The 126,214-nt window shown below is 40.7% G+C and overlaps 1 protein-coding gene across 11 annotated transcripts; it reads left to right on the top strand.

Annotated features, from left to right (window-relative positions):
* Positions 1-4,643: 4,643 nt before the first annotated feature.
* On the top strand, positions 4,644-125,924 carry grin2bb (glutamate receptor, ionotropic, N-methyl D-aspartate 2B, genome duplicate b). Of its 11 annotated transcripts, none has more exons than XM_074630295.1 (18): positions 7,489-7,850; positions 9,597-9,611; positions 13,346-14,080; positions 34,598-35,302; positions 76,342-76,485; positions 78,346-78,616; positions 80,987-81,179; positions 94,838-94,952; positions 95,218-95,423; positions 96,876-97,047; positions 99,883-100,036; positions 102,527-102,652; positions 103,985-104,214; positions 106,228-106,388; positions 109,061-109,248; positions 114,008-114,246; positions 118,427-121,230; positions 125,665-125,924. In XM_074630295.1, the coding sequence occupies exons 3-17, from the start codon at positions 14,072-14,074 to the stop codon at positions 120,824-120,826; spliced, it is 5,313 nt and encodes a 1,770-aa protein (XP_074486396.1). In that variant the 5' UTR covers positions 7,489-7,850; positions 9,597-9,611; positions 13,346-14,071; the 3' UTR covers positions 120,827-121,230; positions 125,665-125,924. The 11 variants fall into 11 exon arrangements, with proteins under 11 accessions (XP_074486397.1, XP_074486396.1, XP_074486403.1 ...); XM_074630302.1 differs by lacking the exon at positions 9,597-9,611 and having other exon boundaries at positions 7,489-8,264; positions 118,427-118,835; positions 120,426-121,230; XM_074630301.1 differs by lacking the exon at positions 9,597-9,611 and having other exon boundaries at positions 7,489-8,264; positions 118,427-119,429; positions 120,426-121,230.
* Positions 125,925-126,214: the final 290 nt, after the last annotated feature.

The raw sequence follows: 126,214 nt of genomic DNA, 5'->3' as shown, positions 1-126,214 counted from the left end.
TCTCTATTCTACTCAACTCGTTACATACTGACCCTTTGTCAGACCCCTCAGCGTCACTTTTCGGTCGCAGTAAACACATGCTTAACATTGTGAATTAAACAAAAACACTTGCTTAAGTTTAGATAACAAAACCACTTAGTTAGGTTTAGGAAAAATAACATGGTTGGGCTTAAAATTACTTCGTTGTTACAGTGTAAATGTGACTTAATGTGACTTTACGTGAACACGGGACAAGAACAAAAAGCTGATTGTAAAGTGAAAGTGAAATGTAACACATGGGACACAATCAGCGGTCTCCTGGATGAAAGCCTTGTGTTTGTTGGGCCCATCCACCTCCACTCCCGCCCGCCTGGTGTGTCTCTTTCCCTCCTTAAAGGTCACCTATTATGCAAAATGCACTTTTCCATGTCTTTTAAACATCAATATCTGTCCCCAGTGTGTCTACAGGCCACCATAGTATCATAAAAGACCATCCTCTCTCTTTTTCTCCTCCTCCGTTTGTCCGGAAATGGGTGCAGAAAAAAAATTCGCTTTTTTCCTAGTCTTCTGACGTCATTAGGCAGAAATGCAAGCCATATAAGGGTTTCCTGGTCGAACCAGAGAGAACCTTCAGTAGCTGACCCCGCCCCACAGCGCGTCACTGTCTCTCCTCCTCAACCGAACTTGAGCAAAGTCTGCAAGAACCAGCAGAACAGGCTTCATGTACTCCCATCATCTAAATATAACATGTTCTTTCACAAAGGCTTTATGTAATTACACTGTTTAAACAGATGATATTTATATATTATATATATTTGATGTCATGCATGTAGCAGAGTACAGGTAGTAAATAGTGACTGTAAGCAACACAACACATTTCTGTTTCACAGTCAAACTTTATTTGAGTTGACAGATGACAATATTAATTATTCACAGCATTTGTAATCATCTCACCTGTTAGTTAGTTATGTTAACATGGTACAGGAGAAAGTCTTCAGCTCTGGTAAACTATGGTAAGCTAAGCTCCGGTGGTCTGTAGTCATGGTAACACAGAGACAGCTACTACTGTAACTAATATACCATTACTCTGATCTTCCATACATTTATCTTTTAGCAGAAATAATGAACTGACTACTGTTTCACATCTTCTATTTTCCACCCTGATGGTCGCTGTGTTTACACACCGTCTCATAGCGGTAGCATGTAGCTAACCCGTTAGCATGTAGCTACATGCTAACGGGTTAGCTCTGTATCTCCCATCTGCTCTCAGCTGTCTGCTCTCCTCTGGGATGATTCTGTCGGTCATTTCTCACAGATGGATCTGTAAAGACAGACGTAAAACAGAGTGTATGTTTACGGTTTACAGAGTTGATGCATGAGGTAAACACTGAGTTAACTAACAGAGCTATAAATAGTATTATTTACCTGAGAGAAACCGTCAGGAAAACCTGGAATCTGGACCGCAGATGTTCATCATGTGTCGCCGATTTCTGATCAGATTCCTCCGGTAACGTGCGCTGGGTGAAGTTTCTGGTTTATAAACTTTAAAGTGGTTTATAAGCTCTATTCTAGCTGCCTCTCCCTCCACTCCTCTCTCCAGAGCTTCTCCGGGAGGGCGGGGGAGGGTGACGCTGTTGTTGTTGAGGAAGTTTGCTCTGATTGGTCAGCGTTTTCTGTCAATCAGAGTGGGAGGAGACAGGCTGTGAATCAGTGGTTTTCAGACAGAGGCTGAATTAGTCTCTGAGGCAGGCAGACTCAGGCTGCAGTATGAGAAGAATAAAGGGTTTTTTGAACATTGCAGCATGTAAACATGTTCTAGTGCAACATTAAAATACATCTATGAACCTGGAAATGAGCATAATATGTGACCTTTAAACTATGTCACTGCAGCCCTTTGCCTGTGCGTTAACTGTTGCAGCGGCTGTATTTACATTGTGGTTAATGGATAGCCTGTTGCGTCTAATACCGCCACAAAAGGGTGCCTTGTGCGGCGGCATCGAACGCCGACGGCCGTGACAAGACGTCAGTATTTGACGCCCTGCATGGGAATGAGAACAGGCTGGGAATTCAGAGCATTTCTATGGCCTCTGCACGGCTCTCAACATGGTGACGGCTGCTAACAGTGGTGACAGAGATAACAGTGTTTCCCTGAGGGGGGACCAGAGGGTGGTTGCTACGCTTCCGTGACGAAGTCGTTTGGGACGGCGTTATCAGCTGAGCTAGCCAGAGGGGCACACTCACATGCACTAGCATGCACTAAAACGCATGCGTGGCCGGCCTGGCGCTGTCAACAAAGCACAGAGAAGCTCGGATTACAATACACACAGAGGGAGAGCGACTTCGTTCTCTGCTCAGATAGACATTACTCCTCTATATCTTTAAATAGCAAATAGTTGTTTGTTGCTATATTAATGCTCTGTATGTTGAATTTAGCACCGTTAAAAAATGTAATTTGCAAATGTTTTATGAGCACTTGACATGTTTGTTTGATATCAACAAGACAAACAATATGTTTTGGTGAGAAACACTCAATGTAAACATTACTTGCTTGTTCACAATAAAAACGCTACAGGCCCCCTTTAACTACTATTCTCATCTTTTAATTTGCTGCACACAGACCACAAGAGGACGTCAGTGTCTAGCATACTGGTGCACATCTCATTTGTTGCTTCAACTGCAGAAGCAGGGGAGAATGCAAGCACATTGTTAAGCATGAAATCAAACAAATCTGCAGAACTCATACTAAAAGCCAAATACCCAGATAGCCCTTCCTTTCGTGGTCAATATTGTACTGCAAAGTACATGGATAGTAATTTAACTATAACAAATAGCTCTGACTTTTACAGTCAACATTCTACTAGTTGAATAAAGTATAGTTATATAAGAGCGTTCAAAGATTTTCCTTAATGTGGATCTACAGAAAAGTTCATTAGGTCACCAAAATCAAAAGGACCATTCATGTTGAATGTGCATGAATGTGCACAGCAAATACACATGCTCATGGACAACAGGTAGGATGATACAGTCCTTTGAAAAGCAAAAGGTAGACCTGATAGTGGGGCAAGCACAGAAAACATGTTCAATTGACAATTTAGAGTTTGGTCTGACGGTGGTGCTGAAGCAACAACATTGTGTCCCCAATATTTAAACATGTTATATATTGGGGCACATCATCCTGACCTGAATCTGTCAGAGGGATCGCCAGGAGTCATGAGAAACAGATGGAACCACTGGCAGCACTAGCTCAGGGGGGTGGGGGTGGTGGTGGCCTGATAATACATAGAAGGGTCAATGAAGATCATCACACAGCCCCAACAAAACCAACGGACAAACTGGGAGCCCTGGTGAGAACCTGGTTTAGGGGAAGATTGGGAAGTGGTGCAACACGGACTGTGGTAAAGTTACAGGATCTAACAGAGAGAGAGACTCTGAGGGGGCAACACAATTTGAGGGACCTGTCGAAGACTGGAGGATCTGAGCTGGTAGGTAACAGAGAAGTTCAGTTCCTGTTATTGACGAGTTGAAGTGCATTAGACCAAGCCGACAATAAAGCAGAGTCAACTGGGTAGCAAGGGAGAAAGGGCCACCTGGAGGACTGCCAGGGGTGGCCAACTGGATGATTGACAGTGCAACCTGCAGTAAGGCTATGGAGTGGTTGGTACCCAAAGTGCTTTACGTTAACATCAAGAAATAACAGGAATAAAAACACAACATATCGTAAAATCATAAAAGGGGACATAAAAAGCACAGGAAAAATGTCAGAGCGCTACTAGGTATTAAAAGCCAATCTAAATAAAAAAGTCTTGAGCTTAGATTTAAAAAGCACTAGGTCAGTGACAGTGTGTATATCAGGGGGTAACTTGTTCCATAGTTTAGGAGCAGCGACAGCAAAAGCACGATCACCCCACAGCTTATACCTCCACCTTGGGACTTCTAAAAAAAGTTGACCCGATGACAGCAAAGACCCGTTATGCTCACGGAGAGTTAAAATCTCGGACAAATAATGTGGGGCGAGGCCGTTAATGGCTTTAAAAACAAACATCAAGAGCTTAAAATCGATTTGATCGAAAGCGAACTGGAAGCCAATGGAGCGAGTAAAGTACGGGGGGATGCGTTCACGTCTGGAAGTGTTGATGGTGAGAGGGTTTAGTTCAGTTTTAATGATAGATTCTAGATCTAATCATTAATCAGACACAAATGAAATAATGAAATAAAAATAATTTCTCATTCGAAAGCCTTTTTGACATTAGTTGTAATAATAATATTTAGTTATAATAATAATTTTAAGACGAAAATTACATTTAATTAAAATATATTAATAATAATTTGATGTTTATATCTGTTGTAAATTTGATTTCAATAACAGATTTATAATAACTTTTTTAAAAGTGTAAAGTTATGAATTGATTGTAAACTCTATTTATTCTGGTGTCAGCTCCACAGAAGCATCAAATGTTTTCAGAAACATCTTGTAGTGTTGTTAGCTGTTTAGCTGTTTGTGACCCAGCAGCCATGTGGAGATCAGTTGAGGAGAAACCCCGCCCACCAGCCGGAGCTCAGCCAATAAGAACGCTCTCTCTCTCTGAAATGACCTGTGATTGGTCAATGTCTCCCGTCACGGGCTAGATGTTAGCGATACGTCACTAACGTCTCCAGCAGCAACGGCTCCGCCCACTAACTGTCACTTTCAGCTCAGTTTGTCAACAAGTTAACAGCTCTAGCTGGCTTATTTCCATCATTTTGGGATGTGTTAGGTGGAAAACTGGATCATGCTGAGTGTCCAACAGAACCGCATCGTCGTTCAAGACCATTAACAACACAGTAAGTCTGTTTTGCACGTGTGTCTAACCTCTAACGTAACCTAACGGTACTTCTTAGTGATGGGAATTCCGTCTCTTTTTAGTGATCCAGATCATTTGGCTCAGCTCACCAAGAAGAGCCGGCTCTTTCGGCTCCCAAACGGCTCTTCATTTTACCACTTCTGCCTTTCATAATTCAGCCAAATTTAGCGCTGTTTTGACCTATGATTAGTATGTGTTCACATATATCACTTAAATTATTCAATATAATTATACTAAACCTTATAATTTCCAGAATACCATTATTTTACATGCTGCTTCGTTTCCGAGCGTCACTCATCTTGTCTGCTATTCGCGCACCGCACTCCTCTCTCTCATTCTCTCCTCCTCTCCCTCCTGCTCTGTACCTGTAGACCGTCAGCGCGCCATGCACTCCCGTCCCTCCCTGCTTGATAGTATGATCCGTGTCTGTCATCACCTGATTGGACGTCATTAACACAACATTCAGTCACAGTCAGTGCGTGGAGTGCCCGTGGCGTGGAGAAGACCGTCCTATCATTCTGCCTTGAATTAATAAAAATATAAAAAATAAAAAACGGAAAAAACAGCTCTCGTACAGGAGCCGGCTCTTATCGTTCACTTAAAAGAGCTGGCTCTTTGAACCGGCTCGTTCGCGACGACACATCACTACTACTTCTAACAGTTAGCTAGCTAATTGTGAAAAGTTGTTAGCTAAGTTAGCTAGTAGCTAGTTAGCTTGTACAAACTACAAAGCGTTTGTTTATATTTTGGTTCAACAAACAATCAAATTCTGTGACATTTGATTTAATTAAGGAGTATTAAGTAATTTTAGCATTTCAACCAATGTTTTAACTTATTGTCACAGCGGAAAGGTTCACTAAAGATGGTGTAACGTTATTTATGATATCTAACGTTAACGTCAACCGGAAGTGATGAACCTGTGTGACGTCAGTTAACGTTACTTCAATAAAACTATTAGGTTAGTACCACGATGAATACATACTGACAAATAAAACTACTGCGTTCAAATGTTCAGAAGTACATACATATTAGCAGAAAAATGCACTGAAAGTATAAAAAATATATTTGTTATGCAGAATTGTCCCTTTTGCCTTTGGTAAGTTGTCTTGTCTTGTCTTATCTTCCCTTGTCTTGTCTTGTCTTGTCTTGACTTTTCTTGACTTTTCTTGTCTTGACTTGTCTTGTCCTGACTTGTCTTGACTTGTCTTGTCTTGTATTGTCTTTTCTTATCTTGTCTTGTCTTGTCTTGACTTTTCTTGACTTGTCTTGTCTTGTCTTGTCTTTTCTTATCTTGTCTTGTCTTGTCTTGTCTTGACTTTTCTTGACTTGTCTTGTCTTGTCTTGTCTTTTCTTATCTTGTCTTGACTTGTCTTGTCTTGTCTTGTCTTTTCTTATCTTGTCTTGTCTTGTCTTGTCTTGACTTTTCTTGACTTTTCTTGTCTTGACTTGTCTTGTCTTGTCTTGTCTTTTCTTGTCTTGTCTTGTCTTGTCTTGTCTTCTCTTGACTTTTCTTGTCTTGTCTTGTCTTGTCTTGTCTTGTCTTGACTTTTCTTGACTTGTCTTGTCTTGTCTTGACTTTTCTTGACTTTTCTTGTCTTGTCTTGACTTGACTTTTCTTGACTTTTCTTTTCTTTTCTTGTCTTGTCTTGTCTTGTCTTGTCTTGTCTTTTCTTGTCTTGTCTTGTCTTGTCTTGTCTTGTCTTGACTTTTCTTGACTTGTCTTGTCTTGTCTTGTCTTGTCTTGACTTTTCTTGACTTTTCTTGTCTTGACTTGTCTTGTCTTGACTTGTCTTGTCCTGACTTGTCTTGACTTGTCTTGTCTTGTATTGTCTTGTCTTGTCTTGTCTTGTCTTGTCTTGACTTTTCTTGACTTGTCTTGTCTTGTCTTGACTTTTCTTGTCTTGTCTTGTCTTGTCTTGTCTTGTCTTGTCTTGTCTTGTCTTGACTTTTCTTGACTTGTCTTGTCTTGTCTTGTCTTGTCTTGACTTTTCTTGACTTTTCTTGTCTTGACTTGTCTTGTCTTGTCTTAAGTTTATAATTAAATTGAGAGCATAACATTATTTATTTAGCTCTTAATGTTGCTAAATTTGCTCTGGAAGTGCACCAGATTGAAGCATTTAACTTTAAAAAGTAGCCAACAAAAGAGTAGGGTGAATATTCCTGTATTTTTTCATATTGCAATATTTATAGCAGAAAAAATATATTGCAATGTCAGTTTTTTCCAACATCGTGCAGCCTTTATTTTTTACATAATATAATAATATGTAGCATGGAAGTGAAAGCAGTGCTCTCTTTATTTTAATGTGAAAGCTCAATAAAAAATATGTTGTCGCTAAAATGAATAAATAATCATGATAAATAATCGTGATATCAATATTATCAAAATAATTAGCATTTTGACCATAAGCGTGCAGCCCTACTGCCTTTTAGGTAAATGTATTGTTTGCAGAGATGCTATTCCTAAATTGATAATCTCTAATTAAACCTCCTTTTTATTTTCATCTATGAGCACAGTGTAACAACAGAGGGAGCCATTGCTTTCTCTGTAGAAACACTTTTCTTGACAATTGTTGCAGCAGCCCTTCTTTACTGTAGCATCTCTCCAATTTACAATCCTATAGAGGGACCCACCTCCACATCCCCCTCTCTCTCTCTCTCTCTCTCTCAGAGGGGGAGGAGAGCGAATGTGTGCAGTTGGAGTTGTGCTCTGCGCTCTATGCCAGCCAGAGGTGTGTTTTCGGCTCCACTCTCAGTATCTCTGGGTAGCAGCACCCCACCGTGCAGCCAGCCTGAGTGCCATGTCTAACAGCTGTGTTGGCAAAGGGTTACAGCTCATCTGAAGGGGAAGGTAGCACCTTGCTTTGAGGAGGACAGAAGATAAAAGAAGACTGACCAGTTGCAGAGAGAGGGGGGATATAACTGACAATCCCCCCCTCGCCTCACTAAACAGAGCAAAAACGGAAGGCTTTGGAGTATTCAATTTTTTCTTTCGTTTTATATTTTTCTTATTCCTCATCGCGCTGCTGGGAGGTGCTTCATCTTTTCATATAGTCTCTCTCTCCGTCATTTGCCTCCTCATCTATTTCTCCATCTACCTGGTGTATAATTTCCTCTATCTATGAGTGAGAGGAAGGAGGAAGGAGTTTTGATTTCATTTTTTGTCCTTTCTTTCCTTCTCTACACTCTTCCCTCCCTTTCACCAAACCATATCATACCTGTCAGTCCCTCCTTGCCATCTCATTTCTAGCTGCTGCCATCAGTTCATTATTCCCCACCCTACGCCTCTTTCTGTCTCTAAAGTCTGATGTTATATGAACTTGGATGAATTTTCTTCAAAGACAACTAAAAAACTCCTCATGAATGACTCTTTTTTTCCTCTTTTGGTCCCTCCACACCCATTTTCTTTGCATCACACTCTTGCGGGATTCTTAAATGTTACTCTAGGTAGGTTAACTATCGTTTAGTGTCTGTCCATCTGTCTGTCTGTGTGTATTTGTGTGTGCTTTACGTATACATAAAACACACATTAACACACACATGCACTCGCACACTAAACTATGCCTAAAACAACAGTGAGTCGATATCGGTCTGGTCTCGCACCGTTTTCACACCCTCCTCCTCATCTCGTTCTTCTCATCATGGCAAAGTGCGCCCATTTTTAATTGTTGTCTCTGAGAAATCTTTTTCATGTGTGTACATGTCATGCCCCCTTTTTACATTTAATAAAGAGATCAATTTGTTTTGCAACCTGTTGTGAATTAACAAGAGAAAAAAAAATGTTGTCCTAAGGGAGAATGAGATTAATTTCTTGTCACTTTGGCATCCTTTAATGTTTGATTATAATTTGGCAAAGTTGGGAATATTCAGTCTAAATGATACTCTCTTTATGCTATTTATTGAGCTGCATTCAAAGTTGGGAGCTGATGGCCATCTCAAGTCATCAAGAGTGCATCCCATTTCATGCTTGATTTGTGCTTATTTTCATTCTGCCATTAGTCCTCATACAACCTCACCCTGTACACAATCTTAAAACCTTAAATTATCATCAAAATATTTATCAGAATTGAATCCTTCCGCATGTTTTCAATTTCCCCTTCCCTCGCCTCGATTGGTTTTCATCCAGAACTGGCCATTTTTCATTCCTGAAGCTCGTTCCCTTTCCACTTGTCTTCATTCTCATCCTCTTGTCAGGCAAGAGAGACCGGTTGGCATTAGTTGGATGTTGAACGGTGGATTAAGTGGGTAATGCCTTGCGGTGGATTTGAGGTGCAATAGACGATGTGCAGGTTGTAAGATAGAGACAGACTGATAGACAGATAAAAATAGATAGAAGTTATTATCCCATATCATCACTCTACCTTTCTCTTTCCCTCTGTCACATTTCCCTTCTTTCTTTACGTTGTGTTTGATGCTTTGTCTCTTCTTCTCACTGCCACACCGTTTTGGGAGCGCTGTTTTAAAAGCATTACCTACATTAACTGCTAGAAGTTTTTAGCCTATTTATATCCACGGACATCTACCTGTGCACTTAAGGTGAAATATTCCGCCCAGTAGCGTAGGCCCACACCAGCCACTTTAGGCTCCTTTTCCTCCCCCCTTTCTTATGGACTGATAAAGGGGCTTAATAAATACCTCTTTCTTTGATTGTTCTGAGAGTGGGATGTCGTCATGAAGGAATATGAAGGACCACTCGTTTTGCTCTGTCTTTGCTTTTGTGTCTCAACTCTGCTCCTCTGTAAAACATCTCCACTACAGTCTATAAATTATGTGTTACAGAAAAGAGTTAATTAGGTGAGTAGTGAATTAATATAGCACTCACTTCTTCCCCGCAACTGAGTGTATGCACATGCATGAACATGAATGTGCGAGACTACAGCTAATCGAGTGTGCATGTGTGTGTGTGTGTGTGTGTGCATTTGAATGTCTGCATGATCCTGATGGAAATGTATTGTGCATGAACTTTAATCAGCAGGTTCTCTGTGAAGGGTATTCTTATATTTTTCCACCACATTTGCTTGTGCTGCTAAACCTTTCTTCACCCTGCTGTGACTAATTGGTTGTTTATCAGACCATGCCTTTGATCTTTATCCATTTTCTATATACGTACTCTTCTATCTAAGAATTTCACGCATTATCACTCCTCTCAATAGGGATTTTGAGCAACAGAGATTTCCCCCACTCAAGGACGATTCCTTATTCACGGCAGAAACCGGCTCAAAATACTCTTGTTAATTTGGTTGACTCTCTCCTCATCGGCTTACACCAGTTGACTCACTCAATTAGTCCAGTGCAGTGTGCAGGTGCATGCATTCACATTCATTTTAGCCCTTTTCCCCCTCCTTATTGTGCACTTTAGTTGGTTGAGGTTTGTTAACCAATGCTTTGTGGATGCCCTCCTCCTCCTCCTCTTCCTCCTCCTACTCCTCCTCCTCCATCGCATTTCTTCTTTTCTCCTGCTCGATGGATCTGCAACAGATCTCTAAAAATGACCAGATCTCTGGAAATGAATCACATATAATGTAATGTGACTCATCCACCAGCGTTACTGTATCAGACTCTTCAGCATGACCTTAATGAGAACACTGTACACTATAGATGACATACTTAGGCTGCATTTCTCAGAGTGCATCATATATTGGATAAGTGAGCCAATGCTGTGTTTAGCTTTTCTACAACCAGATGTCTTATTATGTTGATTGACTAGCTAATCAGCTAAATAGCTACTTAATAACGGCGTAATTATCCTAAAGATGATTAGACAAAACGAGAACAAACTGTTTACACATAAAAAGCAAATCATTATACATTAACTAAACTGAAGTATGACTCCTCAAAATCTTTGTAAATTAGTTGATTCCCGTCAGTCAGGACTTGACCTTAACAACACAAAATACTCCAGTGTCGAAAGACATTTGCGTCATTAAGCTGTCACTTATTTAAAAATATGCAAACTTAAAACATAACTATGGCGGCTTCCTCTTAAATATTCACCATTAACAGAGTGAAAGAGTTGGCCCCCTGCACTAAAAGTTTCAAGTAGATTTTAACGCAGCGTCTTTAAGCCCAAACAGTCTAAATGATTTAGGACATCTTTAAAAAGAGTGGTGTGATGTTGCCTCGATGTGAGCACACAGTAGTTTAAAATATAAAGGCTTAAAAGGGCATGCTCACCTCTTGGGTTTCAGGCTAATGAAGGATTTATGTTCAAAAGAGGACTCATTAAGACTGCGTTAAGATTGTGGAGATCTTTAGATACTGAGCACATCAAGAACGAACATGTTCGTTGATTTCACATCAAAACGTCGGTGTCCATAAAGGAAACGTTGTACCGAAACATAGAAGGAAGTATATTTGTTTAATTTGCACGAAGAATTTAGCAGTAGGAAGTAAAAGTAAGGAGTAACACACATACACACATTAAAACCTTTGCTTCAGTAAAAATGTCTTCTGGAAAAACTCGCACCAAATAACATTATTCAACATTTTGAAAAGCTGTTGATTCGTAAACCTAGCGAGGGAACTCAACAAACAAACAAGCCTTATTCGGTTGTTCTCGGCTGTGGTTTATTTAAGGAAATACTGTATTATTCTGCATGAGTCAAGCTATCGGTGTCATTTTAATACTACTGTGAGAGTCGGAGATAATTAGACTTTGAAGGAGTCAGAGAGAGAAAGATGGATTTTAGTAAATAAAATTTGTTGAATGAATAATTCATTACACTGCCAGACAGGATTAAAATTCTACACATGCAGATATCCTCTGACAATTTTCCTAAGGCTAAATTGTGTTTACCTACATATCCGACTTCCTCAAAATATACAGATAAACACACACGCACACAGATGCAGACATATCCCTGTGAGCATATACACGTTAAAATGATCTGTTAAAGACTTAAAGGATGAAATATTACACAGAACATACATTACTGTGGCTGCAACTAACAATTATTTCCGTTATTGATTAATCCGATGATTGTTTTCTCTTTTAATTAATTTTGTGGTCTATAAAATATCAGAAAATAGAGAAAAATGTCTGTCACAATATCCCAGAGTTCAAGGTGACGTCTTAAAATGTTTTCTTTTCTCCGACCAATAGTCCAAAACCTGAAAACTGAACTGACTATTGTAGAAGTCTAATATCACCAGCAAATATTCACCTCTGAGACGATGGAACCAGAAAATTAAGAAAAAAATTACTTAAATAATCAAATATCAAAATAGTTGCTGTTTAATTTTCTGCCGATTGACTAATCAATTTATCAGCTCAACATTTTAGCTTCATTAGAGGATTACAGTGCCAGACCAAAGTTATTTTCACTTACCACAGAAAGTCCTGAAATGTTTGATAACATAGCAAATATAAAGTTGCCTAATTCTACTTCCTACCTCTGTTAAATTGTGAAATCCATTTATACTTTAATAGCATCCGATTTTAACTTAATAATAACAAATTATATGTATTCTTTACCCTCAAGTTGTTTTTTTCCACATTGGATTAAATTCCATAAACTTTTTTTAATCTAGGGACCCAAAATTGTAACTACCTTAATATATACATTAGCCTACTATCAATAAACGCACAAATATTGATTAAAGTACGCAAATTTAAATATCTTGCATGTCAAACCTTGTGCGATGATTAACTTAAAGGGAAAAATCCTAGAAAAAAGTGTCCCAGTAACACATAATATAAGCTGATACCAGTGCAAGGGGAGGGCCATATTTTGAAATCTGTGAAAGTAGATTGAGTGAAGTGGATAAAATCAATCACAGTGTATGTGATTATATATTGTGATATTGATATATATTTATTGTGACACAGTAAATTATCCGAAAATTAAAGGGATGCAGATTTTCTACTGGCTTTGTATCGTTGTGATGTGCTATGTGCAAATGAAAGTTGTTCGTCGTGATGTTCGTCTTCCATCCGCTCATTGGCCATCGAGAGTCCGCCAGATGACGTGAAACAGGTCATTCTGCGTCATCTGGCGGGCTTTTGCCGGCAGGTGAGCGGGGAACTCCGCATTGCAACGATACCAAGCCAGTTAAAAATCTGCAAAGTTTCTCTTTTAAATTGAGAAACAGTTTAACATCACATCAAATCATATAAAAAGCCAATTAAGCTAATAAACGCAGTTGTTCTCCTTATATTGCAACAAGTGTTCCAATATAACTAGAGATATTAAAGAAGAATATTTTCATATAAACAGTATGGCAAAAATCTCACTTTGAGTCAGCCATATAGTTTAAGAAACAGTAGATTAAAGCAATGATAAAACAAAAGCGCAGTGAGCATCTCCAATGAAGAAAATAGCACAGTGATATTACTAGGCAACAGCATTCAACACATTGAGATTGCCGTGAAAGGGGGCATGTAGACACAGCGGCTTGACTGAGTTAAGCCTCGACCTCAGAGGCAATTGACTTGTGTATCCAGTGGCATTCAGCCTTCACCAGCAACACATCCATCCACAACCGTTCTCCGCCATCTGACTCTGTCCTTCTCTTCTTCTCCCCTTCAGACTGAGATAGAGGAGAGCGCGGAGCGGGCCGGAAAACTGATCATCATGACTGGCTAAAGCAAGGCGAAGGCAAGAAAGCCAAAGAAGAGGAAGGAAGGGAGGGAAGAAGAAGAGGAGTACGTACACACCCACTGCTGCACATCTCCTCATCTCCACGGCAACTGTGTTCACACGCTCGCAGACTTCTGGGAGGAGACCTTGGCGAGCTGCATCACCAGCGTTGGAGGAAGGGGAAAGAGAGTTGGATGGAAAGAGACGAATGAAAGCGCGTCCCTTCATCACTCACCATCTATCATCTTTTAGTTTCTTTTATTGAGTTCACACGCACGCTGACATTTTGAGTTGATGGTCGACTTTTAAAGTCTTATAAGATCTGAGTCAAAATCCTATTTCAACCAGGTTAGAACAGCAGATTAATCTTTTTTTTTTTACCTCTTTAGATGTAAAAATCATTGTTTCTTAGCAATTAAGTGTCCTTTGTACATATTATTACACTTTTAAAAACAGTCATCTTCACCCCTGCCACTTCCCCACACTGATAACTCCCCAACATCGCCCACCTCAACCCAAGAACGCTCACCCCTCGCCCTGCAAGATACCCACCTCAGTCTTCTGTGACTTCATCTGTCTACCATCCCTTCATCCGAGGCTATGAGAGGAGGAGTCGAATCCCAGATCACTCCATCATGCCAGTTCTGAAGAGTAGAGAGGAGATCCGGGCTGGCAATGTTCAAGGTAGGCCAGTGATTCCAGTAATCGATTGTATTTGTGTGTCCTGAAATGGCTGGCTGTCAGTCGTTTTAAATATTTAATCACATGATTGTCCATGATTAATCGCGATTAATTGCACATTTTTTATCTGTTCAAAATGTACCTTAAAAGGAGATTTATCAAGTATTTAATACTCTTATCAACATGGGAGTGGGCAAATATAATTGCTTTATGCAAACGTATTTATATATTTATTATTTGAAATCAATCAACAACACAAAACAATGACAAATATTGTCCAGAAACCCTCACAGGTACTGCATTCAGCATAAAAAATATGCTCAAATCATAACATGGCAAACTCAAGCCCAACAGGCAACAACAGCTGTCAGTGTGTCAGTGTGCTGACTTGACTATGACTTGCCCCAAAACTGACTCGTGGGTACCCAGAGAACCCATTTTCATTCACATATCTTGAGGTCAGAGGTCAAGGGACCCCTTTGAAAATGGCCATGACAGTTTTTCCTCACCAAAATTTAGCGTGTGTTATTGGTTGGTATCATTGTAATCTTTAGGTTTTCTAGTTTCATATGATACCAGTATCTTCACTCTAGCTTTAAAACTGAGACCGCTACAACCTCCGGCGTTATTATTGCGTTACCTTTGACAGCCCTACATGAAACGCTTACCCCCCAAAATCCACTCACTTTTTATTTGCTGATGTGGATTTCAGCTGAATTTTTGCTAAAAAAATCTTGTATTAAAAATGGTCCTAACTGGGGCTATTATAGACAGTTTTTGATTAATCAATTTAGTCTATAAAACGCCAGAAAATAGTGAAAAATGCCTTTCACAGTAGCCTAGAGTCCAAGGTGACATCTTCAAATTGCTTGTTGGTGAATTGATGGAATTTCTGCTTGATAATCGATTATCAAAATTGCCTAATATTTTTCTGACAACTGACTGATCGATCGATTAATTGACTAATCGTTTCAGCTCTAGTCCTTACTGTGTCCTAGAATCTGAAATATTACAATATTCAACAGTTGTGTTTTGTTTCCTGTGTCCGTTAATTTGACTCTAATTTAACTGAAATCGTCCTCACTCGTGATAATTACAGGTCGCGTAAAAAATCAGAGGAGGTGGAAATAATTGGCTGAAACACATCTCCAGATGTTTAATGTTGGATATTAGATCATACAATATTTTGTAATTTGTGATGACACATCTGGTGCTTCTTCAGATAACAGAAGAATAAACAGTTTGTTTTGATCAAATTATGGAATGACTGGGCTTTATTTTTCACATAACAGAAAATAAATAAAGCTGGGAGCAGTTCGCTGGACTGTACAACTTTGTGACAGTGATCCTGCACATCACTTCATAATCATATATTCTAGAAATTGGCTCTCAACAAAAACATTTTTCTTTTCAAGGATCTGTATTGGAGTGATTTGTATTTATTGTTTTTTTTAAGTTTGTAAAAAAAAAATCAGTAAATTGTTTGACAAATAAAGCCCAGTATGTGCACACATCTTGTGCAGAAGCTCATGGCAGCTCTTGATTTTGAGCAAGACAAACGGAGGACAGGAACAAGAAGGATGAAGAACATTCATCGTGCTAAAGAAGAAAGGACAAATTGTCTTTTTTTTTTTTAGTCACACATTCTTTCTCGCAGTGCGTTGCGAGGGAGCCCAGTGTTGAGATAACGGATAACGAGGCGCCAGCTTCAATAAGCCCATCAAAACGACGCGTTGTGCTGCTTCACAAGGGAAAACAGGTCCAGACAATAGTAACCGTATAAAGCAGGAGAATGGGGAAACTGGAGCCTATTTTATTGCTGAGCTTGTGCTCCTTTCAGCAGCCGCTCAGGAGTTTGACTGATAAAAGGCACATTTAAAAGTTGGAAGGGCGTGTAAAGATAATGGAAAGACTTGTCGAAGAGGAAAAGGGTACAAGAGAGGAGATAAAAGTAAAATCAGCTCAAAAGGAGAGTTTACACATGACATTAATGTGCACAGAATTAACTTTCAGACCAGTTTACAGACATTTTCATTGTGTGTTTGAACATTTTTGCTACAGAAAATGCTCAAAATCCCACGTTCTGTCACAGTGTCCTGCTGCTGCCAATGGAGCAAGTCCAGGATTTGTCTCTTGGTGGCATCGCGGATCCGATTCTTGGCAGGATTTTTTTTAGCTTTGGGTGAGACTAGTTAATGTTCGCAAATCTAAACTGAGCTTTTCCACATTTGCATTCACCGACTCATAGGATCTGATGTAACTATCTAATTATGATGCGCCTCTTTGTTGAAGCGTGACTTAGAGGAGGTGTGCGACAGCTGGTTATGTCCCTCCTTCGCAACACAACAGCTTCAACACTGAGTTAGACCTACTGCATTCAACGCCTCTCTCACATATGCTGCACACACACGCTGCACTCTACGGCTCCCGAATTCCTCACCACAATATTTCAATCTAAACTTCACCCTCCGCCTCGACAATTGGGTATTGGCTGACACTGCAGGCGTGAAATGGCTGCAATGTGAACTGTGTTTCTAGGGCAGATTTTCCATCTGAAAAAAAAGAGGGGAGAGAACATGACAGAGTGAGCAACGGGTTAAGGCGTGGCAGACAGAAAAAGAGACAGACAGGCAAAGATCCAGGCGCAGGCGGTAAATCCAGAGGGAGCTTCACTGACAGTGGATGAAGGAGGCAGCTTTGTAGACAGATGTAGCTCTGAGTGCGTAAGCAACAAGGCCTAGGAGGGGCGTGTTGTTGCAGTGTCGTGATGCTGCATGTTTTTGGAGAGTGGGTTGGGTAGAGGGGATTACTGGAAAAGAGCGTTGGCTCTCTTGTCAGGCGGGCAGCACGGTCCCCGTTTTGATCGGTAGACCGTGGCGGCAGTGAATATATGGGCGTCGAGATGTTGACGCTGGGACTCACAGACAGCCGGCTGACTCAGTTTTGGATGCAAGCCTGATGTGACCAGCTTTACAAATGTTGATTGAGTCGTTGAAGGATTACAGGTGCTGAGCAGCCTGGTGTTGTTTATTGTTTACTCAGAGCCAGAGAGAGAGAGAGAGAGAGAGAGAGAGAGAGAGACAGAGAGGGAGGGAGGGAGGGAGAGAAGTGCAAAGTAGTTACACAATGCCTCAGAAAAGCCTCGATCATCCATGCATTTTCAGATTTTTTTTAAAGAAATGATCCACGCAATACAATCTATAAAAAACAAGAATATAGTATCAACTCAGTTGTAACTAAAACTAATGTAATCTAAATCTTAAACAAGCTTCTCTGGACTGCACGTAGCCGAAGGACACGGGGGTCGTTCATTCAGATGGCCCTTTCTTTTATACTTATACATACAATTTGTGTAATGCTTATATTTTATATTGCTCTTGTTTTGAAACTGCCTCTCGACAGGCGTTGGATCAGCCAGTCAGCTTGTGTGACGTGCAGGTGTGTGCGCAACAATAGCCTAGTTTGTTGAGGTCGAGCATGGACAGTACATTATGCAAGCGCCCCCTTGCTAGAGTACAAGACGCAGCCTGTTGCACTTATAATGTACTTTGTGAATTTTGAATTCTAACAGATGGTTGCAGATTTAATGTTCATTTCCCCCTTATTTAAATGGTAGTTAGAAAAAACATAAAGTCCAGACAGACTGTAGTTGAATAAACTGGAAACGGAGTATAGATGCCATCCCGTTTTTGTTAGAGACAGAAACTCAAGATGCCTCTTCTACCTCTCCTCTTCCATACCTAGTCATGTGTGACTGTGAGAGAAGGAGGAAGAGCTAAGAATAGAGAAAAGGGGGCCCAACGCTGTGATGCCGCCTCTACCCACGTTGCTCAGCTTCTTGGTGTGCTGTTCTGTTACTGAAGTCAGCAGGCATTCAACCAGATCTGTTTGTGCAGGCTTTGTTTAAACTGAACACAATACAAACTGTAGCTAGTGATACATAAGTCATTTTATGTTTCATTGATGCAGAAATGGAGCTACAGATCTGTCTTTCACCCTGTATATGTTCACTAATAACATGATCAGAATGTCTAGGCTGGCATATGAAGACATTGCATCAGAAACTGTCACTTTTTCATGTCATGCCAAAGGGAGGCCTTTTGAAGCTCTTCCACTGACAGACGGAGAAGAGAATCATAGATTTTTTATTCCGGCGACAGCCGTGGCTGGAGGCATTATGTTTTCGGGTTGTCTGTACGTCCGTTTGTATGTATTAGGGATGTTAATAATTAACCAACATTAAGCATTTTTACCGATTCATGCTGTCGGTTAAACGGTTAAAAGAACTATTACAAATTTAATTAAAAGCTAAACAAAACTGTGAGGAGCGGCTTATCACTTTAAACTAAACTAAATGATGCGGTGGAGACTTTTACTGTGAAATTGGCTGCTTGTGTCCACGACAATACTCGCAGCATCGTGGCTGCCGACTCTCCCTAACGGGTGAACTGGGGCTCAGTTGTCTGTTTTGCACATACACTACAGCTGATGATAAATGATGGATTTAACCTGTTTGTGCATCGGCTTGCAGCTGGGCGGCTTATTGGGCACTAAAACCACAACACCGCTGCATGAAATGCACGAATCTTGTCAGATAACGGTTAATAATCGGTCAACGAGGGTCGGTTATCGGTTAGAAAAAAAAATCTAAATTAGCATCCCGAGTATGTACGTCCCATTCTCGTGAATGTGATATCTGGGAACGCCTTGAGGGAATTTCTTTAAATTTGGCCCAAACTTCCATCTGAACTCAAGGATGACCTGATTAGATTTGGGTGGTTAAAGGTACAAAACAAAATAAAAACACGAAAACACGTTTTTGGCCATAACTCAAGAATTCATGTGCTATTTATGACAATTTCACAGAAATGTCTAATAGGATAAAATTATGAAATGGTGACATTTTGGACAGACGTGGCTGTAAACTGCAACCTGACTGTTTTGGGGGAGCCATACAACCACGAGGCGGTAATTCACATCATTTTTCAGACGGATGAAAGGGACCGATAGAACAAAAGACAAGATCTACTGGCTGGGAAAAGGGTCGAGGTGCGGAGATGAGAGGAGCTGATGGAGTGTTTGATAGCTGAATGAGATTGAGTAATATTTGATGATACTGTCATCAAAAGGCCCACAAGAAACAGACATCAGGACTCATAAGAAATCATCTCATGCTGATAGCTTTGCTTGGAGGGGATGATAAGATGATAATTATGTCTTCAGAGAGAGAGAGAGAGAGAGGGAAATGACAAGAGAAAGAAGAAGGACAAAAAAAATACTTAGAAGAAGAAATAGGTCTGTGTGATGCCACTCATCAACAGAGATAGTTTACTTTAATGAGCAGGAAATCTTGACAGGTTCGGATCTTGTTGGCAAAGTAATTCATCTGTGTAAACAGCCATGCACCAGTAATAATACCTGTTGGAGGTAAGGGTGAAGTTATTGTTTTCATTTCTATCTTTTGTAAGGGAACCATTAGAAAAACTGAGATGTCAAAACCAGATTTTGTCTTGTTGATATTTCACAACCTTTTTGCAGCGCTATTAGCAGGTGGCAGCTATTTGACATCCCCAGTGGCTGTGTTTGCTAACCCGTTCCAAGTGTCAATGAATCTGTCTCCATTTGACCCTCAGTGGGGGCAACTTGTCAATTAATTAGCGGTGACTTGAGACTTCGGAGTGGGTTTGGAGAGCAGACATCTGCCGGGGTGAGGAGTAAATTGCCCCTCCACATACACAGACTTCAACATGAAGGAACAACACTAGCTCAGCTGTGGAAGAGCTGCAGTCATCAGTGACTTTTTTTTATTTATTTCTAACGAAGCAGACAAACAGGTGATCAGTGAGAAAGAGGAGAGGCTGAAAGGTAGAGCAGACCTCTCAGGGGGTAAATTGGAAGGTGAGGAAAGAGAGAAAGAGGGCATGTAACCATGTGTCTGCCACATTTAGGCCTAAGTGGAGGGGAGTGTGTGGGCTTATGTTACTCAGATTTATTTGTGTAGGATTAGTTGTGATTGGATCTTGAAATAAATGCTCCAGGTTCTGGTTGGATGGCAACTGTTTTGATGATCATTTAAGTCATTTTTCAAGCAAAAATATCCATTATTACCTAGTTCAAGCTTATCTGTTTTGATATCCTTGTAAATTGAATATTTTTCTCGATAATCGAGAAAATAACCATCAGGTCAATCAATAATGAAAACAATCATCGGTAACACTTCATTTTACAGGTCTGCAAATTTCATTGTAATTAGGTGATAATTAGCAAGTAACCTATCTGAAATTTATTTGGAATTACTGCCAAATTACCCCAATATTTAGCTCAAAATGTATCAAAAATTACTCTATTATAAACATTATTTAATAACTATATTCCCTATATTTCCCAATAGCTGGTAATTAATTTAATTAATTTCCAGGAAAAGAATACAAAGTTAATTGATATGCTTTATTTCCATATCTGCTGGTAAATATATGATAATTAGCAAATAACTTATTTGAAATTTCTTAAAATACTCCCTGAATCATTACATTAGCTACCAGGTTTCATTTGTGTAGACAGTAAGTCACACAATGGTGAGATTTTTTCCTGATCAGAAGTGTCTTCTATTAGTTTTGGTTTTTCCACCTCCGATAAAGAGCAGCACACAGCCGCTTCTCAAGCCCAAGGGCCCTATCTCAACGATTATATGAAATTTCAGCATATAATTATGAAATAATGTTTATAATAAAGTAATTTTCGATACATTTTGAGGTAAATATTGGGGTAATTTGGCAGTAATTCCAAAGAAATTTCAAATAGGTTACTTGCTAATTATCACCTAATTACCATGAAATTTGTGGACCTTTTAAAATGAAGTGTTACCCAATCATTTGTTGCAGCCTCATACCTCTTCCTAACTGGAAGCGATGCGAACGAGCGAACATCAGATTGTTTCAGTTTCTCCCGATGAAGATGACCTAACCTGCTCCTAAGTTGTGCGTCAGCGACGTGCCGCTTGTTTGAAAAAACGCTCGCCCTGGCTCTATTTATGCGTTTTACACACCTCCAAACTATTTTACATTTCACTGACAGTAACTGACAGTTAATCAATATCACTCTCTCTACAGTATGTAATAGAGAGTGACATCGCTCGTAGTACATCTGGACTATTTTTCGCGCTCCATTTGCCAGAGTTCGCTCGGTCACCGTATGTTGGGAAGAGGCGTTAGTTTGATTTGAATTTAGTTGGCAGTGTAGTACTTAATGTTCATGTGAAGAATATGTGGATATTAGGCTGTAATATGATTTTACACTCTACCTACTGACAAACACAGTAGGTGATAAGAAAGCAAAACTAGTAGTACTCTGAAGTAGATAGATCGCTTGCTAGACAGATTTATTTGACAATAATAAACTGCAAACACCCAGTCCTGACATACACACATGCAGTGGCCACTTTATTGTAAAACCTGTAAAATCTAATGCAACCCAATACAACAGCTCAGCCATGAATTCTACATTTACAAAGACAATAATGATCAGGTTTGATTGACACTGTGATTAATAAACTGTGTGTCTATTATTGGGGTTGCAGTGGTGTTGTGCTGGACTGTCTGTAACCCCGTTTACATACATTATCAACTGATAAACATTAGTTCAGCTCCCAGTCTTGTTGCATAATCATGTGAATCTCTGACAAAATTGAAAAAGTTGGAACTGAATTCTTCATCAAAACCTTGAGGAATTTTACGAGACGATCACTGACAAGTCGAGGATGTAATCAATTGTACATCTCAGTTTATCAGCAACAAACCTTACATTTTTTTTTAGAGGAAGCAGTCCATAGTATCAGTAGATCCACTTAGATTTAAATGAAAATCATAGCATGATTCACTGCTCCTATAATCTTGTAAGGCCGTGATGATAATGAATGAGATTGTTAGTGATTTCATCAGCTAATAATCTGTGAGATTTGATGAAGAGTGGAGAAACCGGGACCAGCTGCTGTGTAGAGACGTTGATTCAGTCCAGATAAACAACTCTTGTGCTCAGGTGCTCAGTTTCATGTATTTTATTTAGGCAGCAACCTCCGATGCTGAGAAATGAAGCCAACGGGGAAGTGCCAAAAAACTGCAGTTCTTCAAATGACCACTTGAGGCTCCAAAAGCGAGTCAATCCCCATAGACCCTCATGTTAAAATGCCCAACTTTACAGCAGAAATAAACATGTTTACAGCCTGGTACAAAAACAGGTTTGGTCTCTATATCAACTACAACTGTACGGGAGGTGAATTCTTATACAACTCATCTGTTTAAATTATATCAAGGCTTAAAGTTCTGCATAATTGAGGGTGTGGCCTCTTTTAGCTGCTAGCTATTTACTGCGCTGCGCCTCAGCTTCACCAATGATCCACCTCTTTGCCTATTTTTGGATTAGCTGTGTCGTCACCGCAAAGATGGCGACGGCCGGAGCCACTCATGTTGAGCTTCACAACTGCTCTTCAGAAACCTATGGGCAACATCACGGAGATTACGTCCATATTTTAAACAGTCTATGATTCAATTGAGCTTGTTTTATAGACGTGAATGTTAAGTGATGTAAATTAAATAAGTAATAAATAATAAAAAAAATAATACTTATAAAATACTGTATATAATCGTAGAAAACTGCACTTAACAATTTAGGTAATTATTTTTTTTTTCTTTTTTTTAACCTTATAAATCAGCATTAGTCACATGCTCAAAGTCAATAAGACCATAACTGAACAAATTTGCTATTTCTGTTTAAAGACATCAAGCTGTGCACACAATGGGTTGGTTTAAATGGAATATAAATAGGAAGGTGTGGTAACTATTCATAATTAATGCTCAGCCAGTCACATTACTTGTCACACCTTTTTAAACAGCCATGCAGATTATAATGCTGCTTTGTATGCTTGGCTCACCCGACGGAGAGGAGAGTGCAAACCAGGTTCTCCAAGTAGGAAAATCATGTAGTTGTCTGGCAGAGTCAGAGAAAATAGAGGAATATACAGCGGCACAAATATGTAGCTAAAGCCAGACTATGTTGGTCACCATGTTTTCTATACATAATGATACATACTTTGTTGTTGTGGATGCACAAACACTGGTAAAAATGTTTCATTAATCTTAACTCAGTACAGACTTTACTGGAATCTGTAGCATGGTAACATTTTTCATTTGTGATGCAGGACAAAATATATCCACTGATTGGAAGATAACATATATTGTAATATTTATTCAGCTTTATTCTGTATCATTTTGAATCATCAAAATATCACGATAAGATGTGATGATGAGCTGTTGTGTTGAAAACAGACTTGGTCCAAAAAAATCACAAAATACCTTATTTGAATTACCGTTTTTGTGCCATGCACACTCTGCAGGACACAAAAATACCAAACTAATGGACGGAGCGCATTTCAAGAACAGGAATGTGAATTTGTTTACCTCCTGAAAACTGGGCTCCAAGTCAGAGCAGATGTTTTTCTGGATGTTGTTTGGTTGGTGACTAGCACACAGAGGGGTTATCATGTTTTAGGATTAGGGCAAAGTTAACGCGATAATAATGCGTTAATGCAAATAACCACTATTTTCTTTAAGGCATTAACGCAATCGATCTTTCGAGGAGGTTGCAGTGGGATCAGTTTTAAAACGAGTGAAGATACTGGTATCATATGAAACTACAAAACCTAAGGAATCCATTGTTAACCAACCATGTCATACTAGCTTGTCGCGAACGAGGCTAAAAAATGCAAAAACGCTCAAAAAAAACAACTGCCATGGCCTTTTTCAAAGAGGTCCCTTGACCTCTGACCTCAAGATATGTGAATGAAAATGGGTTCTATGGGTACCCACGAGTCTCCCCTTTACAGACATGCCCACTTTATGATAATCACATGCAGTTTCAGGCAAGTCATAGTCAAGTCAGCACACTGACACACTGACAGCTGTTGTTGCCTGTTGAGCTGCAGTTTGCTATGTTATGATTTGAGCATATTTTCTATGCTAAATGCAGTACCTGTGAGGGTTTCTGGACAATATTTGTCATTGTTTTGTGTTGTTAATTGACTTCCAATAATAAATATATACATACATTTGCATAAAGCAAGTATATTTGCCCACTCCCATGTTGATAAGAGTATTAAATACTTGACAAATCTCCCTTTAAGGTACATTTAAACAGATACAAAAATATGTGATTCATTTGCGATTAATCACGATTAATCATGGACAATCTAACGGTTAAGCATGATTAAATATTTTAATCGATTGACAGCCCTACTTAAGATTAAATAAATAAATTGGTGAAATTATTTCAACAAAATGACATGTCCTGACACAGAGGGCTTGCTTGCAGGCAGAGGTGTAAGGGCGCCTCGTGGGGAACTACAGAGGTAATTAATAGGAATTATAAAACAGACAAAGTGGATAGCAGGTCTTTCATTACAACTACTCTCGTGAGACCGAGGCGCCACAGGCATGCTATCAAAACCTCAAGAGAGCTGTAGCTGTTGAATGCCACCAGTAAAATAGTAGATACCAAATTGGCTTAGAATGAGGATAGAAAACTCCAGCATCATGTTTCAGCTTTTCAGAAAGGCCACTGAAAGAAAATACATTATCGGCTGAGGCTGAAGAGAGCGTGTGACCGACTCTTTATAGGCTGTGCTGCCTCAGATATAAAGGGGTAACGTATTGTATCAGAGTGAGTTATGATACCCTTTAGAAAAGGAAAAAAACAGGCTGGAAACCTGTAGTATGGACTCTTGTGACATATTGTAACAACATTCACGATACATAGGTCTACATGCACTGTGTAGTGGTGGTCCAGGCTGTGTTGCTGCAGCGAGGGACACGTCACTTTGCTGCTAAATTAAGTCCAGAGCAGGAGACATAACCTCGGTGGAATAAATGGCTTCAATGAGGTAATGAAGACCCCCGAGGATAGATGGATCTTGACTCTCAATCCTGCGTTTTTCTTCATCCCCGTGCCTCTGAATGTGTATATTTAGTTGTGTATATTTGCGTGTGCATGTATTGCACTGGTGCGGTCACGTGTATGTGTGTGCGCTCGCAGTGCTCTCTGTCTCGGTCAGTTTATTTGCCTCTGATGAAGAGACCATATAATGTTATTTAGAGAGCTGAAGCAGCTTGGATACGACAGTAGAGATCCATAGTGCGTCTCATTATAAGTGCAATTAGCAGAGAGAGGATTCTTGACCAGACTAAAGTGCACTTAATACACCCAAGACCCTCTTAAATAAACTAGTGATTTCTTTTTTCTGCCATTCTGGCCCTTCTTCCAGGCGGCAGCGAGGTGACAGATTATTCAATAGAGAAGACTGTATTAGAAGATTACTCAAATGCTATCACGTTTGTGTGTATGTTATATTACCCGTGTCCGTTTTCCTTTGCCTACTCTGCTTTGCTGCTAATTCTATTCCAGTATCTCCATCTTCCTGTGTTTTTCCCTCAGCACTCTCTCATCCCACCCTGTTACTAAATTAATAATCTATAAGCGTCCAACAGAATCAGCGTGATTTAAAAGATAAAGTGGGAGATATTCTATATTTTTCTCACTGGCAGTAAATCCCACGATAAGACCAAAACAAGAGAATCTTCTGCGTAGCAAAAGCCTGATATAGTTTATTCTACCATTGTTGTTCAAAAAACTACTAAAAACAAATAGGCACACTGTTGCAGTGGGTGACGTGTTCCTCCATTACGATGAAAATAGGAGTTTATTTCTAGTTGATCTAAAAATTACTGTCCTGCTGCCGTCAATACTCACAAGGCCACCAAATGTGTGTCAATCCACAGCTGAAAATAGTCCCCAACATATGCTCTATTTACAAATGTTTGACTAACTTTTGCTAAAAACTTTAGTAACCATCTGTTTTTTTTTTTGTGGAAATTACAGAGCACTTTTGAAACTAGATACTTATGAGCCATTTTTAAAGATTTACATCCTCAGTGGGAACAAATGGGCTTGGTGCTAACAGCCACAGACAAGGTGGGAAAATTGGAAAGTATTGAGAGACATACTAAGTCCTCTTTCAGATTGATTTACAGTAAGCCCTGTGTGAAAAAGAAGCCCCCTCATTCATCTGAATGTGGACAGTAGAGAAGAAAACATAGGGTCGTCTAGAAGAAAAGTTGGCTCAGCTTTTGCCGGACCGTGACGCAACATCATCCGATGAAAGATAAAATGATTGCAGCCATAATCATTTTCTTGAGTTGTTAAATTCTGTCTAAGAGTATTATGAATCCCTGTGTAGTGCTTTGGCTCTGATAAGTCTTTGAAACTCAAGGATCTGTTACTCAAATGTGTCTGTCTGGATCATATTTCACAGCTGTTTTTGGTCTGAACACCTGCTAACACATTGTTTTATGTCTTTGTTGATAAGAAATATGTGGTATAAAGTACAGAATAACACCACTTGCATCACTTACATGTGATGCCGTGTTCAACAGCAGTATAGTATATTTTTTATTCAGTTCTGACTAGGACATTATAGTGGAGAGTCAGTATATTTTGCAGCAAACCTTGAACTCACAGTGACAGTTGACTTTCTGAGAGTGAATTGAATAATTACAGAGGATGTAAATAGAACTTGTGTTGACTTCCTCCTCCCCTGCAGGGGAGTCATTATAGCTGCATGGTGTCTGATTACCTGAACACAACGACACACAGCTCAGACTGACTGATCAGAGCGTCATTCACCAAAAAAATCACCAGTCTTTTTTGGTGCAGCTGACTTGAATACTAAGTACATTTGGCTGTGCACTCACCACCAGCAGGATTTTGATTCATTCTTGAATAAGTGAGAGCTTAAATCTCTTCATCTCTCACTATTTTTTTGTCACAGCTACAGATATAACAGAATGTTTTTGCTTGAACCCAGAGTAAACAAAATGTAAATGTCAAAAATTGATTTTCTTTTTCTCTGCTCCCTTTTATTGTATGCAGAGGTCAACTGCATCAAATTTTCAATAGCAGCTTCTTACTGTGTTTTCAAGGCCCATCTGGACTCTGACATGTGTGAGACATTTGCTGCTGTGATATTTAGGTTAGTTTAGGTCAGGTGTGTTGTTTTTAAAAGGGCCCTACAGCTGGACAGATGTTGATTATAAAGACCTCACACCATTTTACGCTCGGATTAGGGCTGTCAATTGATTAAAATATTTAATCGCAATTAATTACATGATTGTCGCAAATTAATCGCACATTGTATCTGTTCAAATGTACTTTAAGGTGAGATTTGTCAAGTATTTAATACTCGTATCAACATGGAAGTGGGCAAATACTGTATGCTTGCTTTACGCAAATGTATGTATATATTTATTATTGGAAATCAATTAACAAAACAATGACAAATATTGTCCAGAAACCCTCACAGGTACTGCATTTAGCATAAAAATATGCTCAAATCATAACATGGTAAACTGCAGCCCAACAGGCAACAACAGCTGTCAGTGTGTCAGTGTGCTGACTTGACTATGACTTGCCCCAAATTGCATGTGATTATCATAAAGTGGGCATGTCTGTAAAGGGGGGACTCGTGGGTACCCATAGAACCCATTTTCATTCACATGTCTTGAGGTCAGAGGTCAAAGGACCCCATTGAAAATGGCCTTGGATCGTTGTTTAACTTCCTTCGCAACACGCTAGTATGACATGGTTGGCACCAATGGATTCCTTAGGTTTCCGTTTTAATTTCATATGATGCCAACTGAGCCCGGTACAACCTCCGGAAGATCGATTGCGTTAATGCGTTAAAGAAACTAGTGGCGTTAAAACAAATCTTCGCTAACGCGTTATTATCACGTTAACTTTGACAGCGCTAGCTAGGACTATTATAAATCTCATGCTAACACCAGATAATGCCCTTATTTTGTCACTTGTTTGCCTCTTTTTAAATAAAAAACAGAAATAGTTGGAGTCTTATACCCACAAAGCGTTTGTCATAGGAAACATGTTGGGTAGATGTGTAGGAAAAACCAGTCTCTAGTTAGTAAAATAAAGTACATTTTTGAATTATTTATGATATATTGGAGTTGTAACAGTAAACAGAAATGTCAAACATTGTCAGCTGCTGTGGCGTCTCTCCAGGGGATATCTAGATCTATGAATGAAATGAAAACATTAAATTTCCAAAGATTGTTCTGTTTTTTATGCTTGTCAGGTCACATTGTACGCATACATTGAATCTATAGTAGTGCCAACATGCATTTTTATAATTTATTAAAGCACACTGTTTCGTATGATTTGTTTATATTTATACATCATGTCTGATGTAGAGTGTGCTTTAGTGGAGATGACAAAAGTACCACTCTTACCTGTAACTGACCACCCACTGAATGTAAATGGGCTCCTTAATAGATATGCCTGTCAGCTTATGTTATCCACAATGCCTTTCAAATGCTATACAGCGCAGCCCACCACCATCAAGTCTCAAGGGATATAGTGGAGCCTGATAATGATGGCCTACGTGTGTTTTAAATAGCGTGGCAGATTCAGTTTTAATGTCTCTCAGGCTGCTGCTTCAAGCCTCTGCAGTATAAACACTATTGTCTGTAATGCCCGGCAATATTCAGGAAAAACATCTGACCGTTAAAGTCCACACATATTCATTACTGTGGAGGACGAGTTGATCGAGGCACACGGTTCGTGGCTTGATTGATCCGTGTCGACTCTTTATTGGCCTATTGGAAGTCCACGAGTGTGAGCGCGTGCAGTTGCGCGTCTCAAGCAGCTCTGGTTATTCTATTGGTGGCTTGTGCCATTTGACAGACTTCTGTGATCAATGCTCTTTGTAAATGTTAAGTGCGTTATGACTGACGCCTCCGTCTTATTGGCATGATCTGACTTAACCCAGAACCTGCTGTATGCACATGAACCTGATTGTGTGTGTGTGTGTTAGGGCTGCACTATTATGGCCAAAATGATAAGCACGATTATTTTTTATCAATATTGAGATCACGATTATTATCTCGATTATTCATAGATTTTAGGGACAAAATATTTTGTATTGCAATTTCACATTTAAAAAAAACAGAGTGCTGCTTTCACTTCCATGTTGTGCTAAAAACTGTCATCTATAGTGCTTATTTGCATAAACACACAATTCAAATGGTTAGGCAATTAATGATTGTATTTTTATTTAAATATTTACTTTGATTAAAAAAAATCTTGGCTTTAGTAGTTCTAATTATATGTTATAAGCTGCTTAGAGCTAGTGCTAGGAAGTTAAAGAGATCATATTTCTCTCTAATATCTATTTTATATTGCTGTGAAAACATCTGTATTAATTCAACTTTCTCACCAAAAACTACATTTTACAAGATTATATTTGAACGCATCATGATAGCGTTATAATTTAGCATCGCCCATTTTTACTGAGTAGAGCTTGAATGCACCATAATGTTGTCTGTGCTGTCTGCAGACGAGCTGGTTGCTGATTATTTTTAGCGGCATCATTGGAATGAATTGCAATATAATAAGAGTCTGATTAAGTGAGTTGTTCCAAATGTTTTTAAGGTTGTTCCTCCACGTCTTATTTTGGACTTACAGTTGTGACAAATTGCAGCTTTATGTCTTTTTTCACTCACACTGAAGAACTTCCACACCGACAACATATTGTGTGTGTGTGTGACGTTACTGACTGTGCCGCTGTGAATCGTCGTAAAACCATCATGTGGCGGCTGCACATGTGTGTGTGTGACTGGCAAAATCTCGGATATATGAATATGAGACCGCTGAAAACCATCCGACTTCCAATCGGCTGCTGATCGATGGTACATCTTAAGCTTTTAGTTTAGGAAGCGCTTCATTTATGCAACAGAGTTTTCAGAGTGGAGCATTTTTACGTCAATATGGCAGTCGGTCATGTTCATTTAATCATGGGAAGCCCAAATCGTGATTGCAATTAATATTTGATTAATTGTGCAGCCCTAGTGTGTGTGTGTGTGTGTATTTAGTGCATGTAAGGGCACTTCTCATATTGGAAAAACAAAAGCCATATACGCATCAGGAGGTCTCACATGTCTGACCCAAACAGTGCTTGACCTGCAGTGCATTCACTCAAACCATTTGCACGACCAGCTCGGTGTTCATGCATGTGTGTCTGTATCTGCACCGGGGGTTAGTCACGTCTGCAGTAAATTACTGGATACGAGCAATGCACACATGTGGGTGTTTTGTGTAGCTGTTCAGCGCCACTTATCCATGTTTTCCCTGCGCTGCATATGTTATTGTAATTGCTGTGTGAGTGCTTTAATGGGCGCACAAGAGCACATAAATTCATATGTCAACTTTGCCTCGCAGTGTTAGGTGGTTTACTTTTGTTCTATTATGCTGTGAGTATATGATCCACTCTTGACACCCTCCATTTAAACGCTATTAATTGGGGGCTGTTAATGACAGCGTGGAGTTGTTGTATGTAGGTCTGATAGCAGCTCCTGTTTGCTGCCTGGGCGCTCCCTCCATCGTGTTATTTCTGTTTATTTGCCTGTAGCCCTTTTGGAGATTCATTTTTAATGTAAGGTACACTAAAAGGCGGAGCAGTGGATCATCTCTATCTGCAGGAGTGCATTAACTTACTTCGCATGTGTGTACGTGGGCGTGCGTGCACATGGTTTTGTGCGAAGGCACCGTGCTATTTATTCAATGTTACAAGCGTTTTATTTTTGTCAGTGAGAGTCGACGCAGCAATATGCGCCGGCTTGGATAAAAGTAAATTGTGTATTATTAGGAGGGGGCACGCACTGCATGAATTAGTGCGAGTTGTGTGTATCTTCCTGTCCATCAGGGTGTTATGTGGAGGCATATTTGAATTGTTACTATGGAAACCGAGCACTGCTGTTGTACAGAAACGCCGAATGGGTCTCTGTCTCTCCTCCCTCGTTCACTGTCACACTTCTTGCATTATTTTTAAAGATTTTTCTCTCATGGTTTCCCTCCGGTGCCTCATCTCAGTAGATTCATCAGCCCTTTAGCAGAATTTCCATCCTTTTTTCCTCAACGCACTGAGGATTGAGATGATTTCCTTCTTCATTGCTGAGTTTTCCTTTTTTTCCCTTAAGATTTCTTTAACCTCCTCCCCACCCCTGACTCTTCTTTTATCATCCTGTGCTAATCATGTCCTCTTTTCATCTTTCTTTTTTTCAGCTGTGTTGCCCTTCCACACCTCCCTCCCTCCTCTCTGGGTTTCTTATTGCTGTTCCTTCCTCCACCTCCATCTCTTTTGTGTATGTCTCTATTTATTCTCTCCCTCGCCCCACTTCTCTCTCCTCTTCTCTCTGCTGCCTTCCTCCCACTCGTTTCCTCCTCCTCCTTCTCTCTCTCTCTCTCTCTCTCTCTCTCTCTCTTGGCTCCACTGTGGCGCCTCCATGGAAAATTCAACTAGTTTACAATTAGCATGTGCACCTGCAATTAAGCCTGACAAACCTCTGGTAATTAGACCTTTTAGACAAACAGTTTTGGAGCTCACATTTCCTCCTCTTCTGATTTTCCACACTCTTTGGGCCTTTTCTCTTTCTGCTCGCTCTATTTCACAGATTACTCCTCGCTTTCCGTCGCTGTTTTCTACCTCCGTCAGATTTCAACTTCTCTCTTTCTGCATTGTTTTCTTTAGACTTTTGCTTTTGGTGCTGAATGGATTGGATGAGCTCCTCAACACGCGGGGTGCTGCTTGATAAATAAATGATTAGCAAAGGTGTTGTGCGAGCGGAGACGAGGAACAAACCTTTTACTTTGCCCTTCATTTATCCCTCTCCTAAAGTGCTCCTCCGTGCCTAATTTAGGATCTGAGCATGAACATATACTCATTAAGATTCCACGTCCTTATCTATGCAGAAAATATGTCCAATTTTGTCCTCCCGATAAACTCGCACACATACACACGGAGTAAGAAACCACAATTTTCACATAAGGCTATGACTAATTGTGTTTCCCCTGCCTGTCACCTCCCTCTGCTTACATGTTTCCCTCCGCCTCTCTCTTCCTCTCATTTTCTTTTTGTCCTCCATCATTTCTCCTCTGAACTCTACTCCACTGCTCTTTGTACGGCTGCTAATAGAGGAGCAGTAAATAATAGCAATAATAGTAAATAATAGGTCTGCAGTTGACTTCAAAGAGCAGCGAAGGGATCTCGGAGGGTTGTGGGGGAGCAACTGAAAGAAAACAGGTTTGGAGGGTAAAAGGGAGAAAAGCAATGAAAGTAGTGTGGGAGGGAGAGAGGGGGAGAGAGAGATAGAGAGACAAAAAGGAGAGAGAGAGACTCAGTCGGGCCCGGTCTGAGTGTCTAATGGTCACTTAGCCTGGCAGCTAGTCCATGAAGCTGTGAGGCTGTCAATCTGTCAAAATGCACCCAGTGCTGTCCTGACTCTCTCACACACACACACACACACACACACACACACACACACACACACACACACACACACACACACACACACACACACACACACATGCAATCTCCTTCCCGCTCCGTCTTTGATGTGTGCCACAGGGTTCCTCCAAGGAAGTCACAGCACAGTATAATGGATGTGGCGTTGTCACTTGATGCTCTATGAGAGCTTACAGGCCTCTCTCAATGTGTGGTTTGATACCCGGCTATGTGGGTCACTTGGTTTGGCAATTAAGGGGTTGAGTCATCTGTATTTTTTTATAATAATAACTGACCCTTGTTAACCGATTATTAACCGTTAACCGACTTTAGAAGATTAGTGCTTTGCATGCAGCGGTGTGCCAGCTGCAGTATATGTGCAAAACTGAGTCCCCAGTTCACCCGTCCGGTAGAGTTAGCAGCCACAGTGCTGCGTGTATTATCAGACAACATGCAGCCACTTTCCCAAAGTCTCCACCGCATCATTTAGTTTAGTTTAGCAGGTTGTCAGCTGTGTGTCTGCCCGGCGTAACGATAGCGAGTGAATGACAAACCCTGTGTGTGTTTGTGCTACTTTCACAGCTGAAGCGTTGCCGGTGGCTTCGTGCTCGCTATTGTCACACACATAAGGTCTGTCAGCCCGGCGTAACTTTAACGAGTGTCCGACAGACCGTGTGTGTGTGTGTGTGTGTGTGTGTGTGTGTGTGTGGCGGCGGTGAGTGTGGGATTGTCGGTGGCGTAATAGCTGTGAACGTAGCAAAAGAAGTGTGTGTAAAGTTTATTAATCGGTGAATAAAAACTACAACTCCTCAACTCAAGACCGGAGACAACTTCCTGTATCTTGCAACGACGGCTCAGACTCTATTAAGGTGGGCTGTTAAGGTGGACCTTTTCTCCTTAAACTGACAAGCCGCTCCTTTGAGTTTTTCTCAGCTTTTTAATTAATTATTAATATTTCTTTTAACCGTTTAACCGATAGCATTAATCGGTTAAAATGATTTTTAATTATTAAATCCAGCCACTCAAATTAATGCACTCAACAGATGCTCATCTATTTTATAACAACCATTACAAAATGATGGTTAATGCAGAATGAAAATTGAATGGTATGCTACAATTCTTCAAGTGTTAGTGGACTTTTTCCACAGTCCTACCTCAATTTAGATGAAATTGATGAGTATTTAAGATGCGGAAGAGGTGTAAAATAACACAGCCATATCTTCCATGAGTGTACTGGATATTTGAGGCACATGCCGATATCAATATTTGAGGGTTGCAATTTTTTTGTGAAAATGATTCATCTTCCAATATTTGTTGTTTAATGTAACTAGGGCTGTCCCGAATACCATTTTTTGAGTTTCAAAGCTTCGGTTAGTAATATTAAGTAATATTTAGTAATATTCTAACTAAGCTTTGCGGCGCGACGCAGCAGGCTGATATGTTCTTCTGTCTGTCGGTCTCCATCTCCCCCGTTTCAGTGCCACTGCCGCACACAAACTGTGAAAACTGCCTGAGAATAACTTATACTGTCACGTGAGACACCTAGTGGTAAAATTCAGCCAGCGCAAACCGCAGTGCTGGGGGTCTGATCCCAGGGGACTGTCCCGACCCCCCGCCGGATCAGAAAACTTTCTGTTGATGCCATTACACGGGTTAGACCCGCTGTGACTCTCGACGCTGGGGTTTGTGCTTGCTGAATGCGAGCTAACCACAAACTGAAGGTCCGTTTCCCATTTTTTTAATGTTTTAACTGAACTTCTGGTCAGATCTTACACATTGCACCTTTAATATCAAACTGGTTTGAACATTTGTACACAACCCTAGTTGTCAGTGCTCTCCTGTGGACAAACTGTGTAATGGTTATTCTGGTCTTCAGAATCAGAATCAGAATCAGAAAGGTGTTTATTGCCAGGTGTAAGGGGTATACACTAGGAATTTTCTTTGGCTTTGTCTTTGGCATTCCTGTACCTCAATTTCTTGTCATTTGTCAGCCAACATATAACACAATCCAATATGGATATATCTCTGATATGCTAATGCTAAACCAAGAAGTTTAGAGGTTGGACTTGTGTTTTTACACTTTATTTTGATCATCTCTCTGTTTCTCTTTCCCTCTCTCCCTCCAGGGACGGCATTTACACTCCTCCACAATGCTTGTCAGCCTCCACCCTTCTCCCTCCCGTCTTCAGGACAAGCGCTTCGTCTCCCCCTCCTCCTCCCCCCATCCTCCTCCTCCTCCGCCTCCTCCTCCTCCAGACCAGCCCTCTCATCATCCTTATACTCAGCCTCGGCTGACCCTGCCCTTCCTCTCCCTCTCCGTCTCTCTGCTCCTCTTCTCCATACTCCTCTTGCCCATCTGCGCGTCTCGCAGGGCTGGAGGTCCAGGAACGGGGCCTGGAGGTGCCCCAGGGGGACAAGGTGGCCAGAGGGGAGGCGGCACCCAGAGGGGCGCTGTCATCCCTCCTCAGTACTCTCCTGCCATACCGGCTCTTCCCCCAATCAATCCCAAGCTGATCAACTCACTCAGTATAGCCGTCATCCTGGTGGGCAACTCTAGTGACGTAGCCCTGGGGGTTGGACTTGAGAAAGAGGACTTCCTCCACATCCCTTACCCTCCCAAAGTCGAGGTGGTCACCATGAATGAGACCGACCCGAAGAGCATCATCAATCGGATCTGTGCGCAAATGACGAGGAACTCTCTGCAAGGCGTAGTGTTCGGAGATGACACGGACCAGGAGGCCATCGCTCAGATCCTGGACTTCATTTCTGCCCAGACACACATCCCCATCCTGGGCATCAGGGGAGGCTCCTCCATGGTCATGGCTGCCAAGGTAGGAAAAAAAACAACATTGAATTGTGAACCACTCATCAATCATTTGACCACACTGCACAATCACCAGGGCCAAATATTGATGGTGAATTGTGAAGCGGGAATAGACATTTCTTTTTTTATTTGTTGCTTCTTCATCCAGCGATAGTTACAATGATGTTTCTTGGATGTGATTTCTATATTAGATTATTTTAAAACGGGCGGGTCTCTACATTCAATTTAACAGCCACCTTCAAGAACCTGCAAAATCATGTTAACTGCAACAGTTTTAATCAAGATTCGCCGACAGAAAACAAATAGCTGAATCATTTATTTCCAATATAATCTACTTGTTTTTTGGGTTACACATCCATAAAAGTCATAATTGTTTTGTTTAAGATTAGCGCTGTCAATCGATTAAAATATTATTTATATTATTATATATTTAATCGCATGATTCTCCATAGTTAATCGCGATTAATCGCACATTTTTTATTCGTTCAAAATGTATCTTAAAGGGAGATTTGTCAAGTATTTAATATTCTTATCAACATGAGAGTGGACAAATGTTTTATGCAAATGTATGTATTTATTTATTATTGCGTTTTAAACCTCCTTCCCGACAAGCTGGTATTTTTCATTGGTACCAATGGATTCTCAGGTTTTCCAGTTTCATATGATGCCAGTATCTTCAATCCAGCTTTAAAACTGAGCCCGATACAATCTAAAAATTGTAAGTTGCCTTAATGCGTTAAAGAAATTAGTGGCGTTAAAACGAATTTGTATCAACATGTTATTATAGCGTTAACTTTGACAGCCCTATTATTATTAGTATGAGTTTGTTTTTTGCTTCATTTAAGATAATAAGGACATGGAGAGAAAAGTGGAGAACTTTCTCTCACACTATTTTTAAAGATAAATCAGCCTCCCACCACTCAGCGCTGCTTCTCATTCTAACCCAGGCTCTCTGCTGATTGATTTTGCTGTTAATTGACCTCCTCTGTGAGCCTGACGTCATATTGAAGCTCCTGACAGCGAGTCGACTCAACTCTGAAAGGACTCACAGCGTGAAACAAAAGAGTATATAACAAGTCAAAAAAAACATCTCTGTGGGATCGGGATACAAGAGATTTGGCACAAACCAGGCCGCACAAGGAGAATCTATGATCCAGAAATGGAACAATAGCTTTGAAATGATATCCTTAAATAATGTCGTGTTAATAGGCTTAGCAGTGTTTCAGTCCTACAGAAGAATGACAGAATCCATATGATGCTGAGGTTGGGTTTTTGTTAGCTTTTTGATGCAACCTGCCTCTTGGAGAAAGTGGGACGTGCACTAGAGATGCTCTGCAGTTGTTTTTTGGTATGAGTAATGGCATCGGTAACATACTGTATTTAGTATTTAGTAGATTTATTATAGGTTGAGAAGGTCCAATATATTTGAGTCTGAAAGTTCTTTCTTGACCTTTGAAATAGTAGTTTGGCAAATTGACTCTTATTATCTTATCTAATCTTATCTTATCTTATTTGTTCAACCTTCATGTGGTTAGACACTTTGGAAAGACGTAAGTAGTTTGTTTTTTTTAAAGCTAGTAAGTGTACCTTGAGTAAAGATTTTTTGTCAAACATTTTCTGCAGCTGGAGGCTGGTGAGGAGTTAAAAAGAGATATTTAACAGTAGAAACACTTCAATATACTCCAACGTCTTAGGGTCTGTTCACATGATTTTTCGAAAAACGCGTAGAAAATTGTCATGCCTGCTGTTACCAAGCAACCAAAACCTGCATGCTGCAATGACAATGATGATGAAGTTGCGTTTATTTAGCAATATAAGCCTCACTGACTAAACTAAACTCAGTCAAATACAAAGATGAATGGATTTCGAGCACCGTATATCCCTCACAGTAGTTTTACCGCTCGATTTCTCTGTTAATTTGGCTGACCTTTCAACCGGAAGTCTGTGGGACGGATTGCAAAGCTTTGGGTAGCCCTACACTAAAATGATTACCTTTTCCTCCATATATTTACCGTAGGTGGTGATTGGTTGTTCCTCGTCACATGATATGCGCTGCGCGCTGCAGCGTTCCAAAAGTTTAACTATTTCTCCCCGAAAAATAGGCGCTTGGGAACAATGCAGCGCTGCAATGGCGTCTTTCTTGCTTTTGAGCGTGCCTTCTACGCATCTACATTGACAGCAATGGATTTGAGGGCACAAAAACAAAAAATCTCCAAACTAAAACACATTTAAATTAAATTACAGTGGTTCAAAAATGAGTAAAAAGTAAATCCGATTCTGAAAAACTGAATTTTCTATTACATACATTTTTCTTTGGCTTATAAATAACAACAGCAACACATAGAGTGAAAACATATTAGATCAAAATGGAGTTGATATTGCTGTTCAAGAAGAAGCAAACTAAATAATGTGTGTTTGTGTTAACGCGGTGTTTCTTCACTGCTTGTTTATAATGTTAATGACAGTTGGAATTAATGTGAAATTATTCTGAAAAAGAAAGTGGACCACTGACTTCTGACAAGAAAATCCTAAATGATTTTTCACAAAGTGCATTGTATTAATTGAAAGACTGTAGGATTATCTGCTTGTATTGTATTGGTCATTGTCGGATTTACTTTGTCCAGCCACCATGGTACACATTACACATGTTACAGAGGACTTTATGTTATTGTATGGAGGCATTCCAGCACAAGCACAAACTCACACCTCCGTTTCCTGAGTCTGATATGATTAAATTTTGGAAGACCTTGCTGCATGAATCAGCATGATAATTAGACCAAGTGGTTTCTTGAAATTACTGTAGTTAAAGCTTTCACGTTAATGCCATTTGTGTGTAATGTGAAGACATGTATCATAACAAACATATTTACAAATGTCATTATCAGCTCACTGAATGCCCTAATTGGAAAAACTGGTTATGTTTGATAAATTGCAGTGATTATGGTGGATAATAAGCAATTTGCCTGATAACAGACTGTTATAATCTGGAAATCTGATATACCAGTTTTACTTGTTGCTTCACAGGACATTTAAATCAACTTGAATACAGAATTAATAAATGTATAGCTCCAATTCAAAGAGAATTACGTTAATGTCCACACAGCAAGGCGATCCCTCCAGTGGTCTTAAGACTGTGTGTAAGAAACACTGTTTCCACTGACTGTTGCATAAGAAAATCCAATTGTGGACTTGATGGAGGTGGAGATGATTGGGAAAGAACAATGGAGTGATGTTATTGAAGAGATAAAGAAGGAAAGAGAATAAACAAGAGAATAAACAAGTGAGAGAGAAAGAGAGAGAGAGGGGGGGAGGGTAGAAGAAGGTTATGAAATAACACAACTTGTGTGGGTGCGAAGGAGGAAGAGGATTTTTCTCAACATATAATTAACACATTTTACAGCTGACGGAGAGACCGAGGGCACAAACTCTGAGTGACAAGAAGGAAAGTGTAGATAAGAGTGTAACAGACATGTAAAAGCACTGCTGAGGCTGCAGCACATGAGAGAAAAGATGTGTGTATGTGGAGCGGGAGGCTGCATTAGACATCATTTGGTGGTTAACACAATTCTTGAGGAAATCTGTGTGGACACGGTTGGCATGGCAACCACATGCTTATATATTTCTCTCTACATACTGTATAAAAAGCAGTTACAGAGGAAAGGAGAAGAGAAATGATTATTTCTTTGTTTGACAAAGCAGTGCTGCAGGAGAAGAGGGTTTAACGCCCTAGTCATAGAGGGGTGGGGGTGAGGTTTTGAATAGATGAATGAATAAGATTAAAGCGTAAAAACAGAGGTGGAAACAGGGAAAGAGGATCAAAAATAGGGTGGTGAGGATGAGAGGGAAGGATGAAGAGGTGAATTGTATTTCACAGTGGTGAAGTAGTGATTTTTTGTGCCGCTGTCGCTGTGTTTTTTAATGTTTATTTATAGTTTTTCAGTCACACAAACAAGAAAAACATCAAAGCATGACAAAACCCTTCAAATGATATCAATGCACCCATATCCACACCTAATCAAGACAAAACTAGTACTCACTACTAACTTTGATTGTTTATCAATCTTTTTAGGTAAAAATGTCAAAAATTCAAGCACATCAAAGGCAAATATTTGCTGTTTTTTTCAATTAGTAAATTGAATGTTTGAATTTTGGACACTATTTTTAAGACTTCATCTTGAGCTCTTTCTTTTTTTTTACTACTTTCTGACATTTTATAGACCAAACTATTTATTGCCTAATCAATAAAATAATTGTCAAATTCCTCGATAATGAAAATAATTATTAGTTGCACCTCTATATAATATTCAAAGAGAGGGAAGAAATGGCAACAAAATAAAAAAGGAGAAAAGAAATACTTCATGACAAGCAATGTTACATGTCAAATTATTATTTTATTATTAGGGCTGTCAATAGATTAAAATATTTAATTGCGTTTAATTGCATGATTGTTCATGATTAATCTTGATTAATTACAAATTAATCGCACATTTTTTATCTGTTCAAAATGTACGTTAAAAGGAGATTTGTCAAGTATTTAATACTCTTATCAACATGGGAGTGGGCACATATGCTTTCTTTATGGAAATGTATGTATATATTTACTATTGGTAATCAATTAACAACACAAAACAATGACAAATAGTTTGTACCTCACAGGTACTGCATTTAGCACAAACAATATGTTTAAATCATAACATGGTAAACTGCAGCCCAACATTCAACAACAGCTGTCAGTGTGTCAGTGTGCTGACTTGACTATGACTTGCCTAAAACTGCATGTGATTATCATAAAGTGGGCATAAAAGCTAAAGCTAGCAAAAGCTAATAAATACCCCTACATAGACACATTTAGTGCAATGCAGAATATTCAGTTATTTTTAAGAAACAAATAGTATTAAACACTAGAGCTGAAACAATTAATCAATTAATCGCTTAGTCAAAATCAATCAACAACAATTTTGATAATTGATTTAAAAATGCCCTGTTCTCTATTTTTACTCTGTTTTATAACATTGTAAACTGAATATCTTTGGGTTTTGTTGATCGGAAAAAAGACATTCAAAGGTGTCAACTTGGGCTCTGGGAAACGGTGATGGCCATTTTCACTATTTTCAAACATTTTATTGACCCAACAATTAATTGAAAAAATAATTGGCCGATTAATCAATAAGGACTAATTTCCCCCCCAAAAAATAGAGTCTGCTAATTTTGCTGAATAACCTAATAATACAACCTCCTGGATTGTGGGTGAATTTGTTTATCACTGGAATACCGGTACCTGACCAACTTTTGTGGTTAATGGGACAAAAAGCCAAGCTGGTGATCTAGGGACGCCTCACAAGACCCGCACCTTAAGATAAATTATATATTGTGTGTAGTTTTATCTAAGAATAGTACGTGATGATTCACTTCTTATTGAATTAAGCGATGTCTTCAATTGACAGTTACTGTCTCTATGCTTTGATCTGGTCTTTTTATGTTGATTTTATGTCTTGTGAGCTAAAGACAATCTTCTGTTTTAAATAAGGGAGACTGAAGAGCGTAGAAAAGAGTGACAGACAGATGGAGAGGCAGAGAGCTGTGTGGATGAGGTGGAACATGAATCCTATAGAGTCATGGCAGGGAGTTGTATGAACATGCTGTGTGTGCATACGTCTGCGAAAGAGCGAGAGTGATTTTCCAGCATCAATAACTCAAATCCCTTCAGGCTGCCAAGTCCATTCCTTATCAGTCCACAATTATGTCTAATCTATTGTGCCGTGTCCTGAAGTCCTTCTATGTGGGGGAAACCACTTGATTTCTCCATATCTTGCCACTGAGCATTTGGATTCCCATTTAGAACAACGCGTGTGTCCTTTTTATGGCATTTGATCTTTAAACCGCATTATTCGACATACTTCCCAATCTCAGTGGAGATGGTGCGACCAAATAAACCTGCCTGATTCCTGGCAGCACTCCTGGCTTTATTTTCCTTTCCAGTACCCCATTATAAGGAATCAGTGACAGATGCAGGTAGGCCCATTATGCACCAAACAATTTGTACGCTTCCATTTAGCCATTAATTCACGCCGTGCCATGTGTTGGTATTGCCATAATAGGACAACAGAGTTGGCCCCGGCCAACACTCGACTCCGGCTCTGGAGACTAATGAGGTCTTCTAGATCTATTGTTGGGACTTAAGCTGTGTGTATACGTGCTTTTTGTGTGCGAGTGTGTGTGTGTGCACACGTGTGTGGACACGTAGTGCATGCTGGTGTTCAATGATAATAGCCTCTTTGCCTGTTTTTGGGGAGATTACAGCTGTTGTTTTCACTGCAAACAAGCTACCTAGAGGCGCACAGCTTCCTGATACCATTTCTCATAAACCGTCCGCTCTCCTTAAAGTTGATTTTTTTCCCCCAGGAGTTTGGTTTTCCATTCAAAAATGCCTACAAGTCTTTTAACCATGCAGGGGGGGGCTTAAAGTTCTTGCTTGTTTAATATAAATCTCTCTTGGGGGGGGAAAAACTGTCTGTCAGGTGGGGTTAGTAATAAAACTCATGGATGAATGGATCGCTGTGCCGTGGCTCTCTTGTGGTGTGATTTCTCCAATCGAAAGTTTGGCAAAATACTGCGCAGAAGAACAAGCAGCCATTGTGTTGCTTTAGAAAAGACTCCCCTTTTCTTTTCAGACGTAACACTGTCAGTGAAAACTGATTCACCACCCGTTGATTGATTACTACAATTATACACCCTCTCTGTCTTTAAATAGGAATCATTCGCGCAGAAGTGTGTGAGGCCTTCTTGTAAGACAGACATGACCACGGGAGTAAATTATTTCGCTGACTTGTTTGGCCACTTAGAGCGACATTATTTGACAATAGCCGGACCAGCTATAGTAGCTGTACAGTGACACATTAGGTCCAGCTAATCTGTCGCAGCCGACATGATTGTTTGAGCCAAGGGTGTACTTTACAGTATTTTCTCATCCTATTGTCCTCATTCCCAATTTACGGTTTTATGAGTCCCCTCCTTTCATCCTGCATGCACCATGTATCCCATTATGCTTGCTGGTTGTACATGAAGGGATAATGGACTGCCTCTGTAATGCCCCCTTTTGCAATTAGGACCAATCCCAAAAGACAAGAGAATTAAGGAACAAACTACAGTAATAAACTGTACATGATCATATTGCACCTCATGCAGCTATTATCTGATAATCTTCTTTAATATTCTGTCACTCCCATTCTTAAAGGAATACTTCACCCACAAAATGACCATTTGTATATCAGTTACTCACTCCGTGTTACCTCGAATTCTTGAAGAAAACTTTGTTTTTCTTGCATGCCTCCACGGTGAACGAAGAATCAAAAACCAGAGTAAATCCTTGATGAATTGAAGTTAATGGGGGCTGCGTTTAACAATAGCAAAACTATATCAAATCATCCGTTTACAAACTCTCACACAACTCGCGCAGTATGATCCAAGTCTCATTTATCCAGTGGTATGCTCACTATTTCCCAAACACACGCATCATCGTTAAAAACCTTACCATGTAAAATACTACGGACATGCACAGACGAGTAACGCACCCTTGCAAGACTGCTTATGCTTCAAGTGTTTCAAATAGTAAGACGTTTTTTTGATTCTTCGTTCACTGTGGAGGTGTGCAGAAAAACAAAGCTTTCTTCAAGAATTCAAGGTAACACAGGGTAATTGATATACAAATGGTCATTTTGCGGCTCCTTTTAGACAGGTGTGTAATGAAATTAAATGAAAAAAAAAGAGAAAAGTCTTGATGAATTGAAGTAAATGCAACATCTTATTATTTAAAACCCTTCTGCATAAACAGTCTCAAACTTGCACAGGTGCGCTACTCGTCCGCGCAAGTCCGTAGTATTTTAAATAGTGAGATTTTAGAGAAAATGCATGTGTTTGGGAAGTAGTGAGCGTATGACTGGATAAATGAGACTTGGATCACGAGTTGTGTGAGAGTTTGTAAATGGATGATTTGATGTAGTTTAGCTGTTAATGATAATTTGTTCACGAGTTTCTTCAAGAATTCAAGGTAACAAATGGTCATTTTGTGGGTGGAGTATTCCTTTAAGTCCTATTTAGACAGGATTAGTTTTCAAGAAAATGTGTGGAACGTGAAAAGACAATTTGCGCAGCAGGAGATCTCCGTGATCGGTCTCAGGAATTACATTGACGGGAGAGTCTGCTCCATTCGTGCGTTGTCACTGCAACAAAACGTCTCCATATGTCAAATGTAACTTCCACAGCTGATGCTGATACACTTGAACAACAACAATATAGCTTGTTGACAAGAGCAAAGAAAAGTCTGAACAAGCTGTCAGTTTGGGCTGGTGGTCTTTCCCTCATCTAAATAACACAGCAGTTGTTATCAGTCTCACACATTTCATTTATGACAAGACTACCTTTTTTTCTTTTAGAGTACTTTATCGGACATGTTTAGATGACTTTGTAGGCATGAACAGTGAATAAAATGACAGAATTTGATGGGACTAAAACAACAGACATGCTCCAGGAATGATTACTCTGCTCATCCTCTCTCTGTAAAACTAATCCCATCCTATTACAGCTTTAAACTCACTTCCTCTCTCTCTCACCTACTCTATCTTTGTGAGATGCTGTGGCAGTCTGAATTTGATTGATGTTCCCATTTTCCTGGCTTTGCCGTACATTTAACCCTTTAAAAGTCCAGCAGATGGAGTCTGGATTTAGGAGAAAATAGGCCCTCAAATATAATCCTTCTATTATGTGTAGGTGTGTCACATATCCTATTGTTCATGATTTTTAATATGATTAAAAAACAAATCATATTGTGATAATGGCAATATTCCGACTTGTTGGCGTAATAACATCATATCATTACCCACAGCAACAACAGGTATGGCTTAAAGCGAAATAGCTACTGGCTCCACGGTAGAGGAGTTACAGAAAGGGGAGCGACAAATTTTAGTAGTGTCGAACAATAGCGTCATAAGGCTATAACCCCGAATGTTTGATGAATAACCCTGGACTTTTCAGACCCTTTTAGCGACTTACTGCTCAGAGTAAACTCAGTCAGTGGCTCTTCTGACAGCAGCACAGCATCTCCGTGGTCAAATCGGACGACGCTACAACTATAGAGCACCCATATACTGATATTTATGTTAAATGCATTCAAACGGCCCCGATGGAGCTGACCACAGATGTATAAAGACAACGGAGCTGACGGGCGAGCTAGCGACAGACTTGGCGATGTTAGCGGAGGTATTCACGTCCGACTACGTCTGGTGTTCAAAATGTTCTGATGTTAACAAAGGGAACTGTATATACAAAAAGAAAATACCACTAATTTGTGAGGGAAATGTCTTTATTCTTACATTTTTGGATTTTTTTTATAAATAATGTCTGACAATGACTGATATATTTGACTTCAGGACATCTCTGACTACATACATGCTGAAAATCAAACATTCTTACTCTATTAATTTAGATACTTTCCAAGGTAAAAGTCTCTAGAAGTGTATGATTCAACTTTTTCCCATGGTCTAGTGTTAAAAAAGTTAACAAAAATCGCAATAAATCGTAATATCGAATCGCAATACTTGTAGAATCGCAATACATATAAAATCGGCACCAAAGTATCGTGATAGCATCGAAATTGAGAGATAGGTGAATCGTCCCAGCCCTACAATCCATCCAATAGTTGTTGAGATATTTCAGTCTGGACCAAAGTGGTGGACCAACCGACGGCCAGACATCGCCATCTCTCGAGTTACTGAAGTAACTTTAAGCACAAAACATGACGATGTTATAACATGACAATGTATAACCCAAACCCAGATCTTTCCCTAACCTTAACTAAAGTCTTTTTGTTGCCTAAACCAAACTATATTCAGGACTACAGTACAAAAAACGTAGCACTTTCTTCCCTGTAAAACATAGTTAACAGTTAACATAATCCATGCAGCAATTACTTTTACTCCTTAAAAACGTATTTGGGAAAATAAATTAGTACTGTAGTGTATAATTAATTTCAAGGAGACAGGGTTGTAATTTTACATCTCACTCCTTCTCATCGTGTGTTGATTGATTGAGTGATTTTACCATTGCTCATTATTGCATAAACAGTTCTTCTGTCTTACAGTATGTATACAGCAGCAGCAACAGAGAGAGCTGTATAGCAGGTTTAAGTTGCTAGTTTGTGGAGCTAAATGTTTCATGGCAGTGCTGCATCCTGAGAGCAGGCCAGTAAGATTGTTTTCAGAGTGCTCCCAGGAGGAGACAGATTTGCTCATCATACTGTCCTACACACACGCACGCACGCACGCACGCACGCACGCACACACACACACACACACACGTCCTCATGCACTTTTTTGTCACCCTTTTCCTACCTTTGTCCTCCTTCTCCTCCTCGCTTCTTTATTGCGTTGTCCTCTGAAACGACACCCTAAACTGTTTATGAATGTGGTCCCGCCCTCGCCGTCCCATGAATTCAGTCCACACTCACGCAATGAGCTTTTTTCCGGCTCACAATTTTTCCTGATAAATTTCTAAATTTTAATTGTACCCTTCAAATGGGCTGCACATCCTCTCCTCTCCCTTCTCCTTCTCTCTTCTCTCCTTCTCTCCCTCGTCTTTCTCTCCATATAATGAGCTCGTTTTATCAGCGGCTGTGCTGTGCGTGGACAGGATGAGTAATTTTGGAGATCACAGGAGGCTTCTCTGCATTGCACTTGGTTACAACAGGTTGTCAGAAGGCTTTGGGAGCCTCTCTTGCCTTCTACTTGCCAGCAGTAACTATCTGGCCTTTTAACGTTCCAGCATATGGGGCCTAATTACCCAGCTAATCTCATTATGTAAGGTAAAGTTGGCATATTATTCAAATTAAATGAGATTAAACTTTTGTGACACAGAATGACAGTAGGGAGCTACTTTATTTCAGATTCCTCACCAGGTGATGTGTTTGAGACAAATTCAATTTAGACATACAGTATTTATTCCTGGGATTGTCCTCACAAGAAAAACAACAGCATTAAACTTGCAGTAGGCAGAATGATTTGGGCATCATTGGGCAAAGATTCCTTAATAACCTTTCAGCATATTGTAATTCAAGTGCTCTGAGAGAAAACTAGACTTCTGCACCTCCTCTTGGCTTTGTTTTCAGGCTTTAAAATGTTTTGCCCGTGACGGGAGACTTTGGCCAATCACAGGTCATTTCAGAGAGAGAGAGCGTTCCTATTGGCTCCGGCTGGTGGGCGGTGCTTGGTATTTCCTCAACTGATCTCAACATGGCTGCCGGGTCACAAACTTTCTCATTTTACAGCTAAACAGTACACTATAAGATGTTTCTGAAAACATTTGAGGTGAGAAATAGACATTACAGTAACAGAATATTGATTCATATTTGATCAGCGCTGCTTAGTTTAACCGGTTGATCGAAGTTTGCTAGTGATTGACAGCTGCTCAGAGATGTCAGGCTCCAGCTCGGCTCTGATTGATTGTTTTCCTCCAGTCTGTGAAATCTTGCAGATTCCATTAGGAGCACCTGAGGACACAGAGGCACATGTCTCATGCAATACTGTCAGGATATAGTGACCGTTTTATAAAATAACTTTTTTAAAATCATATTTGCTCCATTTCTACTCACTGCAGCCTTAAGTGTCTGTTCAAACTTATGTTTACTTTATCTATCAAGGACTTCTAAGGGTCATCAAAGCAATCTGACTTAGACCGCTTTTCACATCCTCTTTGTTAGTAAGCATTGATTTCTTTTAACCATGCCCATGGTCGTTCCCTAACCTGAAAGGGATAGCTCGGGTGTTTTGCAGTGAGGTTGTATGAGGTACTTATCCATAGTCGGTATATTAAATGATGGTCGGTGCGCCCCCAGTTTGGAGAAGCAAACAGGAATACGGGCACGGGAGCTACTGTTGTGGATGGAGACAGCAGCAAACCGTATTTTAGCTACCTAAAAGAAAGGCTCATGTAAAAAAATCGATATCTGTTAAAAGTGTACGCTATAATTATAATATTTTCACCGCTTTATCTTGCCGTCAGACACCAATTTCCGACGTGAACTGAACTGAAAGTGAAACTTATCTATGATCTATGAAAGCAGCCTGACTCTGGTGACAAAAACAGTATAGATACGTTTCACATTCAGTTCAGATCCCCTTCGGAAAATATTCTAAATATAGCGTACACTTAAACTGATATAGATTTTTTTAGGTGAGCCTTTCTTTCTCGTCTTTATCCTTTTCGGTGGCTAAAATACGTTTTTCTGCCGTCCAGTCCACAGCAGTACATTGCTTTGCTTTCATGCGGTAACTCATGTCTGTTTCTCCAAACTGGAGGCGTGCCGACCATCATCTTCTGTAGGTAATACACTGACTATGGATAAGTACCTCATACAACCCCACTTCAAAACACCTAAACTATCCCTTTAACCAATTAGTATTTCCTAACGCAAATCCACAATGTTTCTCTAACTTTAACCAGGCAGTTTGTGCGGCTAAACTTAACCAAACTTTAACCCTGCATTAATTGATTTTTTTGGCCACTTGGAGGCGGTGCAACAAGCTGTACACACAACATTGTCATATTATCGCCTTATAAAGTTGACATAGTGAACTTGTTAACAAACAGTTGCTTATTTACACATCCAGCAGATATGGAGCAACATTAGCATTCATTTGGAGTTGTCTTTCTGGCAACGTGATGAATGTAAATCCGATGTTTACTCTTCTTTTTAGCTCTGTTTTTTTGGTGTCTGCCAACTCCTGAGGGAAATATCTGGCTGTTTAGCTGCTAAATACTTCACTATGTTCACCAGCTTCTCGCTAACTGTGTCTTTATGTTGTTTGGTGGTGGGAAGGTAGTGTACAAGGGGTTTATCAGAGCTTTTTCACTAAAAACAAAGTCGATGAGAGCGGTTTGACTGAGTCTAACATTAAAGTTGCGGGCCACCAAACCAAAACAATTGGCTGAAAGATGCTAAAAACACTATGAGGGGAGGCTGAGGGGGAACTGAAGAGTCAGGGGATGATTCTCCGTGGGTTTGTCGCTACAAGTGAATTCTTTCACATTATACTGTATATAGTAGAGGTCGACCAATGGTGGATTTTTAAAGGCCAATGTAATAATGATAGTTTGGAGCAGGAAAAAGCAGATATCATTACTTCTACAGCAGCCAAGTCGGCAAAGTTTTGCATACGCTGTTTTTAATAATATAATAAATAAATAAATAATTTATTTATAATAATAAATAAATAAATAATCTGCTTTTTGTCGCTCTGAATTTAGACATTCGCAAGAGATTATTCTGAAGTGTGATTTGATGGATTACATCATTGGAATATGTTCTATTCATTTACAATGGGTGATGCGCCGTTCTGTGGTTTACAGTATGACTGGCCAGAACTGCTGCTGTTGCACGTCTCGTACATTGTTGCATGCCACTCCTACAAACCCTTAATGTTCGTGCCCGGTATACCCGGGGTAAGGAAGACCCTAAAGTGTGCTATTTCATTTCATGAATGTATGGTTACGTGGCTGGATTATTTGAAAGAGAGAACACCAAATTGGTAAGCATGTTAAAGTAAGAGTGAATTATTTATTTTTCTCCCTCCCTGTCTTGTATGTTGGACAAAGAGCTGATAGTGTTGCGTTATATATTCGAGGGATAACTTTTTTCTTCCTCTCTACTTTGACTTTGTGTATCCTTATAACCGGTAGAGGCTGCGCAACCATCGGCCACTATCAGAGTCCACCTCCACCGATAGTTTGTAAAACAGTCGACTTTTAATACATAGTCATTTGACACATTGTCAATGGTAAAATATTGATTATAGCAGCTTTAACCATAGTGGTGAATCATTTTTTTAATGGTAATTTCTTTTGTAAGGCACGTTCAAATGATGCCAATAGGGATATTAAATTAGGAAACGCTCAAATGTGTTGTTTTGGAAGGCAATGACAACCAACGTATTTTGTTGTTCAGTTTAGGGGATTTGTTGTGATCGATGACTGACAAAGAATTTCTTCCCACGATCTTTTAAAAACGAGCATTGATCAGATTGAGTGATGGATTGTTGTGTTCTGTGCTATTCTGTTTATGTGCCAATCACAGCAGCTGTCTGTGTTGGTTTCAAATCAGAACATCAAGTGTTTGCCAGTGGGATTGAACATATTAATGCTGACAGATGTCTCAGTTATGATATCATAGAGCATTAAGCCTAGGTGCTCAATATTAAAGCTATTGTACAGTAATTTAAAGTCAAAATCTTGTTTTATTACCAAGCAGCAGTATACTAAAAGCCATAACTAATACATAGTACACGATACACACTAGTAACAGTACTCTCTGCTATAATTTCCTCTGCGCTATAGCAGACTATTCATGCACATTTCATTTGTCACAGCTTCCAAAGCCCCGTCCTCAAGACAGTGCCGTTGCCTGAAAAAGTTCAAGATGACCCTCCTACAATCTTCACCATTCAGTGTCATTAGGGGTTCAAACTTAAAGCGCTGAGCACAGTGCACTCTCGCTGTATTAAATTCATTTTTTTCTGAAGCTGTACATATTAGAGGGAACTCTGGTGCCATCTCTCATGACTTTGAGCTTCATCATGTAGTGTTTTTTACGTTTAGGGAATACAGAGAGAAGAACCAGTCAGCTAGAGATAAAAGATACAAAGATAAGAGCCGGTGCAGAAAAAAAAACTGTCACATAATGTGGTGGTTTTCATGGTTTTGCGTCAGACTGAGGAAGGGCTGTTAAATACGGAGAGAGCTTGGCTGACTTGTGGGTATTTAATCCCAAACAGGCAGAAAAGGTTGAGTTTGTTCTAATTGCATGGAGCTGGGGAGACCAGTCATTTACATTCATCAGTGAGCCTCCATTTGTTGTGACTGAGATAAGGAAAGAGGGAGAGGAGCAATGCAGGAAGCAGAGGAAGGACACATTTTGGTGCAGAAGGGAAGTTTTGTTCTTATATCAACACAATCCCAGGGCTCCTCCACAATGTGTCCATAGTTATATTTCTATCCACCGGTTCTTATGCACGTTTTCGATGCTTGATTTTTGAAATGACTATGGACCAACATACTATAGCCCGTAGTCATTTTTACATTATCACATAACATTGACAAACATCTGTGATGACAGCTCCCTAAATTCGTTTCTTAAAGAATTATGACCAGGATACGCACTCAGCAGGACTTTAACTTAAACATATTTGGGCATTTCTGTACCGCGCCGATATATTGATATATTGATATATTGATATATTGATATATTGATATATTGGCCCAGCTGATTTATCAGTCCAGCTCTAATAAAAAGCCTAAGTAGAAATGCCAGAAAAAAAAGAAAGGAAGAAGTGTGAAAAAATTGGCATATCAAAAAATATTTTTTTTATTTACTGTGATGGAAACAGATTTTGTTTTTGATTACACGTTGATGCTGTAACCAAAGCCTTCATGTCAGGCTGCCACTCTGTTACATACCTCCACTACATCCAAAAGCCCAAAAGATAAAGAATATAAGACCAGGGTTATTTTGGGGGTGTGTGTAACTGCAATGTTTTGATTTCTGTTCAGATGGGTGCCCTTATTGCACGTCACCCCCGCCCCCTCACCCTCTATTACCATGGTGTCTATTAAAAACTCCTAGTACATGTGGATCAGAAAGAAATTCATGCTCAGCTGGGAAGCAGCGATGGCATGCCAGTTACTAGTGTTCAAATCCATTACATTGCATTGATTTGGCAGATGCTTTTGTCCAAAGTGACATTTTGTCTGGGGGCAATTTGGTATTCAGGGTCTTGCTCAGGGACATTTGGACATGTGGACAATAAGAATCAGAGATTGAATTACCAACCCTACAATTAATGACCAACCAACTCCACCACCTGAGCTACCGCCGAATAATTTTGTAATCGTGTCACATCTTGAATGTGTTCGATCAGTTGATGGAAACAAGCGCTGATTTTGATTTTGATTTATTTTATTTTTTAAATGTGCTTGAAGGCCATGTGTGTTCATATGCCGTGTCCATGTGTATGTGTGTTAGCGATGAGGAGTGAGGAAGTAATATCTGTTGGTGACAGCTGGCGAGTCTCTCCAGTATAGCAGGGACTGACACATCCGGCTCAGTGGTCTTTATCTTCGGTGAGACTGACACCCAATGAGTGGCACCTTCACTGGCACTCGTTCGCTCGCTCTCTAATAAGCCTTGGCCTGATTCTCAACCACTCGGGCCTCCTGCTGTGGTTTACAACTAACATCCGTCGACCACGAGCGTAAACTTCGCTTTGCTTAATTCCTCTCAGGTGGAAAACACACAGTGTGTGTGCACTGCATAGTGTTTGAGGTAACTTCCATCATTCGGCTGGACAGCGTTGTGACACAGTTGCCGGCCGCGGAGCCATCAAGCTGTCACTCTGCAGAGAACTGAGTCTCCAACCTGTCGCTGACACAGCTAAACAATGACAATGATGGAGTTATGAAATGACTCTACCACATAATACATCATGTACTAAATATCAGTGGTTCTCAACTCCGGGGGCTACTTTCTATATTTAGTACAAGGGATTTGAAACGCAAGTGCACGGAAAGCCTGAATTACAGTCAGTGTCAGCTACTGCAGAGGTATGCTAACAGAGAGTAGGTGTTATGAGAGCCTGTTTTGGACCTGATGAAGAAACCTGGTGTTTATTTTCAATCTTAATTGATCTCTTCTCACGCAGCACTGCTTGAGAGAGCTGTAGTTGTGAAGGTTAGCTGGTCGTACGAGTGTACACTAGCTGAGGCTGATTATACCGGGGCGAAGCCAAGAGGTGATGTGACACTGCAGCTGTTAGCCCCTGCAGAGTGTTATCACACACAGGCCTGTTTATTCAACACACAGTGGTGGGGAGTGCCAGACTCAACATGTTCATCTTTACAGTACAGTATATATGGGCTGCCTGTCTTTTTTTTTTTAGCTGTGTTTCTCTAATTTTCTCACTGTTTCTGTGGATTCCTCACCTCTCCGTCTTCTCTATCTTTATGCCACATCTCTCTCGCTCTCTCTCTCTCGGCTTTTCTCTCTAATCTCCCTCTCTTTCCCTTTTTTCTTTCCTTCTTCTGTTCTGCCTCAAAGTAAGCCAACGCTTTCCGGCAAGCACTGGCTCAGAGCTTACATTCCTCTCACCCTTCAAAGCCACCGCTTGTGTATAAGTGAAGAAAAATGAAAAGTAATTTGACATTTTTGACACGCTGAGAGAAAATGCACATAACGTAACGCGGAATAATATGAATGGAAGTCATCCTCAGTCAATGACTGAGTGGACACAATAACAGAAAATTGTGTTAGCCGTTATAAAGCAGGTGATGCGTTCATTTTCTCTCTTCTTGCACACAATACAGAGTTGAACTGTAGCTCTGCAAAGCCAGACCTCCTTTACATCAAGTACTAGAAAATAGGAAGTAGATCTGTGCAATTGGTTGGCAAATTCAAAAGGAGGCAGCTGGTGTCTGCTGCATATTTGAACAGCACAGTTGGTGATAAACATCACAGGGAGATTACAAACCTAAATGTGCTGTACACTGATACAGGGGATGTGTGACCTGCTACGGTGTCATACAATACTCTTAGAAGTTTCCCATCTCTGAAGTCAGCTGATTTCTTGTTTTTCATCTGTCCCTGTCCCTGAAGAGTCAGTAATACGATGTACCAAAAACAATTTAAATAAAGTATATATATAGTATATATATATATGTATATATATATATACTATATATATATTGCATGAAATAAACACAAACAAACATTGCAGACGTTATTCCACCACAAATAAGGCAATGTGACCATTGTAGAAATCAGACAGCCTTGTTCCAGATCACAACCTCCATCATCAGTTTGTTTAGGGATTCAAATAGGTCAGATGTTGTGCTCGTTGACAGTTGTTTGCCCCAGTTGGAGAAAAAATCGACCAATCAGAGCTTTATAATTTTGTTTGAGAGTGGGGATGTCATCTTCCTGTATAGATAGATAGTTACTTTGCCAGCAGCTACATCCAGGAAACATAGCAACAGAAAAAACTGCCACAAAAATGTTGAAAAGAGTTGATTTGATCGACACAGCGGCACAGGTTGTTGTAAGTTGACTTACAGAAATAACTCTTTAAGTGACAGTATAGGCAGTATATTTTTGGCATCTCTGGGCAAAAATTCCATAATAACCTTTCAGCATATTGTAATTCAAGTGTTCTGAGAGATAACTAGACTCTGCACCTCCTCATGGCTCTGTTTTCAGGCTTTAAAAAATCTAGCCTGTGACGGGAGACTTTGGCCAATCACAGGTCATTTCAGAGAGAGCGTTCCTATTGGCTGTGCTCCGGCTGGTGGGCGCTGCTTGGTATTTCCTCAATAGATCTCAACATGGCTGCCGGGTCACAACTTTTCTCATTTTACAGCTAAACAGTACACTACAAGATGTTTCTGAAAACATTTAGGCGAGAAATAGGCATTACAGTAACAGAATATTGATTCATATTTGATCAGCGCTGCCAAGTTTGACCGTTTGATCAGAGTTCGCAAGTGATTGACAGCCGGCTCTCATAGATGGAAGCTGGACGGCAGACTCCAGATCAGCTCTGACTGGTCGTTTTCCTCCGGTCTGTGAAATCCTGCCTTTAGGAGCACCGGAGGACACAGAGGCACGTGATTTTTTTTTCAGATTACCTGTCTCATGCACTAATGTCAGGATATAGTGACCGTTTTATAAAAATAACTTTTTTTTAATCAGATTTGCTCCATTTCTTCCCACTTCAGCTTCAAGTCAACATATTTCTTTCAGAGCTGCAGCGATCAGTCAATTACTTGGACTGTAAGAAAACTGTAACAGGCATTTTTCAAAGCAATTCAACTATTAATCAAGAAAACGATGGACATAGTATGTTATTGTGCCTAAGGGGAGGGTGTGGTGGTGTTCAGGAACGTTTTGTTCTGACGAAGCAGCGACATAAATCTGTCTTTGTTGTTGTGAGGAGGCCTCATTATGTTGAATCATCAGCCATGTACCACAAACCCGCGGAGACGGTTGAGGGACATCCACACACGACTCGCACATGCAGTTCATTATAGGCATGACGCCCCACCCCCCCTTGCTCCAGCACACACAGCAAGCAAGACTTTATATACAGTCCGCTTCTGTCAGCCCGGGTTAGCTTGTGTTAGTTATATATAGTATATGTGTGTGTGTGTGTGTAGACGAGTGGGTGGTCCCAGCCTGCAGACTGTCACGGTCAATGAGACAATATATGGAGAACTTGGCCCCTGCAGCCTAATCTGAAGGAAGTAATTTGAAGAGTGAAGTCAAAACAAAACTCAAAGCTACAAGTACAGTTAATAATATTAGCAAGACAATTTGTCACTTCTTCCACCCAAAGGGCCAAACCTGTAATTGAGCTACCAACATAAGTGGCCTGTAATTGAGCTATTATAATTGACCTCAGGTGTGTCAGCGGATTAAAACTCAGTGCAGGAATGCAGTCATGTGCGTCTCCTCTTGTATCGGCAGCTACAAATGCAGTCTTGACGCGTAAGAATGGATATGTTTCTATATTTGTGTGCATACAGTGCAGTAGAGTGTAAGTAGGTATTTTTTCATACTAATGGCATCTTTAGCAAGACCGTTTCTATGGGAACCGAGTTGCCACGGAAACACTGCATGTCTCTTTGAATTAGAAACGTCTTTCTCTATCCCTCACTCCTCCCTTCTCTGTATGTCTTTCCTTCACTTTTTGCTTCCTCCTCCTCTTCTTCCTGACTTCCCCGACTTTTGACAGGCCAGCTGCTGTCAGTCAAAAAATCTTGTGCGAAGGAGACGTGCACCACAAATGGAGGAAACGGGGGGAAAGATGGTTTGGCATCTGTGCTCTCCAAGAAAAAAAAAAAAAGGAGGGAGGGCATCTTTTTTAGAGGGTGAGGGGACTTGGTTTTTAATCAAAAGCTACATATTGAAATAGGAAGGAAATGTTGAATGGCATTCAAAAGATAATGATGACGAGGAGGATGCTGCGAAGAGAAGAGCGGGAAGATTGAAGGAGGAAAGGGAGGGCTACAAAGACAGAGAGGGAGAGAGAGATAGCTGATGAAAGGGAAGGGGAGATGTGATTGATTTTTGCTCTCTCTGATGCCTCTGGTATCTGTGTAACCATGCTGCCACACTTATCCAGCCTATCTGATTTAACAGCAGGCGAGATAAAGGGAAGAGAGAGCGAAAGATACATGCATACAGAGATAGAGAGTTTCAGAAAAAGAGGGGAGAAAAAGTGCAAACAGATAGAAGAGAATGGGAGTTATTGGGCTGAGTGTACAAATGAAAATGTGGAGAAGATCACCCTCATTCCCCAGGTGCTGATGAATGTTTAAATGAGGGCGAATGAGAGTAATGCTTCAAGGGAAGCGGAAGGCGTGAGGAGACACAGAAAAGGAAACCGAGTCAAGACGTGCAGAAGAAAAGCGCATCATGACAAGGTTTTGAACCGCTTGTCTCTCATTCCACGCTGCGCTTGACTCCAGCCTGCACTCTCACCTCGTGTGCTTGTTAGAGAGGGAAGCAGAATTGAAAAGGCCGGGTGTATAGATGTAGGGAAGATAGACGCAACTGGGAGGGAGAGGCAGAGGGAGGAGAGAGGGCAAACGTACGTTTTGACACGATAAATGGCTGACATAAAGCTCCTGTATAAAAAAAACACCTGTAGATCAACAAAGGAACAGGTATTAATGCACTACAGTGGAGAGCATTGTCTTAAATTCACTCTTACTGCCCGAGCTCATACATAATACTCTTTTTTTTCACATTTTCAACAATGATTCCACAGCACAACTTAATGTCTTATTACCGAATTTAATTTGCTGTTAATGTGAACTCACTTTTACCTGCTGTTGTGACACATTTGGGATGATGTACATTTTCACAGCACTTATTCCACCAGCACATCAGTCATGTCACACTTACCCCCCCTGTACCCCTATTTTATTTACTTTTTTTTTTAGCAGAAATGCTGTTTTCATTCATTAATTATTTATAGTTGTTTCCACTTTTCCATTTTATTTTTTAAGCTGCATGTACTGTCAGTAGCTGTGTTTCCATTGACATATTTCTTTGCACATTTTGAAGCATCGCATTAGAAAAGCGGTGATCGGATAAAACTTCCTCAATTGCGAAAAAAAGGCTGGTTTGAGGTGGTTTTTACCTTTAGCGAAAAAGAGATGAGGCACTATGGAAATGCCTTTGCTGAATAAATTCTGACGTAGCGAACATTTAACTCATGACTGATCAGCTGTTTCTGCTGTCAGCATGTTCTCGGATATTCCCATAATGTGTGACTGCTTGTCTTCGTCTGTGGACAACATGAAAGTGGCCACGGCCAGTACTAGCTAACATGAAAGAACTATTCAAACTTGCCCAATAGAAACAAATTCCTGAAGACTTCTCTCCATTTTCTCTCGTAGATGGTTAGAATGCCAAGGTGACTTGTTTTGTTTCCGGTTTGCTGCCTCATCTGCTCTGTTTACTGGCAGATTACAGCCATGCGTGGTCTATAGCGCCAACCAAACTACGTTGTAGCCGTGTTTATTTGCTCCAAACCAGTTGATGAAAATGTGCCTCATTCGCATTTTTTTTTTTTTAACGTTTCAATAGTTTGGTTAAAATTCGCTTGACAATTGAATGGAAACACAGCTATTGAAACGCAACACTTTCTGCACAAATGTGTCACATTAAATGCTTTCCGATAGCTCGAAAGGCATAATCCCTCCCTTTCCTGATAGGCTTTTTAATGTGAAACATCTTCAGGAAGGGTTGAATTTCATTTACGGTAGTTTAACAGCAATGCAAAGCAAAACTGATTGGTAATAATTATAGATGAAATGAAAACATTAACCCCTTCCTGACTCATGGTGTTAGCTCCTCACTGCAGGGCTGTGCTACAGCTGTAGAAGCTAAAGTTAAAACAACACAGGGAAAATTCTATTAATTCTACTTTATCATTCAGCAAATATCAACTAAATAGGTCGCTGATTTTTCTGCATGCATGATGCACATATGGTTACCTGAAGGCAAAATCATTGTTGCACTGCTACAGGTCACTGAACCTGATGGGTCACAGAATACAGTGTAACACTGGCGGCATGCGGAGGCAGAACACTCATCCTTCTGAAATTATCAAATAATACAAGTTCTTACTTAAAAGTAGATAAATATTGAAGCAAACTTGGTGTTCCCCCATTTGTCATGAGTACCCTCCTGCAAAATGTTTCATTTCGCAGTTGTTTGGTTGATTTTAGTAAAGTGTATCCACACTTTTGGAACGTTTAGGTAAAGGCAATCCTTCATGTTGTTTGTTTCTATTAGAGCTTTCAAAGTTAATGCAATAAAGCATTTACACAAATTTGTTTGCACGCCACTAATTTCTTCAACGCATTAACGCATTGTAGGTTGTGGCGGGCTCAGTTTTAAAGCTAGAGTGAAGATTCTGGTATCATATGAAACTAGAAAATCGAGAAGGAGGCTAAATAACGCTCCAAACATAAGCAAAACTTTGGCGAGGAAAAACTGGCATGGCCATTTTCAAAGGGGTCCCTTGACCTCTGACCTCCAGATATGTGAATGAAAATGGGTTCTATGGGTACCCACGAGTCTCCCCTTTACAGACATGCCCACTTTATGATAATCACATGCAGTTTTGGGCAAGTCATAGTCAAGTCAGCCCACTGACACACTGACAGCTGTTGTTGCCTGTTGGGCTGCAGTTTGCCATGTTATGATTTGAGCATATTTTAAATACTAAATACAGTACCTGTGAGGGTTTCTGGACAATATTAGTCATTGTTTGTGTTGTAAATTAATTTCCAATAATAAATTTATACATACATTTGCATAAAGCAGCACATTTGCCCACTCCCACGTTGATAAGAGTATTAAATACGTGACAAATCTACCTTTAAGGTACATTTTGAACAGATAAATAATGTGCGATTAATTGTGATTAATCGCGATTAACTATGGACAGTCATGTGATTAATCGCGATTATATATTTTAATCGATTGACAGCCCTAGTTTCTATATGTTACCAGTTTTTTTTCTTTGCATATGTCTGTAGTGTGAGAAAGAGGCAACAGAGACTTTCTAAGAGAGATTATGAATGAAGGATTCGTTGGCTACAGAGCTTAACAAATCCAGGTATTTTACAAAGTGCCTACAGTTACAGGACAGGGATTTGTGTGTGTGTGTTTGCATCATGCAGGCTAGCAAACTCTGTGTGGGAGTAACTGTTATTCAGTAGTAGTAGTAGTTTAGATGTGTTTGTAATTTTAATAACGTCACACCAGTTGGAGAGAAGGAAACCCATCTGACTGGAGCCCGGTCATAATGACTACTACAATGTGTGAGTTAGTGCAGTGAGAGCAAAGTAGAGGACACGTGTGTCAGGTTAGACTTCTTTTCCTTGCAGACACTTTGACTCATCATTGCAGGAAAAGCAGCAGATGCAACTAATAACATATAACGATGTCTCAGTTAGCCATTCCAGGAAACAAGCACGCACCATAACAGGTACCAGGTATACTCAGGTTTAACCTGTGTGCTCATCATATGAAGAGTTGTGGCACCAAATGAAATGGATTTTGTCGTCTACAGCTCTGAGGAGATCTCTAAAGTCTGAGGAGAAACTATGCTATTTGTTGCATTATGGGAAATGTAGGATTCAATGTTTTTGGTGCTTGGGTCTGTCAGAATATCTCAACCTCTGCTGCTTCTGCCCTCATAGAAAACCTGTGAGGCTGAAAAACAGATTAAAGTAATTGAACGAATTGTAAAATCAACAGAAAATGCAGCTCTGTTTACTTTAAGGATTTATCTGGAAGCAAAACAAGTTTTTATCAATATTCTATCTAATTGTCTATATCTAGGCTTGGTGTCCTCTTTCTCTCTCTCTCTCACACACACACATACAGATGCGAGCACACCAGTTGGTTATCCAGGTCATGTGTTAGCCGGGGTCAGTTCTAATTGGGTCTCTGGCTTGTTTGGATTGGTGGGATCTGGCCCAATCAGCATGCAAAGCTCCCATGTGTCTTAATGTGATTAATTACCTGCGCTCCCTTCAGTGCTAACGAGCTTAATCAACTCCTCGTGAAGGAGTTTTCCATTAACTTGCTGGGCCAAAGGTGGTGCTAAATTGACTCCCTCATCTACCCCCCTCCTCTCTTCATGGTCTTACTGGGTTTGCTGTTTCTGACAAGTTTCCCTGTGTAAGTGTTTTAATAGGTTTCTATTCTTACCTCTCTCTTCTGCTCTTCCCCATTACTTACAACTGTTTCACGTCTGTTACTTACCAGTTGCTCAGCGAACTTGATTTTGTCGGCTGTTCTCCGTCTTCATCTCTGCCACTCTGTGTTAGAACAAGGCTTTGGGCTTGACTGACATGATGTGAGTGCTGCCGGAGCGTCAGATGTAACAGTGGGAGATTGAATCAGACAATTAATTGTATCTTCCTCGTGGTGCACACAGTGGCGATAGCGGTGGAGTAGTAGAGAAAGCTTGAGGCAAATACTAGTTTCTTGTGCTTTCAGAGGAGTCTTTATGTGTGTGTGTGTGTGTGCGTGGGTTTGCTTGGCATTGCATGCCTGTGGGTGTATGTGTGTGTGTGTTGAGAGTGAATGTGTTTGTTAGACAAAGAGATTAATTTGTTCTGATTAGACATTCAGTTGGTGATTACGTTTCAGTAGTGGTGCAGAATTGAAGACATGATGGCGTCTTTTAGAGAAGATAATAGAAACTCTCTGGTGTTTTAATGGATTCTCATGTTAGAGCGCTGGTTTTATCACATCTGGCTTACAGTTAAGAGATCATATATAAAAAAAAAACAACCTAATGCCGACTAGTTAATGGACTAATGGATCAAAAGAAAACTAATGTGTCAATTTTGATAATTAATCATTTGTCATTTTTTAAGCAAAAAAGCCCAGACTTCTCTGGTTCCAGACTTCTCTGGTTCCAGACTTCTCTGGTTCCAGACTTCTCTGGTTCCAGACTTCTCTGGTTCCAGACTTCTCTGGTTCCAGACTTCTCTGGTTCCAGCTTGCTTTTCTATGACAGTAAATTTTATATTTTTGGGGGTTTGGACTGTTGATCAGACAAAACGGGACATTTGAAGATATCACGTTGGGCTGTGGGAAATTGTGATTTTGTGCCATTTTTCACTATATTCTGACATTTTATTGAACAAATGATTCATTGAGAAAATGATCTACAGATGAACTAACATTGAGCATGGTCCTAGCTCTATATGCATGCATGGTTAATGAAAATGATCTGTAGTTAATGCTGTAAGATACCGAAAATCTTAAATATTTCACATTAATCATCATAATAAGTCATTAAATGTTTTTGGTTGTTGGATGGTTTTGTGTGCTCCTGTTAGTGTGGCAGAAATCCTACCAGAGCTGTTTGTCATGTGACCTTTTTCAATTGTATTCAGTTGCATTAAACAAGGTACAGCTAGGGATGGGTATCATTTTTATCGCTTCTTTATAGATATTCTTATTGGTTCTTTTTCATTCTTTTTTTATATATTTAAAAAAAAAAATTCGGAACAGGATTTGAATTTATTTATATTTTAAATATAACTAAATGTTTCTAGAGCAGCAACAGTAATGTTTACAACAGCAAAGTCACTATATAAACTCATTAATATCTCACTGGAAACAAATCTAAAATCTCAATGAAATAAATCATATTGCTGACGTCACAATACTGAGGGAAGTTTAGAAAGAATGAATACAGACATCAGTCAGTATCAGTTCATCCTGTCCTCTGTCCTCCCTCTGCTAATGTGAATTAGGGATGGGCGGATCAATATTGTGGTATCGATACTCAGAACCTACTCATTTGGTATTGATTACTTAAAAGCAAATATCAATAATAAAATTATATAAATACTTATGTGGGTGGCTGCGTCACTTCCAATCGTTTTTCTTTGTATAATGTTTGTGCCAAAACAGCTCTGACGTATTTAGCTGGCCCACGTCACCTGACTGTGGAAACCATGTGACGTCAGAACCTACAGTCGCACACTTCCACATCAACCATGTGAGAGAAAGGTAGAAAGGAAACGCAGCATTGAGTGGTGCTACTTGTCACATGCAGATGAAAATACAGCACTTTTTGTGACGACAAAGTGCCACACACAACAACACGAGTCCCTCTTCAAACATTTAAAAACAACATATAAGGAGGTTCACAGGTTCCAATCCAGCTTGGGGCCCTTCTGTGTGGAGGTTGCATGTTCTCCCCTTGTTAGCGTGGGTTTTCTCCGGGTTCTCAGGTTTCCTCCCACAGTTCAAAGACATGCAGGTTAGTTGTTGACTCTAAATTGGCCGTAGGTGTGAATGTGAACATGAATGGTTGTCTGTCTCTATGTGTCAGCCCTGTGATAGTCTGGATAGTCTGGATGGATGGATGGATATAAGGAGGTACAAGAAATGTTAAAAAGTACCAATAAAAGAACCAATAATGTTGTAACTTATAAATTCTCCGGTCTCTAATAATTTAGCACCGGTGCCCGTTTAATACAGAGTTTTGGTACCCATCCAGGAGCCCCTTTCCTTGCTCCAGCATGCCTCCTGCAGGCATATTTGCACTTCATAATGGGCAGTAAATTAATGGAAGTACTGAACGCAATAATTTAATAATTGGCTTTTTAAGTGACAATTTGAAGTTTGAAGTCATAACATAAAACATTCAAATCGAGTGAAACACAAGGGACTTTTATTCCCTGAGTGACGACTGAATGCAGCCGCCTCCTCCGAGTCTGTCAGCAGTGGGCTAACACTGCTCGCTCAGCCAAGTATAAGCCATGTGGCACTCTGCCTTGTTCATTTCCTCAGCCAGTGATTGAGCCTTATTTCTCCCCACTTGGTATGAGATTTGCAGATGATGTCATTGTTACTAAGTGTCATATCAACTTGATGAATCAGGATAAAGTTGACTCATCTAGACAGCATGTGAACATGCGGCTTAGCTGCTAGCTGTCAGATAGGTTGTGGGTAATAGATACTGTTACTAGTTTGCTGCTAAATGTTGTCAAAAAGTGTTAAATTACTTTTAAACAAGACAAGACCTGCTAGAGGTTGCAATAAATACTGCAGTACATCACGGAGTATAAGAAAGTGTGTTGAACAACATATTGAACATATTGAAGTCTTGTTTATCCTCCCATTAGTGATAGAGGAGATTAAAATCAAACTGGTTTATCTACGCTCTGCAATTTTCATACTATCTACCTATTAGACCTAGACATTGACATGTTGTGCTGAGTGGACCTATAGGAAAGAATTAAAAATGGAAAGCGTTCATCTGCTAGGAAGCAGGAATATTCTCAGTAAATTTAATTTCAGTTTTCCCATTAGATCTTAATATTTTTCCGGGAGTAAACTTTGACCTGATGGTGGTTCGAAGGGAAAGACCAGAGGGTCACTACAACTCTTAAGCCCCGGACACACCAACCCGACATCAGAGACCTAGCGGCGATGAAGGCCTTGTTTTGGCCGAAAAGTTGCACTCGAACACACCGCAAAGACTACAGCCCATGGCCAGTTAGTACGTACGTTCTGCGCCTGCGTGAGAGGAAATGACTCTTCGAATCAGTAGGTGGCGGTAGACTGTATTCGACATTCAGAAAGGGAAACCAGAAGACAGAGGATGCCGGATATACAAGCCGTTGTTATGATACGTACATGAAACAAAGCGGCGTAGCTGACCATTTTAACACTACTCTCACTCACCACTTAGCTTCATTCCAGATGAATGTATCGTTGTGAAAATATACGTGTGTTGGAGTGATCAAGTGAGATGAAGATGAAAAATGAGAACTGAGCCTTCTGTGTTTTTCCTCTTGACTTTTCTCGTTGGCTTGCTTTACTCACTTCCGTTTCTCTTCTCGTGCACTTATTCGTTTAAGCTGAACTGCCAATCAGAGTGATTTCTATCAACGATGGGCGGTGCCGCCAATTCAACATGCTGATTTGGCCGAAAAAACAAGGGCAGACTAGAGCCGACGGTGCGGGAAACACCGAAAAAACTCGGCCGACGGACACTCACCGACGGCCACAAACTGTCCGACGGCCGACCATCGGCTTGGTGTGTCAGGGCCTTTAGAATTCAAGCTCTGGGATGATAATGAACATCCCCCTCCCCCAAAAAACAAAAACAAAACATGTCTTATCTCCCACTTTGATTAGACATCTTCCAGTAGGCAGTCATATAACCAAATATGCAAATATATATTAATGGCAGTCAGCAGCATAGGCAGAAATATGCTGCTTTTAAACTAATAACAGCTTTCTGCAGGGGACTGATGTAGTGAGCCTACTATAAGTAGCTAGGACATAATTTGCATGATTTGATTTGTGAGCTTTACTCACCAGGAAGGAAACGAGAAAAAACTGCCTTCCAGTAACTACAGTGAGAATCAACGTATAATTATATGTATAGGTCTTGATACACTTTCCAGGACATTGTTGTAAATAAAGGTTTAAATAAAAAATATAATTTCATGCACTTGAGATTTAACCGTAATAATCTGCTTCCACAAAAACGTTTTAAATTTTTTTTGGCCTACATATTTTGTTGAGCCTAGAGTACTGAAATGTCAAAGTGGAAAAGGCAGGGCAATAAAAATTGTGTAAGAAATATTTAGAATTTTTCAATAATAATTTGGGTCTAGAATCAGACCCCGACGCTCTTCAGCTCTGCTGGAGCTGAAGAGCGTTGTTTTTATTCTGTAAACTGGTAGAGGCTTGTTTCAGTTTTTCCCCTCCCCCATAGCAGTATTTGTGTGTGTTTGTGTATGAATGAATGTGTTTGCCAGTTATGACTGTGTTTCATTATATTTGTGAATTTACAAATTATAAAATCTGTATGAATATAATTCTATATAGATATTCTTAGGACTGGTAATGGGTTTGCTTCCTTTAATCTATGTACTGTGTTGCCTCTGTTCCTACAATCCTACAGAGAGGTGCAGGTTGTGTCCTGGGGATTTGGGTTTGGCTGGACTATTGTCTTGTTTTCTCACATGGGGTTGCTACACAAACAGGAGGTAAAAGCACACTATTAAATGCAACAAAGACATTTCCGCTTCACAACATTGCTTGTTTGATTGTTAAAGGTCATCTCCACTGGCAAAGTTGATTTATCGCCGAAACAAAATAGAAATTTTGATGAAATTAGCAACTGAATTACTGAAACAAACACAATTATTTACATATTTTCCTTCTTCTCTCACATCTAAATGCTACTTCTGTATCTTGATCCTAATATATCAACATTATTCAAGCTGTACTCATGAATGAACATCAACTACAATTATGTTACAAGAGGCAAACCATTGACTGAATGTGTTTATTGCTGGGTTAAATTATGTTTACACACTCATCTCAAAATTAGCAAATTACAGCCTTTCATTCCGGCCTGTATTGCCCGCAAAACGACAATTTTACACACCAGCAGCACTTAATCAGTAGATTCAGACTTTTATCATAAATGATACTACAGTGGAAACAGCTTATAGTGATCACATCTGTCCGGTTCAAATTGATCACTATAGGCGGATCATTATTATAAGCAAATTTCTGTTGTTGTGCATCATTGCTCATGCAGATTACCATCTAATTGACATTTTTATATTTATTACATGAATACAAAGTGATGAAATGGACCATTTCGCTTTTTACTTGCTCGCTGCCAATTCTTCTGCCTTTTCCCTCACCAAGGGTGAGACATTTGCCTGGTCTGCATGTGTGACGCAGAGCCGGGTGAGGATCGTAAAAAGTTTCACTTTGGGGGCATTACGTGACGAAGCATTATCAATCCTCTTGACGCGGGTGCTTTCCCAGTGCACATTCATATTTCATTCAGAGATGATTTTCCTTTCCCCGTTATGATATCAATGTGCACGCAGCATCAGCCTCAGGCATCCAGCCGGAAAGCAGACGGACCGTCTGCGAGGCAAAGTATCAAGGTATTAAAGTAAAGAACTAAACTAAAATTAAATTAGCGTTAGTCTAAAGTAGTTTTAAAATGTTTTCCATATGTTGTCATGTATGAAAAGATCCCAAATGAACACTGTAAGCGGACTACATGATTACTAAAAGCAAATTATTTAAACAGCATCTGTATAGAAATGATTCTGTCCCAAGCTTTTTGATCCATATAAGCAGTTGATCACTGTAACCGTGATCACTATAAGCAGCTTCCACTGTATTTAAAAACAATCGTCAATGATGTGATTTAATATCTTCAATATTAATAATCTTTCTATTCTCTTTTTGCTGTTGCTCACCATATTTTATGTTCTCAAAAGCAGCTTTGTTTCCATGAGATCGGCCTGTATAGAGAGCGCTGCAGCCATCATTGTCGCTCCACTGGCTGCTGTGGGAGTGAATCATATTTCAGCGCTTCTGAAATCATTTCCTCGACAAAAATAGCAAGAGTAATTCAATCAGAACATTATGGGATGTTTAAAATGAAGTGTACTGAATGAAGCCGGGAGAGAGACGTCGAAACAGGGTCATTGATAATTAAACAGCCGAATATGAGATTAATTAACACACACTGTGTGTGTTTGATTAGAAATATGATGATGAAGCACGTTGGGCTCAAACTGGGGACGATTGACAGCAGCAGTGGCGGCGCTCAGACTGCGAGCAGGAGAGATAGACGGAGGGAGGAAGATGAAAGGTGGAGAAAGACGAGTGTGATGAAGTGGAAAAAGCGGAGTGTTAGAGGGAACGATGTGTACACTGCCACTTTTGTGTGTGTTTTTATGCGTGTGTGTTTGTGAGCCCCTGTCTCTGTGAGTTCTGAGGGTTCGCCTGTTTTCTCAAGCGAGACTCCTCGCTATCTCTCTCAGCCTTAACAGCCAACCCCCCCTACTCTCTCTTTCTTCTTTGTCTGCCTCTCTCTCACTCTGTCTCTCTATCCTCCAATCCTCTCCCACCAGGGCTTGTTGAGCAGTGGGCCGATATGTCGCTCTTCCTCTGCAAATCTAATTGGAGACAGGCTTTCATTGGCATGACATGGAGATGAGTTTCCAAATCCTTTCAGTCTTCCTGCTTGAGGCTCGCTACCCTCAGCTCTCGTACGGTACTGCGCACTGACGCAGCAGCTGCAGCCGCAGCCGCAGAGGCAGTGTTCAGCACCGGCTACGGATCCAGGGAAGTGTCCGTGACAATCTGAGCAAAATCAAACGCACCCATTACTTATTGTCATAATGGGTTTAAATCACGGAGCAGCCCCTGGCCCTTCACTGGCAGACATGTTTCATTTAAATATGACACTGAGAGGGAGAGGCGTCAGCACTGTGGGAATCAATCTGTGGAAAAAATAGAAAACTTTGTGGTGTTATTTAGATGAGCGTCTGCATTAACATACTGCGTGTTTCCATCATCCGCTGGGTCTCCGGTGAGTTCACCGAGAGTGTGGAGTCACCGCCTTCACTGGAGGTTGTACTCACATGTTATTCAGCACTATAGTACCTCAGGGAGCGGGAATGAGACACAGAGGTTTGTGTTACTAAGCTAGCTCTCTGGTGCCATATCTGCACAAAGGTTGAATAAAGCCTCCCAAGTGATTCATTCCTCTACCAGACTTTTTTTGGGGGGGGCTAATTCACACAACTAACTGTTGCAGATTCAGTGCCACTACACCTAGACTATTTTGAGATTCCTGTGCTGAGGCTCAAACACACCACAGTGGTGTTTGATGTGACTCAGGGTGAGAAAGAGACAGTGGGAAGATACGAGAGGGGAGGTGCGATTAGTGATATAAAGAAACAGAGACTATAATACATTAATTGGTCGTGACTTGCCAGTAAAAAAAAGGAGATTTGAAAGTACATCAGTGGAATATGAGACTCTCTTTTCAACATTTGTCATGAATTTACATGATTTCTTATATTAAAATGCTCACGATACAAGTCTTTGTAGAATTTACCTGCACCCTGTCGTCTTAGCATAATAAACACAACAAAGCAAAAAGCAAAAAAGGGGAAAAAAGCAATCTACCCAACCAATTCTGTAGGACGTCTACATGCTTTGTTGATGGAATTAAAAATTGCCAGATAGCAAACATTACCACATCTTTAACAGAAGGTCAAAAAAGTCCCATCAAACATTTACTCCAGACTGCTAATGCTCTCTTGGAAAAACAGCGATTACTATTTTTCTTGTTTCTGGTCACTTTTTATATTTAGTAGGCTTTTTATTGGATTTGGGGAAGTTCACACTCCAGCAACTACGGGAAACGTTATTTCTGATAGTGTTACTGTAAAGGCTCAGTAAACAACAGGTTTGAACCTGAAAGCAGGACTCTGAGACCAGGTCGGTAAAATACAAAGTTAAAGTTTACTCCAGGTCGAAAACGTCAAGAGGCAGAGAAAATGGCAGACGGCAGAACCGTGGTACATAATCGGGCGGGGAGTGAATGGAAGTGGGCCGGTATGTATACTACTGGGCTGATGGCACAGGTGGGCGGGAGAGGTCAGGTGATGGAGAACACAGAGGTTACTGAAGGGCAGGTGGGAGTATCAGGATCTGAAACGACAGTGGACTTAGTACTTGGCAGGGAAAAAACACAAGGAGAACATGAGACCAGGAATTGACTGACGTTGTGACAGTTACGTTTGCAAAACTCAACGTTAGTCCTCATCTTAAAGTCTTTCTCTTGTAAAACTGAAAACATACTGTTAGAAAATACGTATGCAAGTATGTAAGCTAAGCAACAAAACAGTGTTACGAACAAAATAACAATGTGTTCTCTTACATTATAACTTATACTTCTTCGAGGACTAACTAGTTGTACCGTGCAATACAAGAACAATGCTTCTTTTTTTCCATGTCTTCCATATGGATCGCTAACCAGTTTATGTTTTTATGATCCTTACACTTAACCTTTTTTTTTTTTGGCATTATGTATATTTTGGATTTGCACTTCATTTATATTTACGAGCCGCAACAGCCATTGGCCACCGCACTTTACGGCCCTGGCCTGATTTGGCATTCCGAAATTGTACAGGTGTGTAGTTGAGATCAAAATGAAGGCCGAGTTTGAAGATGGGTGTGGTCCAAGCAAGGGCGCTGGAAATAGGGGGATAGGAAGTGTAGTAGGAACTCTAGTTATATTGACATTTTGTATTTTCACTCTTTATACAGTATTTGCACTCTTTCCTATTTTGTACTGCAACTGCTGCAAAATAATTCCCTTCAGAGTAAATAAAGTTGTATCTTATGTTATCAACTGGTGAGGTTGCCTAGAACATGCAGCTTTACCCTCTTTACACCAGCTTTTAGCATAATATTATGTATATTTATAACACGGCTGCGTTATATTCTGATTGGTCAATCACGATGTTCGTGGTCTGTAATTTCTGTATAACAGACCGTTGCTATGGGCGCAATTCAGATGTCGGACTCTGGCGGACCGTTTTTGTGTCAAAATATTGATTTCTTCAGTAAGTAGCCGTGTAATAAGCGGGATAATGTAAAGCCAGCGGGTCATTGTTGTGACAGAATCCCCTTCAGGGCGATGAGAGACCTCCTGTCAGGGATTCTTTCACAACAATGACCCGCTAGCTGTACATTATCCCTTACATATATTATAGAGTACGGTCGCGACCTGCTCTATATGAAAAGCGTCTCGAGATAACTTCTGTTATGATTTGACGCTATATAAAAGTAAAATAAATTGAATTGAATTGATTATCTTTTAAAAGATTCTTGTCTTAAAACGACTCAGATTCAAACATTAAAAAGTCAGCTGGAGATGACATTTGCACATGAGAGAAGTTAACCTTCAGGGCTTTTTGCCAGAAAGGGTGTCTTTTAACCCAAACCATGATCTTTTCCTAAACCTAACCAATTAGTGTTGTTGCCTAAATCTAAGGAGATTTCTGGCAGAAAGCCCGGAAGACTAACTTCTCTCATGTGCATGCCCTTTTCAGTCTTGTTATGGATCTAATGTTAGCTTAATTAGCTAGTTGGTTAGAGCTGATAAAATCTGTCATCTATAGTTGGTCGCAGACTATATTAAATACAGACAGACAGACATAAAAACACCTGGCAAAGTACTCAAAACCTCTTCTGTGTTAGTTCCCGCTACAGTAGGTGTCTCCAGGACCACATTTTACCATGATGACACACACAGACTCACAAGGTGCAAACAATACCAGCGTCGCTGTCACGGCTGGTAATGAAAAGCTGCTTTTGTCTACCGCTGTTTGAAATCAATGACCCATTGTTAAAAAAAATTACTAAGCATTGCAAATGTGAAATCTGCAGCCATTATTGCAAACTACATACTTGCTAAAATGTAAAGTTTGACAGCAACAGTAACAACGGAGGGCGGGGCTTAGCGAACACTCAGTTAACAAAGATAGATAGAAGAAGTCTCAGACATAACCTTAAATTTCTTACACCAAAACATTTTGAGTTGTAAAATGCGTCTTCAACATTTAAACTAGCTTTTGTCATAAGTTATTTTTTAAAACTCCTGTATATTACAACTAGAGAGGCCCGTTCATACCCGCCCATCCTGCAGCCCCTCTTTAACCACAGCTGACAGCACACATTACAAAATGCAACTGACCTCACAGACAGCAACTTGCAACTTAGAGAGAGGAGACACAAAAACAGAGCTTGAAAATTAGGTGACAAACCTCTTTCTTGGGCTCGTGGTTGAGTAGAAGTATGATGTGAAACGACAGGCAGGAAAGCAAGCAGGCAGGGATACGGGTGGCTCTGGTAATGACACACACACAGACTTCGCCCTGCAGGACACTTCACACCTCTATGATATGAACTAATGGAGCTGCAGGACATTATGTAGAAAACAGAGGACAAAGAGGAAAAGGATAAGGTGGGGGTCAAGAGAAAGACAGACGGAGAGAAGAACTGACACTAATGCCATGTGAATAAAGGACAGAAATTAAATAGGGGTGATTGGGAAAGAGAAAGTAGAATGAGGTGATGATTAGCTGTAATCTAAGAAGGAGAAAATGATGTAAGTAGTGCCCTCACCATCCCTCTGAATGGCAGGTTTGGTCTCACAAGTGATTACACCTCTCTGAGCCCCCTTTTAGAAAGAAAGAATCAGGAGAGAGCGATAACAAGACAAAGAGGGAGTTTAGGAGGTTGAAGGAGAAATGGATGCTGTGTGAGTAAGTAAGTAGGAGGAAATGAAAAAAAGCAAGATCCAAAACAGCAGAGTAACTCAATGATGGAAGAGAGAGTTGAAGTCGAGCTGAGGAATTTCGGTTCACCCATATAAGAAATAAAAATCGCCCAGTTGCCTCTAGTGGTATCTGGCCATGCAGATTGTTCTGGTTTGATTTGTCTCTGAGATTTCTGCTGCCACCCAAATACAAGGGAGGTATAAAGCTTTGGAAAATTACATTTAAATTATTCATCATTAACGTGTCTTTCCAAAAAACAATGTCCTGGTTACCCTGGATAATCCACAGAACAAAGCGGTTTTCATTCAAACAACTTACTACAGTAGCAGATAGCATTTTAGAAATACTCACGAGTCGCCCCAACACGCACCAAACCTTCCTCAGACAATAATGATCAGAAACCAAAAACAAGGTCTCAACTTTTATTGAAATTATTTATTTATTTATTTGACAGGGACCATACATGTAGGCATTGTTACACTTAATTAAAGTGCAACCGATGCAGTGTATATAGAACTTCTAGCCGTAGCTAATTTACAGGCCTTGTCCCTGGTTAGGCTTTTAGGAAAAAATAAATAAACATAATACAACATCATACATACAATCACATATTACAACATTGTACATTACAATCAGTAATCTGTGATCACAGGTTTGGTTTAGTTTCAGCCAGTGTTTCACCTTTCCATTGAAGGTTTTCAGGTCAGGTTGTAGTTTTATTTCCGTTGGTAGGGCATTCCCAAAATGTACTCCTTTTTAGTGAAAAAGATGACTGACTCTGCAGTTACCATTTGTTCCCCTAGTGGCTATTCTATTGGTATCTGTTTTTGTGACATATGTACAAAGTACAGCTGGGGCGAGACACATTTAAAAATAAATTTGATAAAAGAAAACTTGATAAAACTATCAAAACTGAGCAATGTGTACTTTTTCAGAATTATACAGTGGTGCCATTTCATTTGTTTTGTATCCACTTGGATTGTTCATATTTTATATATTCAATTAGCTGTTCAATTATACATAAAAGTCTAAATGTTGTATTAAAGTCTGTCATCCTCACTGCCAGGAATACAATACTGGTGGAGAAATGCATAAATAAATGCATAAAGTAGTCAAATTTAAACATATTCAATCTAAGAATACTGGAAACAGCTTATAAAATAACCACCACGTGTTAGTTTTTAATTATGTATGTATGTATGTGAAGAAATAGTCCTTAAGTTAACTGTTACAGCTAACAGTATGTTCTGTTTATTATCCACAATAACCTTCTGGTTAGAGATGTTGCTGCTGAACTGTTTAATATAACGTTTTACTGCTGAGAGTGTGACAAACCAAAGTCCGTTCAACTCCACTGTACAGAAGAGAGGAGGCAGAAATATCTCGAAATTGTGGCAAATAAAACCCAAACTACAATAAAGATGAGACAATATGTTTTTTCTACTTTATGTGAACCGACCCTCTAAAGGATGAGGCTGGTGTTATTTGATATTTTTCATACTTTTAAAAAATCCCATGAAAAGACCAAAACCACCTAGTCCACCAGTCCACTCTTTTCAACTTACATACCTACCTACCTGTCTGTGACACCCATCCCAAAGCTAATCTGTTCCCACTGAAGACGCAAATCTTTAAAAACGGGTCATAAATATCTAATTTAGTTTTTTAAAAAGGCTCAGTTACTCCCTAAAACAGCAGGGCACTGTAGTTTTTAGCAAATGTTACTCAAACAGGAGTAAATATCACATTTGCTTGGGACTATTTTCAGTCGCGGATTAATACACATATTGCTACAGTGCTCACAGCAACAGGATGGTGTATGTGGGACTCAAACTAAGCTACAGTGGCCATCATAATGAAGGAGGTAGTCACCCAGTTCAACAGTGTGGCTCATTGATGTATTTTAAATAGTCATTGGAGGTCTGTGGCACAAAGGAATAAGGTATATCGGGCTTTGACTTCACAATACATGTTAGAAGGATCAACTCATTGTTGGTTTTAGTCTTTTCAAGGGATTTGTTGACAATAAGAAAAATAAAGAATACCACCACCTGCTTCATCCTTTAAAGACAGGAAGAGGTATGTGTGTGGTGAACAGACAGATGGTGAACATGGTTACAGAAAATGACTGGATCCACAGATGGAATAACAATGTCAAGGAAAATTACATGTAGCGTTCATCTTGACAATTCATTTAAATGCATGTTGAAGCTGAAAAGCTCAAACAATGATGGAAGTGTGAGGTTAGAGGCAAATGGTGCATTAGCTGTCGTTCATGCGTGATAATACCTTCATTACCTTCCTGAACAGCGGAGTGTATTTACTGTCAGCGTAGGGAAAATGTCAGATTTCAGCCTGCACACACACACACACACACACACACACACACACACACACACACACACACACACACACTCACTCTCCTTCCCCCCGCGTTTCCACCACTGACATTCCCTCTACCATCACTTGACACTGCAATGTTATTACCTCATTACAGTGAAAAGTAGGTAACAGATCACTTCTGTCCCTGTGGGTAAAAAACGTGGAGGAAGGGGGAGATGGGCTTTGATGTGGAGTGGAGTTAGCGCACTTAACTCGATGACTGATCGCCTCCTGTATGACTAACATGTATGACCGATTGCACACGTGGATGGATACACGTAGTTCACACATGTGTATAAATGCACACGAACATGAACATGAGTGTAGCGGTGCATGAAAGTGTAAGCTGCTCTGGGGGGTATATGTAAACAACCACTGAGGAGTGAATATTTGAACTTTAGCTTTTCATTTTAAATTGAAGTTCAAGACAAGTGAAGTGAGATAATTGATTAGAAAGCATTTACTGTGTAGTCCTCACTAATCAGGCTGTGACGTGTGGAAGGTCCTTGATTTCACCTAGATTTTGATCACATTCTGTATCAAAACAGCAGATTAAGTAAACAGCAAAGATGATGGACTTAATGGCGAGTTAAGCTGGGCATGCACTGTACGATTTTAGCCTGTTTCTGGCCCGAACTTTGAGCCACATGACTCATTTTAGAGTCGGACCGAATTTCAGCTTCGTCGGGCGTCGTTTGGCGTGCAGTGTACGGGGGGGACCAAGGACCGATTAACTCCTCCCGACTGGCCATCGGATAGTCGGATGAATTTTTGACATGTCCGAAATTTAGGTCGTCCGTCCACAGGTTCTCGCACAGTTGAAACAGAGCCACGAGCCGAATGTCAGTGCCCGTTTTCTTTTTTCCAACGGGCCGTGTTTTTGTTTTTCTAATTTACACGTACAGTGTGAGCACTCAGGTTGTGGCTGACGATCGGACCGTACAGTGTGAGCACATAAATCGTGAGATTTGGTTTTACATCGCAAACGTTCTACTCGCACAGTAGAAGTAGGAATTACACAACAACATTTCTAAAATCGTACAGTGTTGGCCCAGCTTTAAAATATAATATTGATACCACTGTCTGTGCATTAAATAATGAGCTGATAGCTTAGTTTAACATTAAGACTGGAGGCAGGAGGAAACAGCTACCCCTGCTCTCTCCAAGGTTAAAAAATGACACACACAAGCACCTCTAATCTCACTAATCAGCATGTTGTATGCTTGTTTGACCCGTACATAAACAGAAATCCAACCATGACAATTTGTGATTTCACAACCTCACACCAAAATCTGTGCCTGCTTACCAATCGTATCTGGCAACCAGAGTTATAGTCTGAGATGTTGCACAGAAGTGATGGGCAGACGTATTTACACATTATACATTGTTTAAATAGGTAAGCTTTGGAGGTGTTACCTTGGTCTTTACAGGATCAAGAGATCACACGTAAATCTATCTTGTCAGGCTTCAAGTAATGCGTTTGTGTCCGGACCACCAGTGTCTGGACCAATCGGTGTCCTGTGACGAGCTACTGCAGCTACGGGCGTGGTTTAGGTGTGTGTGACGCGACACAGGGAGGCGACTGTTCTTTCAAAACAACAATGGTGGCTCCTAAAGAGGTTAATGTAAATGCTGCAATAGCATCAGTTATATCGGAACTGGAGAGTATTTCTTCATTCATTGAAAGAAGAGCAAAGAAAACGGCACTGAAAGCTTTTCTCAAAGTAAAATATGCTCTTTTCCTGACTGGCTTCAGCAAGAGTTTGATTGACAGATGGTTCATCCAATCACCTGCCAAGTATTTTTTTTAAAGTGCCTGCCCTTTTCTAAACTCTTTCCAATGACTGTCTGCTTCTCAGATGGTTCTGTGTAACAAGTCATCTGGCGCGTCAGGTTAGGTATTTCTAGCCAGGCTAGTGGCGTTTCTCTAGGGATGGCAATGTTGGTCAGGCTGTCCACCACTACTTTGGTCCAGAGTGAAATATCTCAACGTCTTGTACAGACATTCCTGTTCCCCAGAGGATGAATCCTCATAACTTTGATGTTCCCCTGACTTTCCCATCGCGTCACCATGAGGTTAACAATTGTGGTTTGAGTGAAATGTCTCAGCAACTTTTTGGATAGATTGCTATTAGATTGGGTACAGACTTCCCCAGAGGATGAATTGTAATGACTTTGGTGATACCTTAACTTTTTATTAACGTCATCAGGTAAAAGTGTATCGTATACTTTAGTTTATGACCAAATACTTTGTGTTTAATGCTAATTTCCAAATGTTAGCATGCTAATACAACTAAACTAAGATGGTGAACATGGTTAACCTGCTAAACATCAGCTTGTTAACATCATTGTGAACATGTTAGCATGCTGACATTAGCATTTAGCTCAAAGAAGGGCTTTGCCTTTTTACAGCCTCACAGAGCTGCTAGCATGGCTGTAGGTGCCTCACTTTGGACAGCGCTAGGGCAGCTGCTTCTTTTATGCTAAGCTAGGCTTACCACATCCTGCAGCTCTGTATTTAACACGCAAACATGAGAGTGGTGTCGATCTTATCATTTGACTCTTTGTATTTCCCAAAATGCCGAACTATTCCTTTAATATAAACATTTACTTGACCTCTGGAGCGATGTGGACTATGAAACAGTGAAGCAGCGACCATGTTGAAGCATGACCCAACACCTTCAGTCATCTCAGTCACCTTCCAACAGTATATTTCACTCTGGACCCAGACATGTTGCTGTTCTCATTACACCCCCTCTGCGATGTCGCCTCCAGTCACTAACACTTGTGAATAATCCATCTTGACTTCTGTGTCCCGACGAGTTGCTTGGCAGTTTTTACATGGGTGACCGACCCGCCCTTGACCAATCCATGGCACCGGACATCAGGCTCCTGGAGCGCCAAGAGCTCTTCTTATTTCGTCCCTTCTTCCTCTGTCCTTGGAGAAAAATGTTTTGACAGAGATGTCTGACCACACGTTTGATACCGTACATTAATATCATCGAACCAGGTGGCCATCTTACCTGCCGTGCTCTCTGCAGCATACTAAATCATAGCTTTGTTGGTAATGAATGACTCACCTTGTCCGTTTTGAATATTCATATCAAGTGGAAAAACCTTGTTTGACATTGCACAGAAGTAAACGCCTCTGATTAAAACATCATAAATACAATAGATAAATTAAAATATGTCATATTGTTGCAGTTACAGAGCATACACAGATGAATAAAGTATTACTCTGAGCTATAAACAGAACTATATTTGTTCCTGAGGCTTGCAGTTGCTGGACACGCTCTACAATCATCTGTGCCCTACCTTCCAGTTCTCTCTTATGCTGCATGACTCATGACCTTGTTTGCTGATTGGCTCCTTGTCTCTGGTTTCCAGGACGACCACTCCATGTTTTTCCAGTTTGGTCCGTCCATCGAGCAGCAGGCCTCCGTCATGTTGAACATCATGGAGGAGTATGACTGGTATATCTTCTCCATAGTCACCTCGTACTACCCGGGCTACCAGGACTTTGTCAACAAGGTAAATAAACACTTTACAGACACTTAGATAAAGACATACATGTAAAATACAGTATGCGCTGTATACAGTATACTTATGGGCATATAGCAGTAGTTGTGTATGCACTACCGGCATACATGATATACCACTTGGCAATAAGTTGAGGCCAAAAATTAGGACGAATAATATCTGCTAAATGTATTCCTTTGATAAAAGCTGACTCCAGAAGCAGCAGGATACTTATTATACAGCTAATGGCCGTAAACTTTTTCAACCATGGTTTCAAATGAGAGATTCACTTTCGCTCTGGGTCCCAGGCACATTAGGTATTATTACTTTTGTCTTTTGGGGACCCATTATAAGAGGCCTGACAAATACTGTAGTTCTCATATTGTTTTCTTATCCTTTGATAAGATGTGTCTTCTCTATGTTTTGTTTATTTTGGTATTTATTTAGCTAGGACTATTGATGAAATGATCCTAACAAAAGCAACTACTGGTATTTCTGAGTACATGATTGTCTGGTTTCAGCCATAATTTCAAGCTTTCAAAAATGAGAAGGTTTGGCAGAGTCTGATGTAAGTGGGTAGCGAGTTCCATTTTCTGATTGCTTTAATGGCAAAGGCAGATTGGCCGAGCATGTCTTTTTGAATGCAGCCACTCAGTGAGGCTTCAGCCTCCTTATCTCCAGGGCTTAGAACAGACTCTTTAAAGGGGATGATATGAGATCCTGAATAACTTTGAACATCAGACACACGTCTGAAAAGAATAAAAAGTTATTGAAAGTCAGCTAATCATATTTCTTAATAATATTCCAGCAGTGGCAGGGTCTTTCCTTTGAACAAAGTTAGAGTAACAATCTGGTTTAAAAGGAAAAAAATCACATTTTAATCATCTAAATGGAGGTTATGAATTAGGACATTTAGTGCCCATAGTCCATTAGCTTTATGTTGAATGTATAGTCTCATTCAAATGGTATAGTTTATTGTCTCTACTGTATATCTGCAAAAATATAAAAAATATTTTGAAAACAATCAACTCAAAGCCCCAATTGATTAAGCATCTAGAAAAGCTTAAACCAGTTATTACCAGGCGCATAAATCTCATTCTGTCCTACTGTCCTCTCTCAAGCAAATATCAAGCACACATATAGCACACTGTTGTTGTTGTTTGCATTGTTAGCACTGTTAGCACATTTAGCTGTAAGCCGCCGGCTCAGCTGTCGCCATGTTGCAATAGAAATGCTCCCAATCTCGCATTTAGTGAACATAAACATACCATAATGAACGTAAACAACGAACATGGCTAGTGTTAGTACTCACAGCTGTGGAAAACTCCCGTAACGCACAGTGAGTGCACGGGCAGAGTGCGCGCAGGCAGGCAGGCAGGCAGACATCCAATCATTTCATTAGGCACAAATGAAATGATTGGATGGGCTTATTTCAGTCCTGCGACAGCCACAGATACCTGATTTTTTTTTTTTTTTTTTTTTTTTTTCAGAGAATTTCAACAAAAAATGTTTTTGGAGAAGATTACCAACCCTACCTACAGTATATCCACAATCACTTCTTGCTACACCTAATCTATTAACCCCATGGTGTTGTGCTCTGGGATACTATCTCCATGAGAGTTTCCTCTGTGTGTATGAGGATATAGCCTCAAGATTTGGGAAAAAAGATTACCTAATCTCGCTCTTGTTACATTAAAAAATCGACCGCTGCGTCCTACTCCCAAGAGATGTGTAAAGACAGAACAGTTTTGCAATCTGGGAGCTGGAGGAGGAGACATCTCAGTCAGTTTTGTTCCAGTATCTCTTCTCAACAACTCGACTGTATGTGTGCAGCCTACGCTCTTTTAAATCACATCTCCCTTTCCTATCAAGGTCCGAAGTACCATCGATAACAGCTTCGTGGGCTGGGAGCTAGAAGAAGTCTTCCTACTGGATATGTCAGTGGATGATGGAGACTCCAAGATCCAGAACCAGCTGAAGAAACTGCAGAGTCCTGTTATTTTGCTCTACTGCACAAAGGAGGAGGCTGCCACTATCTTCGAAGTGGCCCACTCTGTGGGCCTCACAGGTTATGGCTTCACCTGGATCGTGCCCTCGTTGGTGACTGGAGATGCAGACCACGTTCCCGATGTCTTCCCTACAGGTACACCCAAACACCATCAGTCTTACCATCCCCCTCACCCCTGACATGGTAAACAGAAATCTCACACCATTACTGACATAAAAATTGGAGCTTATTAAGGCAGCATATGAAACTACAAAACCTAAGGAATCCACTGGTACCAACCATGTCATACTGGCTTGTTGCCAAGGAGGCTAAATAACGCTCCAAACTTGCACTAAAGTTTTGCGAGGAAAAACTGGCAAATCCATTTTCAAAAGGGGTCCCTTGACCTCTGTCGTCAAGATATGTGAATGAAAATGGGTTCTCTGGGTACCCACGAGTCTCTTCTTTACAGACATGCCCACTTTATGATAATCACAGTTTGGGGCAAGTCATAGTCAAGTCAGCACACTGACACACTGACAGCTGTTGTTGCCTGTTAATTCAGATTCAGATTCAGACAACTTCATTTATCCCCAAGGGGGCAATTCATTTGTAGCATTCCCAGTCCATATATCCATACATACAACAGACAACTAATAGTTAGTTAAGTTGTTTTGGGCTTGAGTTTACCATGTTATGATATGAGCATATTTTTTATGCTAAATGCAGTACCTGTGAGGGTTTCTGGACAATATGTTTCATGGTTTTGTGTTGTTGATTAATTTCCGATAATACATATATACATACATTTGCATAAAGCAAGCATATTTGCCCACTCCCATGTTGATAAGAGTATTAAATACTTGATCTCCCTTTAAGGTACATTTTGAACACATAAAAAAAATGTGTGATTAATTTGCGTTAAATCGCAATTAATCATGGACAATCATAAGATTAATCACAATTAAATATTTTAATCGATTGACAGCCCTAATTTAAACATATGCTGTAACTTAATTGAAGTATCCCACCTTTGCTGGATGTAATTTACTGACCTCATCTAATCTGTAGACAGGCAATCAGAGGTGCAGAGGTCAGACTTTAAAACCAGAGGGGCCAGGTTCGAAATAATTTAAGCAACTCCTCTCCTTAGTGCTGTAGAGCACGCCACTAAAATCTGTATTACATTATTATGTGGTATTTTTTCAAAAAGCTTTGTATTGAAATGTGGGCAGAAGTGACAGATGGGCTTGTTTGCATATATGCAAATGTTTCTCCTTGTGTATTTGCTCTACGCTGTGCCAGTCAGTGGTAGGATGCATACTGATTTCTGTTAACCTCAGGTGAGTGAGTTTATATTTATAGTAATGCTGTAGCTCAGAGGTAGAGCGGGTCGCCCACCATTTGGAAAGTCAGCGGTTCGATCCCCAGCTTCTCTTCTCTGTCGAAGTGTCCTTGAGCAAGATACCTAACCCAGAATTTCTCCAGAAGGCTGTGCCATCGGTGTGTGAATTAGTATTTCGATTAGATCCTGATGGGCAGGATGCATAGCAGCCTCTCAGATGAGAAAGGCGCTATATAATGGTATATGGGAGTTCATTTGGTCATATCTGTACATTTTACGACGATTTATTGTGCAATAGCTCACATACATATGAGATTAATGTGAACTGACAAGCTTTACTATTATATTGTGGCCATCAGTTCTAATAATAGTCTGAGCTTTGGCCTCACTGGAGTCCATCATTAAGAGAATTTCCAGTGATGTTGTTTTCAGAGTATTCTCTGCAGGAAAAGAGACCCTCTTTGTCATCTTGCATCTCCCTTCCCCTCATCAAACATGTTTGAAACAACTTATTTGAAGAATTTACTCCTGTAGTTCCACATCTTAACATGTGTGTGAAACCAGTAACAACACAGAGGCTGCCTGAAAATGCAGGTTTGCCTTTTTCCAATAGATTTACGGTGCAGGTTTCAAATGTGAACACATAATCCCAACCAGCCACGAAAAATGACCCGAAAGCGCCATTGTTTATGGGCGTAAGAAATGAATGCTGACATCTGATAGCCAGCAGTTCCTCATGCTTGGAAAGCCAAGCATAACAAAAATGAGTTGAGGGATGACCGTGGTCTCGACCGACGCTCATATTCAGCTATTATTTCCATGTGATTTCAACCTGTATGAGCATTTGTATTTTTAAAAATAGAAAAAGGAAACAGCTCCACTCTGGCTTGAACCAAATTAAGATGTTGTAGGTATGATTGCACTCTTGATTTGTTCTCAGTGTTTTGCCACTTTTCAGCCTCTTCAAAATGCTTTCATTTTTATATTTCATTCCCCCCTCCGGCTATATTACATTAGACTCTGCCTCTGCCTGCCGATTTGTATCCTCCCTCTCTTTCTCACACTTTTCTGTCTCTCTCTCCTTCCTTTTCATCATTCTCTATATTTCTTTCTGCTTTTACTTCCCACTTTCCATACACCCCTTTCTCTCACCTCACTCCATCTCTCTCTCTCTTTCCCAGGGCTTATCTCAGTGTCATATGACGAATGGGACTACAACATCGAGGCCAGGGTACGTGATGCAGTGGCTGTCATTGCCACGGCGACCTCCACCATGATGCTGGACCGGGGGCCACACACCCTGTTGAAGTCGAGCTGCCTCGGGACACCTGACAAAAAGGGCTCCAACGCCGGCCACTCCAAGGAAATACTGAAGTGAGTCAATGCTAGTGGGATGGGCGGTCAGCGGAAAGCAGGGCAGAGGGGCTGGGATAGACAAATACAAATATTAGTAATGTAGACTGTAAAATGAGTAAGCAAAATTACACCCCCGAACAGCGTTTGTCCAATCGTAGTTTGCCAACTGTAGTAGGAACCATGGCAGGCTTGTCAAACTTTGGATTTCTCTACCTGTTGAATTGTTGCACTCTAGTTAAAGTGATCCTAAAAACACAAGAGCAAAAGTGCAAGGAATGGATTAAACAGTGTGTTTAACTGCTCTAACGTAAACTGCAAACATTGGCATGCCCGGCTATCTAGCTTACTACCTACAGTAGTAACCTAGCGTTATTTCCACTCGCTTTCCGAATGCACGGTGGATGTCATTAGTTTTTCATTCAATCATTCATTCCACGTTTATTTTTATCTCGAGGAATTATTAAAAGCATGCCCTCATTTACAATGACGTCGTGAGTACAATAAAACAGAATAAATACACACAGAACATAATTAATGAATTTCAAGACGCAATCAGCCAGACATTAATAGAACAATGTTAAAAACAATTCAAAGTAATTAAAGTAAACTGACTGTGTGTGTGTGTGTGGCATGACACAGCCTTTACATCCTGCTCTTAAGGTTGAAATACAAAGGTCAGGGAGAACCCTGGCTCCTATAAAATTACAATCCCGTACAATTTAACTGCATTCTCATTTGCATTTTGAGGGAAACGTAATTTCTGCCGGATTACGGTCGCAATGTTAAACAGATTTAACACATGCTTAAAGTTGTAAATTGAAAAAAACAAAACACAACAGCAGTACTTGGTTAGGTTTAGGCAACAAAACCACTTGGTTAGGTTTAGTAAAATAGCATCATGGTTTGGTTTAAAATGACTGTACTGTATGTGAACATTGACTTTTAAGTTTCACATGGGACACGAACAGCGGTCGCCTGGGGTGAGCAGTATAGGAGGCTAATCCTGTGGTTCCTTTGTCCTCGGAGTGCGATAAAAATGTTCCGTACACAACTTTTTGTTGAGACACCCCCTTACTGACTCTTGGGATGCGGTTCGTGGTCTGTCCTATTGTAATTACATTATAATGGTTTTACTTTAGTGTTTTGTGCATTGTTTTATGTGTGTTTGAGTGCTTACAGGTAATTTCCACGACATTAGCCAACTATGTTATTTAGTGAGGTTATATGTTACGTGAAAAAAACCTGTTCAGGGCTGGAGCATCTACTGCGTGGGAGCCAAGATGTTACTATATCAGAGTAGCGATAACAGTTTACACCACAGCTCAACTCCAGCCAAATATATGCTAGATATTGTTGTTTGCCAAACTCATCAGTGATTCCTCAAACCCTTTTTCTCTTGTAAAAGAGAAGCACACTGTTTGAAAATATGAACAATAAGCCATAAATCTAACCATTGTGGTGCTTCTCCAAATGTCATTTCATAGTAAGCACCCAAGGATAAACATTTCAATTCCAATTTTATTTGTAATACTGCACTATAATAATGTTCAGACCCCAGCCGCCTTATTCATGTGAATGACAGAAGGCTCTGATATGCAATACATGAACAATGCTGCTCTTTTTAATTAGCTGGTGACAATGCTGGTTTTAAGTGTTAGCACTAGCTAACTACAGCTGATAAAATCAGCTAGTGGCAGTTGTCATTTCAGCTGACAAAATCCAGAGAAGCTGCTTTTGTTTACCACAGTATGAAATCAATTGTTTCAGAAATTACTGGGAATTTTGATGGTTAGTCTGCCACCGCTATCATTGTACGCTGCTTATGTGGCATAAAGCTTGACAGATGTAGCAACAGCCACTAAGTGGAGTGTGGCTTTGTGATGGGTAGTTTAAGGAAGGGTCCAAGGCTTTGTCTGCCAGTTGCCCCTCAAATTGAACAGGTTTGCTTTTACATCACATTTTCAGCACAGATCCTTTTGTCTTTTGAAGCTGTGACTTCAAATAAACAACCTGTGCTTCTGATTAAATATTGTTTTGAGTTTGAGCCATGTTCACCTAGTTTTATAAGCTTTGAAATTTATTTTGGTACAGAAGATGAGCAGGGCGACATGCACAAAGCAAAAAGACGGGCTGAACAAAAGCAGATGAAATCTTTTTTTTTTTATTCATATGAGTCAGAGCCCGAGGTACCGGCTGGTGAAATCACAGGGAAAAAAATGCGTGGTTTGGTTTTCAGTTGCTGAAGCGCGGTTGAAAATATGACAATAAATCCAGCAAATGTGCGACCACACACATACACACACACACACACACACACATGCTACAAATACATACAGAAATGAAGACACGTTCCCTAAGGAGAACCAGAATTTGTTTAATTAGCCAATAAAAACGTAAAACACAAGATGAACAGAGACATTAGCTCTCAGACTTATAACAACAATCTTGTATTATCTTTAGCTTAACCCACAGCCATCTCTAAATGAAAACATCCTTCTTTTCCTCTTCCTCTGAACTTCCTTGTTTTTCGCTTTTTGGCACATAACAGTACAAACAGGAGCATTGGTATTCAATAATTAATCCCCATTTAACTTCATGGGGCATGCTTTTACAGTTCACATTGATCAGAGATTCCACAGTTAATTGAGCCAAAGAACAGACGTGGGGTTATTGCTAGCACACAGAAACACATGCAAACACACACATACATGTGTTATTATAGCATGACATTTAACTGCTCTTTAGGGTTTAATCTAATACAAGATTAGAAGTTACTGGTGTTATTCCTTATTAGATGTATTCCCCTACAAAACTATGCCTGCCTGCCTTTCATCCCTCCTTTTTTCCCCCTAATATTTAACATGTCCTCTGTTTTTGTTTGTTTGTTTCACTGTCAGTTTGAATTTGAGGAATGTGAAGAACTAAGGGAAACATTATGCAACCTCCCCTGCCACTGTTGCATTAATCTCCAGGTTGAGGTTGATGTATTACTGTAAATTTTGGTCTTGTCTTTACCCGTGTTTCTGTATTTAATATCAGGGGCACTTACCCGTGCCGTGTAGCATTCCGCCACCAACACGACTGAGATAACAATAACACCACAGCCATGAATATTTCAGTCCCCAAAGGGCGCTATCAGACACAGGGATAGCTCTCAATCATCCTTCAGGCATACACCTGGGACGCTACTGTGGTGTGTGTGTGTTGTGAGAGTGTGTTTTCCTACTAGCCGTTCCATTTTTCTCCATTTGACTGAGCAAAAGTAGAGACTTTGGATCGGTGGATTTTGGTGGTGACCCCAGAGGCTAGAAGCAGCCTAACACACACACACACATATAGTAATTCCACCTATTCCCTCCCCTCACCCCCAGAGACAAAAGCAGTAATAAGACCATATGTCTCTGCGTGGTCCCGTATAGCTACAGGCCACAGTGGGCTGCACGCTTGCTGGATAAGCATGCCATCCTGTCAGCGCTGATGGACGGTGATGGGAGGCCCCAGTGAGTCACGCTCTCAAATTTGTTTAGGGGCTACTTGACCTTATGGGGCAACAAATACACAAACACGCATATCTAAATACATGCATACACCGCACGCTCCAACACAAATAAAGAAGCACACACACGCAGAGCTCTAGAGGCCATCCATTGTATCCTGCCAGACAGAGAGGACATGAGCGCTTGGATAATGAGAAAATGTGCTCCAAGTGGTTTCGGATGAGGCGCTAAGGGGCTTATTTGTGTGTGTGTGTTTTTGTGTGTGTGGATGTTGCAGGGAAAGGGATGTGTTTTTATTATTTGTTTGTGCACTTGCGTTCAAATTCTCTCTCAAATCCCCGTGCTGATTGAAATGCCGCACTGGTAGATATGATGCAAGAGATGATTAATATTTTGTAGTGAGTTCTCTTTTATGTGATCTGACGAGACGTTTGTCTTCATGTCTGTGGGCTGACTGCACGCGTTCAGTCCGAGCGAGCCCGTCCGGTAGAGCTCATATAAAACCCTTTTTCTGCAGGCCAATTGACTCGTGTGCTGTCTCTCATGCATGTAAGGCGAGCAGGTTACTCTCATCCTATTTCACCTTTAAAGTAGAGCGGTGTTATTGCATTTCTTAATGGGTGCAATAAAAGTGTCTAATAAATCCTGGCTCTGGTTATTAGAAGGCAAGCAGGACATTTAATTGTGCTTTGGGGCATCTAGAACACACACAAAGCACAAATGGTTGTTTGCTTTCAAGGGCTGACACCTTCTGGTTGGTTGGTTGGTTGGTTGGTTGGTCGGCCGATATGCTCCTGTCCGACCAAAAGCTCATTGGTCGGATGATCGCTGGTGTTAATTCATAAGGAGAAAAGCACTTTCTTAAACCATTATTTTCGAGTCAGAAGGAGCGTGTGCACACACACATCGAGCACCGAGTCCTTGTCTCAGTCCTTGTCTCTGTCCTTGTCTCTGTCCTTGTCTCAGTCCTGACATTGTGCTACTATAATGCATAAATTTGGCGGTTTGCGGACCGGATTCGGGAGGTTGATTAATGCATATTTTTGTGGTGTGGATCATAACGGGTCAGGCGGGTGTGTCACTACTTGATAGGCTTTGAACATATTAGAATTGGCATATTTCAATATGTTTGGTTTAATAAATAGCCTAATCATTTTGTGCGCATCCCCTTGCGTCAGCTTCGAAGGCTTGTTCTATTTCTACATCATATGAATCTGGGCAGGTGGCGCTGGTTGGCTTTGAGTCTGTTGTTATTATTTAAAGGAACAGTGTGTAACATGCCGGGGAATCTATTAGCAGAAATGGAATATAATATACATAACTATATTTTCATTAGTGTATAATCACCTGAAACTAATAATCATGTTTTTGTTAGCTTAAAAACAAATGAGTCTTAATATCTACACAGGGAGTGAGTCCTCTCCATGGAGTCTCCACCATGTTTCTCCACCATGTTTCTACAGTAGCCCAGAACAGACAAACCAAACACTGGTTCTAACGAAGGCCTTTTACGTTTTTTACATTACCTGAAGGTCACCGTAGTTCTCCAACACGCTTGTGAAAGCAGAGGGCAAAACCGGGATGCCGCCGTCTGACTTCCGTTGCGCCTAAAGTAGTGTTATTATCGTATGGACGGCCTCTGAGCGAGGTGAATGGCGTTGCCACGGTTTTGCGCTCGGCGGGTCACGTTACATCAGTCTTGGAAAGGGAGGAGTGAGCGGAGGGGTAGTCAGGTGGTTGCAATCTACAACCACACCTCTAGATGCCGCCAAATCCTACACACTGCACCTTTAAGTATAAAATAATTAGGTTGAAAATAATTTAATATGCTGCAAATAGCTTTTTATGTTTGTTTATTTATAATTAATTTAGACTACCAGGTAGAGCGCACTATGGCCAATTTAGTTGATCAAGAGATAACTAGAGATATAGATTTTTTTTTCTTCAGCGACCAATCGATTCTTTGCTTGGTTGACTTCAGCCCTCCTCTTTTCATAGACCCTTCCTTTCCATGGAAGTGGGTCAGTAATTTACACATCCGTCTCTCGTGTCACTCAGCTCCTGTTTCTTTTCTCTCCTACTTCTCTTTTCTTTTGTTAACCTCTTTTCCACCGAGGTCTCTTGCTGAATTACGTGGATACATGACTTTCTGATCCTGAGTATTCTCTGCTTTTCACCCCTTTGTTCTTCTTTGTTTTCCTTTTCTCGCTCTGCGATGCTCCTGCAGCAGTCCGTTCTCACTGAAAAGCTCTTTCAATTAAATGAATCTAAATCGTTGAATCAGAGAGCAACGATGGCTCTCTTCCACCCCACACCCCCCCCTCTCTTTCTCCCTCTGTCAAAAACTGTTGATCCTAATTTTCTATTTATAAATACATTGTAAGGAGGGAGGATTAGTGTGTTTAAGGACAGGATTACTTATATTGAGCATGAATTCAATTTTGCTCATTTCACTCTGTCAACTGTGTCCGCTTCCTAATTCCTGTGAGGGACATTTAAATGCCACAGATATAACCAATCAATACGTTATATGGTCTTTTACTTATTGGATCTGTGAACACTATCGTTACTACATGTTCAGAACCGTATGTGAGAATTATTACATGTTTGACTGTTACTGACATGCATTTTATGATGTAGGAATATAAATTCACTTTTTTATAATAACCTTAGTTAGTTAAGAAAGAAAGATGTGGAGAACTTCAAATAAATTCCATTTTAATTTAAGCATTTTAAGCCACTTTGACTCAACATTTTAGAGTTAACATGTTTAAGTCCAACCATTCATTGTATGTAGTAATACAACATAGAGTAGTTTCAAACCGTCAATGATTTGGCTCTTGTTAGAGTCTAGACAAACCTGAAGGGGGTTTGCGCTCTTGAATCCAGGTTTTTCAAGAGGTCGTTTCAGGTGTGTGTAGCCAAGATAAACAGTCCCACATTATAGGAAAGAATGTCCGCACGTTGACTACGTTTACATGCACAAAATATTCCAGTTTTTGCCCTTATTCTGAAAAAGACAATAATCCTACTAAGCTGTTTACATGGTTAATGAAAATGAATATTCCACTAATGTTACATGCCGCTGTGCATACTCCGGTTAACGTGACTGGTGACGGATGTTCGACTGTGCGAACACAGCCTCCGTCTTTCATTCCTTCAACCACCTTCTTGAAAAGGTGATATTTTTCCTTCGTGTGTCGTGATATTTGCGCATATCCAAAAACCTGTTGATATCTAAGTCTTTCATAATGTTTAAAAGTAGGTGTGTTTCTCCTTCTGACCAGAAATGTGGGCTTTTCTTTTAGGCGTACATCCCGTTAAGGCGTTAGTCTCCAGCCCTGATGGTACCTACAGTACCTGCAGTACTGTAGAAAAACAAGTACTGTCACGTTTTCTGAATTTTGGTATTGACTTGGTACCGAAGTATCTGTTCTCGTGACATCCCTAGAGGTAACAATAGCCAATCAGGAGAAAGGTAGCTTGAGTTTCCCTGTTGGGTTGAAGTATGCCTTGGCAAGATGCCACAAGTAAGATGAGATCATCAGATAAATTATTAGAACGTTTTTCTATCTCACCATGCCCCAAATTACCTCCTTGTCTCTATGAATATATTTTAGTAAAGTGCTGTTGAGGACACACTCGTGTCATTTGCTTTACCTTGAAAACAAAAATCAGAGGATTTTTTCAGAGATTAGAGACGACCACTAGAAAAATCAGTATTTGAGGTTTGCAGACTGTGGAAGGTCAGTGTCCTTGCCTGTTAAGCCCTTGTTCACATTTTAAATGAGAGAGGGCTCTCTCTGATAGACGGCTACGTCTCTCCAGACTCCGCAGGTATCTGTCTGATGTCTCCTGCTCTACAGGGGTCCTCATGGGCCCAGATCACATGGAGCTCCTGTGGACTCACTTATTAAAGGCTGCGGCTCAAAGAGACTCAGAGCCTTACATCTTTCCTGTGTGTAGTCCACATCACTCTGTATTTATGCTGTCACAGTGCTGCCACCAGCAATAAATGAGGCAATAAATAAACAATTAATTTCTTTTTTTTATGTTTTTCAAAATTCAGTTTCAGTCCCAATAAGGGATATTTCCAAAGTTATTGTTTTTGTTCAGGGGAAATTCAAGTAAAAGCCACAAATTCATCTTGCAGAAAGTTTAGTTTGTGGCTACGTTGCAGCACTTGTGGATGACAGTTGACTGGCTGACAAGCAGATAATACAAAATGTGTAATAATGACATGCTGGAGAGAAAACAATTTCATGCTGATCATGTAAGTTATCAAGTCGAGTTATTACAATTATTCTTCATATTCTTCTTCCATGATGGACTCATTTTTAGTTTCATTATATCTGCAGTCACACATGATGACACACACATTTTAAAACATATTTTAGGGGACAAAACTAGATTTTTGAAAAACATGAACTTTATATTAGAAAATACAAATGAACTTTCAGTAGATATGAATCATTATGTTTAGTTGCAACGATGCACAAACAAACCAGACCGTCAAACTAAAAGCAAAAATGAAAGTCTGATTCAAAACACATAATTCAACTTAATTTGGCAGGCCCTGAAGAGAAACAGTTGTGCCACGCTGCACAGATGTGTTTTTAAAGAAATATAATAATAAGATGGTTTGGTGTTGCAATTTTAATGACTTGACAATGTTCATTAATTTGTTAACAATTACTGTGGTAGTTAATTAGTATGGTTACTTTTGTGTTGTGTTGGGTAATACGTATTCTCACCACAATTTAACCTGTTCTAGTTGTACATATTACACAGTCTCCTCACACACTGCCTCTATCCCACTGGAATGTAATGTGCAGTTCATCAGTAGCTGGTAACTCTTCAGAGGCAGGTCTATTGCAGTCATCCCAGATTATGAGTCATCCACCCAAACCTGATACAGTATGTACATGCGTGTGTGTGTATGTGCACCACACACTTCCTTACACACATGCAGAGCAGGGATATATTTTTTTGCATCCCTGCATTGCAGCGTGCAGAGAGAATTTGTGACCCTGTACAGCTTCACTCTGAGATAAAAGAAAGTCATATTTAATGTCTCTGAGATTCGCTTGGAAGAGATTTTAGAGGAAAGAAAAAACAGGGATTGTGTCCATGCCATTGATGATTCAGTGTCTCTGTAACTAAAAAATAAATTCCCTTCACAGCCAGTGATTAGTTGGGGAACAGTTGGTGAGCAATGCGCACACAAGCGCTGCATATGGCTGTGATGAAGCCGCGTGAGGCTCTGCTAGTAGCCCATCCTAATAGTTTTTATTTTTTTATTTTTCTTCCTCTTCCAGCAGAATCAGAGGGGAATTCTGACATGAGAGGGGATCAAACGGCACATAAAAGCTACATCAATAGTACAGGGATACACAATGATAAACAGAGCAGCCTCCTCTGCTGTAAATTCACAGCGTGCATCAGCCTTTGTGAAGGCACAGGTTAATGTACGGGCAAATGAATCCTATTGATGTGTGATTCGAAGCGCTACTCACAGGTGAGATGGAGAGATTGATCTGAAAGTGAAAGACAGCATGAGGGGAAGTGGGTAAACACTCAGGTTTAGACAGAAAAATACTGCTTTTTTCTCTCTTTCAACCAGCCTCTCTCGGGCGAGATTACTGTTCCCATGGCAACGCAGCTGATTGCATGAAAATTGCTGTGGTTGTGGGTGCCATGGCAACACATTACATTATACTGGTGTTAAGAGCCTCCCTTGCATGCGTCCCTATGTTGCGGTTTTCTTGCATGTCACCCCGTCATGATGACACAAACATATGCCGCTACTGGTCACGTGGGTTGCCATGGCGTCAGGGCGGCAACAAGTTGGACCTCCTGAGCCTGCACCCACACCGCCTTGATCTTTTTGGTTCCCTATTCAATCTGAGATTATGTTTAAGAGGCTAATCCCATGTTACACGCGCATTACAGCACTTTTGGTGTGCTAGCCAGCCAGGATGCAGCAATAGGCATTTCATGGAGGCTTGAGTCATATTATTGGCTTTCTCAAAGCATGTAGCCTACTTAGGTCTGTGTATGTGTGTGTGTGTGTGTGTGTGTGTTTGTGTGTGTGTGAGAGGTGGGATATAAATACAAAACCTTACAGATAGAGGTACTGAATGTTCTAGTAGGAGGTACTTGCGATAAAATCTTGGGTAAATTTCAGACCCATTGCTCATCTGTTGTCTGCGTTTTTTTATTCACTCGTGAATAGATTTATTGTCGTTTTTTCACACTGTTGGTTGGAGATGATGGCGGGTAAAATGTGCACGGCACCTCCTTTAAAAAAAAGTCTGCACTCACACACAGCCCCTCACTCCTTGCATTCAGACAAGATATTTATTTCTCCGGTGGATTGTTTCAGAGGCAGAGCGTCTCCATGGTGATGGCAGCCCACAGATCAGGACGAGGAAGAGTGAGGGAAGGAGGCGGCAGAGAGAGAGAGAGAGATGATTCCAGCTTATCTGCCACTGCTGTGCACTTGTTGACACACATATATGCTGCTGATGCGTATTCATACAGGCGGTTAATACACTCTCTACTCCTTCCTCTCTCTTCCACCTCTCACTGCTGGTTTCTTGTTGCTCTCTTCGCCCTCTCTGCTCACACTGACTCTCACAGCCTCAACGTTCCTCCCTCAGTCTATCAGCTGCCATATGTTTTACCAAGCTTCAAACTGGGTCATCTTTGCCATATGACACGCAAATTAAGCAACCTTTACAACAATGAGTCAATTAAGGCGGAGAACAGCAGCACTATAATTAATGTCCCTATATATAAAGTAGTAGTAGTAGTAATAAAAATTCATTTGATTCGGTTAAAGTGGGTTTGCAGGAGTGATTTAGAAGAAGATGCTGAGTTCCTCTGGCAGGTCATTCCACAGTGTGGGTGTTTTAACCTGTTTTTGTCCTAAATCTAACTATGGCAACAACAAGCAGTCCTGAACCTTAAGACCTCAAACCTGCAAAATCAGTCTTTTAAAGGTATAACAACAAGAACACAGACATATAATAAAATTAGGGCCGTCAATCGATTACAATATTTAATCGCGATTAATCACATAATTGTCCATAATTAATCACAATTAATCGCACATTTGTATCTGTTCAAAATGTACCTTAAAGGGAGATTTGTTTTTTTGTTTGTTTTTAGTACTCTTATCAACATGGGAGTGGGCAAATATGATTGAAAAAATGACAATTTGGAGCATTATTTAGGACGTTTACATATTAGGTTCGATTGATTTGTACCGTGCCCGAGTACGATTGGCCCCCGTCTCCACTTCCCCGCCGCTCAGCTTTCACATTACTAAAGTTGTTCCATACCCGAGTACACTTGTGTCATCATCCACGTGTATTTGTTTATGTTGAGATCAGCTGTTCTAGTGGCGGAGCATCGTAAAACACTTCATTCAAACTTCACAGAAATAAAATGAAACTCACCAAAACCATCGTCGTTAGTCTTTCCAACAATCACCAGCTCTTGTTTGGTCAAAATAAACCCTTATTTCAGCGAGTTTGATGTTAAAATATACCAGCTCTACACTCTGTTTCCCCCGCTGTCTCTCTCTCTCTCTGCCCGCTGAGCAGCTGACTTCTCGTTCTTTGGAGGCAGACCATTAAATTAGCTAAATAAAATAACAAACATCACGCAATCTGAATACCTACTATTGTTTATATTTTAAGGAACCTCTCAGCTGCCTTCCTTCCTTTGTCACCCACGGCCGTACAGTTCAGAGGATGAGATCGGCGTATGATGCGCGCATATGCAGACATAGACATGAAACAATTTTGTATGTATCCGGATTTCTGAGGTTCGGTCGTTACTCACGTTAACTAGCACTCCACTTCCGTGTTTTGGTACGGTTGGCTTTCACACCTGATGAGAATCGTACCCGAGTACACATGAACCGTACTCCAGACCACCTTTTCAAGTGGACACGGTGACACGGAGCGTTCACACTAATTAAACGAACTGGACTTTGGGGACAAGTGTACTCGGATCTGGGCCCAGGCCCCTGATGTGAAAGCACCCTTAACCTCCTTCGCAACAAGCTAGTATGGCATGGTTGGTACTAACCTTAACCTGAGGTTTTTTAGTTTCAAATGATACCAGTATCTTCACTCTAGCTGTAAAACTGAGCCCACTACAACCTCCTAAAGATTGATTGCGTGATTCGATTTTGCGTTAATGCGTTATTATTGCGTTAACTATGACAGCCCTAAATAAAATACATAAAAATATATAAAATGCGAAGAGTCTAATCAAAGATCAACAAAGCAGATGAATGCAAAAGCATACTGTAAAACCAGTGGGTGTCAGATACTATACATAGCCAGCTCCAGACATTATGTTCTGAAGCACATAACACATTTCACAAAAGAACATTACTAGTATTTCACTACTGAATATTCGACAGCACAAATGAGTCATTACAAATACCAGCCAAGTACAGTTTGTGATTGAAATGTTTTGGCTCAATAGCTCAAGACATTTGAGAATATTTATATCTTTGATTTTATGTGTGTGCTTTCTCCCACCACCCCTCCCACTGTGTTAAACTGTGAGCATGTTCGAGTTATGACAAGAGAAGTTACCAGCAGCATCTTATAATGTGATAGCAGACCTGTTTGTAGCTCTCATGAATCTTGTTTTCAGCAGCATCAGAAGAGCTCTAGAAACCGCTCTACTGTACGTTACCTGCTCAGCACCAAACAGCAGACAGACCCAGTTAGCGCCTAGCTGGTGAACACACTGTAGTGGAGCATTTAGCAGCTAAAGAGACAGATATTTCCCTCAGGAGTTGGTGGAGAGCAAAACAGAGCTAACAGGAGAGTAAATATTGGACTTACATTCACCAGGTGGCCAGATAGATGACTATGTGAATGTTAATGTGAGTCTGCTGGGTGTGTAAATAAGCAGCTGTTTGCTAACACGTAGCCACAACAACTTTGGTGATAATATGTTCATGTTGTGTTTACATTGTGATTGTTGTGCTGCTCCAGAGGCCCAAAAAAATCTATGAATGCAGTTTTAAAGAAATCGACTACGGACCGTTTGTTGTAAATGTAAACATTCCAGATGTGTCCCTGTTTATTTCCTGTTACAGTGTATGTGAATGACATAAGCTGACAGGAAGTAAACATGGACCCAAGCTGTTGCCTAGCAACGCAATGTCTATGGCTTCGTCCGAAATCACATACTATTCACTACATACTCAACAGGTGTACTTTCGTCAACAAACTTTTGTGCGAATAAACAGTAGTGTGTATCTTTTCGGACGCACTGAGCAGTAATTTACGTCGTCACTTCCTGAGAGCCTCCTTGCCGGTTAGAGACGTGTAACCATGGTAACCGGTGCCAACCTTATGTGACCAAAATGACGATTTGTGAGAATCTTAATCTGAATTAATTTAAAATATATATATTATGCCTAGCAAAGTGAAATCTTATATTAAATTAAATTAAATTGAAGCATTTTTTCATGTTACAGAGCTGTCCGTCAACATCTGTTATGAATATTGTCGTCACTACTACATTGCATTGTGGGATATTTATGCCGCCGTAGTGTCCAGCGTTGCATACTGTAATATTCCACCAGAAATAGTATGCAATTCACCTACTATTGTTTTAGCCTACAAAATAGTATGTTAGTATGACATTTCAGACGTGACCAAGCTGACAGGAAGTAAACGTGGACCCAAGCTGTTGCCTAGCAACGCAATTCCGTGGAAACGGTCTATATTTTCAGTTCATCTTGATGTCAGCGCTGTGAAACATTTATCAATTTATATTAAAAAATTGTATTGCCACAGAAAGTATAATGAAGCAGTACAACTATAAAGAAATCAGTGTTTTACATGTTTGAAACAGTGTTATCCTAGACCCGTATTTCCTATCCCCAAATGTTCCTCTTTGTAGTGATGGAGATAATGTGGTACACATGGAAAGTTTGGCAACATTTATCAATTTATCAATTAAAATGATCACCACACTCTTTGAGTTTGTTGGGGGGTCTTTTAATTATGAATATTCATTATGTATTTGTAAAATTGTGGGTAAGAAATAATGTTTAAAGTCTAAATTCTGCACATTTTGCTTTCACTCTACAAGACGGATATTCGTATCTCTGACTCAGACTTGAATTGTCATTCTCAGGTACCTCATGAATGTGACATTTGAAGGCCGAAACCTGTCATTTAGCGAAGAGGGTCACCAGATGTTCCCCAAACTGGTCATCATTCTTCTAGACAAGGACAGACAATGGGACAGGGTGAATATCCTGCTCTCCTCTCCACTCCACTTCTTCATCTCTTCACTTTTTTATTTTCCTCTTCTATTCTTCTTCGCTCTACTGTCATCTTCTTTCTGCCCTGCCCTGTCCTTCTCTCTCCCTCTAATCTATTTTTTCTGCTTAGTATTTTTCACCCTCTGTGATGTGTCTGTCACTTCTCTGTTTGGAGTGTCGCTCTGTCACTTGAAGTACCTGTTACAGTAGCCCGTATATCACACAGCCCTCCTCCCACTCACTCGTGCAGGTTGGCAAGTGGGAGAGAGGCTCTTTGACGATGAGGTACCATGTGTGGCCTCGCTTTGAGCTGTACTCTGCGGCGGAGGAGCACGAGGACCACCTGTCCATCGTGACTCTGGAGGAGGCGCCGTTTGTCATCGTGGAGGACGTGGACCCACTCAGTGGGACCTGCATGAGGAACACCGTGCCGTGCCGCAAACAGCTCAAACTCAGGTGAGAATTAAGACATAAGAAAAAAAATTGTTTTGTTTCCTTTCATTCCTAAAGACATTTTTGTCTCAGGGGAGTAAAGAAATCTGATTTGTTTTTACTGTGTGAATCCAGGATGAATATTGTAGAGTCAAGATGCGAAAAAATAGAAATTTTTTTCTTAATGAAACTTAGTGTGAGACATATTGATTTATACATCAATATGGCTGCAAAATGAATGATTTAAAACTCTCCTGGTATACTGTGTAACCGTCTGCATGTATTCAAAGTCAAACAAATCACCAGTATAATAAAAAAGCATCGGTAGTTTAGCAGAATATTATGCAAGCTGTGAATGTAAACGAAGGAAATAAAGAAACAAATCTGTGTTATAATAAAATATGCATGTACGCCATGATTTAGAGTACATTTTCCCTTTGTTTATTATTTTTCCGACACGGCTGCATGCTGTAGTGAATCTCCTTTTTGTTCTTCGCTGGACTTTAAAGATATAATTTTCATCCTCTCACAATCACTGTGTCCTTTGATTACCTCTGCTTGCTTCACTACTGCTAACTAGATCATTGTCTTGGTTTCTGTCACTGTTGTCTTCCCCCCCTCTGCTTCTTCTATCCACTTCTCCTTGGTGTGTGGTAATGAATTTTCCTCAATGGCCTCCTTTTCTATCAGTAGCCTACCTGAAATCTCCTGAGGGTGTCCTAAATCTTCCGGCTCAGTGTTTTTTTTTATTGACTGATCTTCGACCCCGCTATTTCTCCTATTCCCCTATTCCCCTTTTCTCGTTCCCTCTGTCCGTCTGTCCGTCTCTTCCTTCAAAGACGCCTCACATACGGCATTTCAGGGATAGGCAGCGATATGCCACAGAGAATGTGCGGGATTTCTCTCCAGCCAGAAATACTCCATGAGCCTGATAGACAGAGCTGTGCAGATTTGTGAAATATGTGGACACGGCCTACACTATTTCATGTTATACAGTGTATTTTATCTCAGTAATCATGAAGGCTTTCATTATTTTCATTATCAATTAATCTGCCGATTATTTTCTTGATTAATCATTTGGTCTAAAAAAAATCCAAAAAACATCCATCCCAGAGCCTGAGATCAGCCCAAATCCCAAAGATCTTTTGTTTATTATCATATATGACAAAGAACAGCAGCATTTCTACACATTTGAGAAGCTGCAACCAGTAAAGGTTGGCATTTTTGCTTAAAAAAATTACTGAAACGATTGATCGATTAACAACATTTTTTGTCAATTAATGTTCCGTCAATCAATGCAGCCGATCCTGGATTGAAACTCAACAACACGTCACCTGATTGTTTTTACTTTTATTTCATCTCATCCTCGCTGCTGTCCTCTCTCTCTTTTAAATCTGCTAGTTTTATGTACCTGAACCCAAATACACTTTTACACCTGTTCCCCTATCTTTTCTTCCTCTCTGTACCACCTACCAGCAATCAGACAGGTGATTCAGGGATTTACATCAAGCGCTGCTGCAAAGGTTTCTGTATTGACATCCTGAAGAAGATCGCCAAGGCGGTCAAGTTCTCTTACGACCTCTACCTGGTCACCAACGGAAAACATGGAAAGAAGGTTAATGGGACCTGGAACGGCATGGTTGGGGAGGTGAGGACATTCCTCGTTATTTTACACATAAACACAATCACTCTGTTAATTCCACATGTTCTTGATGAATTACTGGCTCTGATTCTGTTTGACTGGTCTGTAGTGCAGTGGTTCCTAACCTTTTTCCTTAAGGGACCCCTTTTCTATCAGTTTTAAGTAAACTGATGACCCCTGACTAAGTGAGATATTTTATGGATATTTCTTATTATATTCAATGCATCGCAATAACGATACATAACAACTGATAAACCGTACAATTTAACTCAAAAAGTGAACGCAATAACTGCTGTAAAACGAGCAATTTGGAGGAATTTTGAGCAGATTATTTCCTGTGCATATTGCATCAGAGATGAGTTTTCCTCTTATTTTTAGGAACTTTAAATACAATTCTCTGTCTGTATTATGTATTTTTTTTCATTTTAAACAATCATTCATACTTAATAAGATTCTTTTTTGACTAATTCAGTGTTTTCTTCTCCTTTAGAAAGAACAACTTAATTTAGTTTTCTTCACATAAATGACTGAAATGCTGAGCTATAGGCCAACTGTTTATTTATTTTTTTTAATTTGTTTTACACCCCTTAAAATCAAGAAGGCCTCGTCACCCCCCATTAAGTTTTGACGACCTCTATTGGGGGTCGTGACCCCCAGTAACATCCGTAGTGGACAGATGTTTTTGTATAAGGTTGTACAGAAGAAGAAAGGTGGATCTTGTTACTATAAGCTTAGCCCAGACCAGAAGGAAGCAGCAGCTTTGCATCGGCTGTAAACAGCTTTAAAATACTCACAATGACAGTTTGGTCGATTTCATACGGACCTGCTGGCACATCAGCTGATCGTGGATTTCACAGCTGGCAGAACGCTGGAGACCTCGCCATGCAGCCGTTACTCACCCAGCAGAGTGACTAAACACAGCAGTATACTTAAAATAAAATAGTGTGTTTCTCTGACTTCCATCAGAACCAGTATAGTACACCAGTACATTCACTATGACTGTGGGTCTGTTTATTAATTGGCATCCGTTTAGCTCATCATTGTGGGTGTTGTGTCACTGGTGGCATCCTTACCACCATTTAACTATTTTCCTAAAAGCGTAGTGCATTCAGCATGCCTCCCTGAAGACATGCAACTCTATTTATAATGACACAGTGGAAAAAGTGATTTAAAAAAAATGTATCTGCTTCAAGTTGCAGGAGTCAAATTTAGCATCTGCTCTTTTGTAAAGTGAGAAAAGTTGTGATTTCAGATGTAGTGTAACTGAGAATTTGGTTACCAAGCTTCTCTCTCTCTCGTTGCATTTGTTTAATGGAGCCCGATGGAGGTCATTAGAACATTTTTATCACTAGAATGTGAAACTAATCACTTAATTTTGACAAGTAGAATATTGGAGAGCAGCAAACAAGGTTACACAAATATTAACCACAAAAAAACAAAACAAGAATGTGGCAATTCAAACTAAAATGCAGTGCTTCATATTTCCTGTGAGAACACACCAGCACAGAGTCTACTGCTATGGATTAATATGTTTTAAATTTAATCCGTTTTCATTTATTCATTATGCTTTATGTTTATTTACTCAACGTATGTTCTATTTCTTGTTTTTTCACTTTCTTTTCCTTTGCTCATCACTTTTGCTGCTCTTATAGCAGTTTTTAATTCACTATTCTTTATAATATGAATACAGTGCACAGAGTAAATTGCTTTTCAAAATTTCAAAATCATTTAATAAAGCAAGTAAGTATGTAATTTAATACTAATGCTAACACTACTGCAACCGCGGAGAGTGTTTTGGTCCCCATAGGAATTTTATTTTTACGATAGGGCTAATTATATTGTCTGAATGTCTCTAACTCACCGTCTCTGTCAGCCATCGAGCTGCACTTGTTCCCCACAACCTGGCCTGGGGGGGAAGCTATGATCAGCTCTGCAAAAAAAAACCTCAGGAGGAGGACAATGAGGCTCCTAATCAGAGATGGAGTAAGAAAAAGACATAGAGAAAGAGAAAGCGATTGGAGGAGCGAAGGCGAGAGGGAGAAAGCAGCCTCAGGGAAAGACCCACTTCTCTCCTGCACACGTTACACATTAGACGTTCAGCACAAACCTTTACAAATCGATGTGATGTCCAATTTAATTGATTATGGCATAGAACGAGCGACTTTATTATCTCAAAAACGTAGTTGAGTTAAGATGTGCAGGGTAATATAAAAAAAGTACAGTATATTACGTCCACCTACTGTAAATTCCTGAAATATACATCAGCATAGGCAAGGTTAAGCAAATGTGCAGTGCATGCATGCATTAGTCCATGTCCTGAAATGCTTAAGCAAGCAGCTAATGATTTAATTTAAATAGGGTGGGGAACAGGACAACAGACTGAATGAGAGAGAGAGAGAGAGAGAGAGAAGTAAAGGAGGCCTCTATGAAGAAGAGTGGCAAACAGGAGAAAAAAACAGAGCGTAGGATTCCTGCTCACTCCGGCATACATATCCCTTATTAACACCGTCTCTTGTACTCTGTTTTTATTCATCGCCTGAGGCTCAAGAAACTTCGGGCTAAATATACCTGAACACAGTCAGAGGGATGCTGGGTTGGTGGGGAGTCGAATACTGACCCAGTGTAGTAATTATCCCTTTTCCTCCTGCTTCCATTCAACCAAAATAGCGTGTGAAACAAGTGGCAAAGATGGTGGCTCGTGTATGAACTGCAGCACTGAATTTCTTTCCCCATCATGTTTCTTTCACCACTCTGTTTTCACCGCCGTCCTGGGAATATTCAGCACTGACCTTCCACGTTCCCCCTCCTGTCTGTCTCTGTCTGTCTGTGGTTGACCCTCAGGTGGTGCTGAAGAATGCCCACATGGCAGTGGGTTCGCTCACCATCAACGAGGAGAGGTCAGAGGTCATTGACTTCTCTGTGCCCTTCATTGAGACGGGGATCAGTGTCATGGTCTCCCGTAGCAACGGCACCGTGTCCCCCTCTGCCTTTCTTGGTGAGGAAAAAACGCGCCTGGTGCTTCTGGCAGATGTACAACGCGATCGAGAACACTTACATGCACAAACACACTTACATTGTATAATTCATGCACAATCGGAGTGAGAGCGGGTTTTTTCCTAAAACAATGACACTGTTTAATTGTCAGTGTGCTCCAGCAGCACGTAACATAACAAGTTTGGTTACATGGTGACATTAATTGTCTCACCACGAGGTCCATTTAGTGGCTGTCCTGGTGCTTTCATTCATATCACACACAAAAGTTGTCATGGACTTGTCAATGTTCAAATTTCCACTTTTCTGAACATTTTAAAGATGTCTCTGTGCTTTAAAAAGTGTTTTAAATTCCTTAACATTGTAATCCTTAAAAGGATAGTTTGGGTTTTTTGAAGTGGGATTCTATGACGTGCTTATCCATAGTCGGTGTATTACCTACAGTAGATGGCGGTCAGCACGCCCCCCAGCATTGGGAAACAGACAGGAGCATCGACACCAGAGCAAAGCAATAAAGTGCTGTGGACGGGGACGGCAGCAAAGCGTGTTTTAGCCACCTAAAAGAAAGGTTAACCTAAAAAAATGGATATCCGTTTAAGTGTACGTTATATTTAGAATACTTTTGGACGGCGAACTGAAAATGAAACATATCTAAACTGTTTTTGTCAACGGAGTCTGCTGGCACTTCCCCGTCGGAAAGGAGAAGGAAAGGACTGTCTGACGACAAGATAAAGTGGTGAAAATATTCAGATTTTTTTAGGAGAGCCTTTCTTTTAGGTGGCTCAAATATGTGTAAAAGTACAATGTTTTGCTCCTCTGACAGTGCTCCTGTCTGTTTCTCTAAACTGGGGACACGCTGTCTACTGTAGGTAAAACACCTACTATGGATAAATACCTCATACAACCCCACTTCAAAACACCCGAACTATCCCTTTAAGATTTCAGTCCTTGTTAATTTGGCGACACCTGTTGTTGCCGTGGAAACAGCAAGTGTGGTTTGACACTACAGGTGCCAGAATACTGGAGGCAGCAAACACTCGTTGGGCAGCTACTTTGTCAGAAATACAACAGCTGTTTTATTTGTTTACAGAGCAGCCAAACGTAGGAGGAGGTTAGTTAATTGTTGTCCTTTTTTCTATCGCAATGTGATTTCATGTTTTCCAGATAACAGCTGGGCTTAGAAGAGTTTGTTACCTTGCTGAGGAGATGGAGGCGTCGCAGCTCGGTGTGGCTGCTCCTTCTTGTTCCATTACAGAATCAGAATCAGAAATATTTTATTGATCTCTGTGGGGAAATTGGGACATTAGTTGCGCTTATATATAAGCATAAAGAAATGTAAGAAAATTTGTATGTAACATGTAAATTATGTACATAATGCTACGATATAACACAATATACATAGAGAAATATAAATAAATAATAAAAATATAAGACTTTTGTACAAATATGTGCATCAAACACATACAATATACATATAACCACGCCCTGTACATGTCAATTATATAAATTACACCCTGTAACATTTAAAATCGATAAAAAAAATGTTTTGTAGACATATTTTTGATGAATGATCGCTGCTTCAAAATGAAATTTGAATGTGAACTAGCCACAGTAGTAACTTAATAGAGCTCTGATCCTACAAGTCTGTAGGAGAGTGAACAGTATAAACAGTGAGGCAGTTACCAGTGAGCTGAAATTACAAACGGCAACGCTGCTTTGTTTCCTTTGAATCCCCCGTGTGCGTGTAAAGGCAATTTGAATCCAGCACGGGATTAGCAGACTTCGCCACCAACAATGAAAACTAATATATAGAGAGGTAATTGTAAATAAAGTAAAATAAAATGCATTAATAGTTTCAAAAGCGAGTATTAATACTATTAACTTTAGTGCTCAGTAAAATGAAAATTGGAACATTTACAGCTCAGACATCTTTATTTTTGCCAAGAAGGGCGAATTCATCTTGCAGCTTTACCAGATCCATACACACAGCTTAAAAACCTGCAGGCGAGGTGTTAAAGTCAGAGGTAGATCAACATACATGGGTCAATACAGATCATGTGGCTCCAGAGCAGCTACTAAATGGACCTTGTAGTGAGATTGTTTTATTAGCTACAGTGCTATGGTGTTTGTCACAGGCTGTTATGTGTGTGAAAATTGCAAAGCGGAGTGCAAGTGGTGGAAAATGTGCCCAATTCAATGAGTACATCTGTCCATTCACACCTACCAACTTCCCTCTCGGTTTCCCCTCTTGAGAAGTGCTCGTTAGTGTTCACACAAACGCAGACCAAATCCATCAATGTGCAGCAATGTGAGCGCACTGACTAGTACATAAACGTCTGAATACAAATAATCATGTTGATACCAGGGGGTGATTTTATCATTTTCTTTAATTTGGTTTAATGAACTTCCTCTCTCTGTTTCCCTACAACCCTCCCTTCCCTTTCCCTTTCCACTTCCTCTGCACCCTGTTCTCCCCCTCCTCTCTGTGTTTTAGAGCCCTTCAGTGCTGACGTCTGGGTGATGATGTTTGTGATGTTGCTCCTGGTGTCGGCCGTGGCTGTGTTTGCGTTTGAGTACTTCAGCCCGGTGGGTTTCAATCGTTGCCTGGCAGATGGGCGAGGTGAGAGGATTGCACACACACACACACACACACACACACACACACACACACACATGCTGAGACACAAATGCATGCTCCAAAAAAGGTGACAATGAGGTAGATTTTCAGGCGCTCTCATGTGCTGAAATGAAGACCTCGTTGGCACGTTTTGTTACCTTGAATGCACCATTCAAACCGAGACCCTCCTGCGCTAAATTACTTTGACAATCCCTTCTGAATGAGTGCCACTGGAGCGCTGGGACTTTCTCCTCGATGCCGTGGAGTACTTATCTCCATCTACAGTCACTTAAGCTCTTTCACTAATGAAAAGGATCATTGACAAGAGCCAGATAGGTGATCTTAAGTATTCTTAGCGTCTCTGTGTGAACAAAGACTCCTCTGTTCTTGCATTACAACGGCTTTTTTTTTTTATTGTGCCATTCTCAAATATTACGCAACGTTGTTACACCGCCACGTCGAGGGTTGTAAAACCGATGAGTACACTTAAGTAGATCTATTACCATACATTGAAAATATGTGTCAGGTTTAATGGTGTCTGACAGTATGGAGCAACACTACGCTGTTGAATCAAATTCGGTTGCAGCAGGCCGTTCGAATCAATTTGCCCATCAAAATCAATGGTTCAGATTCAATCTATTTTTTTCTCCAGGTTTTATACACCCGGCTCTGTTTGACTCTCAGGATTGCATTAGCCTGCCTCAACGGCAGCCACTCAAGATAAAATCAGAGGTGTGTTATATCACCGCTCGCAGCCTTTTTTTTATCGAGGACCAGAGGGGAGAAGAGTAATGGTGTTTGGTTTGGAGTTATGTTTTCTGAACGTCTTCTGTCACAGCAACAGTATGTATGGTTTAATCGCTAGGTAACGTAAGGCCGTTGTCCTTTACTGCTGCTCCAGCTGTAGCGTAATTATAGGTTGCTGTGTGCCCATCTACCCCCTCCCCCCTTCTCTCTCTTCCTCCCTGTCTCTGATGCCACGGAGCTACAGTAGGTAGTGTTTCCATCCTGCTACCTTGTCATGCTGCCATCGAGGTAGGTGGATCTGAGGTAGTCTGTAACAGTGGGTTGTCACGGCAGCGGCTGGAAGAGCGGATGTGGACCGCGCGGCAACATCCTGCGATCGTTGACAAACTAAATGATGGGAAAAAAATCCAGTCGTTGTCACCGCCATCCATCAAGTGCCTCCCACAACGGCGGTCATGAGTAAATGCAGATATAGTGAAGTAGCACCTGGGATCTGTGAAACTGATTTCTTGCATCCTCTTCCCTCTGTCATCTTTCTTTGTACCCCTCCTCCCTCCCTTCCTCCCTCTTCTTTTATGCCTCTCCCAGAGCCCGGCGGTCCGTCCTTCACCATCGGTAAGGCCATCTGGCTGCTTTGGGGTCTGGTTTTCAACAACTCTGTCCCGGTGCAGAATCCCAAAGGTACCACAAGTAAGATCATGGTGTCAGTGTGGGCCTTCTTCGCTGTCATCTTCCTGGCCTCCTACACTGCCAACCTGGCTGCCTTCATGATCCAGGAGGAGTACGTCGACCAGGTGTCGGGCCTGTCAGATAAAAAGGTGTGAATTCAAAGCAGTGTGAGGGGTTGTGGGGCGGAGGAGCAGGTGTGTGACATTACGTAACGTGGGGTGTTGTGAGACCGAGTGTGGACGATTTCTGTGAGTAAATTAGTCTGTGAAGGGGTTCCCGATTTAGGACTGTCACTAAAAATGACTTACCTTTTTTATGTATTTTATTTTATTTAAACTTTATTTATATGTATTATTATTAGACACAATTACCTGAGCTCAAGTGCCCTGTGAGTGACACCACCCATCATGTTCATTTACATTTATTTGAAAGTAATTTTGAAGTGTTTAACACTATTAGTTATATAAAAGTGTATAATGTTACAATATTTTTTATCATTTGAATCATCAGTGTTTTGGTAGGTTTGGTCATGAATGTATTTGTTCAGTGTGACTACTATTTATGGCACAAGCTGCGTGTTTCAAAATGCTAACTAGTTTTCATGCACTCTCAATCGTAACAGGTGGTTTTCAGGGTGGTGCGAGGAGAGTCCTGTGCAGTCGGCCTGTTGAAGCCCGTAATTTATTGGTTATTGTGACAATAAATATACTACAGGGAGCTTTTGAAGTACCCCTGGTGGGGAATAATTGGTTTAGTTCATAAAGAGTCCAGGTTGATTGTTTTGGAATTGCCTGTTTTGTTTAACAAACAGTCCAAACCCCTCTATTTACAGACACGACAAAGAAAAGCAGCTAAGCCTCAGATTTGAGAATGTTTTGTCATGTTTGCTTAATAGATTACTTCAACGATTAAATGATTGTCAACATTGTTGTGGACTAAGCTTTTTGAAATGCTTTTTTATAATATTGGGCCCCACAAATGAACTTGAACTTTATCGATTGATTTACAGCAAAATAATTTGTTGATCAATCAATCAGTCGAACAACAGAAAACGAATCAGCTGCTATTTTGATAATAGGCGCATCAATTTAAAATCACTTTCAAGCAGTAATAACACAATGTTACTCAGTTACAAATTGTGGGAATCTGCTGCTTTTCTATTTTTCTTTCTTTTCTTTGTCTTATGTAACGCATTAACGCAACTTGAAATTAGAAAAACCTAAGGAATCCATTAGTACCAATCATGTCATGCTGGCTTGTCATGAAGGAGGTTAAATAACGCTCCAAACTTATGCTACATTTTGTTGAGGAAAAACTGTCAAGGCCATTTTCAAAGGGGTCCCTTGACCTCTGACCTCAAGATATGTGAATAAAAATAGGTTCTATGGGTACCCACGAGTCTCCCCTTTACAGACATGCCCACTTTATGATAATCACATGCAGTTTTGGGCAAGTCATAGTCAAGTTGTGTTGCCTGTTGGGCTTGAGTTTGCCATGTTATGATTTGAACATTTTTTTATGCTGAATGCAGTACCTGTGAGGGTTTCTGGACAATATTTGTCATTGTTTTGTGTTGTTAATTGATTTCCAATAATAGATATATACATACATTTGCATAAAGCAAGCATATTTGCCCACTCCCAAGTTGATTAGAGTATGAAATACCTGACAAATCTCCCCTTTAAGGTACATTTTGAACAGATAAAAAATGTGCAATTAATTAGCGATTAATCGCGATTAACTGTGCAATCGCGTGGTTAATTGCGATTAAATATTTTAATCGATTGACAGTTGTTCAGACAAAAAACTGCCAGCTTGGGCTTTAGAAGATCTAATGGGAACTTGTCAGTTTTTTCTAACATTTTATAAACCAAATGATTAATCCAGCAATTTAATAGATTAATCAGTAATGAAAACAATCATCAGTTGCAGCTATTAACTAATCGTTTCAGCACTTGTATATGATCTTTATTTTTGACCTTCATCTGGTGTACAGTAGGCTACATGTTTGTCTGTCTGTTGAGTGCAACTCTAAGCATTTCATTCATTTTGAGTTTCTAAAAGCATAGCCCCTGTGCTCAACAGTGCATTATCATCCCTTTTATCATGCTAACGAGCACTCCTCTGTCATTTTCTCTGTGTGGTTTCTTTTCCCGCCACAGTTCCAGAATCCAAACGAATTCTCGCCGCCATTCCGGTTTGGCACGGTGCCCAATGGGAGTACGGAGCGCAACATCCGCAACAACTACCGGGACATGCACACTTACATGACCAGCTTCCACCAGAAGAATGTAGATGAGGCGCTGTACAGTTTGAAGCACGGGTGAGGAGGAGAGAGATGGAGGGGAGGCGGGAGGGACTGATGGGGGGGATGTGGGGAAGGAGGGAGTTGAAAGGATCTCAGCAGGGAGAAAAGAGACATGTGTGATGAAGCTGTGAGGTCCTGTACTGATGCAATACAGAGAAAAGATGATGAAGGAATAAGGAGAGGGAGCATTCTGGGTGATGTGGGTGGGCAGCCGGTGGAGCTGTGTATCAGCCTGCCACTGGCACCCAGAAAAGCAGCCTGTGGTTGCAGTGAAAGCTAGCTAATATTCACCCTCTCCGCCTCTATTCACTCTCTCTCACACTCTCTCTCTCTCTCTCTCTCTCTCTCTCTCTCTCTCTCTCTCTCTCTCTCTCTCTCTCTCTCTCTCTCTCTCTCTCTCACTCTCTCACTCCCTGTCTTCTAATGTGTTCATCAACCACTGCTAAAGGATTAAAAATGCAAAGCAGTGATGTACCTCTGAATGACCAGAGAGGCCTGTAGAGCCCAGAGGCAACGTTTGTCACCAAGCTGGAGACTGTCATGTCATTTTACACTCAGTCAGGATTGATCTGGATATAATAGAGTAGAATACAGGGAAATGTTTCAGCTGAGACAGTACGCACCTTGTCACACGGTCAATTTAGTTATTAGGTCTAAACAAAAGTGCTTGATTAAAAATTAAAGCTAGGGTTGGCAATCTTAAGAAACTACCAAGACTACGCTAGATTTTTAAAATGATCCAACGGAAAAACCCGGCCCAGTGTTGCCAACTCTTTTCCAATGAAAGGTAGCCAGCAGCACGAGCTCCAAAAGTCCCTAAATCTAGAGCAAAGTCACCCAGACGGCAACACTGACAGTCCGACAAACTCAGACCTCCCTCCAAAGCCACTCCCCCTTAATTATCATTATGAACGTAAACAACGAACTTGTCTATTGTTCGTGCTCACAGCTTTCAAACTAGCAGCTTGTGGAAGACTCTGGTGATGCACAATGAGTGTACGGGCAGAATGTGTTTTTTGTCAGAACATTTGATTTATTGATGCTGTCGGGATATAATGAGAATTTCATCAAATATAACCAAAACATGTTTTTTAAGAAGATTACCAACTCTGAGCTTTAATTCTTGATAATGAGAACAAAACAAACGTACCTGTTATTTCCGAAGCTTTCAACCACATCTCGTGGTTGTTGGATCTTGTATTGAGAATTATTTTGTGTAAGTTATAACGTATATACTGAAAAAGCACTGCTGCTCTTTTTCCTTGAAGGCTTGAACGTTTTTTATTTGTTTTTTAAGATGTTAGCAAAGGTGGTCTTTGTTTCAGACTAGGTGGACCCAGAAATAGAATAAAATAATCAGTGATTGTATCCAAAATCCCTCCCTACCCGGATTCTTATATTTACTTTCCGACATATTATATAAGTGTATGAATTCAAAGTTAAATATCTCTGCTTTATAATATCACAGTGCTATATAATGCCTTCATAGTGTCCATAGCAACAACACTGCCTTTTTCTTAAATATCCCTCAATGCAATGTTTTGCCTGGTAACACATTATTTTATGGACCCATACATTTCTAATAATTCCCTTGTAAGTTTCCTCGAAATAACTATGCAATGTGTCATTAATTATAGCTGTAATAGAGAGTTAACACTTTCAATTAATTCCAATTAAATGCTAAGCCAGCGTTTCCTAGAGTGTTTTACTCAGAGCTCAGCAGGTCGTCTGAACATGCAGAAATCAACATTAATGGAGAATACAGTCTCCGTTAATAAATGAATGATGAATGAATATTACATGGAGCGGTTCCTACAGTACATGGAAATTACTATTAACTATTTTTAAAGTTAAAGGAGCAGTGTGTAGGATCTGGCTGTATCTAACAATGAGGTCTGGAGCCTCTCGTGTGCCAAGCGTGTTGAAGAGCTACGCTGGCTGACGCAAAAACGCAAATGGCACTCTCTAGAGCCAGTTGTTTTAAAAGCAGTGTAGGTCATCTGGAGCAGAGCCAGTGCGTAGAGTGAGTGATTACATGGGAAGTGAGTGGTGAAGCAAGAGAGAGAGAGAGCAGCGAAGACGGGAGCGAGTAACATAATCGACTCCGGCCCGAGCAGGAAAAGTTAACAGAGTTTGGTTTGTCTGTTCCGGTCTACTATAGAAACGTGTCGGACTCCGTGGAGAGGACCCGTTCCATATGTAGATATAAACGTCTCATTCTAAGGTCACAAAAACACAACGATTCTTATTTTCAGGTTGTTATACACTAAAGAAAACATACTTATTAATATTTTATAACATTTCTAGCAATAGATTCCCCTAAATGTTACACACAGTTCCTTTAATGCAGCTACCTAAACTAACTAATATATAACTGTCTAAATTACATAGTTATTTCCAAGAAACATTCCAGAAGTTGGAAAGAAATAAACCCATAGAATGAAGTGTTATCCATCACTGTTAATGGATTTGTAATTTAAAATCAGCAATGACACAATTTATGGTGACTCATAAGTGTCCTAAAATCTCAATTTATTATAAACTATTGAGCGGGAATAGTGATGAATGACCGAGCGGGGGAGTGATTTTGGACACATTCATTGTCACTATATGATTGGAGGTAAAAAAAAAAGCCTCCAATGTAAAAGAGTTCTTCTAACACATTTTCCTTCCGTCACGCTCTGTAGCAAACTGGATGCCTTCATCTACGACGCCGCGGTGCTGAACTACATGGCGGGCAGAGACGAGGGCTGTAAGCTGGTCACCATCGGGAGCGGCAAGGTGTTCGCTTCCACCGGCTACGGCATCGCCATCCAGAAAAACTCCGGCTGGAAGCGAGCTGTTGATCTGGCCATCCTCATGCTGTTTGGAGATGGTAAGGAACTGGTTTGTTATTTGTATATTATATATTTTGTTGTTGTCATTTTGGAGATAATGGTTTAATTAGTGTCTTATTTGTATTGTAATGTCCTCACAGTAAATATCCCGTAGAAAAGGATTAAACACCATGACACCTTCTCGGAGGTATAATGTTTTAACAACCAAAAACATACTCAACAAGAAATTGCTATTGTAGCCTTAATTTATTTCACTCTGTTTAAACAAAAAAGAGCAAGAAACAAAACACAGTGATCATTCAGGTTGAGAGTGTAGTTATGCTCTCATCAGTATATTAATGTTGTAGACATGAAGTCATCGAAGTAGCTGTAAACTGAGCTGTGACTCAGACGGTGGTCGGTGTTTGTTATGGTGACAACCCAAGAACCTGCTGGTAGATCCCGGCAGTCGATGAGACTGTCGAGCTGCAGGATGAGGCCTCCTGAGCCAGGCTGGCACATTTCAGTCCTTAATCAACAGTGAGGCATCAGCAGGCCTGAAAGACTGCAGCTGCTGCATCTGTAGAAGTGAAAGCTTGAGTTTGGAAGGAGTTTTGTTTATTTGGTAACTCAGGAAGAACTGGCAGCATGCTGGTAGAAGGTAGAAGGAGCTCTGTGTTGGACTGTTATAATTGAGAGAGTTCTTCAGTGTAACCTTGAATATATTTTGATTTGTTCTGGCTACACTATAGCATCTCAACAGGTTTTTTTTTCAAATTTGTTAATGAAAGGATTTCAGGAGCTTTCTGGTATGAACCACATGCTCATGTTTACAATCACTTTCATCCACAAAATTACAGTACCAGAGGCCTGTAATACGAAGCCAAGGACAAGTCTACTGTCTGCAGAGCGGCACATTTTACAAAGGAAGAGCAAACTATAATATTAGACAAATACAAAGAAGTTGAACACATAATCCAGACTAAAAGTAACACCGTTGACGCTTTTGAATGCAGGAAGGACAGCTGGCAAAAGCAAAAACTTCCGATGTGTGAATGCGTAAAATTAACAAATTTACTAAGTAAACGGCTCATAAAAGTCAGCTATAGTCGCCTGGATGGGGCAGTGATATTATAAATAGCTTTCTAAATATAATGGATGTATAGATTATATTTCATTACACCCTTCTTTCAGTTGCATCCCCTTCTCCGGCGGTGTGAAACGGACTTGAGAGCAAGTAAAGAATATAAATATAAAAACATAATTCAAAGCTGTAAGCACCCACAGCACACAGCCAGCTGTCCTTCCTGCATTTGTCAGTTTAAACTGTGTTGTTTTTAGTCTGGATTATGACTGTAACTTCTTCGTATTTGTGTAATATTACCATACGATCCGTGCACCAAGCTTTGATTGGTCAGTAGGCGGTGCTTACATACGAGTTGATCTCTTATCTGCTCCGGAGCAGGTTAGCTGTTCAGCATAAGTTACCATGGTGATCTACCTCGGTAAGAAGTGAACCACCGTCGTAGGACGGAAAACCCAGGGTTGACCCTGAAGTTACCTCGCTAATCCCAAATCCTGCTTCGTAGTAAAGGCCTCAGAAGAAGCAGACATAAAGGCTGTAAAGCTCAGCCTATGATTTTGAAAAGTGTGTGAATAATTTAATTTAATTTATTTTAGGCTATCATTAGGTATATTGTTGCTTTTTAAATGACGAAGATGACAGTTTTAAAACAAATTGAATACCTGTTTATTGTTAAATGCAGAACACGGAAAGGCAATGAGACGCAGCGTTTTGTTCAGCTGGTTGCGTCTGGTAGCTATGATAGGGAATATCCGCAGAAGTAAAAATGTCGGCACAAGGTAGAGTACTTGCTCTGGATGAAGAGAAGGTTGAAGCTTGTAGGGAGAGAGGACGGACACGCCGGTCTATGTGAATTAAATTCTCCTCCATTGTTGTTGTAGTTCAGCACATGTAGCCTACAGGTAGGATGTGACGGTTGGTCTTTGTGGTAGTTGTCCCGCCCTTCCTCAATTGTGATTGGACAGCTGGGTAAAAAAGTGACAGTGACGAGCGCAGCTTTTTACCCAAAGTTGAACATTTTTCAATTCCCGCCGACCAGAAAAAAACAATACTATATATATACTTTGATCATAATGTTCTAAACCCTTATACACTATAACAATTCATTTTAAATAATTATTCAATTAATTAATTCATGTTTATTTCTGATTTATGGCTAGAACAACTTGTCACAAAGTGCTGAGCAGCATCTCAAATTAATCTTCAATCAAATCTCCCAGCTTTCAGATGATGTACACCACTTCTATGTGACATCTACTGCTGACCTGCTTTAGCCCCCTAAAAAAGACAAAACGGGTCTATTGTGGGTCTCGGGGGGGTTAACAGGTGCTAGAAAGTGATAGAAAATGAATGGATGAATGCTGTAAAGCATATTTGCTGTTGACTGACAAGTCAGATAATATTTACTTTTGCTGTGAGAAATGTCATGAATGTATTCATATACTCTCCTATTGTATTACAGTATATCCTGAACTTCCTACGAGGGGAAGTGTTCCTGCTTATAGAAAAGGACTGAAGTTCTGAGGGAAACAGGAGGAATGTGGAATAAAACATTTTTAAATGCATCACCAGCCTTCGTCCTGGCAGCACTTTTACATTTTGTATCTCGGGAAAAGTTTCATGTAAAATAAATGATTGTTCCTGATGTGAATCGTTGCCTTTGGAGAGTGTACTCCAGAGATAGCATGTGCTCCGCCACCTGCCAGATCATATATTGTACAGCACACACACACACATGGTTGTCTTCGGCGTGCTCTCACTTTCCATCCCGGTGTGTGTGATGGATGAAGGGGTCACTGCAAAGAGAACATTCACCTCGGATCAGATCTTTATGAGCCAAATCGACTCAGACCTTGACGTACGCTGCTGAGTGATGTACAGTCTGTGCATGTATGTGTATGTGTGCGTGACTGTGTGCATGCTTAAATGTGTGTGTGTGTTCCCCAAAGGTCAGACAACATGTCTGCACACATCTACCAAATGGAAGTAAAGCCTTATTGTTCTGTCGTCTGTGTACAAGAGGCCAACACATCAGACATTACCTCTCATTACTTCATGCACACTGCTCTGCTGTCAGCACTCATCCGTTAGTCCAGGTTAAGAGATCAGACTCGTCAATGTTTGCTGTCACGTCCTGTTAGAGTCCAGATATGAACAGGATGAAAGTCATATGTGCAGAAGGAGAGGATCAGCGATGGCCTACTAACAGGAAACTGAGTGCCACTTCATCTGAACAGATGTAGGATCAGGAGGGAAGGAGGAGAGGGATGGGGAAGATGATGGATAAGAATGGAGGAGAATAATTAGGATAATATAGATTTAAATTTCATTATAGATTCTGCTAATTGATCCAGGACTTATTCCTATGATTCAATTTTGGTTCATATAGAGTAAAGACTGCATCCAGGAGAGCCTTTATCCTGCCCTCATATCATTGTCATTGAAATCTGCAGTCTGATAAGAAGAATCAATAGTGTCCGAGTTCAACTGCTATCCTGAATTAGACACTGGTTCGCAATGGGAACAAATTTGCAGTTTCCATCTCTGATCTGAAGATGTTAAGGAGGGTATTAGTAAGGTATAGTTAGGAATTCACATAAAAACAAGAGTGTCTGGCCTTATGTGGTGTTGTTTATTTCTTTTATTTTCAAAATCTGCAAAGATTGCTGTGTTCTTGCACCCCTTTAATGCTACTTATTTAGAAGAAATTACAAATCAAATAGGCCTTTTTCATAGAAGACATTTGCACAAGCACAGATGTAACTAATAAAATAAAAATGCTACTTTCATTTTCATCCTTTGAAATGCAGTTATCACTAACACATTTTCTTATTAGACATCTTAATAGACATTCTAGTAAAGAGTTCTTTGCTTTCTTTCTGAGAGTCAGATGAGAAGATTTATACCGCTCTCATGTCTGAGACTGGTATCAATCTTCTCATCTAACTCAGAGAAAGAAAGTGAAAGAGTATTTCGCTAAATGTTGAACTATTTAATTCATGATCAACATAAATGAAACTATAAACTTTTCCCTTTGCTTTTTTTCCTCTTCACTTTCCGTTTGATGCTCATCAGCAGGATAACTGATCGTCATAAGAACCACTTAACACTGCACTTTCTTTTCTCCTACTGAGGTTCATTTAGGTAAGAAAGTCTTGAAAACTAGTGAACAGCTGTCTGAGACAAACACACACACACACATCCATCCATAAAACAGTGTTATGCAAGCATTGGGAAAATATATACCCCTCCTTGATCTCACACAGACACACACACACAAAAACAGACCATTGGTGCAGATCAAACAAATCTCTCTGGACGTGTCCTCTCCCCTCCAGGGATGTGGAACTGAGGGGGACACATTTTAGGGCGGAAACGCTCGTCACATGACCACACACACTTCCTCCCTGAGGACTGTCAAGTCCCAGCAGGCAGTTGTTTTTTTTCCCACAACAAGGAAGGGATAGCCTTGCATAAGCACTCCTTAATGAGGATGATCCTCAGGGGGGCGTTCAGTCAAAATAATGCAACATGACATTTGTTGCACGTACATGAGACCTGAGCTGTTTTTGGCATCAACTCCCATCCCAAAAATGTGCCTTCTCTGTTTTATACTCACACTTACATGTCCGGACACCTACGGGCAAACTCACCCAAGAGCACAGGTCACACAAACATTAACGCTAACACCCCCGATACAGTAACCTGTGTATATGTGTCTCTCCCTCCTCCAGGTGATATGGAGGAGTTTGAGGCCATGTGGCTGACGGGCATCTGCCACAATGAGAAGAACGAGGTGATGAGCAGTCAGCTGGACGTGGACAACATGGCGGGGGTCTTCTACATGCTTGGGGCCGCCATGATTCTGTCATTAATCACCTTCATCTGTGAACATTGGTTCTACTGGCAGCTGCGCTTCTGCTTCATGGGCGTGTGCTCCGGGCAGCCCGGGGTCACCTTCTCCATTAGCAGAGTGAGTGTGCTCGTGTTTTATTTTAGGTCTGACCTTTGTCCTCCTGACAGAAAGATCACAAGAAGGGGTTGTTTTCAAACCACTGGCTGCGGTTGAGGTGTATCGAGTCAGTCAGCGGGATACGATGACTCACCTGACTTAACCTGTGGCTTTTTTAGCCCAGGCAGTCGTTAACCAATAAAACACGAGTCAACAGCGCCCTGTGCTATACAGTGAAAAAAATCTAAAATAACAAACTACAAGTCAGGGAGCACAATATTACAAGAATGTATTACAAATATTAATTTAACCCTATCAGACACAGTCCAAAAACCTGCATTTATGTGCCTTTTTAAAGTTGATTATTAGTTTAAAATGTTGTATTGCACATTTTCTTTACTAGAAAATAACCAGGACTATTTAAAAAATGAAGAAATGTTTGATGTGAATAATTACTTTGAAGATTTATGATGGATATTTTTATATGTAGATTTATAGGTTTGGCTTGAAAAAACAAAATCTATTTTACTAGAAATCTGAAGGTGTTAAATATGAGCACTCTTTACAGAACAGTAACGCAACTAACCAGTGAAATCTGTGAGGTTTTTGGTGTAACTGACTACAGCAATGGGCTTACAGCAGACTCAAAACAAATAAATGTTAAAGTGAAACATTTATTCAAAGTTAAGGTGTCAGTATGCTCAAACAAACAAATCCATAAATGTGTGGCGAGATGAAAAGGCTGTCGTGAAAGGAAGAGGCGAGACGTGATAAGCGCACATTTTCAGACAGTCTCTCCTCAAACACATTCACTCGTTTTTACACATGGAAAGTAATTGGGCTAAAAATGAAAAAAGAGAGCCTAAAGCCATCTACACATGATCAGCGGTAAAATCACTCTGCGCTGGCTGTGCCATTGTTTTCCTATGGGGAGAGCTGTGCTGCCCGACAAGGCAGAAGCCCTGCCCTTGCCGTGGCAAACTGAACTTGTTGCCGCTGACCTTTGAAAGCGCAACCAATGAGAACAGCTGCAACTGTTGTTGTTGCCTAGAAACAGGGAATGGCGTTCCTTAGGTTTGCTTTTTACTTTAGGACGCAACAGTCGATGGGGAGGGGGTTTCAGACGCTGTTTGACCATCCAACAAGCATTCGGTTAAAGCATACTGGCATCTTCTATTCAGGTTTAGCTCCAGTCAAACTATGTCACTAACCTTTCTGACTTCATATAGGTCAAGAGTGAACACCTAGAATGTGAAGAGTTAACCAAACAAAAGCATCACAACCAAAAAATAACACAGGCAACTATTTAGTGAACTCTGTCAACCTCTTCACCCATTAAAGACAGTGAAAAACAACTGTAGTGGGCATGTGTCGCCTGGATTGTCAACAACTAGGGCTGGGTATCAGTACATGATGCCTTTTAAGGTATCAAGTCAAGTCAATTTTATTTGTATAGCCCAAAATCACAAATTTGCCTCAGGGGGCTTTACAATCTGTACAGGATACGACATCCTCTGTCCTTTACAGTGCAAACCTCTCATCGGATAAGGATAAACTCCCCCCCAAAAAATCTTTTAACAGGGAAAAAAGAAAAAATGGAAGAAACCTCAGGAAGAGCAACAGAGGAGGGATCCCCCTTCCAGGATGGACAGACGTGCAATAGATGTTGTGTGTACAGAGTAACAACATAATGAAAATATAACATATCGACTGAGATAACACAGTACCAAGTAGTATCGAAACGTCTCCAGTCAAACGATACTTGCAATCGATCCTTTTTGTGCTCAGAGCTAAAAAAAAAAAGACTATTTGTATGGCTTTGCTCGCAATCAATCACCTCAGGCGTTCTTCAATTTAATATGACGTGTGATTGGCCCACTACCGCAGTACCTACAACCCATACAGCCGGGATTGGCTGCCTGCACACAGAGATCTCTGAGCCGGCGGCTACATGATGGGCATCAAATAAAGTACTCTGTTGGTATCTGTATCACTTTAAGGGTACTGGTATTGGTACTGGCATTTACATTTTTTAAACGATACCCAGCCCTACCAACAACACACAAGCATAATTGCTCGTAAAGACCATGGCTATTGATATGTTGATTGACAGCGAGACCAACCAGCATCAGTCCCTGACGGGGTTAACGAAGCCTGCAGTCTTTGAGAAAAGTCCACTGTTTATTAACTTAATGTTGCTGAAATAAAAGCTACTTAACTATGCTGCACATTCTCAGCCGGTGACCTGAAGGCGTGTTTGTGGATGTGGAAGATCTCGTCTCAGCGTGGTTACGACTCGGCTCAGATGGGTCACTTAACAAGGCGTCTCAGTGTTATTGATGCAGGCTGTTTAGGTCCACATAATAATCACTTGAGGTGTAAATCATTTGCATAATGTTGCCTTTTAAGAAGGGGAGGGGAGGTAATTTGCATGTTGTTGCATGCAAATTGTCTCAGTTATTATTTTCCTGAGAAAAGGACACCAGTGTTTATGTGTTCGGTGTTTCTAATTGTAATGTCATTTGGTTTCCACCCACTCAGACTAACCTGAAAGAACTTAAAACACAGATCTGGCCTTGAGCACTTCAGAAACGCACCATTTCCTTTTCTTTTTTTGTTGTCGAATTGGCAGGAATCTCCCTCTGTCTTTGTAGCTTCCGAAACTGCTTTTTTTATGCAAAACATAAGCACTGCTTTTTGCATGGTAGCTTTACGATTCACTCTGAGCTCTGACATGCTTGAGAATGATTTTACTTGTTGCATTACAACATCCATTTAAAGTGCATACACGTTTCAAGAGGTGCTTCTACAGCCGGATATCTTTTATACATTTCCATGCCTGGTTTAACACCGAAGTTGCAGCGCGAGGCAGAAAAAAACAAAACATTAAAGATAGCGCAGCATTCAAGAAAACTGCATTTCATATACAGTATGTAGACAGTGTAAGGATGGACAAGTGATGGGAGCACAAAGGGCTAATAAAATACAGAGGAAGAAAAAGAGATCAGTTAGCGAGAGTCATGATAAAGAATAGAACGGGTGGTGGGACAAAGGCAGAGTAGAAAAGAATAGACACAGCGGTGTGCCAGGTACCTCTGTTCTATTACCTTTCACAGCAGCTGTAGTAGCTATAGATGTAGAGAGATAAAAAGAGACAATCCCATTGGAGCGGCTGCCGCTCACCCGAGCACCCGAAAACGGAGATAAAACAGACACAAAGAGAGAATGGAGGCATAAAAGAAAAGAGGGTTGACGATTCAGATTCATGAATGTGGCTCTGCAACGGGGAAAGTGACTAAGAGACAGACAGAAACTGTTTCTGACAAGTTGACGCCTTTGAGGAAAGTTGGCCCGCGCGCTGGCTGGTGGGTAGTGTGTCCTCGACCTTTCGGATTTGGCTGTCGCCTCGACCACAGATTCCCTCAGCCCCCATTTAAACTCGCTTGTTTGCCTTCACTCGCAAAAGGCTTTCCCCCCTCTCTTGAAAATCCTGCTCTTAACCAAACAAACCAAAACAAACGCGTACTGATGGATAATGACATTTTAAATAGACGATTGTTGATGTGTCTCAGACAAACTTTTGCAAAGGGATTCATTTCCTTGGCAATGTTTTTCGTGAATAGAAACAAAAAAGAGTAAAACAATCCCGAGGTAGAAAGCCAGTGGCACCAGTGTCAGCTGAATTTAAATGACATTGATTAAACCTATTGATTGGTGGTCAAAACCACGAGCTCACTGCACCTCTTGTGTTATCAATCAAGGCTTTGATCTGCTCCTTCAGTTCTCTGTGTCTAAAGGTGGCGTGCTGAGCAGCAGCTGTGAGGGTCCATGCTGTTCCCAGGAGAAAAGTCACTTATGAACTCAGCCCCTATTACTGTTTAATAGTGTGTAAACAAGAGGCTGGTCAGAGAGAACATGGCAATGCATTAACCTCTCTGCCTCTGTTTGCCTCTCTCTCTCTCTCTCTCTCTCTCTCTCTCTGTCTGTCTTTCTGTTGATGTGTCTGCTGTTTGACTCCCTCTAACATTAAACCCCTTTGGTTCTTGACTCCTGACTACTGCCGCACATTTTACTGTTTGTTTTCTTCTCACTTGGGCGTCATACCCTACCACTCTCACTCTTACTCTTCCTTCTTCCCATGGCCTGTCTCACCCTCTCTTTCTCTCTCTACCTCCCTTGTCTTCTAATTTTCACACTCCAGGGTATCTACAGCTGCATCCACGGGGTACAAATCGAGGAAAACAAGTCGACCATAGACTCACCTTCGGCCACCATGAAGAAGAACATGAACAACACCCACTCCAACATCCTGCGGTTGCTCCGCACTGCCAAGGACATGACCGCCGTCCCGGGCATTAACGGCTCTCCGCACGCCGCCCTGGAGTACAGCCACAGCGGCCGCGACTCGGCTATCTACGATATCCAGGAGCAACGGCGCAGCTTGGTGGGTCACCCTGTCGACTGCAAGTCGGCGCCGCCCTACCTGCCAGAGGACAACATGTTCAGTGACTACATCAGCGAGGTGGAGAGGACTTTTGGGAACTTGCCCCTGAAGGACAGCAACCTGTACCAGGACCATTACCTGCACCACCACCCGGCCTCGGCTCTGGGTATGTCCGGACCCCCGCCTAACAGGCCGCGTAGCTTAGGCAGCACTAGCTCGTTGGAGGGGGGCATGTTCGATTGCGACAGTTTAGGGGGTGGGGTAGCGCCCATCTTCACCACCCAGCCCCGCCCCTCCATGACTCACAGGAATACCAATAAGTTTGACCTGATTGCTGGCCACACCCCTGCGGATTCCAGCCAGGGTGGGTTCAAGGGAAACAATGTGTACGGGAGGTTTTCTTTCAAAGGAGGCGCATCCAGCACGGGGCTCATCGGGGGTCACGACAGGTACTGTGGTGGGGGTGGGGGAGGCTCAGGGGGGGACGATGGGAACATTCGCTCGGATGTTTCGGATATCTCCACGCACACTGTCACCTACGGCAACCTGGAGGGCAACAACAAGCGGCGTAAGCAGTACAGGGACAGCCTGAAAAAGAGGCCAGCTTCGGCCAAGTGCAGACGGGAGCAGGACGAGATAGAGCTGAGCGGCCTCAGGAGGAGAGCCCACCACCACACCGTCCACCACCACTTCCCCCACGGGCCCCTGTCACACCGCACGGTCTCACCTCCCCTGGAGCGGAAGAGGGGAGGAGGAGGGGGTAATTCTTCACCTTACTTATTCCGCAAAGACAAAGAGAACCTGAGGGATTTCTATGCGGACCAGTTCCGCTCCAAGGAGGGCAAGGCCAAGTGGGAGCAAGAGGGTGGAAGTGGAGGAAGCGGCGTGGGCGGTGGTAGCGGTGGTGGTATCTGTAAAACCTTAGTACCTGTAGAAGACTTCCTCAAAGGTAAAGGCAAGAAGCCGGAGTGTAAAGGTGGGCTTGGTTCAGTGTCGGCAGGGCAGCAGGCCCACACCTGCTGGGAGAAGGGGGTTTCTGGGCTAGGAGGGGGCGGCATAGCAGGGGGTGACTGGGAGTGTCGTAACTGCCACAATGTGTGTCACCACGGAGGGGGTGTAGGAGGAGGCGGCGCTTGCTCCGCTAGCGGAGTTGGAGGAGGCGGCAGTCGCCCCAGCTCCGCTAGCAAACGCTGCGACTCGTGTAAGATCCAGCCAAGCAACCTTTACAACATCAGCGAGGATAATAACATGGTGTTCGCCGCAGTGAAGAGTAGCGTAGGACCCAGCCAAACACCACCTCAGGCGCAGCGCAGGAAGCTAGGGCCGGGCGGGAGGGTGTTACGGAGGCAGCACTCGTATGACACATTTGTGGATCTGCAGAGGGAGGGGGCAGGCCGCATGGGAGGGGGTGGAGGCGGCGTTGGGGGTCAGTTTGCCCAGCCCCGAAGTGTGAGCTTGAAAGACAAAGACCGCTTCATGGAGGGCCCCAGCCCTTACGCCCACATGTTTGAAGGGTATGCAGGTGAAAGGGAACCTTCCATGTTTGGAGGAATAGGCGGGGATAGGGCGAAAGGAGGCTCCTCCTTCAGTTTGTTCCGTGGAAGCGATGGTGGGTTGCATCAGCGGTCGGTGGGGGAGAGAGACCAGAGGGACAGAGATAGAGCTATGATGGGAGGTGGGGGCTGTGGTGGTGGTGTTGGTGGTGGTAGCAGCAGAGGGGCCGGGACTTACTCCTTGTCTAAATCTCTCTACCCAGATAAGGTGAACCAGAACCCCTTCATCCCAACCTTCGGCGACGACCAGTGTCTATTACACGGCGCCAAACCGTACTACATCAAAAAGCCACAGACGCAGCAACAGCAGCAGCAACTTCTCAACAACAGCCGAGGAGGAGGGGACTTCCGCGGCTCCATGGGAACGACTTCCTATTTGCCCGCGTCCGCCACAGCTGGGGTGATGTCCAATGTGGCCCCCAGGTTCCCCAAAGAGCTGTGTCTGGGCGGGGTGGGAGGGCCCATGGGGAACCACCACGGGGCCAGCAAGCTACTGCCCGTGGCCAGGGACACGTTAGGCTTGGGGCCGGGACAGAGAAACTTCAACGGTGCCAGCAATGGACACGTTTATGAAAAGCTCTCCAGCATTGAGTCAGACGTCTGAGGGTGAAGACGGAGGAAGAAAGACAGGAGGAAGATGAAGTGGGTGAAGAAATGAGGGGGGAGAAACGTAGAGCTGCTGATGACCTCTGTGTGAAGAGAATGAGGAGAAACGATACTGTGTGTGTTGTTCTCAAAAGAATTTGGACGATGCACAGAGGCTAAGCTGTGAAGTACAGCGGGAGACGAGTTTTTAATGAGAAGAGAGGATTCTGGTGCTGCTCCGACGCTCAGAGAAAGATAGGAAGGGAGGGAGGGGGAAAAAAGTGAAATCAAATCTCTGCTCTCTTCACACGCTCATTGTCTTTCCCTCCCTCCTGCAGTTCCTTAACACCAAAACAAACATTTTGTTTAACAACGGAAATACAATCATGAATGAGAAATCAACGCTTCTGTCGAAGTAACAGGGTAAACTAATAATAATTGTATTGATAATGTTAATAATATTATTGAATATTATTCCAGTGTTTAATGATGATCGGTTTGGATTGTTTTTTTCAATTTTATTGATTTAAATAGTTCATGTTACATATTTGTATGATGTTAATTCTTTCTTAGCTTACCAATATTACAGGAGACTGGTAGAGCAGTCATCTTTGGTTCCTGTAATTTGGACTCTTCTTTGCTATTAATTCTTCATGTTTGATTATTTATTTTTTTTTACTTTTCTTACTCTTGAGTGCTGTGAAGTGTATGTGAAAGGCATGACTTGCTGAGTACATTCTATGTACTTATAAATTTGCAAAGAAGGTCTCTTTTTTTCAGCTGCAGAAGCAACATCATCATACTGATTTGCCGTTTCCTCTCCTTTTTTTCTGCTCGGCAGTACCAAATGGGTCTCACATTTTGAGCTGGATGTGCCTTAAAGGATTAATACTGATTTTCTACACACAAGATCTGTTCTGTCGGTAGACAGATCCACCTGCAAACGATTAGTCTAATTGATTTGAGTGTGAAAACACACCTGAAAAAGTCTGATGAGGGTAGAGTTTCATGAGCATAACAGACTTTTGGGCATTTAACAGATGTTAGATAATGCAAAGCTAAACGTGCTGCCGTAGAGGAAGCTTAAATTCCTTCGTAGATCCCCGACAATAAAAGTAACTGATAGCAGGATTACAAGGGTTAAAACCACAGTGCCATGATAAACAAACATTCCTGTTTCCCAAAAAGTCAGCTACGACAGAGCAGCGCCGCTGTTTGTAAAGAAATACGAGTTAGAAAATAAAATATAGGAGCTGCTTCTTCTACTATTAACTCCACAATTAATCCAACTGTAAGTCCTTGAAATCATTTACGAAGAAGCTCAACAAGCTTCATCGCTCCTCGCCTCCTCAAACCCCACCGTTCATAACGGACGGCCCAGGAGCCAACTATCCATTAAATACATGTAAATCACGGTTAATGTCCGCTTGTTGCCCTCATCGCGTTTCATTGGGTCTGACTCAATTGGCCGTGACAGTTTTGCTGTTCAGGACAGGCACATAATGGACTCTCAGAGTTAGGCCTCTGTTGCCGGTATGAGCAGCAGTAACGTTAATTATTCCATGATTACGGCTGTAAGCGCCGCCTGCTGCATTAGATGGTCACATTTGAACGATGGGAAGTGTTGAACATTTTCACTCTGCTGGTCTAAAGCACCACAGCGAGCTCAAGTACATAGTCCCAAATATTCTCTTGATTTAGTCTTTCAATCATTCATAAATGACATCCTTATAGCATGTCATTTCATTTCATTATTTATCTAAAAAAAGATTATAGCTTAGAAATGGGGTATATATATAGTACAAACAGTTTGTGCTCTGTTACCCTGTGATTGAATAGTTGGACATTTTGGGAAATACGCTTAGACCTATTTGCTTTCCTGCTGAGCATTAAAGGAGAAGATCGAGACCACTCTCAGTGTCAGAGTTAGCTTAGCTTAGCACAAAGACTGGAAACGGGGAAACGGCTAGCCTGGCTACGTCCAAACTAAGGTAAAAACATCCAGTCCCTCTAAAGCTCACAGATTAACACATCTTATATTGTTTGTTTAATCCATATAAAGTGTAAAAATGACACAAAGGAGGGTTAGCTACAGGACTTTTGGTGCCTTCAAATGGAACTCGTGAGCTCGTGTTTATAACATGGGAAGTCGTGTACGCCATGTGCTTGGCGTTCAAGTGGTTAAGTTTTAAGAACACTGCTGCTAAGCAACAGCAATATTAACGTTATTGTTGGCGTTTAGAAGCCACAGAGGCTAACAATTTAGCAAGTGGGTAACATAATGCAGTAAATGCAAAGGCATAATGACGGAGGAAAAAGATGAGGCTGTTCGGAATATCAACATTTTCTTCAGACATATTTGAAATTACAAAGAAAAACAACATACAACTAAAATTACAATATATTCACTTATTATGCACCAAAAAATTTACTTCCATGGCCTCCGCCATTTCTGACGTCAACAAACACGTCACAACTCGTGAACTCGGAGCTTTCGGAAACTTTCCATTGAGTGGGGCGTTCATATGGACTCAACCCGTGAACACGGTAAACACGACCCCATTTGAAGGCACCATTTCTTGTAGTTACCATGTTGTTGCCATGCAACCAATCAGCCAAGAAATAGTCCACAAAACAACAACTTGTCACTTTTACATTTTTAAGTTGTTTTTTTACAGATTAAACAAACAGGATATAACATGATAAAGGTGCCAAATTTGATATCTAGAGCATTAATATAGCATCAAACAACTATTGTCTATGTAAAGACATAGAGGCGTAATGTCTACCTGAGCAGAGAGAGAAGTTGCTCTCCCTCTGTGTATGTTGTAATCAGAGCTTCTCTTTGCTTTGTTGACATCACCGGGCCGACTGCGTGTGCTTTTAGTGCATGTGAGCGTGCCCCACTGGCTAGCTCACCGCCGCCGCTCTCATATGGCGGATACAGCTGATGACGTCGACGTCGCGGAAGTGTAGCACCCACCCTCCAGTTCCCCCCTCAGGTAAACACGTTATCTCTGTGCACTGTTAGCGCTGTAAGCACTGTTAGCTGCAAGCCGTCAGCTCGCTGCCGTCATGTTGAGAGCTGTTGAGACTAAGCTAGAAATCACTTTGCTATTTAGCACCTTTACTTAGTGAGCTTTAAGGCAGAGTCAGGCTAGCTGTTTCCCTTTGTTTCCAGTCTTTGTGCTAAGCTAAGCTAACTGGCCACTGGTCCTAGCTTCATATTTAACATACAGATATGAGAGCGTTATCAGTCTCGTCATCTTTCTCAACAAGGAAATAAAGCGCATTTCCCAAAATGTTAAACTATTCCTTACACTCGTAACAAGAGGACCTGGATAATGTAAGTCTCTTTCATCATCTATCCCTCTATAGCGTTGCTCAAACTCACATTTTTCACCAAACAGAACATAAAGATTAATTTCACTCTGTACTGTAACCTTGATTTCTCCCCCCATCGGACCATAATCTGTTTCACATGCTGAGATTTTGATGAAGGAAAGAATTTGCCCTCAAGTCGTTTTAAGATCCTGGGTGGATTGTGTCAGCTGCAGACATTTGAGGAGAAAAAGAGGAAGGCTGGAGAAAGTAAACAGCGTCCTGAAAGCAGGTGGTACATTTAGTAAAAAAGCATCGCCTTTCTTACTGTTATTCTGATAAAAGAGGCGACTCCTAAATCCACAACATCAGACACGCAGCTCATCTCTGCCCTAATAAAGACAAACATAGAGGTTAGTCACAATTTAAGACATCTATTCTCTATTTCCAGTTATTTATTGTCTTGACTTTTTAGTCATTTTGCCAAACCAAATTGTAATACCTAAGCACAATCTGACTGAATGCGTCGAATATATTTAGTTTGTCGTACATCCCAGTCAGAACTTTAGAAGACTTCACTTCTCTTGGTTGACAAGTCAGTATGTATGATACTAGGGGGTCTCTAGTGTTTGTAAGGACTTGCATGTATACACTTTTCTTTATTTCTGTTTTTTAATCTTAACTTTTAGCCCAAAAAACAAAATGGGTGTTTTTGAACAATATTTGGAATTTTTATCAATTTCATTGATGATCCATGTAGTACTGTGGGTGCGTGTGAGGTGTGTGTGTGTGCTTGTTTGTGCAAAAGAAAACACCAAGTCTAAATTTTGATTATACTTTAATAAATATGGCTAAATTTAAATGAAAGATTTCACTAGGATAGAAAACATTTTCTTTTATTAATCTTAGATAGTTTGTGTTAATGCTTTTAAACAAGGTTGAGGTCTTGATTAATACATTCATCGTCACTGAAGAAGCCTTTTTTTTTCATTTCAACAAATTTTCTTTTTAAATATTCATTATTTCTGTTATTGTATGTGCCTGAATACATACGCTTGATTACCTCTGTGTGTGCTCATATGGGAGAGAGACAGAGTGTGTGTGAGAGATAACTGTTTATTGTACTTGTATTATAAAACTGTATGTAAATACTTTACCTCACGCTCATGGACTTTTGATAAAAAAAAAGAAAACTACAAAAAACGGCAGAGAATAGATCTATTTGGGATAAATCTTTGATTCGTAGGTCCCCTTGCGAAATTGCTTTTGTAAAGACTTCAGGCCAGGATATGTGCAATTTATTACGACACTAGATAGTGTGCACATTTAACGAGTCATGGTTTTTAGATGTGGTTTTTATTTTCTGTTTGATTTGGTCAAAGACCAGCTAAGGAGGTTGTTTTCTCAAAGCACCGTCATTAATCAGTACACAGAAAGCACAATTGATTATTTATTGCATTTTTACAGAGGAAGTCTCTTTTCTTTCCTCTTTGACTAATCTTCTGTTTTTGTGTTTTGTTTTGTTTTTTGCCACAGAAGAATCGAACAACTCCACCCCCGAGCTGTACAGATTGTGATAAATGTACATAAGACAAAAATCTAGTTCACCCTTGCATTTTTTTGTATGGAGAGATATTACTTGTGTGAAGAGAGTATTTCAAATTTGATTGAATATTTAGTAATATTGAAAATGAGATTGAACACAGTCAATGTGAAAATAAGTGCTGAGAAATATTATTCTTCTGTCTCTTTGGAATAAAAGTGTTGAGTATTAATAAAAAATAAGAAATCTCAAACTTATTTGTCTTCTTTTATTTTATCATTTATGTGTCCACAGGTTGGCAGCGAGCAACAGGATGTATTTCATGTGTGTACCACCAACCGATTTGACTGTTATCAGGCCATTAAATAGGCGTTATCAGTCACTATAAACACCACAGATGTGGGACATTTGGGCCTTCTACGCCTACTACGTTGCAAATGTGAAAGTGAAACTTAAAAGCAACACGTTCTAACACGTTGTAAAACTGAATGAAACGTCATATTTTTAACTCAAACAAAAAAGCTTCTTTGGGTTTAGGCAGGA

The sequence above is a fragment of the Sebastes fasciatus genome, chromosome 3 (assembly GCF_043250625.1).
Source record: "Sebastes fasciatus isolate fSebFas1 chromosome 3, fSebFas1.pri, whole genome shotgun sequence".
Classification (NCBI taxonomy): Eukaryota; Metazoa; Chordata; class Actinopteri; order Perciformes; family Sebastidae; genus Sebastes; species Sebastes fasciatus.
Note: the sequence above shows the minus strand (reverse complement) of the source record. Positions and strands in the feature narration are given on the sequence as shown.

What these genes read in the sequence shown, in the direction of transcription:
- grin2bb (XM_074630296.1), top strand. An exon ending in ACCAGGACTTTGTCAACAAG is followed by an intron (nt 76,486 to 78,345) that starts GTAAATAAACAC and finishes TTTCCTATCAAG; the next exon opens with GTCCGAAGTACCATCGATAA. An exon ending in CGGGCCTGTCAGATAAAAAG is followed by an intron (nt 104,215 to 106,227) that starts GTGTGAATTCAA and finishes TTCCCGCCACAG; the next exon opens with TTCCAGAATCCAAACGAATT.